The sequence below is a fragment of the Halichoerus grypus genome, chromosome 5 (assembly GCF_964656455.1).
Source record: "Halichoerus grypus chromosome 5, mHalGry1.hap1.1, whole genome shotgun sequence".
NCBI classification, from domain to species: Eukaryota; Metazoa; Chordata; class Mammalia; order Carnivora; family Phocidae; genus Halichoerus; species Halichoerus grypus.
In genome coordinates this window covers 41,186,811-41,330,989 of record NC_135716.1, presented here as the reverse complement: position 1 = coordinate 41,330,989, position 144,179 = coordinate 41,186,811, and the positions used below count along the sequence as shown (strand labels likewise).

The 144,179-nt window shown below is 38.4% G+C and overlaps 2 protein-coding genes across 7 annotated transcripts; both read right to left on the bottom strand.

The window, feature by feature from the left end:
• Positions 1 to 56,098: 56,098 nt before the first annotated feature.
• On the bottom strand, positions 56,099 to 142,315 carry RAD54B (RAD54 homolog B). 6 transcript variants are annotated; one of them, XM_036065525.2, is made up of 15 exons: positions 142,200 to 142,315; positions 141,236 to 141,386; positions 129,788 to 129,956; positions 93,371 to 93,568; positions 91,331 to 91,612; positions 87,995 to 88,157; positions 82,578 to 82,803; positions 82,104 to 82,311; positions 79,512 to 79,651; positions 76,996 to 77,286; positions 71,783 to 71,958; positions 64,334 to 64,595; positions 62,733 to 62,799; positions 62,338 to 62,538; positions 56,099 to 57,726 (listed from the first exon to the last, which is right to left on the bottom strand). In XM_036065525.2, the coding sequence occupies exons 2-15, from the start codon at positions 141,368 to 141,370 to the stop codon at positions 57,509 to 57,511; spliced, it is 2,736 nt and encodes a 911-aa protein (XP_035921418.1). In that variant the 5' UTR covers positions 141,371 to 141,386; positions 142,200 to 142,315; the 3' UTR covers positions 56,099 to 57,508. The 6 variants fall into 6 exon arrangements, with proteins under 6 accessions (XP_035921418.1, XP_077928345.1, XP_035921419.1 ...); XM_078072219.1 differs by lacking the exon at positions 142,200 to 142,315 and adding an exon at positions 141,710 to 141,959; XM_036065526.2 differs by lacking the exon at positions 93,371 to 93,568.
• Positions 103,155 to 109,144, bottom strand: FSBP (fibrinogen silencer binding protein). Its single transcript, XM_036065533.2, has 2 exons — positions 108,698 to 109,144; positions 103,155 to 104,913 (listed from the first exon to the last, which is right to left on the bottom strand). The coding sequence occupies exons 1-2, from the start codon at positions 109,069 to 109,071 to the stop codon at positions 104,388 to 104,390; spliced, it is 900 nt and encodes a 299-aa protein (XP_035921426.1). The 5' UTR covers positions 109,072 to 109,144; the 3' UTR covers positions 103,155 to 104,387.
• Positions 142,316 to 144,179: the final 1,864 nt, after the last annotated feature.

The following is a 144,179-nucleotide window of genomic DNA, read 5'->3' as shown; positions in this document are numbered from 1 at the left end:
AGTGTTGCCTGGAAGGCAGAACAAGGTAACAGTCCACGGAGAAGAAATAATAAACGATGCCCTGTGTAATCTAAATGTACCTCACTTTATGTAAGAGTTACCTGAAATCTTATTTATGGTTGTTATAAACTGAATCATGTTTTTGTTTTTTGTTTCTTTTAAAGATTTTATTTGTTTATTTGACAGAGAGAGACACAGCGAGAGAGGGAACACAAGCAGGGGGAGTGGGAGAGAGAGAAGCAGGCTTCCCGCCGAGCAGGGAGCCCGATGCGGGGCTCGATCCCAGGACCCCGGGATCATGACCTGAGCGGAAGGCAGACGCTTAACGACTGAGCCACCAGGCGTCCCTGAATCATGTTTTAAATACACTAAGAGAACTTACTATAGAGAATCATTTATAAAGGGAAACGTTCTGTTAAGAGACTAAGCATTACCTAATACCTTGGGAAGCCAGATTTTTACATATTTTGTTTGGTTAAACTGATGAAGGCTAGCTGAAAACAAAGCATCAGCTGACACCCTGCAACCTCCATCCCACCCCCCACCCGCCACCCCTGGGTGGGACATGTGTGACATTCTTCCAGGAATCTCCCAACTAAATGTTCATGCCTTGCTAGAGGGGAAAACAACCTTAACTTGACAATGGCAAGACCCCTGGTATCTTGTAGTATCTTGTAGGTCGGTCCTCTTCAGCATATGAAAGTTCTTTTGAAACCTCCCTTTTCCTTACTTCCCTAACCACTGCTCCTGAAGACCGTGGGGCAGCAGCTCTTTCTGCCCATGGGTCCTGTCCCACCCTGTGCTTTAATAAACCTCCATTTTGCACCAAAGACATCTCAAGAATTCCTTCTTGGTCGTCGGCTCCGGACCTCACCCCACCGAACCTCACCTATATTCCAAAACCACATCAAAAGTAGCACATACCATACCTACTTATAAGATACAAACATGTTGGGGGCGCCTGGGTGGTTCAGTTGGTTAACGTCTGTCTGCCTCTTGACTTTGGCTCAGGTCCGATCTCAGAGTCGTGAGGTTGGGCTCTGCCCTGGGCATGGAGCCTGCTTAAGATTCTCTTTCCCTCTCCCTCTGCCCCTCCCCCCTGCACCCACACTCTCTCTTTTAAAAAAAAAATTATAAACATGTTACAGAGCTACTCTTTCTTTTTGGATGCCTATTAGGACACAGAGAAGATGCTTAGTGAATATTCACTGAACAAATAAATGCACCTTAAAGCCAACACTCCCTATAGCACAGAGCATATCTTATCACTAAAATGTAGTTCCTGTCCCAGGATCAGTTTTTCTAGAGGCCACAGGCTTAAGGCCATTTTAAGTTTTGCTTCAACAGTGCTGACCCTTCTGAATCATAGCTTTCATTTATATGATTGTGTACAAAGTATTTTTTTAATATTGTCTTTATGACAGCCAGCTGAAGAAAGCAAAGCAGTGTTCCTAGCCCCATTTTTCAGATGCTGAAACTAAGGCTCAAAGACCTCCCGGAGGTCACACACTAGTAAGTGACAAGGCTGGGACTAAAATTTCAGGCCTCCTCACTTCTATATTAATATATATATAAAGTTACTATTAAGTTATTACTAGGTTATTATATTATTATTATTCTAAGTCCCCTCCCTTTCCTAAAGCTAAAATGTCACTCAGCTGGCAGGTTACCAGAACAGAGGGAACCTCAGCCTTTGAGAATTTAACAGATTCTTATTTGTTTCTTTGGGTAGATGAGGGAAGGAAGTTTTCCTTAAAATTTAGCATCCAAGCAAACATAAGTCAAGGGAGAAGATGAACGTGGAGAGGTCTGTCAGCCGTGAGCTCAGCCCAGTTGGCAGGGACAGCTAGGATACCATGGCCCCTTGTGCCTGGATCAACAGAATGTCAGCTGATAAAATCTGAACATAGCATTACATAAATAGTAAATCTTCTTTCCATTTTGAGCAAAGAAAAGGCTAGGGGCTTGCCATCTAATGTTCAACAAATGTGGGTTATTTGCCAAGAACAAGGAAGCCCTTAAAATCAACCATCCATGGAAATAGTCAAAAAAATCAAGAGATTAATCTATCCACCAAAACATCTGATACAAGATGGCAGACTGAATGCCTTTACCACCCCTCTTCCTAAAATCACATTGACATGACAGTGAAGAAGAAGAAAAGGGAATATAGCACATAAAGGAAGCCTGTAGAAGGTCAGAAATTTGATAGATTTCTGAGCATAAAGAGCGCAGATGAGATTGTACTAGCTAATAAAAGAGAGGAAGCAGCAACAGGCCAGAATGCAAAGCAAAGAAAGCTGTAGCTAAGGTTGGAGCCATTCTGGGGGGGAGCCTCTGAGTTCAAGATCAGCAGGAATAGAGAATGGGAGTGGGGACTAGAACAGAAATCAGAATGATGAACTGAAGGCCTGTCCCTGGAATGACTGAGAGTAAGGTGCATTCCCACCTTTACATTTGGAGAACAATGGTCAGCTGAGAAATTACTTTTTGGGGAAAAAAACAAAAAAACAAAAAACAAGACACAATAAAGAGTGTGAATGATTTTTTAGGGAGGAACAAGCTTACTGGTTCTTTGTGGATGGTTCATGGGCTAGAACCTGCAATGGGCACGAATCATTTGCCTGTCCTGCACTTATTCCTCTTTCTTTTAGAACCCAGATTTTGCTTTGGGGAACCACTCATCTTGCACTGCTGATAGCCAGTTGGCTTCTAAACCCTGGTTTTTGCCTAGAGGTAAATCCCTGGAAATGTTCTGGTTCCTGTGGGTCCCTGCTCCTGTCCTGCCCTGATCCTGGTTCTTTCCAGTTACCCTAGACTTTATACGCTACCCCATATCTTTCCTGTAGGTTTCCCTTGCATCCAAAGAACCATGACTAATATATAAACCCAGAATCAAGCCCTTCTCAATTAGCATTTGCCTCCTCACCCACCCACCCTATAAGCAAGGCTGCCAGTCCACACACACTAGTTCCAGACTGACCATGAGACCTTCCAGTTAAGGGAGTGGCAGACCTACACAATAGAGAAAAACCAACAGCACAAAATAGAAGGACACACCTACATGATCCAGTATCTGACCCCAAAAGAAACAGCTAATTAAGTGACAAGAAGACAACCTAAAACTAATTTTCATCCGTATACCCAGAGAGATTTAAGACAACTATGCCTAGAAAACCTAGAGTAGGGGCGCCTGAGTGGCTCAGTTGGTTAAGCTGTCCAACTCTTGGTTTCCGATCAGGTTGTGATCCCAGGGTCGTGATCTCAGGGTCATGAGACTGAGCCCCATGAGGGCTCCGCACTCAGCACAGAGTGTCCTTGAGATTCTTTCTCTCCCTCTCCCTTGCCCCCCCCCCACTTTCGCAAATAAAGCTCTCTCTCTCTCAAATAAATCTTTAAAAAAAAAAAAAAACTTAGAGCAGACTTCTGTAATAAAGGAACAATAAAAAAATAACTAAATATTTTTAAGTTACTAGAAAGGCTACCAGAAAAAGTCACAGCGATCTGGAATATAGAGCAAAAGTCAAAGAAATGGAAAATACAAGCAGAATGTTAAGCATCATATAGAGGACTTGTGCAGAGTTTCAGAAAGAGAACATAGTGTAAATACAGGAGAGGAAAATAGAAAATAAATAACAGAAGAAAATTCCTCAGAGCTGAAGAAAGATATACGGCTTCAGATTACAATGGCTCAGCAAGTACAGAAGAGAGAAATAAAAAAGGCCCACACAAGGGTACATCACTGTGAAATTTCTGAACACTGAGGACAAAGAGAAGATCCTTTTGTCCTGAGACAAAAACAAATGAAGGCTAACTATAAAAGAATGAGAACCAGACCAGTGTCATATGCATCAGCAACAATAGATGGTAGAAAATAGTTCTCAAAGTTCTAAGGGAAATACTATTTTGAACCTAATACTCTGTACATAGCCAAACTCCCAATGAAATGGGAGGTGAAAATAATGACATTGTTTCCCATACAAGAACTCAAAAAAAAAAAAAAAAATAATAACCTCCCACACCATCTTTTTGGAAAATAAATTCTCTTCAAAGTAACCAGCAAATCAATAAAAACAACAACAACAAAAAGGAATCCAAGAGAAAAGGAAAACATGGGACGCAGTAAATAGAGGACCCAACACAGTAGCTCATTAAAAAAAGAAAAAAGAAAAAAAAAAAAGGCCAGGATAACAGTTGTCAATTGTGCAGCAGTAATCAGTCCCAATTAAAATAAGAAATCGGAGAGCTCTGAGAATAAGCCTTCAAAAAGGAATGAATTCACATAAATATTCTGATTAAGCCGCTCGACAGTCTTGGTGATAACGTGAAGGTATGTGCTTCTTTTGTCCGCAGGAAAAAAAGACAAACAGAAATTCGGGGTTGCAGGGGGGAGCATGAAAGCAAGAAAGTCACAACCCACACATGAAGCTAACTAAAATGCAGCATGATTTTGAGTCATTTTGAAAGTGAACAGACAATCCATGTGATGCTGATGTTTGGAACAGTCTACTTTGTGAAGCTCGGTTTTTGTGACATATGATTCCATTTCCTTCCAATTGCACATCAATATTCTACATGAAATAATATTTACATGAATCATAATATTATAAACACCTTTTACTAGTGCCCCATTTTTATTGAAAAATAAAATAAAGATACAGAAAACCCACAAAACAACAGGAGAGCTTAACGAATTACCATGAGGAGAACATTCATTTAACCATCACCGGCTCAAGGAACAGAACTTTGTCACCCACCCCAGAAACTCCCCTATTCTTACCATCCCAATCTCAACCCTCCCTGCCATGATACATAATCATTTCCTTGGCTACTGATCATTTTATCACCAAACATGCATCCCTAAACGTTATACAGTTGATCTTGAACAATGCAGGGGTTAGTGGGGGCTGACGCTGTACAGTTGAAAATCCAAGTATAACTTTTTAAAAATATTTTATTTATTTGTGAGAGAGAGATAGAGATACAGAGAGAGAGAGGAGCAGAGGGAAAGGGACGAGCAGACTCTGTGCTTAGCACAGAGCCCAACACAGGGCCCAATCCCACAACCCCAAGATCATGACCTTAGCTGAAACCAAGAGTTGGATACCCAACCAAGTGAGCCACCCAGAAAATCCAAGTATAACTTTTGACTCCTCAAAAATATAATGACTAACACATATTTTCTATGTTATATGTATTATATACTGTAATCTTACAATAAAGTAAGCTACAGAAAAGTAGATGTTATAAAGAAAGTAATAAGGGGGAGCCTGGGTGGCTCAGCTGGTTAAGCATCCAACTCTTGATTTCGGCTCAGGTCACGATCTCGGGGTCATGGGATGGAGCCCCGTCTCAGGCTCCACGCTCCGTGGGGAGTCTGCTGGAGATTGGGTCTCTCTCCCTCTCCCTCTGCCCCTCCCCATCTCAAATGAATAAATAAATCTTTAAAAAAAAAAAAGAAAGTCATAAGGAAGAGGAATACATTTACAGTATTGCACTGTATTTATAAAAAAAAAAAATCTGCATATAGGTGGACCCACAGAGTTCAAACCTGTGTTGTTCAAGGGTCCACTGTACAAGGCAGCAGCTGAAACTTCAGGCTCTGAGGCCAGAAAAATATAGGTTTGAGTCCTGGCTGTGTGACCTAGGCCAGTGACCGCAACCTCTGTTCCCAGGTTTCCCATCCGTAAAGGGGGCACAATAAGACGACCGCTTCCCAGGGTCGTGTGAGAAGGAAATTAAATAATGCGTGTAAAATGCTCAGTACATCGCCCGGCACACCATAAGCCACCTGCTATTACCCTCATTACATGGAGGGCAAGGCCCTCACATTACATTTCATGTCCCTGCAAAGGGCCTGGTAGTCACTCCTGGTAAAATCTTAATGAACTGAACCAGCAGGAGCTTCTGGAGAGAAGAAAAAAGGCAGGAGGCGGAGGAGGACCTAAGTAAAAACAGTCAATATGTTGCAAGGGAAGCAATTAAGGAAAATAGCCCCGGCTAATATGAACCAGCTACGAAGATGTGCAATGTACCTACAGATTTCCTAACAATTAATCCCTTATGAAAAGTTTGGTTTGTTCCCTAGGAGGATTCTGAGATTTTATTTAATTACCTTGATTTGGGTCCCAAGTCCTGGCAATATTCTTCTGGCATTCTCTACTCCGTGGGGCTTCAATTCAGGATGGGCAAGTAGAAGCACAGCCCTCGAGGATTTTTGTCCTTCCCCCAAAGGAAACCCAGCAGTAGCCTCTCCATTGTTAATTATTCCGAGGTTTTTAAAGAAGTGATTGTTTAAGGGATAATCCTCCTTGGCTCTGTAAGCAGTCCTTAGACAGTGGATGCAGAACCTGGCAGGTGTCAGGAACCAGGTCAGGAAGGAATCAGCCCTACAGCTGGGGAGACTCCCAGAACGACCAACCTTTATGATTGCCTCTGGAAACCCAAATGTTTGATGGACCCAGAAGAGAGCACACAGGGCTTGAACTCCTGGGGATGCAAATTCTGATCCTAATTCAGGCACCCAAAGCATCTTCAGGGAACCTTCCTCCCTCCCTCCTTCCATTCTTTCCTTCCTACCTGCCCTCTTCTCTTCCCTCATTATCTGTTGCTCACCGACCATGGTAAGTACCGGAAATACAGAGATGAATAAAAACAGTTCTTTCTAGATTATATAGATCCAGATATTAGAGCTACAGATGACAGCATTCTCCCAATACGTGAAAAGCGAATGGTACAAAAGATCTTTTATGCTTTGCACTCACATGATTAAATGACCCTCAATCAGAGGGAAAGGGAGGAAATCTCTTTTCAGATCCCTTTCAAACCTTCTGATTATATCAAGGAGAAAGTTTCCGTTTGGTGCCAGCCTTAAACAAGCCTCTACCATTTGCTAATATCCTTTTTTAACTAATGAAGAGCAGGCCTCCAGCTCACAGTTTTCTGCAGATAACAAGAGCTAAAAGTTTTAAATGTTTTATTCTTTACGCTAGCAGAAGACACGAGACTCTTTGCTCAGATACAAAAAACTTTATTACTCACCATGAAGCAAGCAGCCTGAGCATCAGCACATTCTGTGCTGGTTCCCGAAACTCCAGTCCCCCACAGGGCAACACGAAGAGGGCCAGTGAAAACCTGCTCAGAGAGGAGGTTGCACTACGGGATAGGAACCCAATGCTTAGAGAACCGGAATCTTTTCTAATGAGGATGCCTATCCCTTGTTCTTTTTTTTTTTTTTAAGATTTTATTAATTTTTTGACAGAGAGATAGACAGCACAAGGAAGCAGAGCAGCAGGTAGAGGGAGAGGGAGAAGCAGCCTCTCCGCTGAGCAGGGAGCCCAATGCGGGGCTCGATCCCAGGACCCTGGGACCATGACCTGAGCTGAAGGCAGACGCTTAACCGACTGAGCCACCCAGGCGCCCCTACCTATCCCTTGTTCTGAAAGGAAACATCATTGCTATCTTCCAAGGCTGTTTGCTGTGCAAACAACTTTGAAAAGATAATACCAAAGAGGAGCCAGAATCCACTCCCAAGACATGCAGAAACACAGAGACACATGGAGAATGGTCTCCCAACAGCCACCAGAAGATAAAAATGGAGACTCTGGAGCTAGACACACTTCCGTTCAAATCCTAATGCCCCTCTTACTAGTTGTGTGACTTTGGACATGTTTCTTAATTTCTCTAAACTAGTTATAGCGACATTCACCATAAAGTTGTTGTAGATTAAATTAATATCTGTGTAACACTGAGCAGCAGAGTGCTACTAAGAGCTCACTAAATGGCCAGCATCATTATTACTACTAGTCTCCATCTGTCCAAATTCCGTAAGTCTTTAAAGCCCAGCATGGTGGATCCCTTTGTGGATGCCCTCCAATGAGATTCCAAGTGCGTCTCCCTATTCTACCTTCCTATTTCCCATCAACCACAGGAAGCTCAGCCCCCCTTCTCAAGTCACCAGCCTCTCCTCACTTCAGTGTGTTCCAATGGGAGATGACTCTTGTTTTGTTGTTTAAGTCTTGTCATTTCACTGTACATGTGTATGTCTTGTCTTCCCAACTGGATTATTCTATTCCAGAGGGCAGGGATTCTGTCTTCTACCTCTCAGTATCCCCCACAGCATACAGCTTGTCCTATACCTAGTACACATTCTAGAAAACATTGACACGGAGATTTTCCAGCCCAAGGAAACTGAGAAATATCACAATCTTGGGCAATTAGGCCCCTCTTCACTACACAAAAGCAGTGTATCTGGGAAAAGAAAAAAAAACACAAGACAGAGGCCCTTCTCAGCAGCACAGAGGGTGAAGCCTGGCCTGTCGCCTGGGATCTGCCAGCCCAGCTCTAGCACCACATAGCCCCTCTGCCTCCCGGCCCTGGAACCAGACCCTCTCCATGACTCATCTCCAGCACTCACAGGAGAGGTCTGTCAGGGACCCTGGGAGGAGTTGTTCCCTTGGCAAAGGGAGAGAAATCCTGGCTACAAGAAGGAATTCTCTGAAAAAAATCAGTCGATTCAAAGTCAAAAAAATGTTATCCCCTGAAAAGCCAACTTCCAGCCAATCTGTGGAATGAAAAACAAACCCCCTCTGATTAAACGCCATGCCCTGGGGTGGCAAAACACATGTACCTCTAACCCAGCTATAAACTGGCAAGCCAAAGTCATCTTCTGGGGGTATTTTAGTATTTAGTAACCACCAGACAGCTGATTAAACCCAGATGTGCACTGCAGTCTTCTCAGTCAGCAAAGAACAAACAGGCCCTCCCAGCCATGCCAACCCCCATTGGGCCAGGCCTCGGAGCTGCCGCACTCAGGCTACAGCAGGATCCGGGGCTCCGTGTCACGGGCTCTCATCCTGTCCCCTGAAAGCAATCACCACACCTAGCCAGGGGCATTTCTGAGAAGAGATGCCTCACTGCAAAATTCTGACAAATCGCTTGTCACCTACCTGGAAAACACCCTCTCTTTTAAAAGTCAAAGTACTGAAAACTAATGGTAATAGATGCTGCAAAACGTATTGATAGGGACGGCGCTGGCCTGTGGTTTCCCACAAGAAGTGCTGCAGAGCTGGAGCATTCCCCCTCCTCTCTTCTCTCCCTGCAGCTCTGGTGCGTGCAGCAGAGGGAGGGCAGACGGGAAAGGGGAGCATGACACCTCTCCCTCTGCCCCCAGGTCATATACAAGGCCTCTCTACTCCCTTGTGAAACCAGAGTCATACCACAGGCTGTCTTAGTGTGGGGGGGGGGGAGGGGAGGGATAGAGGATGCACACAAGCAAAATACAAGCAAACCAGGAGAGACCACATGGTGACCATTCCAACATGGAAGCCACAGATCCACTGTGGGAAGCTGAGGAAGAGGTGGGAGGCTCTGAGAGAGAAGGGCATGGGCTCACTTCACACAGCTGCTGGAGGCTCCTCATAGTGGATCAAAAAGCTCTCGAGTCAGACTTAGGGTCCCGTTCTAGCTCTAGGGTCACTTATAAGCTGAGTGACCTGGGTCAGGTTGCTTACCTCAGTTAGCTTCAAATCTCCTCCTCACATGAAATGGGAAAGGAATGTTAATATTTACTCACAAGACTGTTGTGAAGATTAAGTGCATGATGAGCGCTCAGTACAGAGCCTGGGACATGGTGAGGGCTCAATAGAAGAGAGTGATTTTTAAATCTCCTTCAGCTGACTCCATTGCCAGATGGCTACCAAGTAAGCTTCTATTGGCACAGAGTCCCCTTTCCCAGAGATTATGTGAAGGGCACTATCTCTGCTCATCACCTGGGGCAGGGAGCAGGCACAGAGCATGGTGGTTCACTGGACATCACATCCTAGCCAAGGACTGCCCGTGCCTATCGCTCTCTCCAACCCAATAAAGTCCTGCCCCTGCTGCCATTCCATACCTTCCACCTCCACCTCCACCCAAGGAGCTTGGAACCTAGAATCTGGGGCTTCCCAGGTTTCTGTTGGAATCCCTCCATTTTTCAAAAAGCTTTTCAGTGAATGCTGCAAAAGTATATTCTCTCTGGATTTTTTCAACCAGGGTCCTAATGGACCTACTGTCATGGAAGCTATAGGCTACACTGGATATCTTCCCAAGGCATCAATTTCACTGGATGGTATTAATATAATACATTTTACTCCAAAAAGAAACATGGGCTTGTCATGGAAGAGACATGGAAGGATGGGGTTGGTGTGCTGATGTGAGAAGTCTGGGCCAAGGCCACCCCAGTGTTGGTAAGGCAGATGGCACAGATGGCCCACCACACAGCCATGCTCCTACTCCAGAGCTACAGCTGAAGTTTCCAGATACCAACACAGCCTCCCTCGGAGAGAAAGCACTGGCTTGTGACCCAATCCTGGCCAAGGGGTCCTGAAGAAGGCTGCTGGGGGACGTGGGGTTCAAGGGGCTTTAGGGGAGAGTGTTTACTCCCCCCAGAAAAGAGATCCATGGGAAGAAATGCCCTCTCTTCATGCAGGTGACCCTCCACACCTGATGCCTAAAGTGGCAGCAGCCATCTTCCAACCCAAAAGAGACAAGCTCACGAATGAGCCAATGGCCAAGGACCCCCGAGAGGATGGATGAAAGAGACCAGCTCATGGTTAGCCCCATCAAGCTCTCAATTAACCAGCCCTGGAATCACCAACTCCAGACATCTTGTTGTGTGAGATACTAAATGGTCTTACCATATAAGCAGTTTTTTGTTGGGTCTTTCAATACTTGCAGCTGAGAGAGTCGATATGGAGATAACAATTTTAGATTCATTCTCCATGTCTCTAAGTTCAGGAGTCTTTCCCCAGTCTAGGAGACAGAAAAGCAACACACAGGGTTGCTTTAATGTTGATGCTCACTCCTGTTTATTGAGCTCTTGTATATTGAGCTCTTACTATTGCCAGACCATGGGTTTCATCTTACTTACTTCTCCTAACAACTCCATGAGATCAATCAGTGGTGCTACTACCCTCAATAGTTTACAAATGGGGATACTGAAGCACAGAGAGGTTAAGTAATTTGCCCAGGATCATTCAGCCAATTTGTGGCAGAGGCAGCCTTTGCACCCCCATGGCGTAACCCCAGAGCCCACGTTTCCACAGCTCCTCTACACTGCCACTCAGCTTCTCAGAGAATTACAAGAGCCCTGGAAGGAAAAGCAGCTCCCCAAACATAAAAGTAGAAAGGAGTCTGTTAAACATTTCCCAGGGGGTTACTTTCCGAGAGTAAGTAAATACTCCTATGCCCTCTCTCGGCTTTGAGGAGGTGTCAGCGTTCCACAAACACAGTCAAATTCATTGACCTCCACGGCCCTTGTGTCAAGCCATTGGAAATTCACCAGGTGTTGCCAAATGCTATGGGAGTCCCCTGAAATTATATACAAAATGTTGGGTGGCTTAAGGACATTTTTCTTGGGAGAAAGTCAACAGTTTTCAAAGGGATCTGGTTATCCAAAAAAATTAAGAATCAGCCTCCTCATACCTGTGTTCATTGCAGCATTATTCACAATAGCCAAGATATAGAAACAACCTAAATGCCCTTCGATGGATGAATAGAAAAAGAAAATGTGATACACACACACAGAGGAATATTATTCAGCCATATAAAAGAAGGACCTCCTGTCATTTGCTACAACATGGATGAACTTGGAGGACATTATGCTAAGTGAAATAAGCCAGACAGAGAGATAAATAATGTTATGATATTACTTACATGTGGAATCCTAAAAAAACAAACAAGCCCATTTCATTGAAACAGAGAATAGAATGGCAGTTGCCAGGAGCTGGAGAGAGGGGGAAATGGTATGATATAGATCAAAGGGTACAAACATTCAGTTAAAAGAAGAGTAAGTTCTGAGGATCTAATGAATGATGGTGACTATAATTCACAATACAGTATTGTGTACTTCATAATTGCTGAGAGTAGATCTTAAGCATTCTCACTACAAAAAAAGGGGGGAGTGGTTAACTATGCAAGGTGATGAATGTGTTAATTAATTTGATCTGGTAATCATTCCACAGTGTCTATATATATATTTATATACATATACATATATATAAAATCATCATGTTGCACATTTTAAATATGTACAATTATAGTTGTCAATTACTCCTCAATTAAAAAATTAAATTTTAGAAGAATCAGTCTCCTAAAGAAACATCAGATGCAGCCAGTCTTCACCAAATGTTTTAGCATTCAAAGGGAACTTAGACACCATCAAGACCAATGTCCTGATTGTACTGAGAAGGAAAACAAGGCCAAGAAGTAAACTGACTTGAGAAAGTCACTTGGTTCATTAGGACCAAGGCTGGGACTGGGGCCCAGAGCTCACAGCACTAACCTCTCCAATGTAGTCTGTTGCATCACCCGAGACTCCACCATCAGAGTCCCCTTCTGAATTAAGAAGCCCTGATTCCACCTGTAAGCAACCAGAGGCTCCTGCCATATGCTCTGAGGTCCACTGTCCTTCCCCTCTCATACTGTCTTGTTATTGCCTATTTAACTGTCTGTCCTGCCCTAGAAATGGACCCTCTTATGAGCACCATCAGTGTGAAGAACAGGTGTTATTTGCTTGCCATTACCCAGGGATCTAGCACATGGTGGAATCTTAATAAATACTCACGGTTTGAAAAAAATGACTGAATCCATGGATGTACGAATCATTATCACCTCCTTATAGAATGGCCTTCGTAAGGCTACACGGGGCTTGGTATCACCAGCTACTTTCCTCCTCAGTGCTAGCCGAGACAAGGCTCACAGAGGAACAAGGATGGTTTGATGAGGAGGGGAGAAAACAAATCCACAATAGCATTTTAAAGAGGGCAGGTTGAGTCAAGAATCCCAATAGATGTGTTATGGTCCAGAAAACCTGACTCAGATCGAGAGATGCAAGTTCAAGGAAATGGAGGAGTCCCTGAGACACTCACACAAACAGCTTGGCCCTTGATGCCAAGGAGACTCAGCAGTCCTGCCGAACCAGGTAGGAGCAGGTGTTCCCAGCCAGGAACGTCCCAAGTAGCAGCAGGTGTTCCCAGCCAGGAACTTTGCAGTCATTGCTTGTGTCCTTCTTCTTCACCAAACACAACTTCTGAGTCATTAATTTTCTTTCAGCGTGCAGAGCGCATGCCAAGAACTTCCTGCAGCTTATGAGTCATGGTCTCTGAGCACAGAACATCTCCCAAGGGAAGCAAGGGTTGCAGAGCCCCAAGCCCCAAGGTGAGCTCTGCCCAAGGGTGCACTGCCCCAAAAGCACCCTGGAAAGGCCCCGTCAGAGATGCTGGTATAAATCGTTCAGGGTGCCATGGAAACCTCACTGGGTGGCCGGGGCTGAAAGAACTCAGAGCAGACAGGAAACCAGGCACTGACCTGGGCTGGGCAGCCTGATGTTTGTTCTCAGGAGCCCCAGGCTCGACAGGGTTATTGAAGTAACCAAATGAGAAAATGTATGTGATATTGTTCTGCAAGTTTTATGCACTGTTACTACTAGTTGCTATGATTAAACAAAAATCAGACATCAGACCTACAAGACAGACATAATGTTCCCTGTCTCTCCTTTATATTCCCTTTGAATTCCATTCTCCAGGAAAGACTAATAAGGAGGGAGCACTTAGAATGTCTTGACTGTGAAATTGAATTCAACTGGATTTGCGGCAGGTGAAGGTGTCTCTTCACTTATGGGGGGCTTCACAGACCAGTACAAGGGACAGGAGAAGAAAGGGTGACATTCATGACCGGGGTTGGTATCCATAGAGACCTGCAAACCAAATGCAGAAATCGCAGCCTGTTAAATAAGAACCTACTTACTGGGGGAGGGGGGGCGGCGGGAGAAAATAATAATTAAATTAAATTAAATTAAATTAAATCATTTAAAAAAGCAGCACGTACTTAGCAAGGTCGCCTTTATGTGGTGGAGCATGCCTACTTGATTCAATCAACAAATATTTATTGAGCACCTGCCATGTGCCAGAACGGCACTGGATACCTGGTTTCCAGAAGCTCTCCAGAATCTTTTTCCCCTTAAAACTCTAACACTTCCCCACCTAATGCCAGCACTGCACATTAATATTCTCATCACTCCTTTGAACTGGACGATGAGGGCAACCGAGACAATTTGGGAATTTACTTTCAACTCAAATGCTATTGTTTTCCCAGTTTGCGATATATTTTTCTGCTCTCTACTTTCTATGGAATCTGTTCTCTTTTGCTTCTTCCCTTCTGTTTCTCACACAGCTAGATCACACACAAGGAGCTAAAATGCTGACAACAACTGCAAGACGCTTCTCTCCTGAGGGTCTCAGTTTCCCCACCTGAAAATTGGGTGTGTTGAAGAAGATACACTTGAAGAACCCTTCCAGGTCTATCCTTCTGAGATCCTGAGGTTCCAAGCAGGCAGGTCTTCATTTTTCAATGAGGAAAGGAAGCTCAAGGCAGGGAGAAGCACCCAGGTCATCGGCAAAGTCAAGATCAGAGATGCTAAAATTGTTGAGTTGCTAAGTTGCTCTACTCCATGCCCAGCATGTAACAGCCTGAATTGCAAGAGACATTGTGCACAATTCAGCCATGTCCAGAACAAGAGGGCAACTGTTAGATTAGGAAGAAGGAAGGCTATTAAGTGATAAAAGGATTGAAGTTCTTTAGGTAGCTGTTTTTCATTAGGTCTTTACCAAGAAGGTTGACTTTGGCCTGAAACTGGGGCTAAGAGCCCTGGGATGGCAGCAAGGCAAGAAGAAGGATGGCTTCTTATCCCTCTTTTGACTGGACATCAGCCAGGCAGCCAGCCAGGCAGCACAGATGCCTGGCCCCTTGGCAGGCATCTTCCAAAGATAGACTGTGGTAGCCCAGAACACAACCCACCTCCAACACTTGTAGAACAGCACAGAAAATATTCCAAACTGGGGCGCCTGGATGCCTCAGTCAGTAAAGCATCAGACTCTTGGCTTCTGCTCAGGTTGTGATCTCATGGGTCGTGGGATTGACCCTCGTCAGGCTCTGCACTCAGTGGAGAGTCCGCTTGAGATTCTCTCGCTCTGCCCCTCCCCCAACTTGAGCTCTCCCTCTCTCAAAAAAAGAAATAAATCTTTTTTTTTTTAAGATTTTTTATTTATTTGATAGAGAGAGACACAGCGAGAGAGGGAACACAAGCAGGGGGAGTGGGAGAGGGAGAAGCAGGCTTCCTGCAGAGCAGGGAGCCCGATGCGGGGCTCGATCCCAGGACCCTGGGACCATGACCTGAGCCGAGGCAGGCGCTTAACGACTGAGCCACCCAGGCGCCCCTCAAAAAAAGAAATAAATCTTAAAAAAAAAATAAGAAAAAGAAAATATTCCAAACTGGTCATAGCTTTCTCCAATCTCACCGGTCCTTAGAATGCCACCCTGAGAAATGGATAAACGTATAAAGAGAGAAGGGACAGAATGGCCCAGAATGATGAAGTTGATTTGCATTAAAGGGCAAACACTAAGTACCAAAGAAAATAACTCCTTCCTGGAGGAGGAAGCAGAAGAAAACCCAGCCAACACAAGGTGGAGTTAGAGGGAAAAGCCCGAAAGAGAGAGAGAGAGAGAGAGAGCACTCGCAAAAAAAAAAAAAAAAAAAAAAAAGAGGGATACCCCAGGAGGGGACAGCTGCTGTACTCGGTGCAATATGGAGATGTGACACTCAAGAAGGATTATTTTGCTGTGCATCATGAAGTGTAATGTGTCTCTTCCAGGGATCTCAATAAAGACTCAAAAGGCTTTACAGGATTTTCTTGAAGTTGGAAACGTTTCTTTGAATGCTACCCTTTGCTAAGACTGTTGCAGAGGCATCCGGGTTGCATTCTGGTGAGCACGCTGTGGAAGCGCCCTTTCTGCCTGAGGTGACCTCAGATCTGTTATCTGCTGGGTTCACAGACACTGCAGCAAGGAAAGGACCGTGGGTTTGAAGTCAAAAGACACTGGTTTCAATTACTAATTGCATAAAGGAATTGTTTGGCCTCTCTGCTTCCTCATTTTGAAAATGAAAAAGATGATGATTTCTAAACTGATAAGAGTTTGTAGATGGTGGTCCTCAACCAGGAAGCCATGGAACCACCCTGAGCTTTTTGCAAACACACGTGTCCAAGAAAAGGAACAGAGCACTGACACACACTACAACATGGGGGAACCTCAAAAACATGAAGCTAAGTGAAAGGAGCCAGACGCAAAAGACCACATATTGGGTGATTCTGTCCATATGAAACGTCCAGAAAAGGCAAATCTATACAAATAGGGAGTCGATTAGTAGTTGCCTAGAGTTGGGAGGTGAGTGTGGGGAATAACGGGACAGGAATGAGGTTTCTTTATGGGGTGAGGGAAAGGATTTAAACTAAGATTGTGGTGAAGGCTGCACAGCTAATACTAATAACCATTGAACTGTACAATTAAAATGGGTGGATTTTATGCCATGTAACTTATGTCTCAATAATGCTTTTGGGGGCGCCTGGGTGGCTCAGTCGTTAAGCGTCTGCCTTCGGCTCAGGTCATGATCTCAGGGTCCTGGGATCGAGCCCCACATAGGGCTCCCTGCTCCGCGAGAAGCCTGCTTCTCCCTCTCCCACTCCCCTTGCTTATGTTCCCTCTCTCGCTGTGTCTCTTTCTGTCAAATAAATAAAATCTTTAAAAAAAATAATGCTTTTTAAAAGCACATATGCCCCTCATCACCCCCACTTCAACAGTCCTTGTGGGGGGAAAAAGGGAATGTGTATTCTGAAAGAATTTCCTTCAGGTGGTTCTTCTACCTACCTTCCCTACCTCCACATAGGAATCACTGACACAAGCCTTTGCCCCTCCGAGAGGGGTCCGTAGGGCCCACATCACTGGCCATCCCCTAAAGAGCTGGTTGGAAATTCTGAGTCAGAGGCCCCACTGCAAAAGCATGATTGTGGGCTTGAAATTGGTGAACATATTAAAGTCTGAGAAGCAACTGCCGTCCCTGCAAACAACCAGAGTCGTGCCCTTGCAAGGTCTTTTCTCTTGTCACGACTTCATCCTTTATGAATCCGACATTTGCTAAGAAAAGTCCTTTCTCTGAGAACATTGTTACCTTTCAGAAACCAGGTAATGTGGGGGGCAGGGGGGGTGCAAAGACTCTTTTCAAATTAAGGTAATTCATTATTGGTTATCAACACCACTAACCAATGCTGCCTGCCTGCCTCAAAGCCTTGACCAGATGTCTGCCTGAGGTTACGGCCAAGGGTGAACTACCAGGCATCTGAGGAATGCAGATCCTCCCTTTCTGGGTCTCCCTTTCTGGATGTACGTTAGGGAATCCAAATGCCCATTTGCTGTAGTGGAGAGTCCTTCCCACAATCTGTCATGTTGGTAAGCTGCCCCACTGGTGTTTCTCTCAGTAATCCCACTTAGCACAAATATCAGATGGCTGGCATTGCGCACTGGAAAACAACCTGAACGTGAGCAACATTTCCATATTTTGATGCTGCAAAGTGAATGATACAGCAGGGGCCTGGTTTCTAATTGCTCTGCTTCTGGCCTGGAGGACAAGCCGAAATTGGGTTTTGGAAGCTGCTTTGGGCACTGTTAGTTGCAGAAGCTAAAGGCTGCCCCATCCCCCAAAAGATATTGGCATAGAATGTTAACCTCAAATATCTACATAACAGAGACTTTTCCTTGCAATTTTTACTTTTAAAAACATGAGAGACATTATTAGTTATGTTAGAGATTTTGATAATCGCTAAACAACAAAACTGTTTAGAAGGCATTCTGTTCTTTACTCATGATCCTGTCATGTCAGGCAAGGCATTTAAAGAGTCCTGTCCTGCTCTGTTATGCAAGGTGGCAATCCAGCCCAAGGTTCACTCCTGCTTTTCTTTGGTCCCGTGGGTGCCTTCATTTTGACCAGTTTTTTCCTCATCAACACTATCTCCAAAAGAGGAGTGGGAGACAGGAAAGGTTACCAAAGCTGGGTTCGTTAAGTCTCTGTTCTTTTGGAGGTCTGGGGACAACAGTGGACAGTATTTCCATTTTCCCTGTGATGCTCCTCAATTCAGAGAAGTCAAAAATCACAAGAGAATTCAGTATAAGATGACAGAAGAATTTTGAGCCAAATTTCTTAAAATATAAAACACTTTAGAAATTGATACAAAAGTACATTGACACTCTTTCCAATAGTGAGAAGTGTAAAGAATTTTCTAAACTCTGCCAAAGTGCAAAAAGCTTTTTTCATGTATTGCCTTACTTATGATTGATGTGGGAGGAGAAAGAAGAATGCAATAATGGCTTCTGCAGCTCTTGGGACAAGGATGTAAAGAGGAAAGGTGAAGAGAGGGGGGAGACAGTTTAGAACTGGGGCAGGCCAACCATGTCTGACCATCTGTGGACATCGGATGAGGCTGCTCCAAGTAGAGCAGCCAGAGAGCAGCTTGATGATTTAAGACCCTTGTGGTGTCTCCTGCACACCATGAAAAGGACATAGTGTGCCTCTCATGGCCCCAGTTTTATTTCCCAAGATTTGAAGAGATACACAATTGTACGATGATGTTGGATGAGTGAGAGTTCTAGCAGCCCCAACTCCCAGCCCTAAGAGCCGTTTATTTTTTATTCTTTTAGCATTTTTATTCTTTTTTTATTTTTCAATTTCAGTGTAGTTAGCATACAGTGTAATATTAGTTTCATTCGTACAAGATAGTGATTCAACAATTCTATGTATTACTCAGTGCTTATCATGATAAGTGTGCTCTTAATCTCCGTCACCTATTGGACCCATCACCTTACTCACCTCCCCTCTGGTAACCACTAGTTTGTTCTCTAAGGAGTCTGTTTATGGTTTGTCTCTTTTTTTCTTTGTTTTGTTTCTTAAATTCCATTTATGAGTGAAATCTTATATTTGTCTTTCTTGGACTTATTTTGCTTAACATTATGCCCTCTAGATCCATCCATGTTGTTGCAAATGGCAAGATTTCATTCTTTTTTATGGCTAATACTCCACATCTATCTATCTATCCCACATCTTCTTTATCCATTCATCTATCAGTGGACACTTGGGCTGCTTCAATAGTTTGACTATTGTAAATAATGCTGCAATAAACATAGGGGTTCATATATCTTTTTGAATTAGTGTTTTCATATTCTTTGGGTAAATATACAGTAGTGGAATTACTGGATCATATGAAATTCTATTTTTGATTTTTTGAGGAAACTTCATACTGTCTTCCAGAGTGGCTGCACCAGTTTGCATTCCCACCAACAGTGCACAAGGGTTCCTTTTTCCCCACATCCTCACCAATACTTGTTGCTTCTTGTATTTTTTATTTTAGCCATTCTAACAGGTGTGAGGTGACATCTCATGGTGGTTTTGATTTGGATTTCTCTGATAATTAGTGATGATGAGCATTTTTTCATTTGTCTATTAGCCATCTGTATGTCTATCTTTGCAGAAATGTCTGTTTGTGTCTTCTGCCCTGTTTTTTTTAATTGGATTATTTGATTTTTTGTGTGGAGTTGTATAAGTTCTTTATATATTTTGGGTACTAACCCTGTATCGAATATGTCATTTGCAAATATCTTCTCCCATTCAGTAGGTTGTCTTTTAGTTTTGTTGGTCATTTCCTTTGCTGTGCAGAAGCTTTTAATTTTGATGTAGTCCCAATAATTTATTTTTGCTTTTGTTTCCCTTGCCTTAGGAGGCTTATCCACCTAAGAGCCATTTCTAGCAGAGTCTGACTCTACCATCACCTATGTATCATTATGAACACAGTATTAAACCTATCAAATTGATCCCAGAGATCACAACAATTACCAAAAATTTAAAAATAACTACATCCAAACCAGGGCAGCCTTGAGTAATAAAAAAAAAAAAATGTTCAACTACATACCATCAAGACCACATACCATCATAAACCAGGTTTAGGTGATAGGTCCCACTTTAGGTTTATTTTCCTGTAAGAAAGATGGTACATTACCATCTGTACCTATTTATTATTATATATTTGATAACCGAAACCCATAACTCTGAAGCAAGACAACAGCTTGGTAATTTATTTGCACATTGTCATTTCTCCAAGGTTAAGTGGGTTTGGTGGCACATAATGCAGCTGAAAAAATCATGGGGAAACATCTGCTGTATTCTCCATGATGAAGGCAGGGAAAGAGTATATTGATTAGTGACTACATTGTTTGTATTGGAAGTTTGATCCTTCCAACTTGGCCCAGAAACAGAGTTCAGATTCCAATTGGTCAGAACCAGACACACCTGAAACCTGGCTCTAACCAGAGGTAATATAGCTGGGGACCACATCAGCAGCACTTGGCAACTGACAGAGCCTTTGGCAGGTCTTGAGAGTCTCCTCTGAGCAACTCAGAATAGAAATGAAGTATTTAACATATTGGAATGTGGGGAGAGATAATAAATTAAATGTCAGTATGATGGAGTAAGTAAAGGAACCTTACTGGGGAAGTAGTTACTGAATATAACTAGAGACGTGGGGAGAAAACAAATTGCATTTAGCAGCATGACGAGAAATGACTATATGTGTCAAGGTTAAAGAAAAATCTGTTTGATGTGGAGACTTGCACTGGAACCTAAAGGGGGGCTACTATCTGGGCAGGAAAGAGAGAAGAACATTCTGAACTTAGAGTAGAGAATGATCGATCCCAGCTGAAAAAGAGAGTTAATGTTGGAAATAATGAGAAAGTGGGTACGCAAGTGGGACCAGACTGAGAAGGTTGGCTTTTTATCTTCTGGTTATGGTGATGTGAAAAATTTTATCTTGCAGGCCAACTTCATTTGATAGGGAACATCTGCCTGGAATGCTAGGTCAAGGATTCTAAGGTAGTGTTTGGGCTTTTGAGAGAGGAGCCATGATCAGGAGGTAGTGTCTTCCCCGGGAGTTGGATGTGATGCACAAGCTTCACGTCTGCTGGCTTGGTCCTGTAAGGAGCACCATGAGAGGTTTGAAAGCAAAACTAACTCAGTTAAACCAAGAGACAGTGTTGATATCAACATGCCTATTACAAGAGAAAATTTGCCCCTAAAGTCTTAAATTTCAAACTTTGTGTTGAAAAAAGGATGCAATAATGATTACTATCTTGGATTTAACTTGTTTATTGATTCATTCAATAAGTATCTTTGTGTGCCTACCAGAAGCTTGGCACCAGGAATAAATGATAGGCAAGATGAATGTTTCTCAGATCCAGGAGTTCACGGTCTAGTAAGGGAGACAGACGAGTAAACCAATCTGAACTACAGAGGGGTAAACTGAGGGTACTGTGCAATAGGTTGAAAATGGCCACCAAAAGATATCCACAACCCAATACCTGGAACCTGTGAATGTTTATATGACCAAAAAAAGGGGGCGGGTCTTTGTGGATATAATTAAGTTAATGATCTTGAGATGGGGAAATTATTATGGATTATCTGGGTGGCCCCTAAATGCAATCACACATATCCTTATAAAAGACAGGCAGAGGGAGATTTAACACACAGAGAAGAGGAGAAGACAATGTGGCCACAGAGACAGAGACTGGAGTGAGCAGCCACAGGCCACAAGCCATGGGATGATGGCAGCCACCAGAAGCTGGAAGCTGGAAGAGGCAAGGAAGGGATTTTCCCTTTCTGAGGCAGCATGGCCCTGCCAATACTTTGATTTTGGCTCATTGACACTGACTTTGGACTTCTGGCCTCTAGAATTGTGAGAAAATAAATTTCTGTTGTTTTAATCCACAAAATTCATAATTTGTCAGGAGAGCCATAACAAACTAATACAGATACCCTGGGAGCTCATGAGAGAGTGGCTCATCCAGGGTTCCTGGGTCAAGTTTGGGAGTTAATCTGGCTGATTTAGGCAAAGAAAAAGATTCCTTGAAAGGCTGTGGGGGGCTTTTTAGGGGACTTATAAGATCTGAAAAACTGGATGAAGAAGCTCATTAAATGGGGAGCACCTCCGAAGGCTTCAAACACCACGTGGGAGGAACAATCCTTCCAAGAGGCAACTATCCCTGCCCCTGGAAATAGGAAATGATTTCTAGCCTCTCTTTTGTCTCTGTGTCAGTCACTCACAATCCAAAATTCCAGAAAATAGGATCTGATTGGATGAGACTTGGACTGCCAGGGGGTAGGAGAGAAATCTGCCCCCATCCAGCTTCCTCCATGAGAAGAGGAAGGGATCCCACAAATACTACACATTCGGGGAACTTTTCCCCAAATTCAGTAGGGGTTTTGGATATTAACAACCAGGAACAACAACAAATATTCATACCAGGAGACACCTAATTCACTCTTGGGAGGCTTTGGGGGAAAAGTGATATTTAAGCTGAAACCTAAAGAACCAGTAGACGTTAGTCATTACGTTTGTAGAGCTAAATTATTTCTCTCCCCTCCACCACACACACAGCCCAGATATGTTGATATCTCAGGTAACAGACATACTAAGCACTAAACAGCTTATCAGCACCCTCTCTGATTCTTACTTCTATTTCACTCCTGATTACAAAGGAATTTGGGAAGGAGAAAGGAAAACCTGGGGCTCAAACCAAAGGACACCACGTCTGGACCTTCTGGACCTCACTATACCTGTGTCCTCAGGATGTTAGCTTGGAATCCCCCATATATCACGGCGCTGAGAGCAAACAACACCATTGCTGCTACAATGAAGTGTGTATTACATTGCTTAGCAACCCCTCACTGTTTGTGTGACAAACTCTTTGCCCAGACAGATATGAATAAAAGTTTGGCTCTCTGGAGAATGTAACTGAGTCACAATTCTACTTTTATGAGATCAGGAAAGAATAAAAACATTATTTGCCTACGTGGTTGCCCACAGCACCTCAAATGAAGCACAGCTCTAAGACCTTCAGGTGAGATGACTCAGAAGACCGCAAGAAGGATAATGAGAATGAATGTGGATGACAAGTTTTAAGAACAGGCTAGAAATAAATTTGATTAACATCATCCTTCTAAGGAGGCAGAATAAATCCAATAGGGGGTTTCTGTCAGCCAGGGCACCAGTGATCTGGGCACCAGGGTGGAGACGGTCAGTAGAGTCAATAAAATTTGTATCAGACACTATCTCTTGCCATTGTTCTTAAATTGGGCCTTTATACCTAGAAGTTTCCTGGGAAGATGTAATACTCATGACCTATGGGTAAGATTAAAAACGAATTTACTGAACATTTAGCTAAAGCATGTACAACTACTTACATACATCCTATAGTGCTTTTGCTATAAATGAGCCTCTAAGCAAGCAATTCCCATTTAGAGCACTCCCTTCACACCACAGGCTGCTCCTTGGCTTCTGGGTCTGTCTCAGCCTTGCCCTGGCACCTTGTTTCATCACCAAAAGAAGCAAAATCAAAGAAAGGGGTCAAATGATCATTGTGCCACTAGGTGGTTGTGCACCATGAGCAGCTCTCCAAATCCCAGATTCCTTATCTGTAAACTGGGCAAAATAATAGCAATTCATAGGGTTGTTCTGGCAACGTAATAAGATAATACAAATAAAACACTCATCACTGCCTGAAACACTCAATAAATGGTAACTATATCAGCTTGGAATCCTAGATATTCCACTTATCGGCTATTGACCTTATACAAACTACTTCATCTATCGAGCTTGCCCTTTCTCCTCTGTAAAACAGTGAGAGCAATGCCTATCTTACCGAATTCCTGAGAGTATCAAAGGCGATGACATGTATAAAAGAGCCGGCACAGAATAGTCAACTAATATTCCTTAATCTGTGGTAATAACTTTTCTGTTTCTACCCATTTTGTTCCCTTTCATGTGGATTTAGCTAATGCTTAAATGGCTGGGGTTATCTGGCTCTTTCCTCCAAAAAAGATAAATTTCTCTAAGTTACTAAGACTTTTGTAAGCAACTTAAAGAGAAAGACCATTTCCTCTATAGCTTCGTGTCCCTGATTTCTGACACAAGGTAGATACACAATAAAATTAAAATTAAATTTAAAAAGAATTTTTCCTCTATCCCTGACTTCTTGCCTTACACTACCTCGCAACAGAAAGAACCCCCTATTCCACCTCACTGTTTCTTGAGATTTTATTTATTGGTTTTATGAGATCAGGGGTAGGCTCAGAAAGCACAATATTGGTAACAAACATTAAATTCTGAAAATCATAGATCATTTCTTCTCCCATGATTAGGATTAAGAAAAAAAATTTTTTTTAACTTTTCTTTAAACTAGTTAACTATTCAAACCATTATGTGAAGCTGGTGGGATTGGTGGGGGAGGGGATTCGTGTATCCCTAAAATATGTAAGTTGATCCATTAGAGTATGGGAAAAAAATATAAGAAAGAACTTCAATTAGTACAGTAGTAAATGTACATAGTGCATAAATAAATAAATTCCTTATAGTGGGGGTGCATACTCAAAAATTGTGATGGAGTTACAACTTACATAATCAAAAATCTTCAGAGATCATTGCCTTAAACTGTGTGTTTAATGTCATAGTTTGCCATTAATCTTATATCCAAAACTTACCATGACATTTTAACTTCATTACTTTGGACGTGTAATTAGAGTTAGCCACATGAAAACTACATATACAGCTTTAAAAGTTCCACTATTTTTATTATACTTATGGTGGGGAGAGAGGGAAAGGGAAGGGAAGGGGAGGGGAGGGGAGGGGAGGGCTGGGAAGGGAAGAGAAGGGGAGGGAAGGGGAGGGCAGGAGAGGGGAGGGGAGGGGAAGGGAGGGAAGCGAAGGGGAGGGCAGGGGAGGGAAGGGACCAGAACAGAAAGGAAGGGAAGGGACCAGGGGATTAAAAATTTTTTTTATCTCAAGAGAATAACTTAAGCACTTCATGCATCCTGCTAGCATTTCTAACTATAACCCAAGTGCTAGCCTTTGTAGAACAATACACAAACAAAACCCAAGTTTTGTCAGCCAGGGTAGAACAATACACAAATACTTGGTCCAAACTGAGTCACCAGAGACCAGCTTTCTCCCACAGTAACACAAACCTCAATTGCTCCTGGCCAGATGTCTGATTTGCCACACTCTGCCTGCTGGCCTCTCCTGGACTCTAATCTGTCCATGGTTCTTGGCTCTTGGCTCCTGAAGTTGTTTGTAATGATCTGCCCTGTTGCTCTCTGATGTCCATTCTTTAAAGTGGTGTTAAATCATGGGTGCCCAAGACTGCCCCAGGCTTATGTTGGACAGGAGGCCATTAATTCAAACTCCCTAAACAGAGCAGCTACATGAAACTCTCTTCTTAAAGGAATGTTTTTGTTCAATATTAAATATTTTAAAACTTCTTCCATTTCATTATTGAAGCTTCTCATTCCCATGTCTAGCCATACAGGCACAAATTTCAGTGCAATATCTATTGTCTACAGATACTGCCTAGAGTGTGGTAGACACCCCCCACTCCCGTGGGCAATTCTTGCCCCAACATTCAACCCACGGCCTATTAAGTTGGTTTCTAGGCATACTCATCATCTGGGAAGTATTCCCTGTTAGTTGAATAACCATTTATTAATAAAACAGACCACTAATGAGTCAGCCCTAGTCTTAATTGTTTGGGCAAGTCATGACTGACCAAGTCACTTCTCAGACTTGTGACCCCAGGGTTCAGTGCCAACATGGAATAATTGCTTTCTCTATTTTGTCACTTCAGGGCCAAAGGCTTAGCCATCTGGAATATAAAATTAACTAGTAACAGAGATAAAATATAACATCATTTTTCAATATAAATAAGGTTTTTCATTTAAATGAAATTTCAAATTTTATGTTATTGTTCAAATGCTCTTATGACTCTTCAACACTTCACTGAGGCTCTTCTTAAGGATCTTCTTATGTTCCCCTACCCAACCTCTTACACTTGGATTCTCACTCTTCTAGAACATTTCCCCTTTCCTCTGACATCTTGAATCCCGAGACATCTGATCCACTTGTCCAAACCTACCCAATCGCCAAGGTCTAATTCACATCACACATCCCCCTGAAGCTTTCACTGATGTTTGCAGCACACATTGATCTTCATATTTGTAACAGCCTCATGCACAGCCTGTCATTTATGTCACTCTGTGTTGTTCTCCAATGATACAGGGAGATCTTGGAGGAATTGAATAATTATAAGCACATTTGCTTTCATCATACTATAAAACTCAACATTCAATATCATACTGTTTATGAAGCTACATTCAATCAGCATATTTAAAACTTTGACCTTGAGGTTGCTTGTTTCTGTGATAATTAGAGGAGATGTATTCCCAAGCAAAGAGCCTTGGTATGAAGGAAAGACATTGTTCCTAGAAACAAAGCATGCCAGATTATTGGGTTACTAACCTAAATCTCCCTATATATATTTCTTTATTTTTAAGTTTTTATTTTAATTCCAGTTAGTTAATAAACAGTGTTATATTACTTTCAGGTGTACAATATAGTGATTCAACATTTCCATACATCACCCTGTGCTCATCACATTGCCCTCCGTAATCTCCATCACCTATTTCACCCATCCCCCACCCACCTCCCCTTTGATGAACATCAGTGTGTTCTCTATAGTTAAGAGTCTGTTTCTTGATTTGTCTCTATTTTTCCCTTCGCTTATTTCTTAAATTTCACATGAATGACACATATATTTGTCTTTATTATTTCACTTAGCATTATCTCTAGCTCCATCCATGTTGTTGTAAATGGCAAGATTTCATTCTTTATGATGCTGAGTAATATTACATTATATAGATCTAAATTATATATATATTACATATATATAATATATATCAGATATATATTATATCACATCTTCTTTATCCACTCATCCACTTGGGCTGCTTCCATATCTTGGCTATTGTAAATAATGCTGCTATGAACTAAACATAGGGTGCAGGTATTCCTTTGAATTAGTGGTCTTGTAATTCTTTGGGTAAATATCCTGTAGTGTGCTTGCTGGATTATAAGGTAGTCCTATTTTTAACTTTTTTTTTTTTTAAACTTTTCCCCTATTTTATTTTTTTTTTAGATTTTATTTATTTATTTGACAGAGAGATAGAGAGCACAAGTAAGCAGAGAGGCAAGCAGACGGAGAGGGAGAAGCAGACTCTCCACTAAGCAGGGAGCCCGATGTGGGACTCGATCCCAGGACCCTGGGATCATGACCTGAGCCGAAGGCAGCCGCTTAACCGACTGAGCCACCCAGGTGCCCCTATTTTTAACTTTTTGAGGAACCTCCATACTGTTTTCCACAGTGGCTGCACTAGTTTGCATCCCCACCAACAGTATACAAGGCTTCCTTTTTCTCCACGTTCTCGCCAACACCTGTTGTTTCTTGTATTGTGTTTCTAGCCATTCTGACAGGTGTGAGGTGATATCTCATTGTAGTTTTTATTTGCATTTCTCTGATAAGTGATGTTGAGCATCTTTTCATGTGTCTGTTGGCCATCTGTATGTCTCCTTTGGAGAAATGTCTGTTCGTGTCTTCTGCCCATTTTTTCATTGGATATTTGTTTTGGGGGTGGTGAGTTGTATCAATTCTTTATAAATTTTGGATACTAACCTTTTATTGGATATGTCATTTGCAAATATCTTATCCCATTCCACAGGTTGCCTTCTAGATTTATTGTTTCCTTTGCTGTGCAGAAGCTTTTTATTTTGATGTAGTCCTAATAGTTTTTGTTTCCCTTGCTTCAAGAGACCTATCTAGAAAAAAGTTGCTATGGCCAATGTCAGAGAAATTACTGCCTGTGTTCTCTTCTAGGATTTTTATGGTTTCAGGTCCCACATTTAGGTCTTTAATCCATTTTGAATTTATTTTTGTGTTTGCTGTAAAAAATGGTCCAGTTTCATTCTTCAGCATGTTGCTGTCCAGTTTTCCCAATACCATCTGTTGAAGAGACTATGTTTTTCCCATTGGATATTCCTTCCTGCTTTGTCAAAGATTAATTGACCATATAGTTGTGGGTTTATTTCTGGATTTTTTATTCTGTTGCATTGATCTACATGCCTATTTTTGTGCCAATACCATACTGCTTTGATTATTGCAACTTTGTAATAAAACTTGAAGTCTGGAATTGTGATGCCTCTAGCTTTGCTTTTCTTTTTCAAGATTGCTTTGGCTATTTAGGATCTTTTGTGGTTCCATACAAATTTTAGGATTGTTTGTTCTACTTCTGTGAAAAATGCTGTCAGTATTTTGATAGGGATTGCACTAAACGTGTAGATTGCCTTGGGTAATATAGACATTTTAACTATATTTGTTCTTCCAATCCATGAGCATGGAATGTCTTTCCATTTCTTTGTGTTGTCTTCAATTTCTTTCATCAGTGTTTTATAATTTTCAGAGTATAGGGGCGCCTGGGTGGCTCAGTCATTGGGCATCTGCCTTCGGCTCAGGTCATGATCCCAGGGTCCTGGGATCGAGCCCCGCATCAGGCTCCCTGCTCAGCGGGAAGCCTGCTTCTCCCTCTCCCACTCCCACTGCTTCTGTTCCCTCTCTCGCTGTGTCTCTCTCTGTCAAATAAATAAATAAAATCTTTTTTAAAAAAAATTTTTTTTCAGAGTATAGGTCTTTCACCCCTTTGGTTAGATTTATTCTTAGGTATCTTATTATTTTGGGTGCAATTGTAAATAGGACTGTTTTCTTAATTTCTCTTTCTGCTGCTTCATTATTGGTGTATAGAAATGCAACAGATTTCTGTACATTGATTTTTTATCCTGCAACTTTACTGAATTCACTAAACCTCCCTATAAATTAATAATAACTACAGTTTATTGAACTTTTTAGTTTAAAAAAGAAGTATGAAGGATAATGTTATAATACCTACTGTCGTGTTTATTTCAGATTGAATTTTAGAGAATTACAATGTTATGGGGTACTGGAAATTCTTTTTTCCCCAGTCCCATTACTCTCCCTTCCAGGCCATTGGCAACTAATATTATAAATTTGTGTGTATCCTGACTACGTTATGTTCATTACACATACACACACACACACACACACACACACACACACACACACACACTGTGGTGCTCTGTTACATTAGCTGCTTCCAATGAGCCACACCTCCCAGAATTCACATCATTCAGTAGACACCCTCCCTAGAGCCTGAGCTGGTCTGTGAGTGATGGGATGGACACTGGGCCAGTTCCATGCCTAGGCTTTAAGAATTCTTGTCTGCTTCTACTTTTGCACTGTGGGAACCCTGATCTGCCATGTAAGAAACAGTCTATGTGACAGACCATATGTAGAGTCCACATGTAAAGGCTACACAGGAATGAGAAATCCCAAAACTACATGGAGAAAGAGAAAAATCCAGCTGTCCTAGGTGGCACTGACCCCAGCTCTAGATGACTGCCAGCCACTAAGTGACTAGTAAAACCAGCAGAACTACCCAGCTGACTTGAGCCCAGACTGCAGAATTTTAGGCCAAAAATACTTTTTCTTGATTTAAGCCATAAGTTTTAGGGTGGTCTGTTATGAAGCAATAGATAATCAAAACATATATATTCTTAAACAATATATGGTAATATTTTATGTGAGTTTTTGAAATTTAACATGAGTGTCATCAGTGTACATAACATGGTATAATTTTTTTCTTAGTCAATACTATGCTTTTAGGTTTATTATTATTAAAACCATAAATCTAGTTCATTCATTTTAATTCCTGTATATTCCATTGTATGAGTAATACAACTTGTTTTAAAAATTGGGTTATGTTTCCAATTTTTCTCCACTGCAAACAGAGAAGCAATAGACATTCTCATGAAGCTCTCTTACTTATGTGAGAGAATTTCTCTAATTTAAATACTTTAATTATTAAAGATTTTTCATGCACCAATATTATCCCCATTTTACCAATGAGGAACTTGAGGCTCAGAGAATTTAAGTGACTGGCTTAAGGTCACACAGCAAATTTGTCACAGAACTAGGATTTAAATAGGTTTACTTGACTCTAGAGCCCATATATTCAACCTCTATACTGTTCTGTATACAAGTGTCCTATGGACCTATGTCTGCTGATTTTGTTTCTCCACCAAAATTATAAATCCTTTGAGGGTTTATAATTATAATTTATAATAATAATAGCTTATTGTTATAACTTAATAGCTTAATAACCACTTACTATGTAACCACTTACTATGTGCCAGATGTTGTACATAACATTTAAAATATTATTTAACTTAATTTAATCCTCACACAACCTGATGATTACCATTTTATAAACAAGGAAACTGAAGCACAGTGAATTTCAATAGCTTATCCAGAGTCATACAGATTGACAATGACCAAGATAGGAACAAACCCAAGTTTTGCAAGGCTTAAAGCTTATCCAAGTTGGAGTAGGGAGGGTCTCAAAGAAATAGAATTCAAATGTACAAATACAAAAGTAGGTATGAAAGTGAATATTCCAAATAAAATAGAAACCACCACTGATTACTTGACTCTTAGATATGCAAGTCCCTTTCTTCTGAGATAGATTTAGACAATTCCCCTGGAAAGCTTACACAGAAAATGCGTCCTGGTTGCTGCTGGTTTTCCCTCACCATCCAGAACACTGCAACTCCCTTCACTCACAGGGGCTATGCAAGGGATGGGCTCTGAGGCTGAAGCAACATTAACTCATGGATTAAATCCTAGGTCTGCCCTTCTCCAAAGCCCATCTTAGGCACCATTTTGGATTCACGTAGTCCGAAGGGCCTGGCATTGGTCCTCAGTATGTATTAGGGAGCCATGCTCTCGTATGCTGCCCACCTCAGTCATTCTTCCTCTTCTTACACAATTAATTTTCTTCACAGTATCTATTATTACCTGCAATTATCTTACTTGTGTATTTGTGTGTTTACTGTCTGTTTATCCCACTAGAACATACAGCCCATAAGATGAGAGACCTTGTCTGTATTTGTTCCACATTGTATCCTCAATATCTACAACAGTGCCTAGGCCTCATTTATAGCATCAATGAACATCTACTGAATAAATGAGTAAACAAATGCTAGCTGAATGAAGAAATTAAAATACTTTTGGATTAAGATAGCTCAAAGCTTAGAGAAGTCATACAGAAAAAAATTTATAACGGAGTTTGCAGTATTTGAAATGAGTTCATGTAATCTTCTTAAAAGCAAATTTATATTTTGCACAAATCATGCATTATATTAAGTTCATTTTCTTATGAAAATGTTAAATATTTAAATCCCAGGTACAATCCACAGTTCTTGAGCAAGAGTTATATTTCCTCTATAGTAATTATAATAAGGTTGCAAGAGAAAATAACAATATCCAAGAACTATCTTAATATGGTAGTCAAAAAGTTCACACCACATATACTGGGAATAAAATCTAAAAGAACTAACAGTAGCAGCTCCTTTTTCCAGTGAAGAAATGCAAATTTTGCCACTTCGTGGATGATTTATTTTAACTTGGGAAAATATCAGGAAATCAAAAAAGAGAAATGTTTGTTTCTAAACTATGAATCATATGAGAGAATTGCAGCAAGTCTGTGTTTTATACACTTTCACACTGATCTACTTGAAAGACTATTTCATTTTTTAATCCCCATTTCACATCTAACATGATTAAAATTCAAAATAACTTTGTTTTCTTAAATTTCATAATTGTTATTGAGGAAAAAGTACAGACTACATAAAGTTATTGTCTGAGATAAATATTTGAGGTTAAAATGTCTTTTGTTTTCTGTTCTTCTATTAAGTATGGCAAAAAATATCCTCAAAATAACCATAATTAATGTTTCATTTGGGAATGGTTCACTTCCTTGTTGCCTTTCCAAACATCCCACAAACCTCTGTTTCTGTTTATTTTGGTTAACAAGATTTCCAAATCTTCTTCCAGTATTCTAATGAGTTTTAAAAGTACATGTTCAGTATCAATTTATTTACATTACTGCCAAATGTATGGGATTAATGGTATTGGGACAACTGACCAACCATCTAGGGAAAAGTAAGTTAGATACCTCACTCCTTATACCAAAAGAAACTCCAGTGGGATCAGAAACTTAAAAAGAAAAAAAAAAGAAAGAAAGAAAGAAAAAGAAAACAAAACAAAAAAAGAAACCACAAACATACAAGAAAAAAATATAGGGAACTTCTACTTCTTATAATAATAACTTAAGTAATACAACTGACTACACTGCTGAGAGCAACAAGGCAAAATAATTTTAAACACACCCCTCCCACAGGACCCAACTATTCCATGCCTAAATATTTGCCCTAGAGAAATAGAAGTATATGTCTACACAAAAGACTTTTACGTAAATATTCATAGCAGTTTTATTTGTAAGAGCCCGAAACTGGAAATAATCCAACACCCATCAATAGGGGAATGGATAAACAAACTGTGGTTGTGTGTATGTGTGTGTGTGTATAATGGGAGTACTGCTCAGTTTTAAAAAGTGAACTATTGATAGATGTAACAACACAGACAAATCTTAAGATAATTATGCTGAGTGAAAGAATCCAGAAAAAAAAAAAGTAAATATGTCCACGCTTTCATTTATATAAAGTTCTTAAAAATGCAAACTAGTTTACAGTGACAGAAGGTAGATCAGTGGTTGTCTGAAGATGGGGAGCTGGGATGAGGCAGAGGGTAGGGAAGGAGGGATTAATAAGGGACACAAGGAAACCTTTGGGAGTGATAAATATGTTTATTATTTTGACTTTGGTAATGGTTTCAAGGTTATATACATATATCAAACTGTACATTTTACATATATGCAGTTTACTGTATATGGATTATACCTCAATAATTACCTCAACAGTATTTACAACAACAACTTCAACAATATACCTCAACAAAGTAAGCCTACTTGAATGGTTTGGAGATTGTAAGGAGGCCGTGAAGACTGACACAGCCAAGACCCGGAAAAGGAACTCCAGAAGGTGAGCCTGGTATTTGGGGTCATTTCTTCCTTTGGGAAGCCCTATAAATGTTTGCCTTAAAAAACAAGAAATACTGAAAATGAATGGACAAAGTATTCAACTTAAACAGTTAGAAAAAGAACAGACCAAGCCCAAAGAAACATAAAGAATAAGAAGTAAAATAAGAACAGAAATTAATGAATCAGAAAACAAGAAGTTAATAGCATAACCAACAAAACCAAATGTTGAGTTCTTTTTGTTTTTTTTTAAGACTAATAAAATAGACAAGGGGTGCCTGGGTGGCTCAGTCAGTTGGACGTCCAACTCTTGGTTTCAGCTCAGGTCATGATCTCAGGGTCATGAGATGGAGCCTCACTTTGGGCTCCATGCTCAGTGGGGAGTCCACTTGAGGATTCTCTCTTTCCTTCTCCCTCTCCCCCACCCCCTGCTCACATGCTCTGTGTCTCTAAAAGAAATAAACCTTAAAAAAAAAAAATAGACAGTGGCAAGATTTATTAGGAAAAAAAAAGCAAACATACTAGGAATAAAAAAGGGGACACAACTACAGAAGAAGTAGATATTAAAAAGCATAAGAAATATATAATTTCTTGCCAATTATTTGAAAATGATATATATTTGAAAATGAATTGTAGAAAACTATTACTTACCAAAACTGACTGAAGGAGAAATTTTCTAAACCTAAATAAACCAATAACCATTAAAGAAAGTGTTTCAATGTTTTAAAAAATCTACCCCTCTTAAACACACACATGCACACACACATGTGCCATAAACACCAAACCTGAGTTTCACAGGCAAATTCTAGCAAATACTCAAAGAAGGCAATCTCAATCTTATGTTCCAGAGCATATAAAAGTAAGACAAATTCTACAGTTCATTTAATGAAGCTAATATAACCATTATACCAAAACCAAAGGAAAATTATAGACTAATCTCATTTATGAACATAAATACAAAAGTCTTAAAAAAAATGTTTCTTACAAACTGAGGGTTGTGGAAAGGGAGGGAGATGGGGGGATGGGCATTAAGGAGGGCACTGGGTGTTATACACAAAGAATCGTTGAACACTACATCAAAAACTAGTGATGTACGGGCGCCTGGGTGGCTCAGTCGTTAAGCGTCTGTCTTCGGCTCAGGTCATGATCCCAGGGTCCTGGGATCGAGTCCCACATCGGGCTCCCCGCTCTGCGGGAAGCCTGCTTCTCCCTCTCCCACTCCCCCTGCTTGTGTTCCTGCTCTCACTATGTCTCTCTCTATCAAGAAAATAAATAAAATCTTTAAAAAAAAAAAAACTAGTGATGTACTATATGTTGGCTAATTGAATTTAAATTTAAAAAAAAGTTTCTTAAAATCTGAGTATGTACAGGGGCGCCTAGCTGGCTCTGTCGATTAAGCATCCACTCTTGGTTTTGGCTCAGGTTATGATCTCAGAGTGGTGAGATCAAGCCCTGTGTGGGGCTCCATGCTCAGCAGAGTCTGCTTGAGATTCTCTCCCTCTCCCTCTGCCCTTCACCCCCCCAAATAAATAAAAAATAAAATCTTTAAAATCTGAATATATAAAAAATTCCTCTTGACTAAACTGGGTTTATTCTAGAGATACAAACATGGTATAATATTAGAAAATTTATTAATGTAATTTACCTCATTAACAAAGCAAAGAAAGTTACACGATTCTTTCAATAGTTGCAGAAAATGCATTTGCTACAACTGAAAATACATTCATCATTTTTTAATCGGATTAATAAGAATAGAAAAGAATGTCCTTAATCTGAGAATGGGAATCAACCAAATACCTACAGCAAATATCTTATTCAATGATAAATATTAGATCCATTCTCTTTAAAGTAGAAAAAGTAAAGGATGCCCACTATCACTGATTCTATCCAACACTGTATTGGAAGACCCTGCTAACAGTGAAAACAAGAAAAAAATGATATAAGAGTTACAAATGAATAACAAAACTGTCATTACTCATGGATATAACAACACAGATAACCCCAGAGAATTATAAACTATTAGAATTCAACAAGTTATTGGGATACAAGATCAATAGGCACAGATCAACTACTTTTCTATGCAACAGCAAAAAACAAGTAGCAAACAGTAATTTTTTTAAATTTTATTATGTTATGTTAATCACCATACATTACATCATTAGTTTTTGATGTAGTGTTCCATGATTCATTGTCTGCTTACAACGCCCAGTGCTCCATTCAATACGTGCCCTCCTTAATACCCATCACCAGGCTAACCCATCCCCCCACCCCCCTCCCCTCTAGAACCCTCAGTCTGTTTCTGAGTCCATAATCTCTCATGGTTCGTCTCCCACTCCGATTTCCCCCCCCTTCATTTTTCCCTTTCTACTATCTTTTTTTTTTAACATATAATGTATTATTTGCTTCAGAGGTACAGGTCTGTGATTCATCAGTCTTACACAATTCACAGTGCTCACCATAGCACATACCCTCCCCAATGGCTATCACCCAGCCACCACATCCTTCCCACCCCCTACCACTCCAGCAACCCTCAGTTTGTTTCCTGAGATTAAGAATTCCTCATATCAGTGAGATCATATGATACATGTCTTTCTCTGATTGACTTATTTTGCTAGCATAATACCCTCTGGTTCCATCCACATCGTTGCAAATGGCAAGATTTCAGGTTTTTTTGATGGCTGCATAATATCCCATTGTATATATATATACCACTTCTTTATCCATTCATCTGTTGATGGACATCTTGGCTCTTTCCATAGCTTGGCTATTGTGGACATTGCTGCTATAAACATTGGGGTGCACGTACCCCTTTGGATCACTATGTTTGTATCTTTGGGGTAAATACCCAGTAGTGCAATTGCTGGGTCATAGGGTAGCTCTATTTTCAACTTTTTGAGGAACCTCCATACTATTTTCCAGAGTGGCTGTACCAGCTTGCATTCCCACCAACAGTGTAGGAGGGTTCCCCTTTCTCCGCATCCTCGCCAACATCTGTCGTTTCCTCCCTTGTTAATTTTAGCCATTCTAACTGGTGTGAGGTGGTATCTCATTGAGGTTTTTTTTTTTTTTTTAAAGATTTTATTTATTTATTTGACAGAGAGAGACACAGTGAGAGAGGGAACACAAGCAGGGGAAGTGAGAGAGGGAGAAGCAGGCTTCCCGCAGAGCAGGGAGCCCGATGCGGGGCTCGATCCCAGGACCCCGGGATCACGACCTGAGCCGAAGGCAGACGCTTAACGACTGAGCCACCCAGGTGCCCCTCATTGAGGTTTTGATTTGGATTTCCCTGGTGCAGAGAGATGTTGAGCACTTTTTCATGTGTCTGTTGGTCATTTGGATGTCTTCTTTGGAAAAATGTCTGTTCATGTCTTCTGCCCATTTCTTGATTGGATTATTTGTTCTTTGGGTGTTGAGTTTGATTAGTTCTTTATAGATTTTGGATACTAGCCCTTTATCTGATATGTCATTTGCAAATATCTTCTCCCATTCTGTCAGTTGTCTTTTGGTTTTGTTGACTGTTTCCTTTGCTGTGCAAAAATTTTTTATCTTGATGAAGTCCCAATAGTTCATTTTTGCCCTTGCTTCCCTTGCCTTTGTAGATGTTTCTAGGAAGAAGTTGCTGCGGCTGAGGTCGAAGAGGTTGCTGTCTGTGTTCTCCTCCAGGATTTTGATGGACTCCTGTCTCACATTTAGGTCTTTCATCCATTTTGAGTCTATTTTTGTGTGTGGTGTAAGGTAATGGTCCAGTTTCATTCTTCTGCATGTGGCTGTCCAATTTTCCCAACACCATTTGTTGAAGAGACTGTCTTTTTTCCATTGGACATTCTTTCCTGCTTTGTCGAAGATTAGCTGACCATAGAGTTGAGGGTCCATTCTGGGCTCTCTATTCTGTTCCATTGATCTATTTTGTGCCAGTACCATACTGTCTTCATGAGTACAGCTTTGTAAGAGAGGTTGAAGTCCGGAATTGTGATGCCACCAGCTTTGCTTTTCTTTTTCAACATTCCTCTGGCTATTTGGGGTCTTTTCTGGTTCCATACAAATTTTAAGATTATTTGTTCCATTTCTTTGGAAAAAGTTGATGGTATTTTGATAGGGATTGCATTAAATGTGTAGATTGCTCTAGGTAGCATTGACATCTTCACAATATTTGTTCTTCCAATCCATGAGCATGGAAAGTTTTTCCATTTCTTTGTGTCTTCCTCAATTTCTTTCATGAGTATTTTATAGTTTTCTGAGTACAGATTCTTTGCCTCTTTGGTTAGGTTTATTCCTAGGTATCTTATGGTTTTGGGTGCAGTTGTAAATGGGATCGACTCCTTAATTTCTCTCTCTTCTGTCTTGTTGTTGGTGTATAGGAATGCCACTGATTTCTGTTCATTGATTTTATATCCTGCCACTTTACTGAGTTCCTGTATGAGTTCTAGCAGTTTTGGGGTGGAGTCTTTTGGGTTTTCCACATAAAGTGTCATATCATCTGCAGAGTGAGAGCTTAACTTCTTTGCCAATTCAGATGTCTTTATTTCTTTTGCAAACAGTAATTTCTAACATCATGTCTTTCACAAACAATAAATACTACCTGGTGCCAAGGGCTAAATCTATAATTTATGTGCAATATTTTTATGGAAGAAAAGTCACAAAACATTATTGAAGGAGTAAATAAATGGAGAAGTATGTGATGTTTATAGATGGGGAGCCCCAATATCACTGAGACAGCAAGTCTCCCAAAATGAATCCAGAAAAGTTGGTGCAAAGGCAAAATACCAAGAATGTTCTTTGTTGCAACTTCACAGTCTAATTCTCAAATTTATATGTAAATGCAAAAAGCCAAAAAATAGCCAATACATTTTGAAGAAGAACACATTTGGACATTAAGCTATAGTGACTAATAACAGCATGGGACTGGAACAGGGATAGCCAAATATATCAATGAGAGGTAACAGAGAGCCTAGGAACAGAAACATAAATATAAAAATTTTATATTTGTCAAAGATAACACTAAAAAGTCATGGGAAGAGAATCAACTAGTCAATAAACGGTGCTGGAATAAATGGTGATCCATAAAGGAAAAAGGAAAAATCAGATCCCAATTAAACAACATGTGTGAAAATAAATTTCAGGTAGATTAAATCCTTAAATGTAAAAAGGAAAACACTAACATATAGAAAAATGTATTTATGACTTTAGTGTAGGAAATAATTTTTTAACCAAAATACAAGAGGTAAAACCATAAGAAAAGTCTAAATTTAAAAACCTCTGTATATCAAAAGATACTAGTAACAAAGTGAAAATACAAGTCACTTGAAAGAAGATATTTGCCATTACAAAAGATTAGTATTCAGAATATGTAAAGAATTCAGACCAAAAAAATTTTTAAAGGAGAAAGTCCAACCCAATTTTAAGTTTAAAATTTAAGTGGATTTGAAGTTTAAAGTGGATAATTCTCTGAGGAAAAAGTCTGAACACTCAATAAAAATATAACACACTCAGTTCCACTTGTAGTTAAAGGAATACAAAATTAAATAACAATAAGAACAATTTCACTCCCATATAGATTGACAAAAACCTCTCTGGAGAGTCATTTAACCATAAAGATGGACATATCTTATGGCTGAGTGATTCCACTTTGAGAGAAAGTCTTGTTAATGTGTACAAGGAGACATGGACAAAAATAAATTTGGGAGTATTGCTTATAATAGCAAAAAAAAAAATTGGAAACCTAAATGTCCATCAATAGGAGACATAATGAATTGCGGTATATTCACACAATTGAATACTACTCAGCAATTAAAATGAAAAACTAGTGCTACTTGTGTGAGCATGTATAACTTTTTTTTAATATGTAGAGTAGAAAGATTAGGTTGATATAAAGTTATATAAAGTTTTATTATAAAACAACACTATAAAAACTTCATGGACAAATACATGTATGGTCAAAATATAAAAATATGTATGGGGATGGTCAGCACCAAATTCAGGATATTAATTCTTTCTGGGAAGAGGAATGAGGTCAGAAGAGGGTTTACCATATTTGTTAGGTTTTATTTCTTAATGAAAAAAGATTTAAACAAACACAGCAAGATGTTATGACTGTGTAAAGTTGTATGAGATGTACAGATGTAGTTATTACAATGTTGTATTATATACTTTTTTGTATGTTTTAAAGTATTTCACAATTTTATAAAGAAAAAATTATATACACAGATGCTGAATACTAGAAATAGTATTACATTTAAATCCCATTCTTTGTATTCATGGGAGAGGTCTCTCCAGTCCTAGTACCATCAAAGGTCTTTACACAGGAATCATTCATCAGCTCTGTGAGCTTGGAACCCAAATAAAAAGTCTCTGTTGACCAAGATTTTTGCTCATGGCCACAGGGCATGGCAGTGCTTCTCAAAATGGGGTTGATGGCACAGAACTCTAAAATTTCCGACCTGAGACAGTGGTGAAGGAACACAATGTGGCAATGCTACAAGAAGGAGAAAACTGGATTCTGTTCTGGCTCCAATGGAATTCATTCCAAGGGAGACACCAAAATCCTCTCTGAAAGGGAACGTAGCTGAGCCAATCTGATTATCAGAGCACTGAGAGTTCCCAGTAGAAACAAGTGAAGCTGAGTCCCAGCAGAAGAGCTCATCTCCAGCAGAGAACCACCACCCCCCAAATTTGAATTTGGTATTCTTCTAGAAACATCTTGCCAGAACTTGTTTGTTTCCAGGTTTCCATGGATTTTATCCACATTAGAAAGTACACTCTAAACATCAATTAAAATTGCATTTTTTTATTCACAGAAGGGAGAAGATACTGACACTGACCTGGACAGAAACTCCTAGAACACAAAATGACCCCATCAGCACTTTAAGCAAAGTAGAAGTTTTAAGCTTTTCTCTGGCATTTTATGGTGTGTCCAGCTAGCAGGCTTACTAACAGTCAAAGAGACAACAGAATTACAGCATCTTAGGGTATGGAAAAACTTACCTTCCTGCCCAGAGAAAATGACGAAATGTTCATCCTAGATGGTAGGTATCTCAGAACCACTGACATTGTTTCACTCAAGATTTGAGAAAGACTTAGGCTAGAAAACACTAGGTGGAAAGATTACGTCGTATGTCAGCTCAAAAGAATAAAACATCACAACATGGTTTCAACTATTAAGATCTGGGGATGAAGATCAATGTGAGCTATTTTTAGAAAATCTGTATTTAAATAGCTGTAAACTTGGATTATAATTTATAACGTGGTGGGGCTGAGCTGTTAGATGTTCAAAGATTGAAGCAGAAAGAAGATGTTCAAAGACTGACTGAAGCAGAAAGAAGGAGCAGGGAGAAGAAACTGTCTCAGCCAAGAAGAGATTACCAGATGTATTATTAAAAAATTAAGATTTAGTATAGAAAACAGAATCCAAGAAAATATACAACCACATAGTGGTTTTCTGGGGTGATAAGATATTCTTTTCAAATTTTTCTTAATACATTTGTATCACTATTAAAATGGACTAAAGAGAGAATGAGTGACCAAAGAACAAGTCAATATCTCTATAAAGCTTTACAAGCTGAAACTAAAATTCATGGAAAAGAGCAAAATATCAAGAACAAGTCAGTACAAATTTTAAGCCTAACAGGTGAGGTTTTCCCTTCCTATGTCAAGACTTATTACAAACTTACACTAATGAAGAGAATGTGATATTTCTTCAGGGTTAGGCTAACAAACTAATATAAAAGAATACAAAATGCAGAACTTATGCATGCAACTGTGGAAACTTGAACTGTGTGTGGCATTACATTCCAGTTGGAAGGGATGAATTTGTTAATAATTATTGGGACAATTAATTATGCAAGCAGAAAAAATACATATGGATTCCCATTCACATCACTTGCAAAATTAAATTCCAGATGAATTAAAGACTTAAGTAGTGAAACATAAAACTTAAAACTTTTAGAAGAAACTGTAAAACCTCTTTATGACTTCAGGGCAAGAAAGAATTTCTTCAATAAATGAGCAAATAGGGGCGTCTGGGTGGCTCAGTCGTTAAGTGTCTGCCTTCAGCTCAGGTCATGATCCCAGGGTCCTGGGGTCGAGCCCCGCATCAGGCTCCCTGCTCCGCGGGAAGCCTGCTTCTCCCTCTCCCACTCCCCCTGCTTGTGTTCCCTCTCTCGCTGTGTCTTTCTCTGTCAAATAAATAAATAAAATCTTTTAATAAATAAATAAATAAATAAATGACCAAATAAGCAAACAAAAAAAATCACATATTCAAAAAGAAAATACACATTTGGCTACATTAAAATTTAAGAATTCTATATATAAAGAAATACAAATTGCTGGAAGAAGATACATTTGTAACTCATGCAACTGACAAAGGATTACTAGCCATCTAAAATATTAAATATTATTAGATAAATATTAATTAAATCAATATCAATAAAAATTAAATTTAATTGTTAATTAAAATATTTATTAGAACAATTAAATCAATATTAATCAATAATAAACCAGTAAATATTTAAAGTCTTATCTATCAGTAACAGAAAGAAAAACAAGGAAATGGACAACATGAATGAACAGGCAATTTACAGAAGAGGAAATCCAAACATCCTACTTAACACAAGAAAATACACCTATCCTGCCTACACTTGGTGGGAATGCAAGCTGGTACAGCCACTCTGGAAAACAGTATGGAGGTTCCTCAAAAAGTTGAAAATTGAGCTACCCTACAACCCAGCAATTCCATTACTGGGTATTTACCCCCAGAGATACCAGTGTAGTGATCTGAAGGAGCACATGCACCCCAGTGTTTATAGCAGCAATGTCCACAATAGCCAAACTATGGAAAAAGCCAAGATGTCCATCAACAGATGAATGGATAAAGAAGAAGTGGTATATATATACAATGGAATATCATGCAGCCATCCAAAAAAAAAAAAACAAAACAAAATCTTGCCATTTGCAAGGACTAGATGGAACAAGAGGGTATTATGCTAACGAAATAAGTCAATCAGAGAAAGAAAATAATCATATGATCTCACTGATATGAGGTTTGAGAAACAAGACAGGATCATAGGGGAAGGGAGGGAAAAATGAAACAAGAAACCAGAGAGGGAGACAAACCATAAGAGACTCTTAATCTCAGGAAACAAACTGAGGGTTGCTGGAGTGGAGGCGGGTGGGAGGGATGGGGTGGCTGGGTGATGGACACTGGGGAGGATATGTGCTATGGTGAGTGCTGTGAATTGTGTAAGACTGATGAATTACAGACTTATACCCCTGAAATAAATAATACATTATATGTTACTTAAAAAAAAAGAAAAAGAAAATATACCTATCCTGATTGGTAATCAGGAAAATTCAAAAATAAAAAAAAGATTTCAGTTAAAACCCGTTACACTGGAAACTTCAAAGTCTATGCTATTAACTGAATGTTCATACCCCCCAAATTCATATGTTGAAATCCTAACCCCCATGTTAAGGGGTGGAGCCTTTGAGAGGTGATTAGGTCATGAGGGTGGAGCCCTCATAAATGGGATTAGTGCCCTTATCGAAGAGACCCCAGAGAGTTTTCTGCTCTCCACCCTTTGAGGATACAATGAGAAGTCAGTAGTCCATAACCCCAAAGAGGACCTTCACCAGAAACTGACCATGCTGCACCCTGATCTCAGACTTCCAGCCTCCAGAACAGTGAGAAATAAATTTGTTTAGGAGCCATCCAATCTTGCTATGGCAGCCTGAACAGACAAAGATAGTCTCTCAGCACTAAGTGTTGGCAAGGATGTGGAGCAAGAAAAGTTCTCAGACCTTGTTGGGGTACACCTACTCCACAGAGCAATTTGGCAACACCTAACAAGATAAAGATACACAGCCAATCCACTTCCAACATATACTAGTATTTTCAGTGCAGCAATGTATGTAATTGCAGAAGAATTGGCAACAACCTAAAAGTTCACCAATAGGTGGGGTGCCTGGGTGGCTCAGTTGGTTAAGCGACTGCCTTTGGCTCAGGTCCTGGGATCGAGCCCCACATTGGGCTCCCTGCTCGACAGGGGACCTGTTTCTCCCTCTCCCTGTGCCGCTTCCACTGCTTGTGCTCACCTGCTCTCTCTCTCTGCCAAATAAATTAAATAAATAAAATTATAAATAAATAAATAAAATAAAGTTCACCAATAGGAGAACAGATAAACAAATTGTGTTTTATTAACCCAATATTAAAATGAAAGAACTAGAGATACATATGTCAGCCTGGGTAAATCCCTAGAACTTAATGCTGAGTGAAAAAAGACAATTTGTAAGCATATATATGCAGACATAGTCACACACATATATACATTTACTGATATTCTTACATACACATTCTCCATGAAATTAAAAAACAAGAGCAAACACACCTGAAACTAATGTAACATTGTGTGTCAACTATACTTCAATAGAAAATAATAAAGTAAGAGCAAACATTTCTATATAGTGTTGTGCTGATATTACATAAATATGAAGCAAAAACACATGAACATTTATTTAAAAAAAAAAACAACTTTGAATTTTGACTCAAAGAGAGAAGAGGAAGAATAGGATTGGGGATAAATACAAAGCAGCCTTCAACTCTATCTATGTTGTTTTATTTCTTTAAAAACAAATCTGTAACAAATATGGCAAAATGCTAAAATTGGAAAGGGATGGGTGGTAGATACAATTCAGCCAACAAACATTCACACTAGAATGTGCCAGGCAGTGTTGGGAGCTGAAGATACAACAGTGAATAGGACATCCCGTCTCCTCCCACACAAAGCTTACATTCTACCAGGGGAGGAAGATCATATACAATGTAAAACAAATATTTATGTCAGGGAGTAAGTGCTATAAAGAAAAACAAAGGAAAATAAAGAATTATGGGGAGGGAGGGGGACATGCTACTTAAATAGCAAGGTTAGGAAGGCCTCTCTAAGGAGTGAGGACTGAGGAGAGATATGAACTGCTAAGGGAGCCAGCAATGTTCAAAGTTTTCTTCCACATAAACAACACACTTCCTAGGAACAAAAAAGAAGACATGAATATCTAGAGAGACAGCCCATATTCCTGAACTGTAATACTGTAAAGATATCATTTTTACCCAAAATCAATTGGCAAAATAATTTTAGCTCATCCAAAAAAATAATTGGTATAGAATAACCAATGAAATATTGAGAAAGAAGAGTACTATAGGGAAATTTGATCTTCTAAATACCAATAAACTTTGTAAATACATAGTAATTAAAAAGAAAACATAAGAAGTCCAGAAATAAACCTACAGGATATGGGTGACATAGCACATCAATGGAGAAAGAATGGATTATTTAAGTGTTGTCACAACTGGCCAACTATTTTCTAAAACTTAGATTCCACACTCATTCCTCACATCAAAATTACATATGGCAGAACCTGCAGAAATGAGAATAAGCATCTCTGAATCTAGGTGTTCAACAAAAAAACCTAGACTATCATAATTTTCAAACACTGTATGGAAAATGAATGAATAAATGAATGAAATAAGACATAGAGCACCTTGCTGAAAAAATGAAAGGAGTTCTTTTGTATTATATTATTTGCCTTATTCATTCATTTCTTCATTTCATTCACACGTGTTGAGCACTTGCCTGGTGCCATAAACATCTCAGGGTATAGGAATGATTGAAGGCTCAACATGAAATGCCAGGTCGATCACATTTTTCCTGTCAAATGGCTCATTCCAGATCCAATTCACGCAGATCCTTTTTGCCTACAAGGTACTCACATCCTCTAAGTCTCAGTGTGTGTTTCTCCCATCAAAGGAGCCTAGATGTGGTCTGCTGACTCAGTACTAATAAAAAAGTGGCTCTTCTAGGACTTCTTCCTCAGCAGCACTAGAATCAGAAAACAGGCTCCGAGATAGGGAAGCTTACAGGGCAAAGTCACCCAGAGAGGAAGCAACACCCAGGTCAAAGCTTCACCATCTGATCATGTGAACCTTCTGCACCTGGGCATCTGAGGACATTGAAGGGAGACAGCTCCTGCCCTGACCTGAGGCTGGCCTTCATTAAGGCTTAGAAACATCAAATTTTTCCATTTCTCTTTGTGAGCACTTCTTCAGGCATCAATAGAAAAACCAAAACATTCATTTATCTTCTAGTACTTATGGAACAAACATTAATGTTTCCATGTTTTCAAAGTCATCTGAAAGTCAAAGAATTCCTAAATAATGTTTATGGAGGAAAACTGAAAAATCATTCTTGGAGGTCTCTCAACACACTCTCAATAAAACAACAAACCTTTCATCCTGTGCAAAAGTCAGTTTATGAAACCTATCTTCATCTTACAACAAAATCATAAGTTAATAACTAAAGTGGTGTTACTGATTTCAATGGTCTATTCCATCAGTTTTTAAAAGGCTTGCTCGTTTCTCATTTAATTAATAACTGAATACCCACCCCTTTTTACCTCTTCTACCCACCCCTTTCTAACCCATGGGGGAAAAAAATGAATGTAAAACTCTGGTAATATAAAATGTTCTGGAAAATGGGCGCCTGGGTGGCTCAGTCGTTAAGCGTCTGCCTTCCACTCAGGTCATGATCTCAGGGTCCTGGGATCGAGCTTCACAACGGGCTCCCTGCTCGTCGGGAAGCCTGCTTCTCCCTCTCCCACTCCCCCTGCTTGTGTTCCCTCTCTCGCTGTGTCTCTGTCAAGGAAATAAATAAAATCTTTAAAAAAAAAATAAAAAATAAAATTAAAAAAAAAATGTTCTGGAAAATAATCCTGTCAGTAATATTGATAGCTAGAATGATTTGCCAATTTTTATAGCTATCATAACAGCAGCCTGTGATTTGAAATCTTACAAAAAACAGGAAGCTCTGTGCTCTAAAGACATGCCTGGAATTCCGAACGCAGTAAGGGACAATTCCTGTGATCTGTTGCTGCCACCAGCAGGTCGTGCTCACAGAATGACATTTTCCCCTTTGTTTCATCCTCAACTCATCTATAGATATTTCTTGACCACCAAATGCTTTAAGAAGGACAAATGATTAGATAAAATAACAAATCTCATCATGGATATCCTCGGTAACAATACTTTTTAAAAATCTATGATACATAACCTTTTTTTTCTTTAGAAATAGCCCTAATCTTTTTCCTTGTCTTCAATTCCTACTTGCATTTTTCTACATAACTCTCGCTTTTTGAGATCATTTTTCTGGTAAATGTATCTTAATCTGAGAATAAGTGATCCCTGGCATGAAAGGTAGAGGCCCACAGTCCATCACACTGATTACTACAAGATATTCCTTAGATTTTCATTTAGCTTACAAGTTGAAGGCTGGCACATACAAGTGAGTTCTAAGGCCACACTGACCTGGGATGAGATCCAGCTTCTACCACTAACCAGCACTGTGCTCTTGGGAAGTATTTAACTTTTGTAGGACTATGTCCCCCCTCCCCATAAAATGGGGTAATATATTCATCTTAGGATGGTCAAGAGGAATGAATAATGTATATAGAGCATTTAGTAAAATTTCTGGCCATAGTAAGCAATCAATAAATGATTCGTTATTATTATTACGAGAGAGTGCAAAAATTAAGTGACTTCCATACCACCAGAAGCCAAATCAATAGGAACATCTAACTAGAATCTCTAGATTGCTGATTCCCAAGCCAGAGCTCTGAGTGACACTACAGTAATGCTGACTTAATATTAAGGCTCTAATCCCCTTGGGATAGGCACAAATGTACTGCAAGCATCATTTTTAAAAAGTGAAATCCTTCATAAGCCCAGAATTATACTAGCCATTAGGTCCACTGGACGTCCCCTTAACACCTGACAACAGCTTTCTTCCCGATGGATGACAGAAGTGGTGTTTCCATGGTAATAGTTCTCGTAAGAAGCAATTACATGTGATTTCTCCCTAAGCTCTGAAATTTCCTTCCTTTGTGGAGCTTCAGAGAAAAAAAGCAGCCATCCACTATTTGTTTCTCTCAGATGACACTATTAAATATATCCATGGTGGAGTGTCACCATGAGGGTTGTTCCCCAATGCAATTACTGGAAATGGTGTCTAGTCTAGGCCAAGACAGTAACCAAAGCCATTGAGTCTCCTTGCTTAACACTGATTAGAACTGATTCCTTGGATATCTCGCTGAGGAGCTTCTGTGCAGCACAAGGCAGGACAATATGAATTCTCATCAAGCCTTGCTGCTAAAGATTTGTGAATTCAGGAGCTGGGGAACCAGAAATGCCAAAGAAGGTTTACTCTGCTACGGAGAGAACGAGTGGAGGGTTTGTGCCTCAATGATAAGTCTCATGTAGGTATCTTTAAAACATTTTCCTATAATTAGATTCTCATTATTTCTCCCTACTTGAATAGTAACATTCTGGATTTGTTGTCTCATCAAATGTTAAATTATTCCTATATCTGCAAATACTTTCTTTTTTTTTAAGATTTTACTTACTTGAGAGAGAGAGAGAGAGAGAGTTAGTGAGCAAGTGGGGGAGGGGCAGAGGAAGAAGGAAAGAGAGACTCTCAAGCAGACTCCCTGCTGAGCACAGAGCCCAACGCGGGACTCCCATCTCACGACCCATGAGATCATGATCTGAGCTGAAATCAAGAGTCGACGCTTAACCAAATGAGCCACCCACGCGCCCCTGCAAATACTTTCTAACCACAGATCTCCAAAGGATTTTCCACACTTTGGAGATTAGCTTACTGCATGGAAACTAAATATGGAGGTGAGTGAGTTCAAGGAATAGGGAGGGAATTAACAGGGTTTGCTTCTCAAACTAAGTTCATTAGACTAGAGTTTTATAAAGGGTCATGAATCCTTAGCAAGTGGTAGAAAACTCTGGCTATTGACCTCAATCCCATCTCAGCACACAGGCAACAGAGCCTTCTTGGTTGCTCAGTATGTTTTTTTAAGGTTCTAGTTCTCCACCGTTAATAGTGGGTCCTAGAGTATGGGAACAGATGAACATCAATGCTCTTTGGCATCTGGTCAACCCTCTCAATCATATAGTGCTTTCTTAATTACCTTTTAAGAGTATAACCACACTTACGAATTTTATCTCCAGTAACAATATGGCAATCTGTATAACTGACCACGAAAGCCATTTTTCCAGCACCTTCACTACAAAGAGTCTTAGAACTCATCAAATGGCTTTTTCCTGTCCTACTTGTCCCCTTGTTTCCATAGAAAATGTTAGGTACCATTGGCCACTCCTTCCTTCAAGTTCCCAACCAGTCGCTGAAAATCTACAGGCCAGACCCCAGGGCACCAGGACAGAAGCATGCTTAGCATTCAAGGAACAGCAAGGGGGACGGTGGGAATGAAGTGTAGTTGGTGAGTGAGAGATGAGGTCATAAAGGTAATGGGGCCAGAGTATGTCAGACTATAGGCCATTGTTAGGACTTTGACTTCTATTCTCAGAGAAGAATGATAAGGTTTAGAGAGAAAAGGTAGTAATTTTTTTTCCTTTGGTGATAAGAGCTAAATTACCAAATGATTAAAAATGGATGCCCCAGTATTAACTCCCATGTCTCCATCACCCTGGGTATTGTCACAGGGACTTCCACAGACACCACCTAGGACCACAGGATTAAGTCAAAGGTTCAGAGAGGCCCAGAGACTGCGCTTATAAATTAGCCCGTAAACTGGAATCTGAACAGGAGCTTTGGCATCAGACATGCCTCACACACCACCTCCTTCTTGCTTTCTTAGACTTGCCCATTCGTCCTTCATTCCCTAATCTCATTTCCATGGACTTCTCATCAACTATGACAGGGAGCACAATAGGGGCTGCTCTGCGGGATGAGCAAAGTTCCTTAGTTGAGCTGAAATGCCAGAGCCCCAGGCCCCTTCTCACAGCCTATGGACCCTGGTGTCCCTGTGAGCTGTCTTAACCTAACTCTGTCTCTGAGTAGAAGAGAGCATAAAGGTCAGGAAGAAAGAAAAACATGGCACCCACAGCAGCCTTAGTGCTACCTTTCTTGCTAGTGCCTGAATTAGAGACTGATTTCCAAAGCCAGTCCAGGAGGAAAGGATGGCTACATCTCCCTCCTGACCATGTTTAATGAGGCTTTATGAAGAAAACACGAAGCTTCTCCTTAATGGTTTCCCCCTATGGTAGAGGATCTGAATGAATAAAGGGAGAAAGATGAAAGCAACTGGTTTCATATAATAAAGCTAGCAGTGTCTGCTCGGGCAGTGATTGAATTTTAAAATATGAACAGGATTCAGAAGATAAAGGTTAATGTGACACCCTATTGTGAGGGTTATTGCTAACAGTGGAAAACAGTCATTACTGTGTTAACATTCCCAAGTGCTGGTACAAGCCACAGGCTATTAGTATCACTGCTGCTCTCATTATGACAGATTAAATAGCAATCATATAAATAATCACACTGTCCAAAACTTGAAAATAAATTCAACAATGCCTAAAAAAAAAAAAATCTTAGCTTATATGTACATCATGATTTTTTTACAAAGTCCTCTTATAAGCTACTTTTCCACACTTTATTGGATACCCCATTTCCCACCCTCCCCAGTTACTTACTGAATGGCTCTACATCTGTTGATGTTCGTTAAGATTGTGCAGACTGCCCATGATTAAGGGGCTGTGCTTCCTCCCCATCACTCCAGCGAAGAGAGCCCAATTAATGTATCCCACCGCCTCCCCTTGCCCCTTCACTCACCAGAGTCCTTGGGAGAAGGAGTGACTTATCCTGATTGGTACATTTGTCAGGAATAGCTCCACCTTGGCATGTGACTAGTTCTAGCCAATGGGACGGAAGTGAAAGTGGGTGTGCAATTAAGGACAGGCCCTTAAGCAAAGGCTTGCCTCTCTCCTTCCTGTCTGCTGAAACGCAGAGAGGATTGCTAGAGCCGGTCTGGACTGCAAGGTGGAAGCTACACAGTAAGAGCAGAGGAGCAGCAGAAAAGCTGGGAGCCTAGGTCGCTGATGACTACAATTACCACACCAGCTTGGACTGCCAACCCAGACTTTTACTTAAGAAATAAAGCTAAGCCAGGGCACTTGGGTGGCTCAGTCGGTTAAGTGTCAGGTGTCAGACTCTTGATTTCGGCTCAGGTCATGATCTCAGGGTTGTTGAGATCAGGCCCCACACTGGGCTCCACGCTCTAGCATAGAGTCTGCTTGAGATTCTCTCTCTCCCTCTACTTCTGCCCCTCCCCCTGGCTTGGACTCGATAAATAAATAAATAAATAAATAAATAATCAGAAAGCAAGCAAGCAAGCTATACCTCATTTCAGCCCCTGCTATTTTGGACTCTCTGACAATCACAACCACAGAATGGCAACGGAGAGTCTAGGAGTGCAGGGACAGAGGGAGGAACAGCTGAAGAAAAGGACACTCTGGACAGGTAAGTCCAAATGAAAGACGGAAGTAATTAAAGGTGAACAGAAAGTAGATTAATGGGGGGGGGGGGGACAATCTTACAAGTCCTGATCTATAGTCATACACTAAGATTTGTATTCATGTACTCATATAATGCATCCTCATTAGTAAGCATAAATACATTAAAGGAGTTAATATTTGTGAAGCACTTAGAAAAGTCCCTGGCACAGTAAATGTTCTGGAATAAGAGAGTGCTGGTGGCTAAGCAACACTGTGAATATACTAAATGCCACTGAATTGTTCATTTTAAAGCGATTAATTTTATATTATGTGAGTTTCACCTCAATAAATTGTGTTTCAATAGGAAATGCTATGTGAATTTTGCTTCAATAAAAAAAAATGCAAACAAACAAACAAAAAGGGAAATATCTTTACCTCCTTCCTTCTCAGAAGGAGCTTTAAGCCTGCTTATAGAAAGCACAAGCTCTGCTCTGTGCCTCCACATCATAAAACTTACCCTGGGAAAGCATTTCCTCATGGGCTAGACAGAGCTCTCAGTATTAAGCCCACTTGGGTAACAGACCTCAAGCCAGTCCATCAATTATCATCAACAATGAAAGGGATATTTTGGCCTCCATATCTACTCTTTATTTCCCAACCTTAGCAAGGTATAAAGACTGGAGGACCCCAAAGCTGATGGCTCCCAGTAACTGACGTTGCCCATACCCCCTTGGTTCCTGTCTCACAAGACCACAAGTATCCCAGGGGCACAGTGACATTTGGAAGCCTTGCCTAAGTCATGAAGCTTCTGCTCTGCTCTTCCAATACATGCTTTCTTGGTACCTGTGCTGTATGGTTTCCCAAAGAAAAATAAACCTAAAAATGGATGCAGCCTTTTATGTCTTACAAATTTGATTGACAGGGCACCTGTGTAGTTCAATCGGTTAAGCGTCTGCCTTCGGCTCAGGTCACGATCCCAGGGTCCTGGGATCGAGTCCCACATCGGGCTCCCTGCTCTGCGGGGAGCCCGCTTCTCCCTCTGCCTGCAGCTTCCCCTGCTTGTGCTCTCTCTCTCTCTCTGACAAATAAATAAATAAAATCTTTATTAAAAAATTTGATTGTTAATCTAAGCAGAATGGGTGGTACAATCAAATCAACTGAAACAATTATAAAATATCATTTCTATTGTTCTGAGGCAGTATAAACACCAATATGTACCAAATATTTCTAATCAGATAAAAATGAAGATAACAACAAACATGAGGGATAACATGCTGAAAAGGGCTTCTACTCCCACCCCCTGCTATGTCCCTACCTGTAACATTTTACATATTTAAAACTACTCAGGGGGCGCCTGGGTGGCTCACTTGATTAAGCATCTGACTCTTGATTTTGGCTCAGGTTATGATCTCAGGGTCAGGGAATCGAGCCCTGCATCAGGCTCTGTGCTCAGCGCGGAGTTGGCTCATCCCTCTCCCTCTGCTCCTCTCCCCACTCTCTCTCTCTCCCCATCTCTCAAATAAATAAATAAATAAATAAAATCTTAAAAAAAACTAGTCAGAAAATGTCTTCGGTATTTTGCTGACATTTTCTCAAAAAAAATAAAGGAATTGTTTGTTTTTGTCTTTGTTGAATTTTCATTTCTTTGTACTCAAAAAGGGATTTACAGGTTTTTTTAGTAATCTAAAAAAAAATTTGTTATAAAGATTAAATTACACCTAAAAAAAAAAAAAAAAAGATTAAATTACACCTAACACTTCAGGTTTTCAAGTAAGTGTAACAAACTCCAATAAACCATTCCAGGTCAGTAAGGATTCTTCTTTCACGGTTTTTTTTTAACCATGAAAGCTACATTCTGAATTGGTATTGATTTTGTGGACAACAAAGGATCTCAGGGATGGAAGTTTGTAATGGCTTGAAGTAACAGGCCAGCTACAGAAGAATGCCACAGGAAACTAGTCTAAACCAAAAAAACCTATATCGTACTAGGTAAAAAGAAAATAATATCCCTTTGTTGAGTCCTTCAACAACAAGAGTAGCCATGTCTACAAACCCCTCTAGGACCCAGTATCTTAATTTGGGACCAACTCAGAGAAACAGTGCCACCTGCTGATTACACATACTATTTGCTACAAGTCACAGAATTTCAATCTTGCCCATATATTACAATCCTAAATTGCCCAGGCAATGTGACGTACCCGGGACTGCACCACTCAGAGAACAACGGCAGGGTTTTTTGACTTGCTTTATTTTCGCACACCCTGTTAAATGGACAAACAGACTGTTGGGAAGTTGAATTCTGCTGATGCGGAGCTGTTTGCATTTTAATTCATCGGCGGTGATTTGATCCTAATGAGAGTGTGATTAAAATGTATTCATATTGTCATTTAAAGCAAGAACATTTTCACATGAAGATGTGTCAAAGGTGTGCCTGTGTAATTGGAAATGACTTAAATATGTGACTCAAACCATACCCATCGCACAGAGAGCTTCTGTCAGCTCATGCAGCAGTTAGAAATCATGGAAGCAAAAAAAAAAAAAAAAAAAAAATCACGGAAGCAAAAACAGAAGTCTATTGCTGCCAGAAGGCAAGAAGAACTGCTGGCTCTGCTTTCATCAGGATCCAGCATGGCTCCATGCTCAGTTTAATAAATACCTTGAAACTGAGATCTAAGAGCAAGGAACCTGATCATGGCAGTTAAGGAAGAAAAAGAAGTAAAATATCTCATTCATTCATTCTATTTAAAAGTAGCTGTTTTAGGGGCGTCTGGGTGGCTCAGTCTGTTAAGCATCCTGGGATCAAGTCCTGCATCAGGCTCCCTGCTCAGTGGGGAGTCTGCTTCTCCCTCTCCCTCCGCCCCTCCTCCTGCTTGTGTACTCTCTCAAATAAATAAATAAAATCTTAAAAATAATAATAAAAAATAAAAGTAGCTGTTTTGTAAAAAAAAAAATACACAAAATAGTAATTTTATGACAGTTCAGAAAATTAGTAAAGTCAGGGATAAGGGAGGTATGTGTTCCTTTTATAAATAGCAGGGCTTTAAGTTTATATCACTTTTATTTGCAAATCAATTTAAGTTTGAATATAATATGCAAATTGAAAATACAGGTAGCCCAGAGAGATTATATCCTTGAGTTTTTATCACATAATAAATCACTTCTAAATCCTCCCTAAATAAAAAAAAAAAAAAGTAGCTGTTTTGTGCCAGAGACCATACAAGGTAATGTGATCCTAGGATGAGTAAAATAAATCCCAAAGAATTCAGCCTAGTGGAAGAAGGAGCCAGGTAAATAGTTACAGACGGTATGTTAAGTGCTCTATCACAGAGCTATGGGCAGGGAACACAGAGAAGGGGAAAAGAAGGAAATTCTTATAAATTAATCATCTGCCACAAAAAAGGTACTTTATATATGCAACCCAGATGTTAACAGGGTGCCCCTTAACATCTAAATTAAGTAAGTTGGAACCTCCCACAAACTCTGGCCCATCAAAGTCCAAAGCCCTCCCCAATTCCCAAGGGCTTACCACCATCTGCGCTTCTCAGGGTCTGGGCTCCCATGTCACACTTGCTGTCTTTGTCCCGCGTCACAAGGATTCACTCACAAAACTCTGCCTCCTCCCAACATTTCAGCAAGATTTCATGGTGGGAAAGAGATGAAGGGAGGGCTACTTCCAGCACTCTAGCAAACAACTACATGGAGAACAACTGTTATTCAAACATCCTCCAGTTCTGTCCCTGGGAGCTTCTCTTATCTAACCCAGTCCCAGCCTCCCTCCGTATTCTTATTTTCTTTCTCTTCACCCTTCCTCAGACTGCCTTTAAAATTCCAAATTTTTCTCCCTCGTTAAACTTTCACAGCAACCAATTCCCAAGGCTCACTCTCCTTTTTAATAAGTTTTAATAAGGTGTCTTTCCAAATAAAGACTAAGAGGAATTCTGACATAAGCAGTCAAGGTAATATTTCTCTACCTCTCTAACCATACAGTATTTTCACTTAGGTCTAAACAAGTACCATTGGACATATCATTGAACAGATGAGAAAACTCAGCTCATCTAAGATAATACTAACCCTATCTCATAGCTTGCTAATGCACGCAAAGCTCTTCACATTTAGAACACAGCAATAAGCATGTAATAAATGCTAGCCATCATCATATTTATCCTTACAATATTTAGTTGCTTTATCTCCTTTCTATCTATACTTACTACCTAAGCAATATCATCCAGTCTCATGACTTTATTAAATACCATCTATATACTGACAAAATTCCAAATTTATCATTAGCTTTGACCAATGCTTCTGAACCCAATTCATCTATGAAACTGCTTATTTGGCATCTCCCCTGGCCTACCAAATGTGACATAATCAAAAGTGAACTTCAGATCTTCCCCCACAAATCTCTTTTCTCAATCTTCCCATCTCATTCCTCCTTTGGCTCAGGCCCAAAATCTTGGGAGTCATTCTTGATTTCTTTTTCTTATACCTTGGACTCAATCCATTCAGAAATCTTGTTGGCTCTGCCTTCAAAAATAGCAAGAACCCAACCATTCCTTCACACTTCACTGCTGCCACCAGGTCTAAATCACCATCATCTCTTAACAAGATTATTGCAATAATCTCATAACTCACATCCTTGCTCCCACCCCATGTTCCACCATTTTGTTTCATCACAGCAATTCAGATCATGTCTTTCGTCAGCTTAAATCCCAGTGGTTTTCCATCTCCCTCAGAGTCAAAGCTAGAGCTCTCAAGGCCATCTTCAGTGCCCTCTAACATCTGAATTGCCCCACCACCATCACCTCTTTGATCTCATTTCTTACTACTCTTCTCCACAACAGCCTCTGGCTGCTTCTCAAACATGTCACAACACTCCTTCATCTATCTCAAGGCCTTTGCACCTGAGGTTCCGTCTGGAACATTTTTCCAAGAGAATGTCACGGTTCTCAACCCCTCACTTTTTTCAGGTCTCTGCATAAATCGACCCCATATAAATAGCAATCCGCAGACCCACTTTAATATCTCTCCCTTATTCTACTTATTTTTCTTCACAGCACTTCTCATCATGTGCTGTATTACATGTGTATTGTTCTCTGTGTGCTAGGATGAAAGCACCAGGGCAGAGACTGCCTGTTTCATTCATTCATATTACCTTGACTGCCACAACCCGTAGGACAATGCCCTAGATGTGACAGCTACTCAATAAATATTTGTGGAATGACAAATGAATATAATCCATTTAATCAAAATTAAAGAAGGCAAGAGTTTCAATAAGGAAGTGTTCACCAGTATCTAATGTGAAAAAAAGCCAAGATAAAGACTGAAGAGTGCACTGCATTTACCAATTTGGAAGTCACTGGGATAGAGGCCTTGAGTGCTGGGGGAGGGGGGTCACAGCTTTGGGTTGACATTGACTGAGGAGAAGGAAAGGAAGACATCAAGAAGAGAACTCTCTTCTGGGAATGGACAGTAGTGATGATTGCACAACACTGTGAATGTACAAGTGGTAATTCTTTCCGCCGCGTCTTATTTTTTAAATGTGGCATAAAGCAAAACTTATACTATTTTTTTAAAAAGATTTTATTTATTTATTTGACAGAGAGACACAGCGAGAGAGGGAACACAAGCAAGGGGAGTGGGAGAGGGAGAAGCAAGCTTCCCGTGGAGCAGGGAGCCTGATGTGGGGCTTTATCCCAGGACCCTGGGATCATGACTGAGCCGAAGGCAGACGCTTAATGACTGAACCACCCAGGCACCCCAACTTACACTATTTTTTAAACTTTCATATTATCAGCTCATCCAATTAAATGATTATTCAGCCCACAAGTATTTACAATTGAATGCCACCAACTATTATTATTAAAATGCTTTTCTTCAGTGATACTCCAGGGATACACGCTTGGGTCGGCTTCCCTGGAAAACACGCAGAAGCAGACCTTCTTGCAGGGAATTTGTTGGGAAGTGCTATTTGGAACAACATCTTTGAGAGAGTGAGGGAAGCATGACTGAACGGCGAGAAGAGCTGCTCCCCAAGTGAAGCCACAGCAAAGGCCTCAGTTGAAGAGCTCTGGAGCTTGGCCTTTCCGTCCTGCATCAACAAAGCTCTGGATTCAGCTACTCCGGGGAGGGAGCAAACTTGGGTGAGGCAGCTCTTTCCAGCCCAGGGCTATACTTAGGTAGGGATTTGGCTAGGAGTGGTGGCAGAGAGCCAGGGAAATGAGTAATTCGGAAATCCAGACAGCACGCTCTAGCATCCTCTACGATTTTAGATAAACAATAAAGTTACTAGTCCCTATCATTGTATTTTTTTAAGGATTTCACACCTGAGAATAATATCACAGATACTGAAAGTAGTTTTACATGTAAAGCCTCATAGATGAGGCCTATACATAGGGCCAAGAAACACCATTTTTGCTTATTTTCAGCTGAGTACTTCCTCACTGACAAATTTGGTCCAGACTGCCTGTTCATGAGTCCTAGATGTATAATTGCCCAGGTATGGCACTAGAAATCTGAAGAGCTCAGATCTGTTGATATATAATTGAGTCTTTATTCAAGACCTCAAGATAATATTCAGTCTAAAAGAAATTTTCCCAAATGGAAGAAGCTGATTATAGAAGCCCCAACTGGAGACTGAGTAAGTCCTTTCTCTTTGTAGGCTTCAGCTTTCTAAAGCTTACTTTGTACATTAAAACTTTCTTTTTATGTCAGAAATTATTACAGACAACCCTTGACATGATGGTAGCCGAAACTTTCCTTATTCAGAGTGCAAACAATGTCTGGTGAGCATAGATTTATAGACTCCTTGTCAGTCCCCCATGAGTCTGAGGTCCCAGATTACAAACTGGTGTTCTGAAGCGTCCCATGTCCCATTGTCCTTCGTCTCCTGTCCCAACCTGCTGATCATTCTCACTCACACTGCCCTGCAGCAACTATTACACTCAGCATCTTCAGCCTCTGCAGTCCTAGTCTCTGACTCCCTTTCTCCCTTGCGCTCTAGTTGAAACCGATCTCACACATCTAAGTCTAATATTCCTACGAAGATTAGATTTCCCAAAGACAGGGACTAGGGATTTTACCTTTTTATATTCCTTATGAAAATTCCTTAATGGGTATTTAATAAAGTGCATTAATTATGGAATACTAATAAATAATTATATGATGATAGAATTACGTCTTTAATGTTTCAACATTGAAGAACGCATACAAAAAATTAAACAACTCAAGTTTTGACTGTATCAAAACTATGATACATTTTGCAACAAAACATAATTTAAATAATTCTATTAATTTTCAAAAATTACATTTAATTACTATGTTAACTTTTTTAAAGGGGGGGCAAGGGAATGTCATGAAATAATCTTTCCTTATATAGCAGTACTTTGATTGGTTATATTCTGAAAAAAGAATGAGACATTTTCTCTGATTCTTTCAAGAAAAGGATCTGTAAGATTTAAATGATCTCCAGAAAAATGCTTCCATTGCTTCAGCTGTGACATGGAGAGAGGTTTCAGAGAGTTAGACTTCTGATGATGTGGACCAAGCTGACAATTTCTAGAGATAGGGAATTTTTCCAGTGAACCACCTGTAATAAGTAAAACAATGAGAAAATCCTTAGGCCAATCAATACCTTACTATAAACAGTACTTTTTTTATTTTATCACATAATGAGTTTATATAATTTATTACATTTTGGTCTCTGACTTCAAGGAACTTGTGGTCTAGTGAGAGATACATTAAACAAATAATCATCCAAACAGATGTATTATAGGTCCACAATCCCTTATCTAAAACCTTTTGGGACGGATATGTTTCCCAATTCAGAATATAATTGGAACAATCTGGGACAGCACTCCATAATCAAACTCATTAATATTCTGCAGCAAGTCATATGAATAGTCATGAAATGGGTTTTTTTAATGAATACTGATAAATTCACATCGATTTAGGTAAGGTTTTTGCCACCAAATAAATCTGTTGCAAATTTATGAAGAAAAAAACAACTTTTGGTCTTTCAATCTTTCTAGATTTCAAAATTGAAGACAAGGGACTATGAGTTGTATTACAAATATTGGTAAGGGCACAGAATTAAGATACAGGGAACTCAGCACATATAACAAGAAAAGCTGACTTGTTTTATTAAGATCTGAAGGATGAGAAGGCAAGAACCAGATGGGGAAAGGAGGTAAAGCATTTCAAGAGAAGGACCTACAAAGGCTATGAAAGTGAAGGGACTCTGGTACGGTCAAGGAACTGACAGGAGCCCAATGCAACTAGAGCTTAGACAGCAAAGATGAAATTCAGTAATGCAGGCTGAAGTGTGCATTCAAAGGCTGGATAATGCAAAACACCATGAGCAAATCATGAATGGCAGAGGCTAGCAGTTATTCACTAAATCCCCATCTCTTTCCTCCAGGGCACTTAACCACATTTCCCAGTCTCCCTTACAGTTAGATGCAACCACTGAGTCTGGTCTATGGAATGTGGATAGACAAGCTCTGTGTCACTTCTAGGTCTGGCCTAGAAAAATCTCCCACACCACGTGGTTTTCTACCTTTTCTCTTCTCTCACCTGCTGGCTGGGAGATGCAGGGATCCCAGCAGGGAACTCTAAGGCCTAAGGGGATGGTAGAACCCAAAGTGGAAGAACTCTGGAAGACCAAATCACCTTAGTGAAGGCTGTGCACTATGTGACTATTATGTGCCCTGCTACAGGAGAAATATACTTCTACTGTGGTAGGCCACTGTGCTTTTGAGTTTCCTGTTATAGCACTTAACCCTACCTTAACTAACCACTTTGAAGATTTTAGTCTCTATACTTAAGAGCAATGGAAGCTCTTCAAAGGGTTTTTTGGAACATTTTACTTATGGGAAATTTCAAATATATAAAAGTTAGCAAGATAGACATGAAGAACCTACAGGTTATTATGTACCCCATCTTCAGGAACTATCAACTAATAGCCAATTTTGTTTTATTTAGACTCTGCTTTCTCTACTTCCATATTATTATGAAATAAATATGCAGTATATATCAGCTGTACATATTTCACTTTGCATTTCTAAAAGATAAAGACTTCTTTTTAAATTTTATCACACTTAAAAAAACTGTCTTTCCTTAATATCTAAGTCATGTCAATGTGCAAAATCATTGATCTTAAGAGATGATGACATTACTTTAAGAATCTAGAAGACAGGAGGATAATACCTTCAAAGTACTGACAAAACAAAAACAAAATACCCTATTGACTAGAATTGTACACCTAGCAAAGCCAGCATTTGAGAGCGAGAAAAAGCAAATACACTTGGAAAAGTCAAAGATTGAGAGTGAATGACTAGTAGGCCTTTGTTGGAAAAAACAACATGAAGAGACAGAAGTGAATCAAAGTATGTCATTAATTACAATAAATGTAAACAGAATAAATGCTCTGGTTAAAACATGAGACTGGAAAAAAGAAAGCCCATCTTTATGCTATTAACAAGAGAATAACTAAAACATAAGGCCACAGACATACTTAAGGCAAAAGAAGGGGAAAAAATACACCAGACAAATACCATAAAGAAAGCCAGTGTAATATATAAAGTTAAGATAAATGAAAGCAAAAGGTATTAAGAATAAAGAAATCACTACCTATTAATAAAATAAACCATAATAAAAAACTTAACAAAGAAAATACAAAATACAAAATATACAGAGCAAATATTTATAGATTAACAAGAAACTTTGATAAATCCACTGTCATATTGTAAGATTTTAACATATTTCTTTCAATAACAGATATATCTAACAATAAATTAGGTTATGAATAGAAAAATGGGCAAATGATATGAACAGATGGTTCATATAAAGGAAGGCTCTTAAATATAGGAAAAAATGCTCAACTTCACTCATAGTAAGAGGAAAGCAAATTAAAACTAGACCAATATATCATTTTTTTACTATCAGAGAGAAAAATTCAAACATTTGATAATGTACTCAACTGGCAAAACTGTGGAGAAAGAGCCATTTTAGTCTGTTGTTGGTGAGGTATAAAGGATACAACCCCCAGTGGAGGGCACTAGATGAGCACTGGGTGTTGTATGTAAGTCATGAGTCACTAAATTCTACTCCTAAAACCAGTATTACACTATACGTTAACTACTAGAATATAAATAAAAAATTGATACCAAAAAAATAATAATAAAATAAAAGGATACAACCCTCAATGGGGGGCATTTGGAGAGTAATGTAGAAGGGTTTTTACCATATACATTTTATGAATAGTTGAACCACGTAAATATATTAGCAATTTATAAGTTAAAATAGTAAATTTTTAAATTTATAAAATAAGAGGGGCGCCTGAGTGGCTCAGTCGTTAAGCGTCTGCCTTCGGCTCAGGTCATGATCTCAGGGTCCTGGGATCGAGCCCCACATCGGGCTCCCTGCTCGGTGGGAGGCCTACTTCTGCCTCTCCCACTCCCCCTGCTTGTGTTCCTGCTCTCTCTCTCTTTCTCGCAAATAAATAAATAAAATCTTAAAAAAAATTTATAAAATAAGAAAAATTGATTTGGTATCAGAAAATTTGACTAATATGGCATAACTCTAAGTAATTGAGAGAATACACATGGTTTTCATGAACAACAGAAACATTTATGGGGTGCCTAGGTGGCTCAGTCAGTTAAACATCTGACTTGATTTCAGCTTAGGTCATGATCTCACAGTCGTGAGAAGGCTCCTCACTCAGCATGGAGTCTGCCTGAGAATCTCTCCCTGTCCCCGTGCCCTTTCTGGCCCCCACACTTGCTCTCTCTCTCTAAAATAAATAAAATCTTAAAAAAAAAAAAATTTACAAAGTGACCACATACCATGTCTCTACAGTTACCATATTTCTGACTACTCCGAAGTAGCTAGAACACAATAACAAAAACTAAAATACATTTAAAACATACTTTTAAGTAATGCATGAGTCAAAGAAGAAATCATAATGGAAAATACAAAACATTTAGAACTGCATATCAAAGTTATGAGATTCAACTTAGAGGAAAATGTACAGCCTTAAATACCCATTGTAGAAAAGAAGACTGAAAATCATCAAGCTAAGCATTCAAGTTGAAAAATAAGAAAAAGTACATTAGAGTAAATACAAGGAAAAGTGAAAAGAAAATAAGAGCAAAAATTATTAAAATAGAAAAAGCATATGAGAGAGAATCAAATGTTGACTTATACAAAATATAAATTCTTCCACATCAGTCTTATCCAGTCTACCTTCTTAAACCTTTTCTTTTAAGATTTTATTTATTTATCTGAGAGAGACAGACAGAGAGCGCATGAGCGGAGAGGAAGAAGCAGACCCCTTGCTGAGCAGGAAGCCTGACACAGAGCTTGATCCCAGAACCCTGGGATCATGACCTGAGCTGAAGGTAGATGATTAACCCACTGAGCCACCCAGGCGCCCCCTTCTTAAACCTTTTCAACACAATTTACCAAGTGACTTCCAACTACTGGTCACTACTTGCTCAAATCCTACTCCTGATCCAGTTCCTATCTGAACATTATCAACTCTGGAGGGCTGACGTTCTCAGCTTCACTTGACACTAGGAGTTTGTCAAGTACTGAGAAGTTCCATGCTAACTGCCTCGGAAAGGATGACCCCATTATGGACGAGTTCTACACAGAAAAAACACACAGGAGGATTATTCTGTCAAGTGAAATAGAAATAAAGATTAAAAACAATTTTGTAATTCCAAAGTCAATATACCAGGTTTTGAAAGATTTTTTTTTTTTTAAGATTTTATTTATTTATTTGACAGAGAGACAACAGCAAGAGAGGTAACACAAGCGGGGGGGGGGGGGGGAGAAGCAGGCTTCCCGCCAAGCAGGAAGCCCCATGTGGGGCTCAATCCCAGGACCCTGGGATCATGACCTGAGCCAAAGGCAGACGCTTAATGACTGAGCCACCCACGCGCCCCCTATTGAAAGATTTTCCTAAACAAGTAAAATTGTTCACAACTAATTCAGAAGAAGCTAAATTGAGAGAACTAATAAGGTTCTACTTAATATTTTCTCAAATACCCATCTGGCAGGTGCCCTATGACCTGAGGAAAAAAAAAACGAACAAATGCAAATGATAAATTTTTTAGTTACTCTGTATTTAAATGTTTTCAATTGCTAAAGAGAAACAAATTAACTTTACCATCATAACAATTAAAATACAACTAACCTGTACCATCTTTGTCTCTTGTACATTCACAGTCAAGCAGGTCATGAGTAACACAATGTGAACTTTCATGTAACGTGAACAAATTTTTTAGCTCCTCTACTGAAAACTGGATATGTTCAGATGTCTTGGTTAGGTCTACGACTGCCCCAGAAAGATCTTGCTTACTGATCTGTCTTTGATAAATCTTTTCTTCTATTGTACCTAAAGAGAAAACATTGATTCCATTTCCTTCAGATCTTTAAGTCTGTTATTTTTTTAGGGTAAAACATGTTTATTAACATACTAGTTAACAAAATAACAATATTCCTGATATCAAAGCACAGATTAAACAAAAAAATTTTTTTTGATTATTCAAAGAGACTCAATTTTTTTTCACACTGAAGGGTTATTATTACCTGTGGTTAGGAGCCTGTAAATATGTACAGGATGTTTCTGACCATCTCTCCATACTCTAGACATTGCCTATAGGAAATAAATGAGAATTCAGAGAATACAGTAGGAACCAATAACCCTGCCCACATAAGCAATATGCATTAATGTGCTTAAGATTAGGAATTCTAGATTTTACTTATAGCTTCAGAAAACAAAGCCCAGGCATCCCCAAGCATTCCCCACCTCATATTTTTTTTAGAACTGCATATCAAAGATAAAGGGATAAAGAAAGGGATGGATGAACACTCACTGTCCTACTGTAAAATAGTTACAGGGGTGTCACACGACAGTGAGAGGATCTACCTGCAGCAAAGAACAGGACCGCAAGTTTGGACAGCAAGAACGCAAAGAAGCAAGTATAGCATGGGCATGGAGGGTTTCTTCCCAGTCCAAGTAGTTAATGACTTAATCCTAAGGAATGCTTAGGATACCTAATCAGTTCAAGCTATAGGTAAATTCCTGTGGTTTCACAATTTAATCAGTGATAGTGTAGAGAGCTGGTGTTCAAACCCCACACATTCTAATGAAAAGTCTTACTTTCAACCAGCTCCTGGGAGATAAAACTCTAAGCCCCTGTAATATTCTGCCTGATAACAGCATCTTAGTTTACCTGAGGCCTTGGACCACAGAAGACAGTTTTTGCTAACAATGTGATTGAGGTGGGGGGCTTGGGACAGTTTGACCTGGGGAGGGGTTGGAGACTGAGCAACTTAGGTCAGTCACACTGGTACTCTGACCCCCAACAAAATCTCCAGACACCAAGACTTGGGCAAACTTCTCTGGATGGTAATACTTCAACAGGTGTTGTCACTCATCAATGCTGGCAGAATTAAGTATTGTCCGTACAACTTCAGTGGATGAGGACAACTGGAAGCTTGTGCCTTGTCTCTCCTGAACTCTCCATGTGCCTTTTACCTTTACTGACTTTAGTCAGTATCCTTTCACTGTAATAAACCATAACTACGAGGATAGCTGTTTTTCTTAGTTCTGTGAGTCTTTCTAGTAATCACTGAACCTGAGGGTTGTCTTCGGGTCCCCCAACACAGACACCAAATGAGGAGCAAATCTGTAGGTAGAAATCTGAAAGTACATGACGACGATGGACTGTATTCTGAAGAAAACCAAAAGCTGTTTCTGAAATATTTTCCTACACCAGCTAACTTAATATCTTTACTATACCCTGCATAAACACTGATAATAGCATCTCCAACACTTCATTGTCTTTTCCTGGTAGTCAGGAGCATCCCAAAGGCCCATCTGTGCAGTAAAGTACACACTAGAGATACACAGGTTTGGGTCTGAATCCTGGCTCTGCCTCTTATAAGCTATGTGGCCCAGAACAAGCTTCCATCTCCTCATCTGTAAAATAGGGCTAATAATATCCACACTTTCAGGACTCTGGTAAAGATTAAATAGATGTAAAGCACTTAGCAGAGCGCCTGAAAGAAAGTAAGGCCTTACCATGCAGCAGTTACTAGACATCACTTCATCCTCATACCCCCAGCAGGTACAGGATCCCCAGTGTGCATTCTGTACTGTTTATTTAATGTATAAATTGTCATACCTGGATATCAGTGGCTGGATTCCAATCAATGTCATAGAGAATTAAATGAGATCCTCCAATAAGGTTAAGTCCCACACCACCAGCTTTTGAACTTAACAAAAAAATAAAATCAGAAGAGTATTTACTATTGAAGCAATCAACAATTTGCTGTCTTTGAGAGATTGGTGTTTGTCCATCAAGTCTTGTATAAGTATATCCATGACGCTTGCATACTTCTTGTAGAATATTCAAGGTTTGTGTGTAGTTGGATACCAACACCACCCTGGCAATCAAAAAGAAAGTCTTTATATACAATTTTAAAGCAATATTATATTTTTTTAACTGAAAGAAAACACTACAGTGATACTATCAGTGATGTTTATAGAACATGCAGTGATGACCTTGTACAATTAAAACAAAGGTTCTCCTTCAAATTCAATTTTTAAATCAACATCTAAGAGATTTCCAGCTTTAAGATAGTGGAGTAAGGGGCGCCTGGGTGGCTCAGTTGGTTAAGCGACTGCCTTCGGCTCAGGTCATGATCCTGGAGTGCCAGGATCGAGTCCCACGTCGGGCTCCCTGCTCAGCAGGGAGTCTGCTTCTCTCTCTGACCCTCCCCCCTCTCATGCTCTCTCTCTCTATCTCATTCTCTCTCTCAAATAAATAAATAAAATATTTAAAAAAAAAAAAAAAAGATAGTGGAGTAAGGACCTTTCTCCTTTCTTCACCTCTCTGAAACCACCCTAAAAACAGCAGAATTGAGAAAGAGACATAACTCTGCCTTTGATAAAACAGATAATTATATGTGAAAACAGAGAGTAATGGAATGGTGACCTGCTTAGGGAGTACAGAAAATGTAAAACCCAAGTGCCCAAAGAGGGAGACTCTAATAAAAAAACAAGTACAAGTTTATTCACATCACAGAATCTTAAGACACATCAGAAGGAAGGAGTTTAGACTGCCCCTATTATAAGAGCACTCATAAACAGAACCCAAACTCTACTCCCATGTAACCAGCTGACTGTTCTTTCTCAACTAGGGTGTTTATAATTCGGAGAAAGTAAACCAGAGAAAACTGAGACCAGGGGACTCTAGAAGGCAAGGATATAGTAACAGATCAAAATGAACATTCACATACTGGATGGTAAGAGCCCAGTTCCCTTTTACTACAAACTCCCAGAACACCCATAGCCTGGCATCCCTCTCACATCCCACCCCCAAAAAGATAGTATTGGAAGATTCATCTCTGGGATGATTTAAATGACCCCAGAGAAAAGGTCCAGCCAGCTCACTGCCTAATTACCCAGTGAGGGCCACCAGTCAACCAGCCTTGCCTTGATACACGGAGTGTTCAATTAATGTTTTACTGCACCACTCTTAAATATGAATGGACACCAAGGATCACCATCTATTTGAGGTGAGGCTCCAAGATGAACAATAGAAACCAAAACAAATAAACAGAAAAGAAGAAACCTGTATAAAGCAGAGCAATGGAGGAAAGAGGAAACAATTTTAAGAAAATAATTAATATCCTCAAGTAAGAAATGGCACTCACAAGAAGAGGAGGCAATAAAAAAGAACAATCAGAGAGAGGGAGGGTCAGAGAGAGAAGCAGACTCCCTGCTGAGCAGGGAGCCTGACGTGGGACTCGATCCCGGCACTCCAGGATCATGACCTGAGCCGAAGGCAGTCGCTTAACCAACTGAGCCACCCAGAATAAGAAAATCAAGAATAAGAAAATATCTCAGAAATTATAAATGACAACCAAAATTAAAAAAAAAATTTAAGATTTTATTTATTTATTTGATAGAGAGAGACACAGCGAGAGAGGAACACAAGCAGGGGAGTGGGGGAGTGAGAAGCAGGCTTCCCACGGAGTAAGGAGCCTGATGCAGGGCTCAATCCCAGGACCCTGGGATCATGACCAAAGCTGAAGGCAGACGCTTAATGACTGAGCCACCCAGGCGCCCCCCCAAAATAAAAATTTAACAGGAAAATTGGAACATAATAATAAGAGAGTATACCAGGAAATAGATGAAAAAAAGAAAAAGTGATGGGGAACATGGGTGGCTCGGTCAGTTACATGTCTGTCTTCGGCTCAGGTCATGATCTCAGGGTCCTGAGACTGAGCCCCGTGCTGGACTCCCTGCTCAGCTTCTCCCTGCCCCTTCTGCTCGTGCTCTCCCTCTCTCTCTCAAATAAATAAATAAAATCTTAAAAAAAAAAAAAAGTGATGACCATTAGGAGAGAAAAGGTAAAAGAATTAGAGAATCAGTCAACGAGGTTCAATATCGGACTGACAAAAATTCCAAAGAAAACAAAAGAAATTATTTTGAGAGAAAGATAGAATATTTCCCAGACATGAAGTCTTCAGATTGAAAGGACCTACTAAAGTGCCCAGCTCAATAAATGAAAAATGATCCATATTAAGGCACATCCCCCCACCCCTCTGCCTTTAAAAACCTTCTGCTAATTAAGCTCAGCAGAGCTCTCCTCTACTTTCTTTCTAGATGGGATGCTGCCTGATTCATGAATAAAGCCAATTAGATCTTCGAACTTACTTGTTTGAATTTTGTTTTTTAACAGTAGGTTGGCGTGGGTGCCTGGGTGGCTCAGTCAATTGAGCATCCAACTCCTGATCTCAGTTCAGATTCTTAATCTCAGGGTCATGAGTTCAAGCCCCACATTGGGCTCCACACTGGGCAAGGAGCCTACTTTAAAAAAATAAATAATAACAGTAGGTTGGCAATTTAGGCTGGGCTCAGCTAGAAGGTTCCTCTGCTAGTTGTGGCTGGGCTGATTCAAGTATCTGCAGTGAGCTGCCTGGTCAACTGGTGACTGGCTGACCTACTCACCAGGCTAGCCAAGGCTTATTCACATGGTGACTAAAAGGTTCCAGGAACCCAAGGGAGGACAAGCCCCGACGTACAAGATCTTTGCAAGTTCCTTTTTGTGCTACATTTGCCAACACTGCATGGTCCAATGCAAGTCATATGGCTGAGCTCAGAGTCACAGTGGGAAATCACTCAAAATTATCTAGCAAAGGAACATGGATACATGGAGGAAAAGAACTTAGACCATTTTTGCAATCTACCACAACTCCTATACTATTATTTCAATCATTTTTCCTTCCCTTTCTTTTCTATTACTGTTACAGAAGGCAGTTAGTTAGGCTTTAACAGGATGCCTGGAGGCCAGCAAAGGGGTGGGGTGGAGGGGTCCATCAAGACCTGTTACCAGGAAAGCCAGTAACCTGGCAGCATTCCACAAACAAAGCCACAAGAAGCCAGATCAAACTAGACAGGCCCAAGACAAAGAAGGTCCGAGACCCTGACCAGGTAAGGGAGAAAAGGTACAAAACCCTATTCCCAAAGAAATCCCCTCTCCAAATGATAAATGTTCCACGTCTCAGATAACAACTGTCAATAAAAGGTAGAAATCCAAACTTCTCCCTTGAGCTCGCCCACTTTCACATCTCCAGAGTGGACTCTCACTTTAAAAAACTCTTCACTTGCACCATTCAACCACTGTGTCTAGTCTGTCCTTGAATTCTTTTCTTGTGACAAGACAGAGAGCCTCCAGTCCCAGGGTGGGCAAGATGGAGGCCTCAGGCCCTGGAGGTCTCCCCAGTTCACCTGGCAACAATAGGGATAAATAACACTATCTAAACATAGTTTTTCTGATACATCTTCACTAGGAATCTCAGACAATCCTCTTTTAGAGGTCTAGAGCACCGCCCCCCCCACATAAGTACATACCACTTTGAAACAAGACTATTATTTTTATGTTCATTAGACTGTCCCCTAAAGCAACTGAAATCTGTAGTCAAGGCAGTCAGGTAGAGTGCAAGGTGCACCCAGCACGAGTCTCCATCCAAGTGATGCATGGGGGCTGGAATGCAGCATAAACTCTGGCTCGCCAAGCCATGAAGCCTAGTGCATGAATGCAACAACCAGAAGGGAAAATAAACGGTTTTAAATTTTGAAGTTTCCTTTTTAAAAATTCCATAAAAGGGTAACCTGGTGGACAAGTCAAGAGTTCTCAGATATGCCTCCACCTAGTTCTAATACATCTTAACCTGCACAAAAACACTGTATGTGCAGAAAAGTTCTTCCTGAAGACTTAACTGTCTGGTTCAAGTTAATGGTAACACAGCAATTACAGTAAAAGCTTAATACTATCCCTGAAACCAAACACTGTCACTTTTAGCTACATATCTTTAAAGGCTTAGAATGCTTGTGCATAGGCAACCCAGCCCTGGAAAGCCTGGCCTCTACACCCAATTGGCCATATGAAAAAAGGGCCACAACTCAACACCTAAAAAGCAGCCCAATTAGAAAATGGCAAAGGACTTGAATAAACATTTCTCCAGTGAAAATATACAAATGGCCAGCAAGTAGATGAAAAGATGCCCAACATCACTCATCAACAGGGAAATGAAAATTCAAACCATAATGAGATACCATCTCACACCCATTAGGAACATGATAATGTTGGTGAGAATGTGGAGAAATTAGAAACCTTGTGCACCGTTGGTGGGAATGTAAAATGGTGTGGCTGCTATGAAAAGCAGTATGGTGGTTCCTCAAGAAATTTTAAAAAGAATTGCCAAGGGCACTTGGGTGGCTCAGTCGTTAAGCGCCTGCGTTCAGCTCAGGTCATGATCCCAGGGTCCTGGGATCGAGCCCCTCATCGGGCTCCCTGTTCAGGTGGGAAGCCTGCTTCTCCCTCTCTCACTCCCCGTGCTTGTGTTCCCTCTCTCACTGTGTCTCTCTCTGTCAAATAAATAAATAAAATCTTTAAAAAAAATAAAAAATAAAATAAAATAATTGCCAAATAAGCCAACCATTCCACTTCTGGGTATATAATCGAAAAGAACTGAAAGCAGGGTCTTTTTTTTTTTTTTTTTTAAGTAGGCTCTACACCCAGTATGTAGCCCAGCACAGGGCTCAAACTCATGACCCTGAGATCAAGACCTGAGCTGAGATCAAGAGTCGAATGCTTAACCAACTGAGCCACCCATGAGCCCCTGAAAGCAGGGTCTTGAAGAGATATTTGTACACCCACGTTCATAGCAGCATTATTCACAATAGCCAAAAGGTGGAAGCAACCCAAGTGCCCATCAACAGATGAATGGATAAACAAAATGTGGAAAAGATATACAATGGAATATTATTCGGCCTTAAAAAGGAAAGAAATTCTGACACATGCTACAACATGGATGAAGCTCGAGGACATTAAGCTAAGTGAAATAAGCCAGTCACAAAAAGACAATATACTGTATGATTCCACTTTTATGAGGTACCTGGAACAGTCAAATTCACAGAGACAGAAAGTAGAAGGGTGGTTGTCAGGAGCTGAGGGGGAGGCAGGAATGGGGGTTGTTATATACTGGGTACAGTTTGTTTTGCAAGATGAAAAGAGTTCTGGAGATTGGTTGCACAACAACGTGAATGAACCTACCACTACTGAACAATACGCTTAGAAATAGTTAAGATGGTCAATTTATGTTGTGTGCATTTTACAATTGTAAAAAGGGTGTTGGGGAGGCGGGGATGTGGATCTCTTCAAATAATGTAAAGCAACAGAACACCCATCCTATGGCACTGATGGAAGTGCCGCTGCTTCTCTCATGGGACAAGGCAGGATACAGTTTTCCTAGGGACCCACAAGCAGTCAAAATGACCCTATCCCAACTCTACCTCTAAATTATGCTTTTCCTCATCATTCCTTTCTCCCCACCACAAGAGGGAAACCTTCCCCTACAGCATTTCAGGGATAAATTTTCACACATATGTTTATATCTTATCTCTTCTCATTTCCTCTAAAACTGTTCACTCATTATTCCTTGTCCAATAACCATCACCTATCTCCTTCTCCTCAGAGAAGAGGACCCTGAAATCATGACCCAAGCCGAAATCAAGAGCCTGCCGCTTAATCAACTGAGCCACCCAGGCGCCCCCACAATCTGCATACACATATTACACATATGAAATATTATCTAATAAAACATTTTAATCAAACTGTATTAAACACTTCATAGAAAGTTTCCTTATTTTAATTCCTTCATTGTTATGAAAAATAAACCTAAAAATATGCACAAGTCAAATGATACTATAAATGCTCCAAAGAGGTTATGCAAGATCCCTTGACAATTAAATGTAATTACTATTTTGCAATCTTTTCTATGTATTTTTGCCTTAATTCACAAAGACGGTTTGATACAGAGATAATTAAGACACAGTCCCTGTACTCTAAGTATGGATATATAAGAGAACTAATGATCATAAAAAATGTGAGAAGAGCTCCATAAGAGGCAGTTACAGGATACAAAGGGGGTACAAAAAGGGGCATCTAACTCAATCTGAGGCCAGGGTCTTCCAAAAGGAGAAAGCATCTGGGCTGTCTGAATGAACAGAAAAAGCTGGCCAGATGAATGAGAAGTGAAGGTCGTGGAGGCATAGGCCCCCGCAACATGTAAAAGCAAACAGTGAGAAGCAGAGCGAGTGACGGTCCTGCAGGTAGTTTGGTATGACTGGACCACATGCTAAGTGTGAAGGAGTGGTGGGAGATGAGCCCAGAAAATGAGGCATTAGCCAGATCGTGAAAAGTCTTGCCAAATGTGCTAAAGATTTTAGAAATTCCTGGAAGACAATGAGGAGTCTCTGAAGGATTTTTAAGGAGAGTGATATGTTCACATTTGTATTTTAGAAATTTAGGGCAATGTTGATATGTAATAAGGCTGAAAATAAGAGGGAAGTAGTTTATAAGAGACCATCATAACCCAAATCATTAATTACAAGAGTCAAAACAAAAGCCTTGGTACCAGAAAGGAGGTGGATTCCAAGATTAAGAAATAACTATCAATAGAATTTAGTGACTGACAATGTTGGGTAAGTGAAGGAGAAAAGTGAGTCTAGTATAACGAGATTTTTGCTTGGATTTGCTGCCATTTATCAAGACGAGGAATGATGAAAAAGGATCAGATTTGCAATGGCAAATGAAGTTGTTAAGGATATCTGCAGCTTAAAGTCTGATATGACATCAAGAGAGATTTAGATGTCCAATAAACAGTAAGAAATGAGGATGTGGGAATGCGAAGGCAGGGTTGGACCAGAGATACAGACTTGGAATCAATACTGTATGTGTGAGAGTTGAAATGAAGAGGAGTAAAGGTAACCAAGGAAGGGTGTTTGGAGCAAGAAGGCTACAGAGAACCCTAAAGAAGGGTCAACATTTGAGGGACTAAAAAAAAAAGAGGATTCTGAAAGAGATTAAGGAAGAAATTAGGTGTTAAATATCAAAAGACATCTCTGGGGTTTTGTGAATATTATGTATTTACTTTAGATTTAGTTTTTCTTAAATAAAGATCATGACCCCAAAGAAGTAGGGAAGAGAGGAAGGAAGGCCATAGTCTAAGCCAAAATTCCATGAGCACTGACAAGCAAGTTTATTAAATTGACCTCTTACTTTTCAGTAGGACGAAGTTCATGAATAACTGCTAAGAGCTTCAACAGCACCTGTAGTTTTCCGGACTCTTCCTCAGCAAACATGAGAGGGTTATAATCAGCAGGGAACACATCTACTAAGCCTTCATATAGACTCCTTTCTTCATTTCCATCCCAAGGTGAGCCGTATTCTTTTTCCTATGCAAAAGGATGACTGTTAACACTGGTTCATGTCTGTTAATTAGGACGGGGGAAAAATGCTAAAATTATGGGGTGGGGGGAGTGAAGATTAATAGCTACCTGAAAAGAATACCAAGCTATTATGTAAATCTTTATAGGTTACTGATTTGGTCATTTTTGAAAAAGGTCACCTGCATCCTACTGAGTTAATTAGAGAGCCTCTGCTGTACCCTAGTGCAGGCGATCTTCACCCTGCAAGGGCGGCACTGCTGCCCATGTGTTCCTTGGGAAGAGGAAGGGGGACAGCAGAGAAATAAGAGAGGAAACCAGGGTGCAAATAGTGATACAACATTTATTCTCTCCAAAACCTGAGATTTCTCATCCGTAAGGCCCCTTTTTCTCTCTTGTCTCCTTCCCTCTATTACTTTTCTTTCCTGATTTGTGGGCTTCTCATAGCACCTCCTAAGTCATACTCAGAATCGATCCTAAGAGTTTACTCAATCTTAACAATTTCTTCTGCCTTAGGAACAACTCTGCCTAAGTTAACAGAGAAATGTATTCTTACTTATATTATTTTTGTTTATATTACCAACAGTTTTTTAGAATAATTTTATTCCAAAGTGATTAGCAGCACCTCTGAAGTTTCTCCTCCAAAAGTGCCTAGCTGACATGTGAATACTTAACCAGAAATACACTTATTAATAACTACATCACTTTTTAGATTAAATTTCTGAGACTGGCTGGTCTCCTCCCTCTCTTCCACATTTACTGGATTGATCACTGTTCTTGAAACTTTGTTCAACCTACTCCACCTGCCTGGAAAGCTTCCTCGTTTTTCTGTCCAATTATCTCAATCCTATAAATACTTAAGGACCCAATGCAAATTCTACCTGATTATTTATAAACCCTTTTTGGGGGGAGGTGGCAGACACTGACTCTTAAACTTTATGGTTACAAAGTACATTTCAGTTTTGGGCGCCTGGGTGGCTCAGTTGGTTAAGCACCTGCCTTCGGCTCAGGTCATGATCCCAGGGTCCTGGGATCAAGCCCCACATCGGGCTCCCTGCTCAGCGGGAGCCTGCTTCTCCCTTTCCCTCTACCTGCCACTCCGCCTGCTTATGCTCTCTCTCTTTCTCTGTCAAATAAATAAATAAATCTTAAAAAAAAACAAAGTACATTTCAGTTTTGACCTTATTTGAGAAGTTAACTGTATACTTTATTATACTTCCCTATGTTTTCATGTGTGTTGTATTCCCTCTTTAATAATTCCAGGAACAGGGGTGCCTGGGTGGCTCAGTCGGTTAAGCGTCAGACTCTTGATTTTGGCTCAGGTCCTGATCTCAGGGTCCTGGGATCAAGCCCCGCCTCAGGCTCCACATTCAGCAGGGAATCTTCTTGGATTATCTCTCTCCCTTTACCAGCCCCCCACCCAGCCCTGCTCACACACAGTCTCTCTCTCTCTTTCAAATAAATAAATCTTTAAAAAAAATAATTCCAGGAACACCTTAAGGGCAGTGACTCTTGAAGTGTAAGATGCTGGGCACAAAGTACTGATTTTAATTTGGCTTATTCCCAAAATATAGCAATAGTTGGGTAAAGTCACTTGATTAAAAATACCTGGAACCCTAAGATATTAATATTACTGGGATATACAAGGGGAAAGAGACAGATGCTGGCTGCTTCAGATTAGGTCTGCTAAAATGCCAACACCTTGGAGAGGTCATCAAAGGACCACAGACAGACCCAGGATCTAGTCCACAACTTTTCATGTTCAGAAACTGAATCTGGTTAAGCTCTAGGCAAATGAGCCATACTAAGTATCAAATTAAGAGACTAAGTCAGAATATAAATTTATTCTCAAAGGAGACCCACCTATTTAAGCCAATTGGTCTATGCATTCTGTCATATGAAACCACGAGGCAAGCCAAATCATTAGCAAAAAGTTGTCTTGTGAATATTAAATCAAAATACAAGGGAGATGGTGATCTTATGGCCTAAGTTCTTAGCCAGGAACACGTAACCAGAATCCCCTGGGGAATCACTTTTTCCAAATCCTCATACTTGGGTCCTACTCTCAGATTCTCAATCAGTCCATATGGGTTGAGGCCTGGACAAACGTAGTTTTTTGTTTGTCTGTTTGTTTTAAGATTTTACTTATTTATTTGACAGAGACAGACACAGCAAGAGAGGGAACACAAGCAGGAGGAGTGGGAGAGGGAGAAGCAGGCCTCCCACCGAGCAGGGAGCCCGATGCGGGGCTCGATCCCAGGACCCCGGGATCACGACCCGAGCCGAAGGCAGACGCTCAACAACTGAGCCACCCAGGCGCCGCAAGGACAAATGTAGTTTTAAAAGCTTTCCAGATTATAATGCGTAAGACCCCTAATTAAGAATCAACTAATAGATAATATCTTTATGCTAGGACAGTCTGATGTATCACCTCCATCACAGGGATTTACCAGTTAGCCCTCTCAGATCAGCTAGTCACAGCACTCACTCTTCTGCCTCTCTGTAGTCAATACGCTTTCATTACCAGCTATACTTTTTTTTGGTTATATTCCACTCACATTTCCTGAAAAGAAACCCATCACCCTGACTGAACTTGGGGGAAAAAAACTAGTTTCAACAGGAATATATTTACAAAAACACGGCTTAAACTTAATGCTTTATACACGTGGAATGCTCATTTCGGGCATTTTCTAGCGATCCTCATTTGCTATGATGTTAGAGGAAAGGCTTTACCAAACAAGTCTCAGATTGTAAATTATGTACCCTCTTTGAAGCTTGTAGTATCCTATGCCTATTACTGGTTAACTGGTGCATTCTGGGCTGCCTTTTAAGGAAGAATTTGGGGCTTCTATTTTTGCTGGGCGTCATGCCCAAAGGGTTTAATTTTTATCACTGTATATAAAATCTGCTTCTTAAAAAGGTGATTAATAAATTGTTATAATCCTACCTACTTAAGAGTTACAGACTTCTCCTATGATAAACCATGTAAATATAACTCATTTAGGATAAACTTGAAGAATTCTGGTAGAACACTCCATTTTCTAAGTATATAACTATTGACCTCAAGCATAATGCAGCACCCACAGGTTTTCTTTCATTTTGTTTGCAAATTATGCTTTTAATATTTAAAGAAAAAATAAAAGAATAAAAGTTGTTTATTTAATAAAGTGTTAAGCATGCGCTGGGGGTAACAGAGTATTAATAGTTACTGTGTAACTTCTATGGCCAGGCATTTTGCTAGGTTCTTTCCATACCATTTCATCAAGTTGCCACAATAACATCCGAAGTTATTATTGTCTCTGCTTTAGAAATAAGAAAAATAAAAGCTCACAGATGTAACTTGACCATGATTAAATCTGTCATTAAAGAACTGGTAAATAGTAGAATGGGGACTAATACCCAGTTCTAACTCCAAAACAGAAAACTCTCACTGAACTCCAAACTGCCTTATGTTTGTTAACTATCCAAATGGTTAGTTCAACTATACAACCATTAAAAATCACACTTGGAGAAGATACCTAATTTGAGAAAATGTTCATGATTTATTTAGTGAAAAAAGTAGATTTTAAAATAGCATAGGGGCGCTTGGGTGGCTCAGTCAGTTAAGCTGCTGCCTTTGGCTCAGGTCATGATCCCAGGGTCCTGGGATCGAGCCTCACACTGGGCTCCTTGTTCAGCAGGGAGCCTGCTTCTCCCCTGCCTGCCGTTCCCCCCTGCTTGTGCTTGCTCTCTGTCAATCTCTCTCTCTCTCTCTTTCTCTCTGTGTCAAAGAAATAAATAAATCTTTAAAATAGTAAGCATAGCATTATTAAAATTAAGTTTCTCGGGGCACCTGGGTGGCTGAGTTGGTTAAGGGACTGCCTTCGGCTCAGCTCATGATCCTGGATCCCAGGATCTAGTCCCACATCAGGCTCCCTGCTCGGCAGGGAGTCTGCTTCTCCCTCTGACCCTACCCCCTCTCATGTGCTCTCACTCTCTCTCTCTCTCTCATGCTCTCTCAAATAAAGAAATAAAATCTTTAAAAAAATAATAATAATAAAATAAATAAATAAAATTAAGTTTCTCTAGAACAAGATTATATATGCATATCTTTGAGCCCCTGTTCCCTCACCAAAAAGTGGGGATAGTAATAACAATACTTATTTCATAGAGTTTTATAAAGAATAAACAATACTAGAAAAGCATTTAGTGTTTGGTACATAAGTCCTTATTAAGTATTGGCTAAGATTATTAATACTAAAATATGGGGTTTTTTCTGGCTAGAAAGCTTTATTTCTTTATAATAAATTCTTAAAGTATTGCCAGGCCACAAAACATAAAATTTTAAGGCTTTGATATATATTGCGAACCTTCTTTCAGTTGTACCAATTTATATTCTAACCAGCAGATGACTTTAATTTTCTTCTGATTTTCTGAATTTTATAAATTTCATACAAATTGAATGTATCATGTATTACTTTTATAATGGGAAAAAATTAAATTTTCAATGATAAATTTTATATTTGTCTGCACCAAACAAAACTGACTGGCTATATAAAATAGGGAGAGAAAACACAGCAAAGTATTAGACGAGAGGGGCGCCTGGGTGGCTCAGTCGTTAAGCATCTGCCTTCGGCTCAGGTCATGATCCCAGGGTCCTGGGATCGAGCCCCGCATCGGGCTCCTTGCTCAGCAGGAAGCCTGCTTCTCCCTCTCCCACTCCCCCTGCTTGTGTTCCCTCTCTCGCTGTTTCTCTCTGTCAAATAAATAAATAAAATCTTAAAAAAAAAAAAAAGTATTAGACGAGATACCAAAGGGCATGGGGCAAATTCTAGAAGGCAGTGCCTCACATCCATGTCACCCCTACTTTAGTCCTATGAATATGGACAGTCTCTCAACAAAGGGAAGACTGGATAAGTTGTACAGATGAAACATACAGGAGAGGCTGTAAAGCTTCTGGAAAACCCACAAATGCAGCCCCTGGGACTGGCCCAATCTGCCCGCTTACATTCCCATGACACAGAACCCTTAGCTCACATCCTTGACACGGTCTCACATACTACTTACCTTTATAGAGCTGAACAACAGGCAGGGGTGGTTGCACAGTTTTTTAAGAGCTCCTATACATATTAGATGAGGACTATTTCCCAACAACCCCTGAAGGCAGAACCTGACAGCCTGAGAATTCAACAGCTTTCGATAAAGCTCAACCTGTAGCGCTCTTGGTCGGCAAAAGACTACATTCTCTATTTTAGGTGGAAGATATTTATTTATGACTTCTTGGGTTCTTCTAAGGATAAAGAGTCCAGTGAGGCAAGTAAGTTCAGCTGCTCTTTTCTCTCCTAATTCCTTTTCTTCCTATGGAAAAATCGCAAACTTAAAAGTGTTATAAACAAAGAATACTTGTAACTAAAAAGGAATATTAAACATCTTATAATAATAAACCATTTACTAATTATGTCCCCTCAGATTTTTTTTTTTTTTTTACAGAATAAATGCAGTATGAGTTTGGGATAGAAAAACCAACCACCATCTCTTTACAGGTTCAGCATAATCATTTAATTAAATGAACCAGTCTCCTAATCCTTGTTTGGCTATTGGCCCATTGAGAGCCATCAGAAATCAACAATCTACAAACTAAATTATTCTAAAAGTAAGCTTTTATGTGAAGACTATCATGGTACATAAGTCTTAAAATCATCAACAAAGAACTAATTCAGCAAATTCTTGGAAGCAAATATTTTGACAAGTTATTGATCCTAAAATTAAACCCACAAGAATTACTGACACAAGGCACAGCTAATTCTTTCAAAATCATTACATATTGTTCATTAGAAATGCTAGTTTCCAATTCGTCTGTTTCCTTTGGTTTGTTTCTAAATTTTCACCACAATACCTTAAGTCAAAATACCATATGAGTGAAATATATGTTTAAATTCTCTTTTGAGTATACATAACTTCACAGTGAAGATTAAAATAAAATCCCATATGTATATATTCATTTCTATATAAATCATAAAAAATTCCCACATGATGTAATGAGTAGCATAAATAAAAATTTAAATTTAATTCTTTGTGAAGTACCTAGTGAAGTACCTACTTATGATTTTTTTAATGTGATATTTCCTAAAATAAAGAATGCAGGAAGAGTTGAAGACTGATGAATCACTAAACTCTACCTCTGAAACTAATAATACATTATATGTTAATTAATTGAATTTAAATTAAAAAATTAAAAATAAATAAAAATATTGGAAAAATAAAAATTTTTAAAAATTAAAATCATAAAAAATTCCCCTCATATTTTAAAACTATTTTTAACTTTTATTACAAAAGAAATAGATTCATTGAAAACAAATAGGTTCACTGAGGAAAAGCAAGAAAATATAGTTATTTAAAATTAAGAAAATTAAAACCTACTTTAATCAACCAGAAACAACCATTGCTGTCATGACTTTATGTCTATCTTCCAAGTCTTTTTTCTTCATGTCAAATATGTAAATGTATTTGACATTTTATTTTTATTTTTATTTTCCTGTTTGTAACAAAAACAGACCTCTATAGTTGAAGCTTTATGGGAACAAGGCACCCATCAGTTTGGCTCTTCACTGTATTCCTTAGGATCTAACACTTTGCATTTGGCCCACTATAGGTGTTTAACATATATATAAGTGTTAGGTAAATAAATGAAAATGATTCTACTTTTAAATAATGTATGATGGATATTTTCCATGCTATTAAATATATTCATAAGTTATTATTTTGTATAGTTCCTGGTTCATGGGAAATGCTCAATAAATATTTGCTATCATTTTATTAATTCTGAGACTTCTTTTTTACACTTTAACTTCTCTGACATAGGTTGTGTTTTATAAGCAATGCCTTCTTATAACTATAATTGATAGCCCGTTTTCCTTAGTGGTTCATAAAATAATGATGCATCTAATTGATATTATTTTAGATTCCATGAAATACATTGTGTATACAACATGCAGATTCTGCTTTAACCATTTTCCTATCTTTAGAAATGTCTGTTTCCAATTTGTTTCCTTATACTTTTTTATCCTTACAGCTAAATCTTTAAGCACATCTATGATTATTTCTCTATAATAAATTCCTAAAAGTGGTATTGCCACACCACAAAATATACAATTCTAAGGCTTTTGATACATGCTGCCCAACTAGTCTCCAGTTGTACCAATTTACATTCCAACCGGTAGAGGACAGTACTCTCATCTATACTTGCTATTCCTATGTAAATTGAGCCAACGAAAACACCAACAGAAGAGTATAAAAGTTATTTTATGGTTATTTTGGTTTACTTTTTTCAATATCAGTAAAATGAATATTTTTATATGTTTACTGTCATTTACAATTCTTTGTGAAGTACCTGGTGAAGTACCTACTTATGATTTTTTTAATGTGATATTTCCTAAAATAAAGAATGCAGGAAGAGTTGAAGGATTGTGGGAAAATAAAGAATTCACTAATTTAATTTTTCCTGAATTAAATAATGCCCAAGTTGTGGATGACTTTCCTGGGCATACTGCTTTTTTTAACCTTTTTATAAAAGTAAATTATACCTCAGAAGCAGAAGGCTGTCTCGATATAATGATGGGTTCTTCATATATTTTTCTGTAAGATGACAAAGAGCCTAATATTCCTGGATTTACAAAATCAATTAATGCAAAAAATTCTTGAAGATCATTCTGAACTGGAGTACCTAAAGAAAAAAGTGATGAAAAGGTCAAGTTTGTGTTTTACAGTCACAGGGGTTTGTAGAACATTGTACTCTCTTCCCTAAGAAAACTAAAAGAGAGGCTTTAGAGCTGAGAAAGAGCAGCCAAACCCAGCTGAACAAAAAATATTAAGAATCAAATAAATTTTTAACTCTGGTTTAACTGTGTACTAAATTCAGCATAGTGGCTGCATACAGGCTTGGAGTCCGACTAGCCTGGGATCAAATCCCACCTGTATCATTTACTCTGAGTGACCCTGAGCAAGTTACATACCTCAGTTGATTTCTATAAAATGCAGCTCCTAGGGTTTGAGGATCAAATTAGTTAATCCATATACTAAGAACAGTGCCTAAAGCACAATAAATGTTCCATAACTGTTAGTGATTCTTAATATTATTATAACTGTGTGATTCTGGACAAGTTTCTTAAGCTCTTTAAGTTAAACTCAGAACTTTCTCACTTATAAAAGTGGGAAGCTAACAATTTCCCAGTGGTATTACAGTGAAAAGCGGAGACTCCGTATGCACACTATAGCACAGTGCCTAACAGTGAATGGCACCTATTACCTTTCAAAGTTTTCAGATCAGACTGAGATCTTCACTAATCCTAAAGGTTGACACAAATGGATTAATATACCCTGCATATATTACATACTCAATAACTTTTGCTAACTAATTTTCAAAGAAACATTAGCATGTTTCAATGATTACATCAAAAGAACGTGTAAATCAGCATAGTCCAACAGTATCGTTTCAGATGACATTCAAATAACAGACTAGAAAAAGTTGTCCAAAAATATAAATAAGAGATAATATAAGAGGTATATATAAGAGGTAAATAAAAATGCACTTCTTCATTAACATAGACAACATAAATTTTACAATGCCAGGGAATTTAATGATTGCTTCCCTCAAAATTAAATGGGTCAACTCCAGGACCAATGCTAATTAATTTTTTTAACACATCTAGTCAGTTCTAAATTTTTGGACCCATAGTAGAAAGAATTAGAGAAAATATATTTATGTTGGTATGTATTTTGTTAATAAGCCTTTAAATGAATTTCCCTGACGATGACTAATAAAGATACACAGAATGAAAAAGGCAAGAAAGAAAGGGGAAACAAAGGTATAAGGATCCTTATGGCTGGCTTCCAGACATTTATCCAACCCCAGCCAACTAATCCAAGCCACTCATGATAGTCCAATCCCATTTGCCAATAATCGATGCAGGGAAGGATTTGTGTCTTAGACTGGGTTCTCCAGGAGCAGAGCCTGAGACAGGGATTTGGCTGTACAACATTTATGGAGGGAAAGCTCTCAGGAGAAAAGAGAGTAATGGAATCAGAGAATAGCAGGGGAAGAAACTAAGCAAGGATGGCCTCCTTGAGCCTGAGATAAATTATAGCAAGGCTCAGCACATAAATTGTACCATAAAGTTGGTCCTGAAATTACCCTAAGGCAAGGGCTCTGGCATTTTCCACTTACCTCTATATGAGTCAACCATTGACCAAGTTACAGGGGAGAGTGGAAGCTCTCATTCAAACAAGGATAATTCTCCAGAAATTGGAAGGGCCACACGAGACCAAAGTGAGTTGTGGGAGGAAAGCTACATTGAGCTACTCAGGCCTGATTCTAGTCTAGGCTAAAAAGAAGTGAGTAGAAAAAGATTCTTGTATTTACATATGGGCCATCCCACCTTTCCAGTCTGGGCCAGCAAGTTCGGCCAGCAAATGATGTGCATGCAGCATATACATATAAAAACAAGGGATATGGGTGCCTGGGTGGCTCAGTCGTTAAGCGTCTGCCTTCCACTCAGGTCACAATCCCAGGGTCCTGGGATCAAGCCCAGCATTGGGCTACCTGCTCCGCAGGAAGCCTGCTTCTCCCTCTCTCACTTCCCCTGCTTGTGTTCCCTCTCTCGATGTGTCTCTCTCTGTCAAATGAATAAATAAAATCTTAAAAAAAAAAAAATAAGGGATACTTATATTAAGCATTTACCATGTGTCAGGTAGTCTTCCAAGAACTTTATGTGAATTAACTCCTTAGAGACCTTCACAATAACTCTATGAAGTAAATGGTATTATAATCCTTATTTCATAGATAAGGAAACTAAGGCAAAGAGAAGTTAAATAACTTGCCCAAAGTTGTACAGCTATACATATCACCCTTAGGAACCAAGCAGAGGCAGTCCAGACCCATCTCCTAGATTCTTTACCATGATACCACTGTATTTATTTTTCAAAAACTTCAAAATGTAGGTTACAGAAAATTACATAGGGATTTGAAAATTCAGAATCCTACCAAGACTCAATTACCATAGGTTTATTAGTATGCATTCCATCCAGCACCACCAATTCTTTGGTTGCCAAGCATATTACAAATCTTGTATGGTAAGTAGGCAAAAATTCTATCATATCATCCCAAAGTAAATACTGACCAGTTAGAATTACTCTTTTCTCACAAGAGAGGCTAATGAGGGCTGTAGTTGTCTTAATGGCACTGTTCTTCAAACGATGCCCCTCATCACAGATTAGAAGATCAAATTTTGCATTCTTAATTTGATCCAAAGAACGAAGTAACATTTCATAACTGATGATAAGAACAGAATAAAATGGAGATTTGGTGAATTCTTCTACTTTATGGTCCTAAAAAAAAAAAAAAAGATAATATCTAACAAATCATGGGCTAAAACTATAAAATCAAATTCAAGCAGCATATTCTTGACAGACATTAATTAGAATATGTTAACTCAAAGCCAAATTGTAAGCCAAGATGCTATTTTTATGCAAAGGAGTTGGAGAGTTATATGCACTTGAAAAACTACCCTACAAACAGTGAAAACTGCAGTGTTGATTTGAAAAGCACAGAGATTTAGAAAATGACCAAAGATGAACTGTTCTAAGTCTCTTACCTGATCAACAGGAAATATCTTGATTCTTTCACTTCCTAGCCATTTTTGAAATTCCTTCCTCCAATTATTCACCAAGCTTCCAGGTGTGACAATAAGCGTCTTCTTTATTACTGGCTTGCCTCCATAGGGTCCCTGACACTGTAGAGTCCAGATGAGCGAAATACATTGCAACGTTTTCCCTAAACCCATTTCATCAGCAAGAATAGCTCCACATCTTCCATTCACTCTGTTAGAAATAATTATACTTCTTCTAGTCACAATAGGAAAATATTTTATGCCCCTAATATCGTCATTTACTAGTCAAGAACCAAAAGCTGATATTTTGTAATTAGGACAAACACTACCCCCCGAAACCCTTTATCTAGATTTTCATGCAGCTGATTTACAATATATCTCTCTTTTGAATCTTTGATAATTATATTCATTATATATTTACTGTCAACTAAATTACTAAAACAAATCTGAAATTAGACAGTTGAATCTAAATCATCTGTTACTATCATATGCATATATTTAGAGACTAGAAATGTATCCCAATTTTATATCTACATTTGAATAATTTAACTATAACTCTGCTTCTCATCACTAACAGTTGAACAATTTTTATTAGTTTCAGCATTAGACATCTAAACAGTTTAAACTACATTGCAATCGTTAACCAGAAAGATCTGTTGAGCTATATTTATGATTCTCTGGCAGTAAATGAAGTCCTCAATCATAGTGCTCCCTGCACTGTAAGAAAAAAAAAAAAAAAACCTAAATATTGATCTAATATATATATATATGTAACTTGGTAATAGTCTTATCCTACAGACCCACTCAGTTAATGCAATTTAAAATTAAATATTATAAGGAATATTATTAATAAGTGGCATGTTTATATCACTTTGTAGCTATTAAGGCTCTTTGATACATAAATATATATTTTAAAGATTTTATTTATTTATTTGAGAAAGAGAGGGAGAGGGAGATGTAGACGCCCCACTGAGCAGGGAACCCAATGCAGGGCTAGATCCCAGGACCCCGGGACCATGACCTGAGCCAAAGGCAGATGCTTAACCAACTGAGCCACCCAGGTACCCCTATTTATGTATCTTTTAAAAGTTACAAAGTCCAAAGGAATTAAGGATAGTACCAAAAATAAGTACAGTGTTCTTTCTCTGACTGACTTCACTTAGCATAATACTCTAGTTTCATCCATGTCATAGCAAATGGCAAGATTTCATTCTTTTTTATGGCTGAGTAATTCCATTGTGTATATATACATCTTCTTTATCCATCCATCAGTCGATGGACACTTGGGCTGTTTCCATAATTTGGCTATTGTAGATAATGCTGCCATAAACATTGGGGTGCATGTATGCCTTTGAATGAGTATTTTTGTATTCTTTGGGTAAATATCCCTTTGAATTAGCATTTTTGTATTCTTTGGGCAAATATTTGCTGCATCATAAGGTAGTTCTATTTTTAACTTTTTGAGGAACCTCCATACTGTTTCCCAGGGTGGCTGCACCAGTTTGCATTACCACCAACAGTGTAAGAGGGTTCCTATTTCTCCATATCCTCGCCAACATCTGTTGTTTCTTGCATTACTGATTTTAGCCATTCTGACAGGTGTGAGGTGGATATCTCATTATAGTTTTGATTTGTATTTCCCTAATGATGAGTGATGTTGATTTCACTCATATGTAGAATTTAAGAAACAAAACAAACAAGCATAGGGGAAAAAAGAGAGAGGTCAACCAAGAAACAGACTCTTTACTATAGAGAAGAAACGGATGGTTACCAGAGGGGAGGTGGGTGGGGGGATGGGTTAAATAGGTGATGGGTATTGAGGAGGACATTCTTTTTTTTAAAGATTTTATTTATTTATTTGACAGAGAGAGAGACAGCGAGAGAGGGAACACAAGCAGGGGGAGTGGGAGAGGGAGAAGCAGGCTTCCCGCGGAGTAGGGAGCCCAATGTGGGGCTCAATCCCAGGACCCTGGGATCAAGACCTGAGCCGAAGGCAGACGCTTAACCATCTGAGCCACCCAGGCACCCGAGGAGGGCATGTATGATGAGCACCGGGTGTTGTATAGAAGGGCTGAATGACTCAACTGTACACCTGAAACTTAATATTACACTGTATGTTAACTGGAATTTAAATTTTAAAAAAATAAGTACAGTTTTATTATAGTTTAATTCTTTTTCTTATTAGTAAAAATAATAACCAAAAATCAACTATGTTTTCCATTTCAAAGTACAGAAAAAAAAATCACAAACATGAATTACAGCCATTATTATCAATTTTTTAAAGATTTTATTATTTATTTGTCAGTGAGAGAGAGAGAGAGCACAAGCAGGGGGAGCGGCAGGAGCCTGACACGGGGCTCAATCCCAGGACTCTGGGATCATGACCTGAGCCGAAGGCAGATGCTTAACCAACTAAGCCATCCAGACACTTCTATTATCATTTTTTTTAAAGACTTTATGGGTGCCTGGGTGGCTCAGTCATTAAGCGTCTGCCTTCGGCTCGGGTCATGATCCCAGGATCCTGGGATTGAGCCCCACATCGGGCTCCCTGCTCGGCAGGAAGCCTGCTTCTCCCTCTCCCACTCCCCCTGCTTGTGTTCCCTCTCTCGCTGTGTCTCTCTGTCAAATAAATAAATAAAACCTTTTAAAAAAAAAAGACTTTTTTTTTAAGTAATCTCTACACGCCACGTGGGGCTCAAACTCACAACCGTGAGATCAAGATATGCATGCTCTACCAACTAAGCCAGCCAGTCGGGCACCCCCATTATCATTTTAGACCAACAACTTGACAATGCAAGTTGAAAAGATGGCCCTTTTCAAAGGTGAACAGGAATTCATTACATGAATCAAGTAGTTCAACACAGTTGGAGCTTGAACTGAATTCCAAGCAAGGAAACACAAAGGCTATGAACCTGGCAAGACAGGGAGAGACTAAAGATGGCATACTTTATCCTTGAAAGTTCAGACTGTATGTTGCAGGTGTCTCCCAAACATCAGGCCTTCATGACCACCATCACAATTCTGCTATATGTGATACCATATGTGTTATATTGTTTATTTTTAAGTTGGCTCCCTTTTTTACTTAGATTTATTTGAAAATTCAAGCATAATTTATCCATGAAACCAAAAACTTAATATGCTACTTTTTTCCAACAATTCACTAACTAAATATGCTACTATTGGAATTTAAAAACAAGGTGTGGGGCTCCTGACTGGTTCGGTCAGTGGAGTGTGCAACTCTTGATCTCGGGGTTGTGAGTTCGAGTCCCACATTAGGTATAGAGATTACTTAGAGGTACCTGGGTGGCTCAGTCAGGTTAAGCATCCAACTCCTGGTTTCAGGTCAGGTCATGATCTCAGGGTCATGAGGTGGAGCCCCATGTTGGGCTCCATGATCAGTGGAGCACTCTCTCTCTGCCCCTCTCCCCCCACACACTTGTGCTCTCTCTCTCTAAAATAATAAATGTTTTTTAAAAAAGAAATTGCTTAAAAATAAAATCCTTAGAATTTTTTAAATAAAAAACAAGGCTTGTCCATGTTCACCTAAAATGATCCCACATAACACCAGTGGAGTGCATATTACAGATCAGGAAACACTGCTCTAAGTTCTGAGAGTCTGAAACATTTTAAGCAAGGGAATGCCATGTTCAGAACTGTTTTTCAGAAAAATCAAGCTGGTGGCAATAAGTAGAATGAATCTGAGGACGATCAGAAGCAGATACACAAGCTAGGTGCCGCTGCAAAAATCCAGACAAAATATAATTGTATGACATCAGGTACCAGCACTGCTGCAGTGGGGTGCCAGAAAAGATCTGGAATCAAAGAATATTTAGGAGTTCAAAGTTCAGGTTTGATTACATTGAAAAGTGAAAGAAAGTAAAGATGCTTTCCCAGCCAAATGAGACAAGATCTCCAAAAAGAAGAGCATATTTTTTTTTTAAAGATTTTATTTATTTATTTGACAGAGAGAGACACAGCAAGAGAGGGAACACAAGCAGGGGAAGTGGGAGAGGGAGAAGCAGGCTTCCCGCTGAGCAGGAAGCCTGATGCGGGGCTCGATCCCAGGACCCTGGGATCATGACCTGAGCCAAAGGCAGACGCCTAATGACTGAGCCACCCAGGCGCCCCAAGAAGATCATATTTTGAGAAAGAACATGAGTCTAGAAAGTTTCTGGGATGTAGTATACCCTTAACCTGTCAACATTCAAAGGGTTCTTAGAGTTTGGGGGAATTTACATTCTCAAATTCCTATTAAATGATCAATTTAAAAATCAAGGGCCTATGCATTAAAAACAAAACAAAACAAAAAGAACTAGAAGGAAATATAACAAGATGTTAGCAGGTTCCTTTGATTCTTTTTTACTTCCTTTGTCTGGCTTTTGTGTGTCTGTGTGTATCCTCTAAAGTATCTTTTTTTTTTTTTTAAAGATTTTATTTATTTATTTGACAGAGAGAGACAAAGCGAGAGAAGGAACACAAGCAGGGGGAGTGGGAGAGGGAGAAGCAGGCTTCCCGCCGAGCAGGGAGCCCGACACGGGGCTCGATCCCAGGACCCTGGGACCATGACCTGAGCCGAAGGCAGACGCTTAACGACTGAGCCACCCAGGTGCCCCTCCTCTAAAGTATCTTTAAGAGAGGATACCACAATTCTTTATCAGAAAACTCTATTTAAAAGGGAGTGGGAGAGGGGCACCTGGGGGGCTCAGTCATTTAAGCATCTGCCTTTGGCTCAGGTCATGATCCCAGGGTCCTGGGATGGAGCCTCCCCAAGCCTGCTTCTCCCCCCTGCTTGTGTGCGCGCGCACTCACACTCTCTCTCTCTGTCAAATAAATAAAATCTGAAAAAAAATAAATAAATAAACGGGAGTGGGGGAGACTTTCTTTTTTTAAGTAGAGGTAAGATAAGAAGAAAACGTTTTTTTCCATAAGCAGAATTAAAGGCTACTGCCATTTTGCCCCATAACCCTTTCTCATACTAGTAAGCTCTTATTGTACCACATTAAGGTTGACTATATGTACCTATTTCCTCAAATACTTTAAAAACTACTTAAGGGTAGGGACCTTGGTCCTGACTCCTATATGCCCAGCTCCTAGCAGGATGTCTGGCACATGGCATCCTTAAAAATCACTTTTAGAATAAATGCACACATTAAGTATCATTCATGAAATACTGAGACTCATCATATCAGGCTTTTTCTAGAAAACCATTACAGGTTAAATCAAAACTCAGATTAGACTAAGGGCACCTGGCTGGCTCAGTCAGTAGAGCATGCAACTCTTGATCTCAGGGTTGAGTTCGAGCTCCATTATGGGTGTACAGATTACTTAAAAAAAAAATAAAATCTTTAAAAAAAAAAAAACAAAAAGTCAGATTAGACTAAACAAATTATTTATTTTCCTACCTCATTCCCATTACACATTCATAAAGGAATATGATTCCTTCTTTCTGATGTGGTCGGAGATGATATACAAGATGAGGATCTATCACCACATCCACAATAGGGAAACAGTTCTTATTGAACATCCACTGGTGATTATTGTCAGGTCGTGACATTACAAGAGAATCTTAAGAAAAAGATGAAAGTTTAACTATTAATGTATTGCAATTTTACTTTGTCAGCAACTACATTATCTTGCTTTAATTACTCATAGCCTATAACTATTTGCCATCATTTGTGGCAAAAAAAAAAAGTTGATGTTTAGTAAAACTGATACTAAGCAAGAATAGAAAATTAAAAAATAATCTCATGCTTTACTGCTGTGAGATTTCAGGCAGAGAATTTCAAAGAGCTTTCCAAACTTCATTTGCCCCAAAGTATTTCAAAGCCAATGAAATTCACTATTGTTTAGTAAAGAATTCAGTAAGCCACAACATTTAATAGTTCAGTATTCAGAGCAAAGAGAACTATCTCCAACTGAAGTACAGATTGGAATTTTTCCAAGCTGCACTTGCTAATGCTCACAGCTTCTTATTTTGGAAAGGCACCCTAAATTTAACATAAAGGCTCCCATTATCTTCACTTCTATACACACAAACAATGACTATTACTTCTATTAATCAGAAGATTGAGAAAGGATGACAAATTTTCCATTGACTTCAACATCATTATTTGCTTAAAGTTAATTATTATGTTCATGAATGTCAAATTCATGAATCTCTGCAAAGCAGCAAAAAAAAAAAGTAACCATAGAATAATAATGTAATTCTGTAGAAATATACTAATACAATTTAAAAGATTAAAATACCACCAAAAAATACAAAATCAAATATAATTGGGAAGCAGTTCTCAATTAATAAATCTAAAGTCAGATAATAAACTCATCAAAATTATTTTGGGGATATACTTATACATCTACATCATGGTTAAAAAATGAAATAGATTTTTAAAATAAAACAAAAAGGAAAAAGAGAAGGACAGAAATGAGAATGGAAGATAAAACAGGTTCCAGGAGATTAAATTAATATCCACCAATGCAGAAATACAGTCACAGGAATGACAGTTTGGTCATGTTTACCATTAGCAGTCACCCAGAGGGAATTTTTCTGTGGATCTTCCTAGGTTTCTGAGCAACTAAAAGGAACTCCCATTTTTGAGGTCAATTCCTGGCAGGTAGAGGATTAGGGAGTGAAAATGGAAAATTCAGCCCCCAGCATTCCTCTATATTCCAGTAGCAAAGCAAGAGTATATTCCTTGTGTTTTCCTAACCAAGAAATGGCCCCATTTTTTTTTTCTCTTTTGAAAAGCACAAAGGGGAAAAAAGAGAAGACAGAGGTAAGGAGAATTCACTTCTCAAGCAAGAAGGACCATAGAATCTAAGTCAACTAACAAAGCATCCATCTTCAAGAAAGATAAAACTTAAACGACCAATCAATAATGGAACACCAGGGGGCGCCTGGGTGGCTCAGTCGTTAAGCGTCTGCCTTTGGCTCAGGTCATGGTCCCAGGGTCCTGGGATCAAGCACCGCACCAGGCTCCCTGCGCAGCGGGAGGCCTGCTTCTCCCTCTCCCACTCCCCCTGCTTGTGTTCCCTCTCTCGCTGTGTCTCTCTCTGTCAAATAAATAAAATCTTAAAAAAATAATAATAATAATGGGACACCAGTTCAAATTTTAAAAATGCCTCTCTATCTTCACAATAATGAAGCACATCATTTAGTGCTTATAAAATCTTTCATGTTTTCATTTTAAGTCTACAACCTAATTCTACCCTTGGCAAGATAAATAAATGAGCATCATCAACTATTTACCACTTACACAAAGGGTTATTATATTATACGCATACATATGTACATGTACACATATATATACAATCACGATAAAATTTTTCATTCAGTCAACAAGTATTATACACAGCATTTGCAGCACTCTATGTCTCTATGGCAGTGATTAGAACCCACATTGTAGACTTGAGGAGACAAAGCCATGAGTGAGGTAAGTGACTACCCCCAAGAAGTCAAAGAACCAGTTAGTTCAGTGGCAAAATCGGGACTCTAACTCACATCTTTGGATAAGCACATTATTCTTTTGGTTCCCCATATCCCTCTATTATGTAATAGGAAGACAAAGAGAAAGAAGAATAAAGGAGAAGGAAGCCTATTAAAAGAGATGGCAGGACAGATAAAGTATTTGGATAAAAAATAAAAAAGCAGAAGCAGAAGCTTCCACTCTCTTTCAATTAAATCTCAGATAAGCTCACATAGAGATAGGAATTTTTTTTTATTATGTTCAGTTAGCCAACATCCTTAGTTTTTAATGTAGTGCTCAACGATTCATTAGTTGTGTATAACACCCAGTAGAGTTAGGAATTTTAATTTGGGGTTTTTATCCCAAATTTGTCAATAATTATTTTAATTTCAGCAATTTCAGTTCATCTTTCTCGCCTCAGTTTTCTTCAAATGCAAAGAGACTGAACTAAATGATCTCAAAGGCCCCTTTATTTCAAAAATCCTATTTCTATAATACTTGCAAAAAATAATTACGTTGCTTTATGTACTTTTTATTTTACTACTAATATGAAAGCAGCCTCTCTATACCCCAACTTTGACATCCACTGCCCTATAATTCAAATTTACTTGTCTGCCTCCTCACCAAATGAGAAGATCTTTGATAACAGTTTACCACTGGGCCCAGTGCAAAAAAAGGCACCGAAGAAATCCCTGCTTGCATAAACAATCAAAACAAACAACCAAACAAAAACAAAAAAAACAGGCGAGGGTTTATTTTTTAATATGATTTTTAAATTAGATTCATAAATGTGAAAATTAATTCATTAAATTGAATTCTCATGAGTAAAATTTAAATTCTTTACCTGCTATTCCACCATTCAACATTTTAATACACTAATGTATGCTATCAAGACATACAGTCATCAAAAGAGAAGTATAAACATAATCCTGACTCACGAATTGACTAATATTTCTTTTTGCTGAAGATGTCAGATATTACTCAAAATCATTACGTATATATATGTGAATGTGTGTGTATACATCTCCAATCTGTATATTTTTCCTTCAACACAAAATATGACATTTTCATTACTGTATTCTTAGAATTATACATTTACCTATACGATTCCCAAACTATATTATACAACTTCAACATTATTCCTTATTTCAGTTGTTACCTGAATAATATATACTTTCATCTGAAAACTTTAAACAAAACTTAAACTTTAAATTCACATGCCAAATATCTTTTGACAGTAAAAACAGAATATTCAAATTATTTTTTACATCTTACTTGGTACATGTGGGTCATGGCGTGGTTTACAATCTTGGAAACCATTCAGTCTATTTTCCTTTGAACTTGGTTTACAAACACTTTTGAAGGGGTTAGAGAAACACTTCTTGGCAGCTTGAGAAGAACTTGAGATAGCAGGGCTTCCTCCTCCAAGCTGAAAACATCTGCCACTGTTGAAATCATCTGGAGAGATTATGCCCATGACTTCTACTTCTTTTCCACCAATCATCACTCTGTGGCCCTCTTCAATCTTTTCAAACTCTTTGAATTTATATGCAATGCCTTTAAATTGAGAAGGGAGAATGTGAATTTAATTTACTGATACCCTAAGATGACTTAATCAGTGATACCATAGTCACCTTCCCATAACTGTACAGAATGAAAACTGTGCTTTGAATGCAAATAGCCTTGTATAACCCATTAACCAGAATGAAAACATAATTTATCATTTTGTCTAAAAAAAAAAAAAAACTAAAAAATCAGAAGGAATAAATAATAAAGCTATAAAAATGAGCCAAACTCTAGAGAAAGCAAGGCCTCTTTTAATTATTGAAAATATAGCTAGGGCTGCTGGCTGGCTCAGTAGGTAGAGCATGTGACTTTTTTTTTTTTTTTTTTGAGAGAGAGATGGGGAGGAGGAGAGGGAGAAAGAGAGAGAGAGAGAATCTTAAGCAGGCTTGCCCAGCAAGGAGCCCAATGTGGCACTCAATCCCACAACCCTGAGATCATGACCTGAGCCAAAACTAAGGGTCAGAGAGTTAACCGACTGAGCCACCTAGGCACCCCTCAATATTTTTATAATAAAAAAATTCTGTTGCAGATAATTCAGTTCAGCCTCAACTCTCACTCTTGTCACTGACCTTCACATTCTACATTCCTGAAATGCTGAACCAGTAGTTTTCTCTCCTATTGTGCCTTTGTATATACTATTCCCTCTTATGTATGCCCCTTTCTCATACCCTACAAAACTATTTATCTTCAAATACTACCTTAAACAATTAACTCCTATGAAGCTTTCCCCAGCCTCCTAGGCAGACCTAAATGCTCCTTCTATCTCCCACTGCAGGGAGTAAAATTCTCAATGGAACAATTATCTTACTGCCTCTTATCAATTACATTTGCCCTATCCCCACTAAACTAGAAATTATATCCATTTTTGAATGTTTACTCCTAGCATAGTGCTTGGCACTTAACAGTTACATACTATAAAGTATGATATTATTAAATGAATGAATGAATGAACATATAGAATGGATTTTATAGGGGCGCCTGGGTGGCTCAGTCGGTAAGCATCTGCCTTCAGCTCAGGTCATGATCTCAGGGTCCTTGGATCGAGCCCCACATTGAGCTCCCTGCTCGGCGGGAAGCCTGGTTCTCCCTCTCCCACTCCCCCTGCTTGTGTTCCCTCTCTCGCTGTGTCTCTCTGTCAAATAAATAAAATCTTAAAAAAAAAAAACAAAAAACGATTTTATAGTAATGGGCCATATTCAAAATGAACAATAAGAGACAATGTCAAAAAACATGGTTGGTATTAAGCATTCTGAATTTGTGAGCTAACTTGTATTAGTACAAATCATCCTGGCAACATTTTATAATAGAATTAACGATGACCTCCAGTGTAGATGTATTAATCTAGATCATACCTAGCCATGTTTTTTTTTTTTTCAAAATTTTATTGGGTATCATTGAAATTAGATAATATTCCACTCCTGAAATCAACATCTTTCTAACGCTAATCATTTAGCACTGGACTGGGGGGGGCGGGGAGTACACTAAGACAAACTGCTTAATCTCAGAAAAACACCAAAATAATCGTATATAACGATTTCATTTTAGAGAAAATGAATCCATGGGATGGGATTTGCTTCACTGAGCTAGTATTCATAAGACTGTTATTAGACTATTATGAGATAATTTAGACATGCAAGTGAAAGAGCATCTTAATCTAACCCTTTATAAAATCCAATCATTTTAATTATGTAACCTCAGATCTATACTAATTTTAGGCCAAATCATAAACATCAGGGAATATCACAATACCTCTTCCAATGTCTTTGCCTTCCAAATCCTTTAATGTAAGTGACTTTCCCTTTACAATGAGAACAGCATCACCTTCCCACTTTTTGTGTTTTTTCTTTGAAGCCTTACACCAAACAACACTGAAATATTTAACTAGGCTATCAGGTTCTTCCTCTTCTTGTCCTTTAGGTACTGTTATTTCTTTAGGGGCTGAGTGAACTAGAATTTAAAAAATAATAATAAAATAAAATAAAAATCACATTGTTAGAGATAGTCAACTTTAAGTAGTAAGGTCATTTGAACAAAAATAAAAGCATAAGAAAATTAGATGGTACTAAAAATTATGAAAGAATATTTGATCATACTCCAGTTAGTATTTTATAAATTGAGAAATTCAAATGTCAGGTCTAGCATGACCATGAGAACAATGAATATAAATTTCTTATTATCTCAAAGTTATATAAACTCAGTTTACGTAGAATAATGTAATTACTCCAAACATTTTAAAACTCTAGGAACTAAAGGTAAATTTTCAACATCCATGGGAAAAATATCTACTTCCAATTTTGAATTTTGGTCTTTTCCCGGGGCTAGTGATATATGGTCCAATCCTCTCTTGTGAAGCTGGGCAGCAGCAGCAAGTCACAGCTCCCTGTCTGCCATGAAACCATGAGGGTAAACAACCAAGACACTCACAACCATTGTTTTTCACTCTCACTATTCAATAAATTACACAAGATAGTCAACACTTAATTACAAAATAGGGTTTGTGTCAGATGATTTTGCCCAACTGTAGGCTAATGTAAATGTTCTGAGCATGTTGAAGGTTGGCTGAGCTAAGCTATAATGTTCGGTAGGCTAGGTGTATAAATGCATTTTTGACCTACAATATTTTCAGCTTATGATGGGTTTATTAGGACATAACCCCACAAGTCAAAGAAGATCTGTACTCCAATCTGGTTTCCAGTCCAGTCCTCCCCCAAAACTACCCTTGTTAAAGGCCATTAAGGAGCTCCTTGTCAATAAATTCACATGGTATTTTTTTAGTCTTGATCAGAGTTCTCAAAAGCATTGGACAATGTTGACCACTTACTCCTTAAAATATTGAACCCTTTTTTTACAACTTTCCTAACACATTTCAATTTTTCCTTTTACTTCTTTGGTTGCTTCTTCTTAAACATCTTTGCCAGCTCATCAGACCTGAATTCTAGACCTTCTCGCTGTGCCCTTCTCCTTAAATTAGTTCATCCACTCCCATGGATTTAATACCACCCCTGCATAAACCTGTATTTTTTTTCTCTAGCCCAGATCATGACTCTAAATCTGTGTATCGGTACATAATTACCCCTCAGACCAGTTTACATGAATGTCTCATAAACATCTCTATGCATCATGCCCACTTGTCCTCTCTCCAAAAATTGCTCCTTCTTCAGTTTTCTCATTTCTCAGTAAGAGTACCACCACCCTCATTCAAGCCAAAAAGTTGGAAATCATCCTTGACATCCTTTACTCTCAGTTCCACAGCCAATCAACCACAGATCCAGGTGATTCTAGCCCCCATTTGGCTCTCAAAGCTCTGTACTGTTTGCCTTCTCCATACCCTCCCCTCTTCAAATCACCATCTCTGATCTGAACTACCGTTCAGGATCTTCCCAAGGCCTACTGAGATCTTCTTTTGCCACCTCTACTCCCTAAACCCATTTTCCATATTTACTATATGTATCTATTTTTAAATGTAATGTAAATTTATATTTAAATTTACATTTATATTTTTAAATGTAAATCTGATTATGTATCCTTCTTAAAATCCATTAGTCTTAATGGTCTTTAAGAAAACATACTACATCTAGCCGAAGGGCTTTCTACCTCTTCTTCCAACTTCTATTCACCCTGCCATACAGTTTTGTTTTGTTTTTTTTAAGATTTTATTTATTTATTTGACAGAGAGTGAGAGAGCACAAGCAGGGGAAGCAGCAGGCAGAGGGAGAGGGAGAAGCAGGCTCCCCGCTGAAGAAAGAGCCCGATGCGGGGCTCGATCCCAGGACCCTGGGATCATGACCTGAGCTGAAGGCAGCCGTTTTGGTTTTTTTTTAAGATTTTATTTATTTATTTATTTGGCAGAGAGAGACAGAGCGAGAGAGGGAACACAAACAGGGGGAGTGGGAGAGGGAGAAGCAGGCTTCCGGCAGAGCAGGGAGCCCGATGCGGGGCTCGATCCCAGGACCCTGAGATCATGACCTGAGCCGAAGGCAGACACTTAACGACTGAGCCACCCAGGCGCCCCCCTTCCATACAGTTTAAATTTCCCTTACTGCCAAGCTAGATCTTGCCTTATTATTTCAGCATTATCTCAGCAATTAATTATGTGACAAATGATTTAACGTTAGCCTTCCCCACTAAACCAGTCCTGGGAGGAAGGTGTTTTGATTCTGCTCATCACCAGATGCCCAGAACAATAGGTACTTTTCAAAACTGCCATTTTGATTCAAAGTACATCTGACTTTATGCTTATAAAAATACTAAAACAGAATTATCTTAAAATTAATTTTCATGAGAAAGTAGCTTTAGAAATTAACTATGAACTCACCTCCATCATTGCCCATTTTTATTTTCATTTTTATGAACTGTTACCTTCAGGATTATTTTCCGTGTAAACTTTTCAACAAAGATTTGATTCCTCAGTCACTTTTTTATGAATCATATTTTACTGATTACAGCTTTTGCCAACATGAGTTTTTAAAACCATAATTTCTACCAAATGCAGTTTTGCTAAGTCAAATTTTGAATACCTAAATATTAACAAAATTGTATTACTCCATCAGTTTCTAGTCAAGAAAATTTATCAGTTTTTAGGTAATTGGTAGTTATCATTCGTTGATTATTTTTGCTTTACCAACCTTGAGTTTCCCAGATAAAGTTTTGAGGGTTTTTAGGATTAACAAAAAAGAAGGGATGTTCGATCAGTTTTTGAACTCTAAAAAATTTTGTGGTATGCAATTTTAGCTAACTTTAGTTTTGTCTTTGCATTATTTCTACCAATAGTAGTCCATGTGCATTGAATGATAATACCATTTTGCATTTTTAAAATTTGTTCCTATCTTTTATTACATTATCCAAGAAGAAAATGTGATTGCTCAAGACTGCTGTAAAACAAGGGTAATGAGTATGTCTTCATCAAAATAGCTGGAAAAACATCCAGTCAAATACCCTGTTACATTCCCAAAGACTAAAGAGTTGACTTGTTATGTCCAGGACCCTCCTTGTGCCAAGAAAAAATAAATAGAAGACAATAAACTGAGAATTCAGAAATTACTTATAATTAACTTTGAAATGCCATAGATGGGTTAGCCTGGTGATGGGTATTAAAGAGGGCACGTTCTGCATGGAGCACTGGGTGTTATACGCAAACAATGAATCATGGAACACTACATCAAAACTAATGGTGTAATGTATGGTGATTAACATAACATAAAAAAAAAAATACCACAGATTCTCAGATATAGCCTTTCTTCTGTAGAACAGTAGGAGGAGGAGAAGAGCATGAACTAATCCACCTGGGTTTGAATCTTGAGTTTTCCCACTGACAAGCTAAGTGACCCTCGACAAGTTACTTACCACTCTATGCCAGTTTATGAATCTGTAAATGAATGTAATACTAATACCCACCTCACAGATTTGTTGTGGGCATTAGATTAGCTATTATTTGTAAAACCCTTAGAATAGTACTTGACATGTAATAAATACTCCCTAAATGTTAACTACCATCATCATCATCATCATCATCATCATGTCTTGATTCCTTTCCCATTTAGTCCCATTTTAAATGTAGGCCATTAAGGCAGTGAAGAGAGAAAATTCCAGGGGCGTGTGGGTGGCTCAGTTGGTTAAGCGACTGCCTTCGGCTCAGGTCATGATCCCAGAGTCCTGGGATCGAGTCCCGCATCGGGCTCCCTGCTCATCGGGGAGCCTGCTTCTCCCTCTGACCCTCTCCTTTGGCATGCTGTTTCTCTCTGTCTCTCAAATAAATAAATAAAATCTTTAAAAAAAAAAAAAAAGAGAGAGAGAAAATTCCAAAGAGTAGAATAAAGATATTAGAAATTAAACATATAAGGAGCAAAACCCTCCTACATCTAGACTACCTGTAATACCTAAAATTTCGACTAATTTGCTACATTCTAGACTAACCACCCCTAACAATCCCACTCCAACTGTAATTTTTATTTCTAAATCGTTCTGATCTATTTCCCCTTGACCCTGTAACGTACTTTGCAAATCAACACCAAAAAAATAGTCTGTTATATAAACAAGAGACTTGAATGCCTATAAGCAAGATTCACAAGAATGTTCAAAATCACGCTTTGATAAAAGAGGAAGGGGGAGATGCTGCCATTTTAATATTGATAGTGGATATGATCATCTTAATGATTCCTAAGCATAGTTACTCTACAGTTGGATGGCTTAATTATACATTCCATATAGCCAAGACTTTAATATTTTTTCTTTCAAAAATTCTAAATACAGGGGCGCCTGGGTGGCTCAGTCGTTAAGCGTCTGCCTTCGGCTCAGATCATGATCCCAGAGTCCTGGGATCGAGCCCCGCATCGGGCTCCCTGCTCGGCGGGAAGCCTGCTTCTCCCTCTCCCACTCCCCCTGCTTGTGTTCCTTCTCTCGCTGTGTCTCTGTCAAATAAATAAATAAAATCTTTAAAAAAAAAAAATTCTAAATACACACATTGTTTTCAAAAGAACAAATGAAATTTAAAATATCTCATCTAATCAGGGCGCCTGGGTGACTCAGTTGTTAAGCGTCTGCCTTCGGCTCAGGTCATGATCCCAGGGTCCTGGGATCAAGCCCCGCATCAGGCTCCCTGCTCAGTGGGGAGCCTGCTTCTCTCTCTCCCACTCCCCCTGCTTGTGTTCCCTCTCTCGCTGTTGTCTCTGTCAAATAAATAAAATCTTTAAAAATAAAATAAAATATCTCATCTAATCAAATTCAACAAAGACTGTAAATACTCTCCCAAATTGTATTTTAAAATTACTAAAGCCTATCAGATTTTTTAATATACATTAACATATAAATACAACATAAATTTAAGTTTTGAAACATAGTTTTTATTACACTAAAAAATTTACAATCATTAATATACAAATTCCTCTGAACCAGTAATCATCCATAGTTTTATCTTTTTTTTTAAAAAGATTTTATTTATTTGAGATAGAGAGCACCTGCTTGCATGCACACACATCAGCGGGGAAAGGGGGAGAGGAAGAGGGAGAAAGAATCTCGAGCAGACTCCACGCTGAGCATAGACCCCAACCTGGCTCGATCTCAGCACCCTGAGACCATGACCTGAGCCGAAACCAAGACCGACACTTAACCAACTGAGCCACCCAGGCACCCCCATAGCTTTCTTAATAAGAGAGATTTAATGTCATCTAAGTATCATTATGAATAAAATAAACCTAGAAGATCTTTCTTTGCATTAAGTATTTTCAGAATGATACTTTATGAGCATGGCAGGCACTATACATTTCATCACACTTCTCAGTACCTCTTGTCAAAGCATATATGCAGTAAAGGCTAAAATAGGAGAAAAAAAAAAATCAATAAAACTACAGTATTTCCAGATCTCAAAACTATCTGCTCAGCATTTTTTATTTTCTGCTCAGCATTTTAAACTCATCTAAAAATCAGAAAAGTTATTCATTAATTTCAATTCTGACATTCCAATCATTGAGCATGCACAGGTTTATTTAAAAAAAAAAAAACATACACTGTTAAAGCGTAAAATGGTACAATCACTTTGGGGAAATGCCTGGCAGTTTCTTAAAAACTTAAACATATAGACCTTCCCTAATCCAGCATTATGTCCACAACAAATTTGTACAAGAATACTCAGAATCTTTATACATAATAGCCATAATCTGGAAATAGCCCAGAAGTCCATCAAAAGATAATGGATACATAAACTGAGGTATATTTATACAAGGGAATACCACTCAACAACAGAAAGCAATGAACTACTATAAGAGGATGAACAAACATGGGTATTAAAAAACATTAAGATAGGTAAAAGAAAAGAGAAACAAAGGGTATATACTGTAGGATTCCAATTATATAAAGTTCCAGAACAAGCAAAACTTATCTATGACTTTTTAAAAATTAGAACAATGGTTGTCTGAGGTGCCAAGGGATTGATCAGGAAGGGGCAGGAAAGAACTTTCTGGGGTAATAATAACATTCTAAATCTTGATAGGGATTTAAGGTACACAGGTAGAGTCACCTGTCAAAACTCATTATTTAAGATTTGTACATTTCACGTTTGCAAATCTTACCCAAAACACACACACACACACACACACACACACACACACACACACACACACACACAAAATAAATACTGAATTCCAGTTGATAATACTTATGCTGAAGTGTTTAGGCATAAAAGATTCTAAATAATTCTCCAACTTGTTTTAAATAACCATTTTATTTTTAAAAATGAATTGATGGATAGATGGATGGATACATGATAAAGCAAATATAGCAAAACAATAACTGTAGAATTTAGGTGGTAGGCACATGAATGTTTACTGTAAAATATTTTTAATTTTCTATGTGAAGAGTTTCTTAATCTTTGTAAATTTACACATAATTTTAAAACATGAAAGGTGTACTAACAAAGTATAAGTCTAATGATATTATCTATTTTAGTTTAAATTTGGGGGGCTAACTTGGGTGATATTTTTATTTTACTTATTTATTTGGCTTTTCACTACTTACAAAGCAACTGAAAACTAAAAATAATACAAACTCAAATTATAGCTACTAGCTTTAATCAATTTAAGATATATAAAAATATATTGAATCAATTTCTCAAAATCATATGCAAAGATTTAGCATGACTGTTAACATTTAATTAGGTTGTAGATCTTAAGAATTTACTTTTTTGTATTTGTTAAGTATTACAACCATATTTCATCTCATTATTTTTAAATATTTACTGTCAAATTCATCATCAAATACTAAATTGATTTTAAGAATTTGTGAATCTTAACATTTGAAAAAAATATGATATTTAGACATGGTACATTTAGTGTCTACTATAAACACAATTATTTAAATAAATCTATTTCAATTGTGCCTCATCAAAAAATTTTACTTCAGTGATACTAAATTCTTTGTCTTATGGCACATAAAGAGTACACATAGCAGTACAATGTATCACCCTGTATTTAAAAGAATATGTATTAACAAAGTATTTAACCACCATCATCTACAGTATATATTAAATACAATTTATCACACTATAAATTATTTAAACATGTCTATTTAAAATTTGACACTACTCTAAAAGAAGGCACATGGAAAAATAATTCATAGTCTAAACATTTTCACATAAGTAAAGATGCAACAGGGTAGAGTGAAATCTTTCAAAAATGAAATAACACCAAGTTTATGTCTCATACAAAAAAACAAAGTACTTATTTTGAATATTTTAAGAAATCTAATGGCATGTTTAAAAATTTTTTTAGAAGATTTTATTTATTTGACAGAGAGAGAGCATAAGTAAGCAGAGAAGCAGGCAGTGGGAGAGGGAGAAGCAGGCTTCCCGCTGAGCAAGGAGCCCCAATGTGAGACTCAATCCCAGGACCCAGGGATGATCATGACCTGAGCCAAAAGCAGACGCTTAACCGACTGAGGCACTCAGGCGCCCCTCTAATGGCATTTTTAGAAATGAAAGAGCTTCATTAACTTTTTCAAGATGCCATTGTAAATTATACCTAATTTAAAAGAAAATCAAGTTGTAAAAATAACAATGTGTTATTTAAGATCACAAGGATAAGAAAAGATAGGAAGGTGGCAAAAATAACCTATCCACTATCCAATTACTAATATACTAGATGAAATAATATTTTGACTTAGCTTATTTTTCAAATTTAATATTCTTCTACAGAATCAAGTCTACATTTTAAAAATAAAATCACTCTTCCCTATGTTTTCTGGCATTACATTTCATAGGTAAAGATCATGGCATTTAAATTTTGGCAAATTAAAATTAAACAAGATTGACTCAGAAAAATGGCAGCAGTAAACTCCCTGAAATGAGTACAATTCTGGTATTTAAACATATGTAAAAATAAAATTTTTTATTCTACTCAGTCCCTAAATGCTATGGAGTCTGTCACCTGACGCAGCCAAAGAAACAACAATCTTGAACAATGCTGGAGGAAAATATGCTGGTAGAAGACTGTTTACTCTATTTTATGGGCAGGAAAAAAACTTTCAAGGGCAATTTTGTATGTACATTTTTACCTTCCACACTGATTTTAGAACCTAACCACACACAAAAAAATATGTGTTGCACTTTCTTTGAACATAGAAATCTCCTAGAAACATCTCATGGAATTAATGTTCCACAGAACAGAGCTTGGAAAACTGATGTAGCTGCACTAAGTCAACATTCAAATTGAACATTCACATCAATTCTGAGGAGTAGCATGCTGAGATTATAATATGAATTCCATTACATATGGGAATTTGCTTTCAATAATTTCATAAAGTTAAAACTGACTACTTTAAAGATGTATTACTAGAGTTATATTGTAAAACATTAAATTAGAATTTTAAGATTCTAATCTGTTGAGTCCAGTGTTTAGGCTCAAAGAAAAGTCATAACATAAAGACGAAAACTACCAAAGAGAGACATCATATTACATATTCAAGGCATTTTTATAATAAAATATTTAACTCTAATAGCAAATACAAAATGCCAATGAAATTAATCAATCAACAAGCTAAAAGAGTACCAGGAAAGTCCATTTTATTTTTATTCTATTTCAATAGCCATAACCTAAATTCTGGATTTAATTTCCTCTAACTAAATGCCCACCCCATAAATGCTATTATAACACTAATTCAGAGCTTTAATTTACATCTCTCTAATCAAAAGCCTTCAATGACTTCCCATTGTACATTCAACTGTGATTATTTAAAAATAGCATTCATTGTAATCCATAATGTGGCACCAATCAACTTCCAAACGATGTCCCTCAATTCACCTTCAACCATTTCTCTTTTCAACACATTTTTTCTGAGACTCTAGTATGATTTAGGCACCTAGCTACATTCCAAACACTCTGTTCTAATGGTTTTCAAACATTAGCTTGCATCAGAATCTCTAGAGGGTTATTAAAACAGATTGCTGGGCTACACTTCCAGAGTTTCTGATTGAAAACTAATGGATTTACATTTTTCACAAATTCTCAAGTGATGCTGATGTTACTGTTCAGCTCTACTCTTGGTAAACCATTACTCTACTCCAAAGGCCACAAACTGGAAGCCCACTGGCTGAATGAGGCCCACTCACATGGGTGTAGTGTTTTTAAAACATTCTGAATTATTTGCAAACATTTTTAAGTTGAAAAGTTTCACATAAAAATGAAGACTTCCGGCTTATTCCTGCATGTAAAAATTCTGCTGGAGCTAAACAGTAGCTACTCATTTAATCCTAGTCCAGGTAACCAAGCCCTAACTGGCCCTCTCTACACCCACTTAAAATCACCTGGCCTACCACTGTATTTGTGCTTGTACACCCTGATTCACTCCTATTCTCTATGCCTTTTTCCATGTTGCTCACTCTGACTTAAACATTCTTTTCCATTATACTAAAATTCTGAAATTCTACTTATTCCATTCTAATGCCTGGCTTAAAAATTCTTCCTCAACAAAGCACCAGCAAAAATGGAATATATATATTAAAGATTTAACTTAAATTTTTTTTTTAAGATTTATTTATTTGACAGAAAGAAAGACAGCCAGAGAGGGAACACAAGCAGGGGGAGTGGGCGGAGGGGGAAGCAGGCTTCCCGCAGAGCAGGGAGCCCAATGTGGGGCTCAATCCCAGGACCCTGGGATCACGACCTGAGCCGAAGGCAGATGCTTAACGACTGAGCCACCCATGAGCCCCAAATTTAACTTAAATTTAATGTGTGCTTTAAGAATTGAGATTTTATTTATTTCTGCAAATACTAAAACAAGCAGTATTTACAAAAATATTATAGAATAAATCATAACTATTTTTTGCTATTTCTATGTAGAATTTTAATTTTGTTCATTAAAACTTTTTTACTGTGATTTTTACTGTAAAATAAATCTTTTTTCAGAATAAGACATTAAAAATGAATGAAGACATTAAATCTTATAGCCAAAATATATAACTGTTCCAAAAGAACATCTTATTTTGCTGGACAAAAAAGGGAAGAAGTTTGGGGGTAACTGATAAGTCCCCTGGTTTTGTAACCTATGAATCTTTAAAAGCAATTGTAATGAAATAAACACTTCCATAATTTTTTCATAAGGAAGACATTTTAGTGGATTTTTACTTCTATGGAAGAGCAGGGGGGAAAACTACAAAGAAACAAAAACTGAGTGCTGGTCCTTGCTCTGCCATAAACAGCTTTGTTACATCAAGTCACTAAGTTCTCCCTGGACCTCAGTTTCATTACCTCTAAATTGAAGAGATGGAAAAAAGTGATTTCCAAGTACCTTCCATCTCTAAAATCCTATCACTTCTTCAAAAACAGGAGAGCATAATAATCAATGTCATATAGGCAAGCTTCTGTTAATCAGGCTAGTATTGCTTCTAAATTAGACTGACTTAAAAACCTTGAACTACAGCTTTCAAAGCTCTAATTTAAAATGTCGAAGGCTCAGAACTTTGAAAGAATATATATGTTTGTATATCTATTTATGTATGTTCTAATTTAATGATCAAAGTAAGAAATCTTTTTGTAAGGCCAACAATTAAACTTCTTAGAAAAAAATTGAAGACAAAATATATAACCATGCCAACCAATCAGTAAGTTTTAATATATCTCAAAAGAAAATTAAATTAATTAGAAAATCATGTCAAAAAAGGTTTTTTCACAATTGAGATTAACAACACTTTTAAGAGTATGTATTCTACTTCAGGATATTCCCAAATGAAAGTAATTTGGCCAAAATTAAAATCATCAAATTGCAAGACTGAAAAAAAATATTAGAGACTATTATATTCAGGCAGATCATGCCGTAAGCGAACTGCTTTCAGCTTCTCCACTTCAATTTTTGCTCTTAGCAGCTCTTCCTCTAGCTGCTGCCTTCTTTTCAATCCATCCCTCTTCTCCTGAACATACAATCCAAAATTTTTTTGATTTTCTAAAATTATCTGATGCTCCTCTTTCAACATTTGCAGAATCTGAGGATCATACCCTAATTGTGACCTAAAGTGTTCTCCACGCTCATGCCGAAAAAAATCATCTCTCCTTGGGATAGAAGATGGAGACGATGTCATTCTCATATCAACAGAGGAAAGTGACGGCGACAAAGATCTTTCCATAACATGTACTAATTCATGGTCTTCTCTTTGTTCTAAAATATCACTCTGTTGAGAATTTAAAACCAGTGGAGGAGGGGGCTTAATGTCTTCTTCTTGCTTCACCTCTACTGTAATAGCAACTGGATGGTGATCCAACATTACCTGTAGTGAACTCGTACCAGCCTGTGCTTCCTCATCCAAGTTTGCACTACAGCACACAAAAAAGCATTATAAAATGTAAATCAAATGAAGACAAGAGTATATTGATAGCATAATTACATATTTAGTATACATCAAAGTGTCAAGCTTTAGAGCTATAAAGAAAATAGTGAAACAAAAAAAATTTAATCCTTGGAATAACAAATTAAAGTGACCACATTTAAAATTTCAAAAATATATACATATAGCTCTCACACATCCTTAACTTTAAAATTGAGTTCTTAAAAGGACAAAAAATTACAAATATTACCCAAGGCCATTGAGGTAAATAAAAAGAAAAGCCTTTGTTTGCTTTCAAAGAGACAGCACATGTTCCTACAAGCCTAACTTTCTTAAATGGCATAAAGGGCCATTTACTGTACTTTGGGCCTTGCTATCCCCATACCTTAGCCCTAGATCCCCTGCTTCTGCTCTCCTGGACTGATTAAAAATCTAAAAATCACCAAGGTCCATGACTCCTAGGATAATGGAAAGTCATCTATGGGAGGTATTGATTTCTCCATCTGTCCAAAAAAAGAAAAAGAAAAGTCCAAGTTTTTGTATGGCTTTGGGTATGCCCAATAATCAGGGTATTATCCTAACTATACAATTTCAGATACCATGGTGTTTATCCTTTACCTATCCTAAATTACTTGATTCCATAGCCCTTTCAGTCTTTCAACCATCAGTCAGGTAAAGTTCACAGGGAAAGGGCTCAAATCCACCACTGTATCCCCAGCACCTAGCATAATACTGTACTTGGAAACTAGCAGGTGCTCATCACATGTTGAATGACTGAAAAAAATGGTTTTTTTAATGAAGTATTTTTAACTGGCTTATATACTATATATTGAAAGTCTGTTAAATTTACATGTAATTTCCATAAAATATGCACTTCTATTAGAGAAAACTAGTTTCAGCATAATTTAAACTTTGATGTAACATTATTGGTTATGACAAACACAATATATCTTAAAATTCTACTTTTTTAAAAAACCAATTTTATAAATAACATGAAGCCACTAATTAAGAATATATAATCTTGTTTCTTGAGGGTTTTTTTAAATTTATGCTTCTGCCTAACTTAAAAATAAGTTATAGAGGAGAAAGAGATTATTGGAACAGTAATGAAAAAAATGCTATACTTAACATTAAAGAATCATTAAAGAATATTTTACAAATGATAAATAAGTAACACAGTTAAAAATACATTCACCCTACATAGATGATTAAAATGCTGGAACAAGTTCAAGCAGAACATAAGGAAAAAAATTAAAACTCCCCGCATATCACTTACTATTGGCATTAAATTGCCAGAAATATCAGATATTTAAGAGATACAAATAAATAATAAGATATAGTATGTTATGAAAAATCTATTTGTAGATTACATAAATTCCTTAATTTTCATTCTTTTTGTCATCTTACGTTTTTCAAAAGAAAAACAAACCAATATCAATACAATATCAATGTAATTCAAAGTAGTAAGGCTTCCCTTTATTAACATCCCTAGATGTTTTCCTAGAAAGGAAAAAGGTTAAAACTACAAATGAAAATGAAAGTTTTAAAAATCCACATAATGACTATCCAAATTAGTATGTATAATGGAGTATAAGACTCACATATTAGACATAGACATTATACTCTCATGTAAATTTTAAAATGCCTTTTATCTAAAATATCCCATTCCATTTTCGTTGAAACATTATAAGTAGGCATAACAAAGTAAAAAAAAAGAATGTTTTAGAGAAGGTCAGAAAAAAGGATAAATGGAAGGACTTCTAAAATTTATGAATTTTGAAGATCAAATAGACTGCAAAAACACAAAATATCATCTGATACTAGAGAGGTAAAAAAGGAAATATATCAATACGCTATAGAGGTAGCCTTACAAAATAGGTATATATCTTTAAATATATTAAATATAAGCAGTAATATTTTCCTTAGCTAAGAATGGAGTTTAGTGAGATTAACAGGCATATTTATATAGCATAACTAAGATTATAGATTATAAACTTCTGAGAATTAAGATTCAAGATGTCACTCAAGTAAGTAATAAGCACATTAAATATGTAAATAAATGAAAATGCTAATACAGAGAAAATGGCAATGTGGACACTAACACAAATAAGCACTTAAATGGCATATTTCTAATATTCTTTCCTTTAAAGTAGGAAAAGCTGTTCTTGCTTAAACAGTAGGTTTTGTAATGTATAAATTAAACAACTCATTTTATCAGAGCAATGTTGTTATCCCAAAAGACTGATTGTGAATATGGTTACAGTCACAATGTAAATAGATACTTGTATATTATTTCTCCTACAATACTCACTGTATTTTTTAAATATACAACTAATTAAAACTACAGGTTCTATGTATAGTCTTCAAATTATAAAAACCTATACTTAATACCCAAAAGGTAGTTTTATACCAGTAATGCAAAAGCCAGTTTTCTCTATGGTTTGAGGGGGACAAATTTTTAACAAGTAGTACTGTATAAAAGTCCTACTGTGGAGTTCTTTGGATAACCAGCAAATTAGGATTAATCATTTCTCATCACAGAGAACATTTTAAGCACTAATGAATTAATACACTGCATCCACGTTCCAGATTCCCACTGGTGATTTTTTTTTTACTATGTTATCTACTAGAAGTAAGCAGTATATGGTAAGAAGCTGGTCTCAAAAAATTACCCTAGTGAATTATAAAAATAACAAATAAGTTTGGCTAATAAGTTTTTTGCCCATTTCTCTCCTAACTTCAAAAGGACTTCACAGGTGATCAATAATTTTCTTATATGACTTTTCCACCAAGAAGAAAAGTCTTTGTTTGAAATGTTCCTCAACTAACAAGTTTACAACTTGTTTAAATAACCCTAAATGGTTCAGAAAAAGAATGCTGCTGCCATTTTTATCTTTTGCCAGGGGTTAAAATTTGAATTAGAAATAAGATAAGTTTTGAAGATTCCCACGCAAGTAGCTATGTAGAGCATAAATTTAACCAAAAAACCTTTCTATCCCTATAAGAACTTAGTTGCTTATTCATATACTAAAATTCATAGTTTCATATCTTTACAAAATAGTATGGGAGTGCTTACCCCTTTCCTCTTTGACTCAAGATCAAAGTGAAACTAGACCATTAATGAATTAAAAAAAACAAAAACTTTTTATTAAGTAATCTGAATCCCTAATTAGGCATTAAATTCCTTTCCTTGTATTTATCTTTTTTATTTTGAATATGTTAGAAAATAATTTAAACTGTCTTAATATATACAATCATGCCATTAATAAATTTACTAAATTATGTATTTTAGGTTTTTAGCTCAATTAATATTCACTAAAGTGCAGACAGTAACAATTCATTAAAAAACAAGGGTTCCATTTCTCCTGAAACTGCTAACTTTACATAAAATTGAAAATTCCAATGAAATATAATCTTAAATAAGAAAAAGGTATCTCTCAGAAGCTAATTAGCAATTTAAATTTAAAGCTTAAAAAGTTTATTATGAGATTATGTTACAAATTTCACCCCATTTATTCCTCCCTAACCTTTACTTTTAAAAACTACAGAGAGAGGGAAGGGGGAGGGGAAGACAATAAAAAGTGGCTTAAATCAAATGCAGCAAAAAAATTCCTTATAGCCTCACATTTCTTTTTTAAGAAAGCAAAACAAAGACACTATTCATTGCTCCCGTAGTGGGGATGCTTACTATGCATATCTCTATCACAACTAAGCCAGAGCCCAATAGATAGGAGGCGCCATAATTTTCCACAAGAAAATAAAATAAAGCTTACCTTTGTATGTGGTTCCTGTCTCTTACCAGGCAAAAACTGGAAATCTGGGGAATCATCTCCATAACTTTCTTGGTTGGCTCAGAAATATTGCCTTTAAAATCTGATTGGGTCTCTTTTTGCTGCAATAGCTCCTGTTTGGCATATTCTTTGAGCCTTTTGTAAAGGGTGCGTAGGCCCTGGGCTGTTCGAGGAGGGCGATCTACTCCAATTGCATTATAGTTTACTGCTATGATATCCCAACATCTATTCTTTTCCACTATTACTGAATGTTTATTAGTGTGTTCTTCGAGAATTTTAACATATGGCTTCACAAGCTTTAGCAAATCAAGCTTTTCAGATAAGGTAAAATTGGAAGATCTAGCCTTTCCTACCATTGTTCTTTTCAAATTAAGTAGGCAGTTTCTGAAACCACCATGCAGCAGCCTTCAGCTCTGCTCAGCTCTTTTCACAAACAGAAAAAGATCAGGCTTAACTAGGCTAGCCTCATTTAGGCCCACGCCTACAGGGGAGGGTTTATTAAAATTCCTCCAGCTTAAGCTGACGCAGGTTCAGGAAATCTGCTTAAGCCAAGCCTGACCTACATAAAGCTTCTCACTGAAGAAGACAGGAAGGCACAAGCAAAACACACTTGTGTATAAAGAGAACAGCTCGAGATAGGATTTAATACACAAAGGTCTAGAGATAAACATGGAACACAGCTAAAAATTAGCTAATTTAGTGAGAATATCGAATTTCCACACATGTATGCCTAGCTGATAGACTGAAACTGCATTGCAGTTATCACTTTAATAAAAACAAAAGAGGAACTGTTTTGTACTATTTGTTTATAAATCCAGTAGACAGGAAAATGAAAAACTAAAGATATGAGTGATGAATGTAATGATTCCTAACAGAGCCCCTAATCACTGTTTTCTGAGCTGCTGTTCTTTCTTACCAAATCTGCATAATGCTGGTCCTGCTGTCAATCAGCAATTGCATATCCTCTAGCTAGTTAGGTTACACCCACCCAGACTCAGACTTCACAGTAAAGCTAAGCTTCTCCTTCATTCTACAGTCTACAGTCGCCACATTTTTTTCAGTTACTTAGGAAAAAATTTTTGTTCTGAAAATCAGATAAAAATTATGTTTTTAAAGGAAGCGATTATTCTAGCTGTAACGTATGTGAATATGCTAGCCTGCTTTATCATGTGTAAAAAACACCATTCACAGTGAGAACAGGATAATCATGGCTTAAGACTTCACACAACAAAATGGCATTTGCTTTTATTAAATTGTAGGATTTTTATTTTGCTATATTCATACAATTTGGACTATTTAAAAACGAGACACCAGGCTCAAAATGGAGTCACTTATGCTAAGCCCCACGTCACCTGAGACTTAATTATAGTTTTGGCTCTCCCAAAAATGGAATCTTAAACCAGTCAAGAACTATGTGATCAGCACGAGTGAGGTAATCTGCCCGAAAGACTCCTTCCATCTCCTAAAGGCAAGTGAACACAACCAATCCACTTTTTGCCAGGATAATTTCCTTGTTCTCACTCACTTCTGCCTATGAAAGTCATTCATTTTGTACAGCTCCTTAGAGCTCCTTTCTACCTGTTAAATGGGATGCTGCCCAATTCCTAAATCACTGAATAAAGCCAATAAGATCACAATTTACTCAGACGAATTTTTTTTAACAAAACTTAACAGCTAGTCTAGCCATTTGCAAGGCCACCAGTTTGCAAACTTAGAATGTATTTTCTAATCCCTGTCTGAAAACACAATAAATGTATGCATAACAGTATGTAACAATGTAACATAAACAAGGTAAAAAAAAAAAAAAGCCTATTTTCTTCTCATATACAAGTGTAGGGCCACAAAAATGGGCCACTTTGGCATGAAGATTACTTTGAGTTCAAAGCAATCAAAATCCAGGAGATTCAGGAAAAGCTCTTAACCTCCCCTCTCAACTGCCTAAATTTTACATTGGAAAGGAGCCCGTAGCAGGAAGAAAACTAACAGCGATTGCTCCTTAAGAAACATATCTACTGTATCTCTGTAACAGGGCAACCTTTGTTTTCCATACATATACCCTTACCTTCCTGCTAAAGGTCTTCCTCCCCTTTGTATCCCAATACCCCTAAACCCCCTCCTTAGCTCAGGATGTCATATAAGCCTCAAGTTCTCTGTCTTTAGAATCTCATGTCTGTGTGGATTCCCCATATGTCCAAAACTAAATTTGATTTTCTCCTGTTAATCTGTCTCATGTCAATTTAATTCTTAGTCCAGCTAAAAATACCTTGAAGGGCAGAGGATATTTCTTCCTCCCTAACATAGTCTTTAAGCAGTTTTACTGCTCAGTAAATTGCAGAAAATAAAAATGCAAATGATGGAGATGCAAACTGAAAACTGACCCACCCCAACAACCTGACCAAAGTTACTCAAAGGAAAGCAAGAACACAGGATATATACTGTCTTTAGATAATACTTTGTTATTTTTGGAATAAACTGGTAGTGTATTAAAAATGAAATACTAGGGGCGCCTGCGTGGCTCAACTGTTAAGCATCTGCCTTTGGCTCAGGTCATGATCCCAGGGTCCTGGGATCAAGCTCTGAGTCGGGCTCCCTGCTTGCGGGAAGCCTGCTTCTCCCTCTCCCACTCCCCCTGCTTGTGTTCCTGCTCTCGCTGTCAAATAAATAAAATCTTTTTTAAAAATGAAATACTAATAAAAATATGAAAAACCATTAAATCTCACTAATTATCAAAAAATGTATACTAAAAATGATTTTCATCTACAAAGATTGGCAAAATTCTTAAAGACTGAAAATGTCAAGTGGATGAGGGTGCAGGGCAAGGAGTTCTCTTTGGGAGTGTAAAACGGCATTTTGGTTTGCAGTCTGAGAGTATTAATATTTTACATGTAAAAACTTCTAAAATTGCAGTAATTTTAATTCTCAGAATCTAAATTAGAAAAATATTTAAATACAAGGAAGAACAAAGCATTCTATGAAGTTGCACAGTATTGAAGGCAATCTAAGAGCACACCAGGTGGGGACAATGAAAATCACTAGAATATGCCCATACTATGGTCTACTCTAGGCAGCACTAAAATAATAGAGGTACATTTCTATGTACTGACAGAACAAGCTCCAAAACACATGGCAGATGAAATGAGCAAGTGAAAGAAAAATACATACAAATATAATTCCATTAGGTTTACCAGAAACACCCAAAGCTAAATATTTCTGTAGGTACAGAAAAAATATACATAGATACAAAATGTAGGTAGGTACATACATATGTATGAAAATGCACTACCAAGGGGCGCCTGGTGGCTCAGTCATTAAGTGTCTGCCTTCGGCTCAGGTCATGATCCCAGGGTCCTGGGATAGAGCCCCGCATCGGGCTCCCTGCTCCGCGGGAGGCCTGCTTCTCCCCCTCCCACCCCCTCTGCTTGTGTTCCCTCTCCCGCTGTGTCTCTGTCAAATAAAGAAATAAAATCTTAAAAAAAAAAAAAGAAGAAAATGCACTACCAAAACATCTAGAACTCCATTATCCTAATACAGTAGTGTTAAGAAAAGAAAATCACAGGCCCTAAACAGTGTCACTTAGACCAAGTTCCCAAACTGGGGCTTAATACCCATACTAATTGCAGTTTCAACCTCCCCCAGAAATGTGGCCTTAACTGGTCAGTCAGGAAATTTTTCTTTCCACCAGCGCCAGTGAGTCTGTCATCTGGATCCTCTCTCCCCCAAAGAAATATGAGGTACTCTGCATAAGACCCGGTCTCCTAGAACTAGAAAACAGCCTTGTCAATCCTTTTCTTTTGCTAAGAACTTCCTTGCCCCACCCTCCTATAAAAACCTTCCATTTTGTACAACGCTTGGGAGGGTCTCTCTCAACTTGCTAGAAGAGGTGGTGCGCAATCCATGAATTCTTTTTTTTTTTTTTTTTTTTTTTTTTTTTTTAAGATTTTATTTATTTGACAGAGAGAGACACAGCGAGAGAGGGAACACAAGCAGGGGGAGTGGGAGAGGGAGAAGCAGGCCTCCCGCCGAGCAGGGAGCCCGATGCGGGACTCGATCCCAGGACCCTGGGATCATGACCCGAGCCGAAGGCAGACGCTCAACGACTGAGCCACCCAGGTGCCCCAATCCATGAATTCTTTAATAAAACCAATTAGATCTTCAAACTTACTTGGCCAAATTTTGTTCTTTAGCAGGCACCATGAGCCATGTATGGTTATTGAGCATTTTATGTGTGGTTAATGGAACTGAGGAGCTAAATTTTAAATTTTATTTAATTTACAATTAAGCAAATAATAACTGCCTATAGAATATAAGACATAACACATCAAACATCAACTGATTCAATGAATCAATATTTTTTAGATTACAAGTACTTCTCTTCAGATGCAAATGAGTTGTACAATATAAGAGATAAACTTCCCCATGAATATTTGGGTCACATTTTATTTCAAAGGATTTCCAAATTTACAAAGAAATGCTATCAATTCATGGTCAAATATTCATGGCATAGATATTTTTTGTATCTTCTACATCTGTTGAAGAAGAATTTTAGTGAGACATGGAAAAAAAAATTCTACAGTAGAATGTGCTCATTAGGTTAAAAAGTCTGATTTATTGAAATTTTAAAAGAAAAAACTAGTATTTTGGGGCATCTGACTGGCTCAGTCAATAGAGCATGCGACTCTTGATCTTGGTTGGGGTTGCGAGTTCGAGCCCCAAGTTGGGTACAACGTTTAGTTTAAAAGATAAATAGGGGTGCCTGGGTAGCTCAGCTGGTTAAACGAATGACCTTGATCTCAGCTCAGGTCCTGATCTCAGGGTCATGAGTTCATTCAAGCCCCATGTTGGGCTCCACACCCAGTACTTTTTAAAATAATTAATTAAAATGTGGATTTATGCAATTTAGTTTTTTGTTGTTGTTCCTTTTTGTTTTTAAAGAAACGAGGGGCACCTAGGTGTCTCAGTCAGTTAAGCGTCTGCCTTTGGCTCAGGTCATGATCCTGGGGTACTGGTATTGAGCCCCATGTCAGGCTTCCTGCTTGGCAGGGAGCCTGCTTCTCCCTCTCCTCCCCACTCATGCTCTCTCTCGCTATCTCTGTCTCTCTCTAATAAATAAATAAAATCTAAAAAAAAAAAAAAAGAAAGAAAGAAACTAATGTTTCATTTCTTACTTTGTTCCACATACATTATGAAAATATTGTACTCAACTTTTGGAAGTAGACTCTATGAAAGCTATCTTGAATATCATTGTCAAAGCCATTTGGAATATGTACGCAAATGCTATGATCACTGCCAGTTTACTGAACTGGTAAAAGAAACAGAACACAGGGGCGCCTGGGTGGCTCAGTCAGTAAGCGTCTGCCTTCGGCTCAGGTCATGATCCCAGGGTCCTGGGATCAAGCCCCACATCGGGCTCCCTGCTCAGTGGGAAGCCTGCTTCTCCCTCTCCCACTCCCCCTGCTTATGCTTCTGCTCTCGCTCTCTCTCTGTCAAGTAAATAAATAAAATCTTAAAAAAAAAAAAAAGAAAGAGAACACAATTCATTTAATGATGTGTTTTTTGTTCTTCACCAGCGCTCACTGGTTGAGTCATGGAAAGTTTTATAAAGAATTATTGTACTGTTAACTCCAACATTTTTTTCAAAGAAAAGGAATGCTTGCCAAACATTCAATAATCAAAGACAAAAAAAAGGTAATATAATTTACATTTTCTAATCAATATCACACTGTCATATGAATGAGCTAAATTTGAAGCTTTGAGGAAAAGAAAAGTATATCTGTGACCTGATTAGATAGATAAGAGAATATATGTTTAAAGTGAAAATTTTGACCATGCAAATCAGTAAGTGTATACATTTTTCTAACTTGAATCAATAAAAAATTTTAATTGTAATTAAGAGTGATATTCAAATTGCATGCAAAAGCTACAAGAAAATTTTGAAAAATACTTTGTTGATATTCATAAATTTAGAGCTGCTTTTTAATTTATACAATGATCATTTGACTTCAATGTTAATAATACAGATTTGACATAGTACATTTACTTAACTTGGACAGACATACTTTTGAAACACATATGGTTTGCTGCCAAGTCAAACTGATTCTTCTAAAACAGATGAACTAGTTTTGTAGATGAAGATATGAATATAAACAAAATTTTTAAAACTCCAGATAATGAACAACTTTGAGCTACGTTCAGAACTTGGGTATACAGGGGCGCCTGGGTGGCTCAGTTGGTTAAGCGACTGCCTTCAGCTCAAGTCATGATCCTGGAGTCCCAGGATCGAGTCCCGCGTCGGGCTTCCTGCTCAGCAGGAAGTCTGCTTCTCCCTCTCTCATGCTCTCTCTCATTCTCTCTCTCTCTCTCAAATAAAATAAAATCTTTAAAAAAAAACAAAAAAGAACTTGGGTATACAAATCTATTTTTTCAATTGTATTATCAAATCTAAATACTGATCAGGAATTCAGTTAAAATTCAACAAACTGAGATGTAAATGTAAAATACACACCAGCTTTCTAAGACTTAGTACAAATAACTTTTATATTAATTACACGTTGAGATGATATACATATTGAGTTAAATAAAACGCATTTACAAAAATTAATTCCAGCTCCTTCTTTTTACTTTTTCTTTTTTTTTTTTTTTTAAAGATTTTATTTATTTATTTATTTATTTGAGAGAGAGAGAGAGAAAAAAACAGCATGAGAGGGGAGAGGGTCAGAGGGAGAAGCAGGCTCCCCGCTGAGCCGGGAGCCCAATGTGGGACTCGATCCCAGGACTCCGGGACCATGACCTGAGCCGAAGGCAGTCGCTTAACCAACTGAGCCACCCAGGCACCCCTTTCTACTTTTTCTTAATGTGGCTACTAGAAAATTTTACAATCTACATACGTGATTTATATCATACTTCTTTTGGACAACAGTGGTCTAGAAGGATATGCACCAAATTATTGACAGTAACTAGTACTGGAAGGAGATTGACTTGGAGGAGAACAGTAAAAAACTATTAATTTAACTGTATTATTAGAAAAGGTTTAAAAACATATTCATGTATTACTTACATAACCAAAATCAAATTGTAAATAATTCTTACAAACTAAGAAAAACAATGCTATAGAATAATGGATGTAGAATACAAAACAAAATTTAAAGGGACATCTGGGTGGCTCAGTCATTAAGTGTCTGCCTTTGGCTCAGGTCATGAACCCAGGGTCCTGGGATAGAGCCTCCCTGCTCAGCGGGAAGCCTGCTTCTCCCTCTCCCCCACTTGTGTTCCCTCTCTCGCTGTGTCTCTCTCCGTCAAATAAATAAAATCTTAAAAAAAAAAAATTTAAAGAATAAAAGTACATCCAATATATAAAGAGCTCAACCTCACAAGTAATTAGGGAGATAGAAATTAAAAGATCACAGTAGTTTTTACGGATTCAAATGGCAAAAGTTTAAAAAGCTTAAGAAAAAGTTAAAAAGGTTTAATAGCATGTGTTAAAGAAGGTGGGGAAATAAATTCCCTCATACAGTAATGATTTTTGGAAGGCAATTTGGCAGACCATATTAAAATGAATGCAAACATGTTACGATCTGACAAATATTTGCCTATGTTCATAAGACCACATGTACAATGATACACACTGCAGGATTGTTTTTAACAAAAATCCTAAATAAACTATGATATATTCATCCCATTGTATACTCTGCAGCAATTAAAAGAATGAGGTACATCTACAAATTCTAAAATTAAAACAAAAATCTCCAAAGCATACTAGTGAAAATTGCAAAGAATCCTCAAGCACAGAACAAAACAAAAAGGCAACCTACTGAATGGGAGTAGATATTTGCAAATCATACATCTGATAAGGGGTTAATATCCAAAATATATAAAAGAACTTACATAACACCAAAAAAAACAAATAATCCAATTTAAAAATCATTTCTCCAAAGTAGACATACAGATGGCCAACAGACACATGAAAAGATGTTCAACATCCCTAATCATCAGGGAGATGCAAATCAAAACCATAATGAGGTACCATCTCACACCAGTCAGAATGGCTGGTATCAGAAAGACAAGAAATAACAAGTGTTGGCAAGGATGTAGAGGAAAAAACTCTCATGCACTGTTGGTGGGAATGTAAACTGGTACAACCACTGTGGAAAACAGTATAGAGGTTCCTCAAAAAATTAAAAATAGAAATACCATATGATACAGTAATTCCATAAGAAATTTACCTGAAGAAAACAAAAACACTAATTCAAAAAGATATATGCAACCCTATGTTTATTGCAGGATTATTTACAATAGCCAGGATATTGAAGCAACCTAAGTGTCCATCGATAGACAAATGGATAAAGATGTGGTGTGTACACACACATACACACAACAGACTATTACCCACCCATGAAAAAGAACAAGATCTTGTCATTTGCAACAACATAAATGGACACAAAGGGTACTATCTTAAGTGAAATATGTCAGACAGAGAAAGCCAAATACCATATGATTTCACTCGTATGTGGAATCTAAAAATCAAGAAAACAGAAACAGACTCATAAATACAGAGATACAGAGAACTGGTGGTTGCCCAAGGGGAGGGGAGTGGGGGAATGGGCAAAACAGATGAAGGGGATAAAGAGGTACAAACTTCCAGTTATAAAACAAATAAGTCACGGAGATAAAAAGTACAGCATTGGAAATATAGTCAATAATATTGTAATAATGTTGTATGGTGACAGACGGTGACTACATTTATCATGGTGAACACTGAGTAATGTATAAACTGTCAAATAACTATGCTGTACACCTGAAACTAACACTGTATGTCAACTACACTACACCAATAATAAACATTTCTTTATTTCATTTTTAAAAAGTAAGATAGACTGGGGCGCCTGGCTGGCTCAGTCAGTAGATCATGTGACTCTTGATCTAGGGGTTGTGAGTTCAAGCCCCACGTTGGTCATAGAGCCTACTAAAAAATAATAATAATAATAATAATTAATTAATTTTAAAAGAAGTTAGATAAACTGATAAATGAATAGATGGATATATAATAAAGCAAATACAGTAAAATTCTCATTGTAGAATCTTGGTGATGGGTACATGGGTGCTCAATGTACAATTCTTTCAACTTTTCTTCATGTTTAAAAATTATTAAATGTCCAAAATTATCCTTAAAAATAAAAATAGTAGTTAATATATTTTAACTCTTTAGCCATTAAAAATGTAGGAAGTGTAAATTTCTAAAACAGAATTTAGATAATTACATCTACTAAATTTAACAATAAGAAATAACTGTGGAGTAGGGGTGATTTTTTCCATGAATTTTTTTCAGGCAAAAAGAGCACTGTGACTACTGAAATTATTTCTAGATCTTAGGACAGTACCAAAAAAAAAAAAAAAAGGTAAGAATTTATGCCTTATTAATCTGTCTTAGCCCAAATTCTCTGGCAAACAGAACTTGAAACAATGATTAGAATGCTGATGGCTTTATTTGGGAGTTGCTTACACAGGGCATCAAGGGTTTTTAAAAAAAGGAAACTGAGGTAAGGAACTACGTAAAGCAAAGTGCTGGCTACCACTTTACAACAAGCTATGAAAAGATACAGGAGGTCACTTGGCAAATGCATCTACTTGGTACTCTCCTTGGAATACCGCCTAATAGTCTATAAAAACAAAACAAAACAAAAACAAAAAAAACCTCTGAGTAGTCCACAGAGGAAAAAGAGGAATAGATCTGGAAGATTCTCTCCTGTCTCCTATTTCCCACTAGTCAATGTTCATCCCACTAACAATAAACTTCACTGCACTTCCAGACTGTGTCACCAGCCTCCACAAATATGCAGGGTGCTACCCTTAAGTCCTGTGATAATGGTGTTTCATCCAAGACTGGAAATTGCAGGAGGAAAAGACCCTCCCAGAGTATGCCTCATCAGCCTGGCTGGATGGTAGCCACCAAGGAATAGGGCCCTGCTGTTCTGGTTAAGCAACAGATCAGCCTACAGAGAGAGAACAGAGCAGTCTAGGAGGCAGGGGGTATCAAGAGAATCTGAGGAGGCACCTAAGATTATGTTTAATATTTCACAATGCAACATGTGAGGAAGATGAAACAAACAAAAAAATCTGCCACATAAAATAGGGTTAAAAACTAGGGTGAATCCAAACCCTAAGAGTCATTCTGCTGTAGCATTTATATCTCATACTTCATTGCTGTGCTTTGGCGATAACATTCTGTGATATTAAGCACTTGAGACAATCAAAACCTAGATTTCAGGAATCTTAGTAATCCTTACAGAACTGAAGGAGTCTGAGTAAAAAAAAAACAAAACACCTCAGCCCTCCTCTTGTATTACTCCTTTCTCTCACACAACCACCATACTCACAATACTTCTGACACAAGATGTGGGGAGGTTTTCCCACACCTATCCTACAATATAACTCAATTCTAACACTATCTACCTGGAGATAGCATCAGATCCCACAGGTTAAGGGCTCAGTCCCATAAGACAGGGCCCCTCCCTTCAGATGCCAATCACAAGTTGTTACCTGTACTTCTGACCAAGAGGCTATAAATCTGAGGTTCCCACAACCCCAGGAATTCAAATAATTTGCTAGAGCAGCTCATAGAACTCAGGACAACAGTTTACTTACTATTTACCAGCTTATAAAAGTATATGACAAATGATAGAGATGAATATCCAAATCGAAGAGATATATAGAGCAGGTTACATGGGAAGGGGCACATAGCTTCCATGCCCTCTCCAGGTAGCCAGTCTCCCAGCACCTCCACATGTTCACCAACCCAGAAGCTCTCCAAACCTCATACTATTTATAGAGCCTTCCTCATGTCAGGCATGATCTATCATTTAACTCTATTCCCAACCTTCCTCCCCTCTCTGAAGGATGGAAGTGAGGCTGAAAATTGCAAGCTTGTAATCATGATTTGGTCTTCCTGGCAAACAGCCCCCATCCAAGAGCCCACCAAGAATCACCTCATTAGAATAAAAGAAACTACTATAGCCCAGGAAATTCCAAAGGATTTAGTAGGAGCCTTATGTCAAGAACCAGGGTCAAAGACCAAATACTAGAACAAAAAAATTCTCCTAGTACTGTTATCACTGAGGAAATTAGAAGGGTTGTAGGAGCTCTATGTCAGCAACCGAGGTCAGAGACCAATAAATATATTTTATATTATCTCACAGAGTCAAATTATAAAATTTACTACAACCATGCTACATTAATGTCAGACCTACTCTATACAATCTAGATTTACATACATCTTCATAGAATAGCTCCCTGTTTGGCCAAGTCTTGTTCTTGGGGTAAAAATATTTTGAACGAGGGGCACCTGGCTGGCTCAGTAGGTAGAGCATACAACTCTTGTTTCAGGGTTGTGAGTTCGATGCTTAACCAACTGAGTCACCCAGGCACCCCATATTTTGTTTTTAAATTAGGATTCAAAGAGGCAAGTATGAACACAATTCATTCCCCCAAAAGTAGAAGCTGAACACAATTATTATTTCAATTATTCTACATCAGCCCTCCCAAAAGCATAAAGCAGATTCCCATATTAAAGCTCTGCTCAAACAGGAATACTTCCATTTTACACCCAATTCAAGTAACAGAGGAAGTTTAGACCAATTTAACATGCTTAATATGCTAGGCAATGAAGAAACTTTCCAAAAGACCTTAGTAAATATATCCCACAAAGTTTATACACCAATAGTTTATAGCCTTGGGAGGAAGGATGGCAAGAGTTATTAACTATTTGAGAAACTCAGTAAAGCTCTTTAGAAAAATGCACGTCTCCCTCTGTTTTAACTGCCTCCCTATTTACCTAGTTAGTGAGAAAAAGATTCCTGTTCTAGAGTTAAGAGGATGGCCAAATACACAACACCTGATACTGGACAGGTTTAAATCAACAGCAGTCACATATACTCACAGCGTTGAGGAGGAAGACTGCCACACTCATGCAGGGCCACACAGGGATAACCCTACAGAACAAAGTGAACCACTAGGGGCTGTGGGACGCAGGCTTTGCAGTACCAAGAGGGTGAGGTTTCCCCCGGCTCCTAGAAGAGGATGTGACTGGCTTGTTTAAATAATTCTGCAGCTGGCAGGGAAATGAAAGCTGTTATTCACAGATAAGCAGAAACTGCACCTGATCTATTTAATAATAATAAGGAGGGTTGTTTAGCTAGGGAATCTTATCCTCAGGAACAGAGTAGAGAAGAGAACTTGTAGTTAGGCCATTCAAGACCCTCCTGATTTTATCAGATATCAAGGAGCATGTAATACTGAGATTTAATTTTTGGCATTACAAAACACCTTCCTCTACAGACAGACAGACAGACACACACACACACACACACACACCCCCTCTAGAATCCATATTAAGAACCACTGCTCAATATGTATATTTGATTGTTGCCTTTTCCCATGCATGCCGTCTTACAAAGAGTAGGCAATGCTTGATACTCAGGAGAGAATTTGGTCACTCAATCTCCTACAGATGGTCCTGGATAATACCTAGTAGTTTCAAATGTGCTTCAAGACGAATCTGAAAAAATTAATGAATAAATGGGGAGAAGGAAAAGCTCTTGCTTACAGCAGAATGCCAACTAAAAAATACAGACAGAATTAGAAAATCTCAACAATCATGATTTAAGCAAGAATCAATGAAAACTAAAACTACTAAGTGAACATTTGATTAAATACAAAATATTAACATAGTTTCAAAGGATCTCCCCACAGATACTTATTAAGTACAAAGGCAAAAATATCTTTATACCGAAAAAACTTGGCAGATACTAATTTATTTAAATAATCAAACTTAAGGGGCACCTGGGTGGCTCAGTCATTAAGCGTATGCCTTCGGCTCAGGTCATGATCCCAGGGTCCTGGGATCGAGCCCCGCATCAGGCTCCCTGCTCCGCGAAAAGCCTGCTTCTCCCTCTCCCACTCCCCCTGCTTGTGTTCCCTCTCTCACTGTGTCTTTGTCAAATAAATAAAATCTCTAAAAAAAAAAATCAAACTTAGTATCACTAATAACGGAATAAATTGACATCATATGCTCCCTAATGTTATACCAAGAATTATTATTGTGATATTCCTGCCAAGAATGTATACCTGAATCTATTCATAAGGAAACATCAGGCAAACCCAGACTGAGAAACATTCTATAAATGATTGGCCAGGGGGTGCCTGGGTGGCTCAGTGGGTTAAGAGTCTGCCTTTGGCTCAGGTCATGATCCAGGGGTCCTGGGATCAAGCCCTGAGTGGGGCTCCCTGCTCAGAGGGGAGTCTGCTTCTCTCTCTCCCTCTGCCCCTTCCTCCTGCTCATGTGGTCTCTCTTCTTGCTCTGTCTCTCAAATAAATAAATAAATAAATAATTGGCCTGTACTCTTTAAGCACATTAAAATTCTGCACAACAGAGAAGCAAAGACTAAAAAATTGTTCCAGGGGCGCTGGGTGGCTCAGTCAGTGAAGCGTCTGCCTTTAGCTCAGGTCATGATCCCTGGGTCCTGGGATCAAGCCCCGCGTCGGGCTCCCTGCTCAGCGGGGAGCCTGCTTCTCCCTCTCCCTCTGCCTGCCGCTCCCTTGCTTGTGCTCTCTGTCAAATGAATAAATTAAATCTTAAAAAGTAAATAAATAAAATAAAAATAAAAAATTGTTCCAGATTAAGAGAGACTAAAAGGACATGACAACTAAATACAACACATAAGCCTTAACTAGCAAGAAAAAATGCTTATTCATTTTTTTAATTCATTTTTGATACGAAGGACATCGTTGGGACAAGAGGAGAAAGTTGAATACGATCTGTGGCTCAGAGGGTAGTACTGTATCAGTTAACTTCCTGATTCTGATGGCTGCACTGTTTTACTTTATTATACAGAAGCCTGCCCTTGTTTTAGGAAATACAGACTGAAGAATTTATAGAGTGATGAGCATCATGTCAGCAACTTATTCTCAATTGGTTCAGAAAAATTACACACATGAATGCAGTAAAATGTGTGGAAGTTCTTTGTATTATTCTTCAATTTTTCTGTACGTTTGAAACATTCTCAAAATATAACATTAAAAAGTTTAACTTAAAAGGCACAACAGGTTCAGCTGGTTAAGCGTCCAACTCTTGGTTTTGGCTCAGGTCATGATCTCAGGGTTGTGAGATCGAGACCCAAGCTCAGCAGGAGTCTGCCTGAGATTCTATCTCCCTCTTCCACTGCCCCTCCCCCTGCTCATACATGCGCACACTAAAATAAATAGTTCTTTTTTTTTTAATTTTTTTTATTTAAATTTTTTATTGTTATGTTAATCCCCATACATTACATCATTAGTTTTAGATATAGTGTTCCATGATTCATTGTTTGTGCATAACACCCAGTGCTCCATGCAGAACGTGCCCTCCTCAATACCCATCACCAGGCTAACCCATCCTCCCAACCCCCTCCCCTCTAGAACCCTCAGTTTGTTTTTCAGAGTCCATTGTCTCTCATGGTTCTTCAATAGTTCTTTTTTTTAAAAGGCACAACAAAATAACATTTTTTGACAATTAGATTACCAAATACCAAAAAGTGTAAGTATATACTCATATATAGATTCAGCATCACAATAAATGATACATGCATTGCTCATACATTGCTGGTGGATGGATAAACTTCTAACCTCTGCAGAGGGCAATTCATCATTATCCATCAAAATGATAAATGCACATACCTTGAAACCAGGACCCTACTTCAAGGTATTTATCCTATGGATATATTCTCACATATGTATATAATATATAGACATTAATTGTAGCTTTGCTTGTAACAACAAAAGATCCCAAATAACATAAATATCCTTTAATAAAGCACTAGTTAAGTATATTTGGCATATCCATAATGATGAAATATTAGTAGCTTTTAAAAACCATAAGGTAGTTCTTTGGGGCACCTGAGTGGCTCAGTCGATTGAGTGGCAGACTCCTGATTTCAGCTCAGGTCATGATCTCAGGGTCCTGGGATGGAGCCCCATGTCTGGCTCTGCACTCAGCAGGGGGTCTGCTTGAGGATACTCTTCCCTCTGCTCCTCCCCCTCCCCACTAGTGCACATGCTCTCTCTAAAATAAACAAATCTTTAAAAAAAAGAAAGCAAAAGGTAGTTCTAAATGTACTGACAAAAATATTTCTAAGATGTACTGTTACAGTAAAAAATGCCATGTATAGAGGCGCCTGGGTGGCTCAGTCGGCTAAGCGTCTGCCTTCGGCTCAGGTCATGATCTCAGGTCCTGGGATAGAGTCCCACATCGGGACTCCCTGCTCAGCGGGGAGCCTGCTTCCCCCTCTGCCTGCCACTCCCCCTGCTTGTGCGCTCTCTCTCCCCCTCTCTCTGACAAATAAATAAAATCTTTTAAAAAATTAAAATTAAAAAAAAATGCAATGTATAGAACAGTGCAGCTAGTGAAAAATCATTGTATGGGGAGAATATATATACACAGATATGTTTCCAAATGTATAAAACATCTCAAAAAAGATACCCCCAAAATTGATAACTGGTTTGCATCTGAAGAAGAGAACTAGATGGCTAGGAATCAAGGAAGGGAGCCCTTTTACTGTATTCTTCATGCCTTCTAAACCATGTGATGCATTACTTTTTTTTTTTTTTAAGTCATAGGGACTACATATTATAATTCTATTCATACGAAATATCCAAAACAGGCAAATCCATAGAGACAGAAAGCAAACTGGTAGTTGCCAGGGACTTGTAGCAAGTGGGGAATGGAGAGCTGAGTGCTTAATTGGTCCAGGGTTTCCTTTTAGCATGATGAAGCTGGAATTAGATAGTGGTGACTATTGTACAACATTGTAAATATGCTAAATGCCACTGAACTGTACACTTTAAAATAGTTAAAGTGAATTTTGTTATTCATATTTTATCACAATAAAAAAATTAAACATTTACAAACTAAATATAAATGAAACCAATAAAATTCAAAATCACATAAATTTGATAGTATGTCTTACTGAAATTAAACTGTTACTCACAACATTAATAAGGAACCCACTGATTTGGCGCAGGTTTCTTTCAACAAGCTTTTTCTTCAAGAGGACATACAATGGATCAATTGTTTGGCCATCTTCTCTTTTTTTTTAAGATTTTTTTTTTATTTATTTGAGAGAGAGGTAACGAGAGAGAGCATGAGCAGGGAGGAGAGGGAGAAGCAGACTCCCCACTAGGCAGAGAGCCCGACGTGGGGCTCAATCCCAAGACCCTGGGATCATGACCTGAGCTTAACTGACTAAGCCACCCAGGCGCCCCAACTGTTTGACCATCTTAAGTTAATATATAAAACCTGCACTGATAGGAGTATACCACTAACACATCCTGTTCACCTCTGTTCTCATCTGAAGACATGAAAACTTATAATAATTATAAGGTGGCCATGCAAAAGATCCAGCACATGCTTATACTCATTTATTCATATCAGCTAAAAGAAAACACAATATTCTAAACTTCTCCAAGAATTTATAAACCCCTGAGAAGACACCCAACCATTTCCAAGGACTTTAGACCCAACTAAAAACACTTATCTAATATCCACACAGGAGAGAGATTTTATCACTCCCTTTTTATATCCTTAATCTTCCCCTCTTCACTATCTCATTCCTTACAGCCTATACATACTACTTTTAAAAAACAGTAATGGGGCACCTGGCTGGCTCAGTCAGAACAGCGTGCAACTCTTGATCTCAGGGTTGTGGATTCGAGCCCCATGTTGGGTGCAGAGATTACTTAAAAAAATAAAATCCTGGGGTGCCTGGGTGGCTCAGTCGTTAAGCGTCTGCCTTCAGCTCAGGTCATGATCCCGGGGTCCTGGGATCGAGCCCCACATCGGGCTCCCTGCTTGGCAGGCAGCCTGCTTCTCCCTCTCCCACACCCCCTGCTTGTGTTCCCTCTCTTGCTGTATCTCTCTTGGTCAAATAAATAAATAAAATCTTTAAAAAAAATAAAATCCTAAAAAACAACAACAACAAAAAAAACCTCTCTGGCCCCTACTCCTTCCCTTCACAACCAAATTTATTTTTACATACTTCATTTACTTATATTCAGTGACTCCATTTGCCTGTTTCCACTCACTAGTTATCTATTACAATATGACTTTTGTTCCATTTTTTTAAACTGTTCTCTCAAATATTACCAAACCCTGAAAACCATAATATTCCAGTAGCCTCTTCTTGACTACTTGACTTCTCTGAAGCATTTCAGAGCCAAAGGACTTACCCAAGGGACTTACCTATAAATTTTCCAAGATCCTTTCATTCAATCATAAAGTGTTTTTGAATTCATACTATTTGATTTAAAACTATCTGAACAAGAGAAAGTTCCTGCCTTTGTATTCACACTTTAGTCAGGTAAATAAATAAAATATAAAACAAGAACAGTGTGGTTGAACAGTTTGAGAGAGAATGAGAAGGAATCAGAAAGAATGAAACAATTTCTTTCTGTTTCTAAAGAAAGTATTGTTTTGAATATTAGGAAGTCTAGGGCTTCCTGTATTAATTTCTGAGGACTGCCATAACAAAGTACCAAAAACTAGGTGGCTTAAAACAACAGAATTTATTCTCTCAAAATCTGGAGGCCAGAAGTTCAAAATCAAGGTGTCAGCAAAGCCTTTCTCTCTCTGAAGATTCCAGGGGAGAATCCTTCCTTGCCTCTTTCTAGCTTCTGGTAGTTGCCAACAATCCTTGGTGCCCCTGGGCTTGCAGCTGTATTACTCCAATCTCTGACTCCAACATTATGTGGCCTTTTCTCCTCATAAGGACACCAACCATTAGATTTTGGACCCACCCTAACACAGTATGACCTTATCTTAAGTTGATTACAACTGCAAAGACTCTATTTCCAAATAAGGTTGCATTCACAGGTACCAGAGGTTAGAACTTAAAACACAATTTTTAGGACACAATTCAACCCATTATACTTCCCCTTTAATTTTCTCAAGCCAAGGCGAAGAGTAGAGGCTGTAGACAAGACCAAAAAAAAAAAAAATTTTTTTTTAAAAGACAGAAGAGGGCCCTTCTAGCACAACCTCCAAAAAAGGCATATACCCTGAGCCATGGATGAAGTCATTAGTGGTAGACCTGATGTGAAATGTTGAGATCCGGGAGCAAAGAGTCAAGAAAGAATTCTTGAGATGTGTTTGGTGCAAAAAGGTGGTTTTATTAGAGTACAGGGACAGGACCCGTGGGCAGAAGGAGCTGCAATGGGGTTGTGAGGAAAGGCTGATCATATACTTTCAAGTTGGGAGGAGTTTAGGGATAGTGTAATCTCTAAAGAATTTGGAAGCAAGCTTTCCAGAACCTTGAAGGGCTAGCTATTGTTAGGAAAAAGTCATTTACTACTGTCTAGTAAAACCTTAGTCATGAGATCCTTCAGATGTACATCGGTGGGCCATATGCCTGGAGGATGATAGTTAACATATTATCTTGAGGGAGGGGGGTTAAGATAAAGGTAGTTTCCAAAGGGATTTTTATATGTTAAAGACTTACAGGATCCTGGAGGTCGGGCTAATGTCAAGCTAAAGTTGCCTTTTGCCCTTAGCAAAGTATTAACATTGAGGCAGTTGAGTTCCTTGAGGAAGGTCACTCTGCCTGTCCCAAATACTTAATGGGCTATTAAGCTGTCTAAGGAAGTTTAATTTTTTTTTCTTCTGCCTTTGTTCTCCACATCAGACCTACACTTTCATTCTCACACAAGGACTATTATCTGCAAAGGTACAGGGTTATAAAGAGACCTGAAGTGCCCAGTGAAGTTCAGTGGAGTGAAAATATACTCATTAGGGCACTTTCAAGTTGAGAAAGAAACCAAACTTAAACCAGCTTATGCAAAAATGATATCACTGATGAAGTAGATATTAAATATTATGTATTATTAAATTTTAAGAAATACACGCTGTATTTAGGGATGATATGGCATAATATCTGCAACTTATTTTCAAATGATCCAGAAAAAAAATGGACATATGGCGGGGGGGAGGCAAAATGTTAACAACTGTAGTATTTAGGATGATGATTATTCTTTCAACTTCTCTACATGTAGGAAATTTTTCAAAAATAAAAAATGATGGGGGAGGGGCGCCTGGGTGGCTCAGATGGTTAAGCGTCTGCCTTGGGCTCAGGTCATGATCCCAGAGTCCTGGGATCAAGCCCCACATTGGGCTCCTGGCTCAGCAGGGAGCCTCCTTCTCCCTCTCCCTCTGCCTCTCCCCCTGCTCATGCTCTCTCTCTTTCTATTTCTGTGTCTCAAATGAATAAATAAAATCTTAAAAAAAAAAGAGAGATGATGGGGGAAAATGAGGACATATTTTAACTGGGACAAACAGGCTTCCATCCCACTTCAAGGTGGATTAGATCTAGGATTAAAAAGATGTGAAAAGGTGAGAAAAAAAAAAAAGATGTGAAAAGGTGAATTATACTACATGGATCTCTCATCTCCATACTTTTCTACATAAAACATCCCTCTCCAGTAATCCACCACAAAGCAAGATGTTTCTCACAATGTTCTTTTCCCCAATTAACCTCTCTCTGAATGAGAGGCAGGAGGGTGTCAGGAGGTTGGCAAAGATTCCCCAGTCCAGTAAATGTACTAAATCAGAGAAGGGATTAAGGGATTAAGAGTTGAGTAAATTAACTCCCTCTTCAATTTATCTTAACTCTTAACTCCCTTCTCATATTTAGCAGGTTAAAGAGTGAGAAACTATAGTAAAACAAAAATAAAGCAGGAAATCAGTAACACAGAATGTATTATAGTCTAAATACCATTCTCTGGTGAAGAGATTAGCTACCATAATAGAAAAAGAAAGAGGCAGAGATGGATCATTATCTACCACAGGCTTGGCAATAGAGAAAAAAACCTGGGAAAACAGGATATTCACTTAACAAAGATGGAAGAAAAATAAGAGGAAGGGAAACAAGCAGAAAAGAAATGAGAGAGCAGATCAATGAGACAGTGCAGCAGCTAAGCTGCCATACCCAGAGCTGTCTTCAGGGATCTCAGATCCCTACAACCAGCTCCAAAAGTGCTTCTCAATTTTGTCCTGACACCAGTCACAGCTTTTGAAAAATTGTAAGAACACATAAATGAAACTATGAATCCTAGGCAGATGGGAAAATACAGAATTCCTTTCTCCCCCAACAAGAAATGAACCCATTCATAGGTAAAACTTATTAATCCTCACAAACCTCAACTTCCTTCAAAAGGTTAAGTGCTTAAGGAATCTCACTGATTTGCACAGGTATCTTAAGGATGACAATCACTCTTGTATAGAACAGCAGATGGGAATCTCTCCCTGAATCTGTTTATTCAACCAAAAAATGAATGTCATTTGGAAAAATGTAGTCTTATGTTGTCTTTCAGAAGGCCATATAAACACCAGTAAATAACCCTATTTATTGTTTTAATTACTTCTAAAATATTAATCTCTGACAGATAAAAAAGAAACAATCATTATTTTAACTCAATTCAACAATGCAAGGAGGGAGCATCTGTTAAATCCTTGGTTCTCCTTCAATTATGTACCTTCATAATACAAATCTGATTTGCAGCTACTCCATGAACTATTATTAATTAACAATTTTACTCATTTCAACTTCACCTCTCCAACTTAGAACTGTTAACATGGTTTTTATTTTTTATTTTTTTTAAACAGGCTCCATGACCAATGTAGGGCCTGAACTCATGACCCTGAGATTAAGAGTCATACGGTCTACTAACCGAGCCAGCAAGGCGCGCCAACATGGTTTTTATAATTTTTTTTAATCAAATCTTTAAACAGAATTTATTTTGGTACTTGAGGAACAGACCATACTTGACCAACAAGTTCACAATGAACAGTCTTAGATACCTACTATAAAGTACAAGATTTGAATTACGTGGCTATTAATCCAATCACTAAAGAAATTATGACCAAAAAAATCTGAATTGCCAACAATCTAGGGGTATTACAACACTTTTCAAATATAACATTCATTCTTGAAACAGTCAATTTAAATAATACTATACAACTGGTCAAGTGTAAACCTAATCAATAAAAAGCAGTCTTACCTGTATGAGGCGGATCTAACGTTACCATTACAGATGCTTCAGAACAGTGTTTTCCACTGTAATTATGCCCATGATTAATTTCTCTAGCACTTCCCTCAGTAGGCAGATTTAAACTGCATATTCTGGGATTATTTTGTAACTGGAGGAAGGTGTTCTTACTTGCAACAACCTAAAAGAAGGATTTATTTTATGCAGAAATTAAATCTAATCTCCCGTATTTTTACATAACAGATTCCTAATTTAAAATATAAACTACCAGTTTCTCTATATCTTAATAGGGAATAGATATTTTAAAATAAATTTAAAATCCAAATTTTACTATTAAACTAGTTTTAATTGTTATAAAAGCTGAAAGACACAACAGAGTAAAAATTATGCCTATAATTATAGTGTATGTTAAACAACATATCAGAAGAGTTTCAAACATGTCATAACATGCCATTCTCAGAATCAATTGCTCTTTTTTGTCAAGTTTCTCAATATTAAAATCAATACTTAAATATTCTCCATTTTTTATGTGGGATAGTGGTACTGTCACTGCATTGTTTACAGAGACAAATATTAAACTGTTTACAAATGAAAAGATATTTCTGGGATTGGCATCAAAATAATGAGTATGCTGCACCAAAAATAATGAGATTCCTAGGAATAAACCTAACCAAAGAGGTGAAAGACCTGTACTCTGAGAACTATGAAACAATGATGAAAGAAATTGAAGACAACATAAAGAAATGGAAAGACATTCCATGTTCATGGATTGGAAGAACAAATATTGTTAAAATGTCTATACTACTCAAAGCAATCTACACATTTAATGCAATCCCTATCAAAATATTGACAGCATTTTTCACAGAACTGGAACGACACTAAAATTTGTATGGAACTACAAAAGATCCCAAATAGCCAAAGCAATCTTGAAAAAGAAAAGCAACGCTGGCATCACAATTCCAGACTTCAGGTTGTATTACAAGGCTGTAGTAATCCAAACAGTACAGTACCGGCACAAAAACAGACACACAGATCAATGGAACAGAATAGAAAATCCAGACATTAACCTGTAACTCTATGGTCAATTAATCTTCAACAAAGCAGGAAGGATTTTCCAATGGGAAAAAGACAGTCTCTTCAACGAATGGTATTGGGAAAAATCAACAACATGCAGAAGAATGAAACTGGGCCACTTTCTTACACCATACACAAAAATAAATTCAAAACGGAGGGATGCCCGGATGGCTCAGTCAGTTAAGTGTCTGACTCTTGATTTCAGCTTACGTCATAATCTCAGGGTTGTAAGATTGAGCCCCCCACTGGGCTCCACACTGGGCATGGAGCCTGCTTAAAAGATTCTCTCTCCCTCCCTCTACCACTCCCCCCCAGAAATGGATTAAAGACCTAAATGTGAGACCTGAAACCATAAAAATCCTAGAAGATAGCACAAGCAGTAATTTCTCTGACACTGGTCACAGGAACTTTTTTCTAGATAGGTCCTCTGAGGCAAGGGAAACAGAAGCAAAAATAAATTGGGACTAAATCAAAATAAAAAGCTTCTCCACAGCAAAGGAAACAACCAACAAAACTAAACGGCAACCTACGGAATGGGAGAAGGTATTTGCAAATGACATATCCAATAAAGGGTTAGTATCCAAAATATATTAAAAAACTTATACAATACCCCCCCAAAAATGGGCAAAAGGCATGAACAGACATTTCTCCAAGGAAGATGTCCAGATGGCCAACAGACACATGAAAAAGATGCTCATTATCACTCATCATCAGGGAAATGCAAATCAAAATTACAATGAGCTATCACCTCACACCTGTCAGAATGACCAGAATCAACAACATAAGAAAGAACAGATGTTGGTGAGGATGTGGAGAATAAGGAACCCTCTTATTGGTGGGAATGCAAACTGGTGCAGCCACTGAAAAACAGTATGGAGGTTCCTCAAAAAGTTAAAAATAGGAGCACCAGGGTGGCTCAGTCAGTTAAGCGGCTGCCTTCAGCTCAGGTCATGATCCCAGGGGTCTGGGATCAAGCCCCGCATCGGGCTCCTTCCTCAGCGGAGAATCTGCTTCTCCCTTTCTCTCTCCCTCTGCCTCTCCCTGCCTCTTGAGTCTATTCAAATACCTTGGGGGCGCCTGGGTGACTCAGTTAAGCACCCAACTCTTGATCTCAGCTCAGGTTTTGATCTCATGTTCGTGAGTTCAAGTTCCATATTGGGCTCCACACGGGGTGTGGAGCCTACTTTTAAAAAAATTAATTAATTAAATAGACTAAGATATATGTGTACATATATACATATACATATATATCCTATTTCCTTAAACATTCACCCACTAGTTTTGGTTATCTATTGAATTTTTTTTTTTAGAGACAACACAAATACCTGTCTAATGCCAACAACTGCTACAGAAAGCAAAACAGGTGAGCAGGAACATAAGTGGTTCTAGCCAATGTCCACACATGAAGGAGGCAGTGACATTTATGGTTCTCCAAACCTCAAACTTCCTTCTAGAGTTCATACTGACCAGTCCCTTAAATTGTTTTAAGAATTACACAGATTCTGCTCCATGGATTGAGAACTAATATGCAAACTCTGTTATAGAGCACACTAATATTAACTGTCTTAATTCCATTTTAAAATCCTAGCATATTGTAGGTGGTTAAGTATTCCCGTGTAATAAACATGTAACTTAAAAGCCCTCCTTTATCCCCAGAAATCATTCATAAGCAAATATTATTGTGTGCTAACAAGCTCCTTTAATTGGACTACCAAAAGCTGTTTTCTCTTCAGCCCTGGCTTAAGACAGATATACCTAAACTTTTTTTTAAAGATTTTTTTTTTTTTGACAGAGAGCGAGCGAGCGAGAGCAGGAACACAAGCAGGGGGAGTGAGAGAGGGAGAAGCAGGCGTCCTGCCGAGCAGGGATCCCGATGTGGGGCTCGATCCCAGGACCCTGGATCATGACCTGAGCCAAGGCAGATGCTTAACTGAGCCACCCAGGCACCCCCCCTACACATTTTTTTAATTGAGGTTTAATTGACATAAAACATTAGTTTCAGATGTACAACAGTAATGATTCAGTATTTGTATATACTGCAAACTGATCACCACAATAAGTCTAGTTAAATCCATCACCATACATAGTTACAGAATTTTTTTTCTTGTGATGAGAACTTTTAAGATCTACTTCTTAGCAACTTACGGCATCCACCTTTTCTAACACCACTTCTATTATTATGATTTAGCATTCCACTTTAAGAAACAGCTTACTCCTCTTCTTATATATTTTACTTATATTAGTATAGATTCAGACTCCTGTATAATTCAATGAATTACTACCAATTAGCATATTTATTGACACTCGATTTGTTCCAGATTTTGTATTTATCAGACCAAACAAATAAAAACCCCTGAAGGGGGCACCTGGGTGGCTCAGTCGTTAAGCGTCTGCCTTCGGCTCAGGTCATGATCCCAGGGTCCTGGGATCGAGCTCCACATCGGGCTCCCTGCTCGGCGGGAAGCCTGCTTCTCCCTCTCCCACTCCCCCTGTTTGTGTTCTTGCTCTCGCTATCTCTCTGTCAAATAAATAAATAAAATCTTAATAAAAAATAAATAAAAACCCCTGAAGTTACCAAAACAATACTATTTTCATCTAAGATGAGAAATAATTTAAGAACAAAAATTTAGGAATGGAATAGACTAAGGAGAAGGGAGAGTGAACTGCTAAGGCTTCTCATGTTGCCTTGCTTAAAACAGCTGTACAATTTCAAAAATGCCTATTTCAAAAATGCCTAGTTTTTAAAAATAACTTTAGTTTCCTAGTAGAATTAAAAGAAGAAAAGAGTAAATCAATGAATTTGGTCTCAAATTAGTCCTTACATCAAAAAATAAACCTTAAGACTAGAGTGTCAAAATGATTAATGGGCAAAGAAGAGTCTTCTTAACATCCTGGAACAACAAGGTATCCATGTACAAAAGAATGAAATTGGACCACTACCTCACACCACACACAAAAATGAACTCAAAAATGGGACACAGATTCAAATGTAAGAACTAAAACTACAAAAGTCACGGGACGCCTGGGTGGCTCAGTTGGTTAAGCGTCTGCCTTCAGCTCAGGTCATGATCCCAGGGTCCTGGGATCGAGTCCTGCATCGGGCTCCCTGCTCAGTGGGGAGCCTACTTCTCCCTCTACCTGCCGCTGCCCCTGCTTGTGCGCATGCTCTCTCTCTCCGGCAAATAAATGAATAAAATCTTTAAAAAAATGAAATAAAAATAAAATAAAACTACAAAACTCTTAGAATACAGGAGACAAGGGAAAAAATTCTGTAACTATGTACAGTGACAGATGATAACTACACTTACCATGGTGATCATTTCACAATATCTACAAATATCAAACCATTATGTCATACACCTGAATATAATGCTGTATGTCAATCACACCTCAATAAAAAACAAATTAGGTTTTTTTTTTAAGATTTTATTTCTAAGTAATCTCTACACCCAACATGGGGCTCAAACTCACGACCCTGAGATCAAGAATCACATGTTCTACTGACTGAGCCAGCCAGGCACCCCAAAAAACAATTTTTTTTTTTTTTAATAAAATACAGGGGTGCTTGGGTGGCTCAGCTGGTTCAGCAGCCGACTCTTGGTTTCAGCTCAGGTCATGATCTCAGGGTCATGAGATCAAGTCCCATGTCTGAGAGTGCAGTCTGCTTAAGATTCTCTCTGCCCTTCACCCCTCCCTCTCTAAAAAACAAATTAATTAATAAAATAAAATACAGGAGTAACTCTTCATGACCTTCTTAGATATAATACCAAAATCATAAGTACTAACACCAAAAAAATTAGATAAATTGTATTTAATCAAATTTAAAACTTCTGTGCTGCAAATTATACTATCAAGAAAGTGAATATCCAACAGAAGAGGAGAAAATATTTGCAAATAATATAACTGATAAGGGACCTGTATCTAGAATATATTTTTTAAATAACACTCTTGGGGTGCCTGGTTGGCTCAGTTAATGGAGTATGGGACTCATGATCTCAGGGTTGTGAATTCAAGCCCCATGGTAGGTGTAGGGATTAATAAAAAATAAAAATTAAATTCAATTAAAATTAAATTTTTAAAAAAATCTTAAAAAAAAAAACTCTTACAACTCTATAACAAAAATCAAATAATACAATTTTACAAAGGTCAAAGGATCTGGGGGCACCTGGGTGGTTCAGTCAGTTAAACATCCAACTCTTGATTTTGGCTCAGGTCATGATCTCAGGGTCCTGGGATCGAGCCCCACACTGGGCTCTGTGCTCAGCATGGAGTCTGCTGGAAAGTCTCTCTCTCTCTCTCTCCCTCTGCCCCTCCCCCCTCTCTAAAATAAACAAAATCTTTTAAAAAACACACATAAAGGTCAAATGATCTGAATAGTCCAAAGAAGATACACAAATGGCCAATAAGCATATGTAAAGATGCTCAACAATATTAGCCACCAGTGACATACAAATCAAAACCACAAATAAGATACTACTTCAACCACCAGTACGGCTACAATCAAAAACATAATAATAAATGTTGACAAGGATGTGGAGAAATTGAAACCCTCATACATTGATGGTGGGAACAAAAATACTGCAGCCACCTTGGAAGAGTCTGGCAGTTCATTAATGAAAGGTTAAACACAGAGTTATCATATGATCCAGCAATTCCATACCTAGGAATATACCCAAGAAAAATGAAAACACATGTCTACACAAAAACTTGTTCACAAGCATTATTAATAACTCATAATTTGAAAAGTGGAAACAATCCAAATGCCTGTCAACTGATGGATTAATAAAATGTGGTATATTAATATATTATACAGTAGGGTAGGCAGAATAATGCTTCCCAAAGATGTCTATACTAATCCCCAGAATCTGTGAATATGTTACAAGGCAAAAGAATTTTGTAGATGTGATTAAGATGTGCTTAAAGTAATCTCTCCTGAAATGGAGAGATTGTCCTGGCTTACCCAGGTCAACCCAATCTAATCAAATCATTCCCAGTTTGAGAGAACCAGAAACATAGTAACATGGCAACTGAAACTGTCATTGCTGGCTTTGAAAATCAAAGAAGGGCAAAAAAAAATGCAGGTGGCCTATCGAACCTAGAAAAGGAAAAGGAAACAGATTCTCCCCTAAAACCTCCAGAAATAAATGCAGCCCTGCCAACACCTTTTGCAAATATCTTCTCCCATTCCATAGGCTGCCTTTTAGTTTATTTCCTTTGCTGTGCAGAAGCTTTTCATTTTGACAAAGTCCCAATAGCTCATTTTTGCTTTTATGTCCCTTGCTTCTGGACATGTGTCTAGTAAGAAGTTGCTATGGCAGAAGTCAAAGAGGTTGCTGCCCATGTTCTCCTCTAGAATTTTGATGAATTCCTGTCTCACATTTAGGTCTTTCATCCATCTTGAATTTATGTTTGTGTATGATGTAAGAAAGTGGTCCAGTTTTCCCAATACCATTTGTGAAAGTCTTTTTTCCAATGGATATTCTTTCCTGCTTTGTTGAAGATTAGTTGACCACAGAGTTGTGGGTCCATTTCTGGGTTCTCTATTCTGTTCCACTGATCTATGAGTCTGTTTTTGTGCCAATACCATACTGTCTTGATGATTACAGCTTTGTAATACAGTTTGAGGTCCAGAATTGTGATGCCTACAACTTTGGTTTTCTTTTTCAACATTACTTTGGCTATTCAGGGTCTTTTCTAGCTCCATACAAATTTTAGAACTGTTTGTTCTAACTCTGTGAAAAATGATGTGCTATTTTGAGGGAACTGCGCTGAATGTGTAGGGAGAATAGACATTATTTTAACAATATTTGTTCCTCGGGGCGCCTGGGTGGCTCAGTCGTTAAGCGTCTGCCTTCGGCTCAGGTCATGATCCCAGAGTCCTGGGATCGAGTCCCACATCGGGCTCCCTGCTCGGCAGGAAGCCTGCTTCTCCCTCTTCCACTCCCCCTGCTTGTGTTCCTGCTCTCGCTGTATCTCTCTCTGTCAAATAAATAAATAAAATCTTAAAAAAAAAAAACAAAAACAATATTTGTTCCTCCAATCCATAAGTATGGAATATTTTCCATTTCTTTGTGTCTTCAATTTCTTTCAAAAGTGTGCTATAGTTTTCAGAGATCTTTTACCTCTTTGATTAGGTTTATTCCTAGGTATCTTATGGGTTTTGGTGCAATTGTAAATGGGATCGATTCCTTGATTTCTCTTTCTGCTACTTCATTATTGGTGTATAGAAATGCAACAGATTTCTGTACATTGATTTTATATTCTGCAACTTTGCTGAATTCGTGTATCAGTTCTAGCAATTTTTCATGGAGTCTCTCGGGTTTTCTATGGCAACACCTTGATCTTAGCCCAGCGAAACCTGTTTTGGACTTCTGACCTACAGAATTGTAATAGATTTGTGTTCTTTTAAGCCACTAAACTTGTGATAACTTGTTATAGCAGCAATAGAAAACTAATAAATTTGGCAATAAAAAGAAATAAATTATTGATACATGGGTGAGCCTTGAATACATTATGCTAACTGGAAAAAGCCAGTCACAAAAAGCTACAAGTATGATGAATGTATGATTCTATTTATATGAAATGTCCCTAATAGGCAAATCTACAGAGACAGAAAAAAAGATTAGTGGTTGCAAAGCGCTGAGAGATTTGGAGAAAAATGGAGAACAACTGGTTAATATATACAAGGTTTCTTTCTGGAGTGATGAAAATGTTCTAAAATGGATCTTGGTGATCACTGCAAAACTGTGAATATAGTATATGATTTGTATGGTATGTGAATTGTATCTAATTAAAGCTGCTTTTAAAAAAAGAAACCTTGGGACGCCCGGGTGGTTCAGTCAGTAAAGTACCTGCCTTCGGCTCAGGTCATGATCCCAGGGTCCTGGGATAGAGCCTCGCATCGAGCTATTTGCTCAGTGGGGAGCCTGCTTCTCCCTCTGCCTGCGGCTCCCCGGGCTTGTGTGCATGCACACTCTCGCTCTCTGACAATTAAATAAATAAAATTTAAAAAAAAAAATAAGGGGCACCTGGGTGGCTCAGTCGTTATGAGTCTGCCTTCGGCTCAGGTCATGATCCCACGGTCCTGGGATCGAGCTCCGCATCAGGCTCCCTGCTCTGTGGGAAGCCTGCTTCTCCCTCTCCCACTCCCCCTGCTTGTGTTCCCTCTGTCACTATGTCTCTCTCTGTCAAATAAGTAAATAAAAAATCTTTTGGGGAAAAAAAAAACAGAAACCTGTGTTTTCTTCTTACATTGTGGCCAGAATTCTAAAGAAATGTAGGATAAAACAAACACATGCAGACCAAAAAAAGCAGAGTTAAAAACTAGTAGACCTTTCTGGGGCGCCTGGGTGGCTCAGATGGTTAAGCATCTGCCTTCGGCTCAGGTCATGATCCCAGGGTCCTGGGATCAAGCCCCACATCGGGCTCCTGGCTCAGCAGGGAGCCTGCTTCTCCTTCTCCCTCTGCCTCTCTCCCTGTTCATGCTCTCTCTCTCTCTCTGTATCTCTGTCTCAAATGAATAAATAAAATCTTTAAAAATAAATAAATAAATAAAAACTAGTAGACCTTTTTAACAACAAAAAGACAATCAATAAAACCATCCATTAAAGGGGTGCCTGGGTGGCTCAGTCGTTAAGTGTCTGCCTTTGGCTCAGGTCATGGTCCCAGGGTCCTGGGATGGAGCCCCGCATCAAGCTCCCTGCTCAGCGCGAAGCCTGCTTCTCCCTCTCCTACTCCCCCTGCTTATGTTCCCTCTCTCACTGTCTGTCCCTGTCAAATAAATAAATAAAATATTTTAATAAATAAATAAATAATAAAACAATCCATTAAAAACCAGGCAAAGAACTTGAATAGATATTTCTCCAAAGATACAAATAGCCAATAAGCACATGAAAGGATGCTCAGCATCACTATTCATAAAAGAAATGGAAATCAAAACCACAATGAAAAACCAATCACACCTACTAGGATATCTACAATCAAAACAAAACAAAATAGAAAATAACAAGTGTTGCTGAGGACGTGGAAAAACTGGAACCCTCACACATTGCTGGTGGGAATGTAAAACAGTGCAGCAGCAGTTGTCGAAAACATTTTGGTAGTTCTTCAAAAAGTTAAACGTAGAATTACCATATGACCCAGCAATTCCAGTCCTAGAAAAATGAACACAGGGACTCAAATAGAAACTTGCATGCCTATGTTCATAGCAGCATTATTCACAACAGCCAGAAAGTGAAAACAACCCAAGTATCCATCAAAAAAGTGAATGGATAAACAAACTGTGATGTATACATACAAATGAATGTTATTCAACCATACAAAGTCGTGAAGTTCTGACACATGCTACAACACAGATGACCCTTGAAAATATTATGCTAAGTGAAATAAGCCAGAAACAAAAGGGCAAATATTGTCTGATTCCACTTATACGAGGTAACTAGAAGTCAAATTTATGAAGATAGAAAGTACAATAGTAGTTACAAGGGAGTGGGTAAAGGAGGGAATAGAGAATTACTGCTTAATGGTGGTTATAGTTTGAGGTAATGAAAAAGTTTCCAACTGAAAACAGTGGTGATCGTTGCACAACAGTGTGAGTATAATTAAAGTCACTTATTTTGCAAACTTAAAAATGGTAAATAGCAGATTTTATGTTATATATATTTTACCACAATAAAAAAAGGAAAAAAATCTGGTGACAGATGGTGACTACACTTAATATCATAAGCATGACATACCGTATGTAATTGTCAGATCACTGTGCGTTGTATACCAAAAATTAATATAATATTGTATGTCAACTACAACAACCAAAAAGGAGAGGGAAAAAGAATTTGTAGACTTTAATCCCCATACCATGAATGGATCAGAAAACTGTAGAGCAGCAGGAAATGTGGACTGCCCATTTTATACACCTTTATATACTATCTATATAAATAAGACCTTTGGTCTTAGACATAAGACCAAAAACAATCCTTTCTCTTAGTAGTAAAAAATCAAGACTGCTTTAGGGACACCTGGCTAGCTCCGTCGGTAGAGCATGCAACTCTTCATCTCGAGAGTTCATGAATTCAAGCCTCACACTGGATATAGAGTTTACTTAAAAAAAAAAAAAAATGGAGGTGAGGTACTGCTTTAAGCATTTACTTTTTTTTTTTTTTTTTTTAAAGATTTTATTTATTTATTTAAGACAGAGAGAATGAGAGAGAAAGAGCACATGAGAGGGGGGAGGGTCAGAGGGTGAAGCAGGCTCCCTGCCGAGCAGGGAGCCCGATGCGGGACTCGATCCAGGGACTCCAGGATCATGACCTGAGCCGAAGGCAGTCGCTTAACCAACTGAGCCACCCAGGCGCCCAAGCATTTACTTTTTATAGATAAAAATGTAAGGAAATGGGGGCAACCTGGCTGGCTCAGTCAGTGGAGCATGAGACTCTTGATCTTGGGGTTGTGAGTTCGAGCCCCACACTGGGTGTAGAAATTACTTAAAAAATAAAATAAAATCTTAAAAAAAAAAAAAAAAGAAAGGAAATGTCCAGAATTGTTATACAGATTATTACTTACATGTTTACTCCTTAAATCACCTTATCTAAAGTTTCTTAAGATTTCATTTTCTTCAATGTTTTATTTAAATTCAATTTAGTTAACATATACTGTATTATTACTTTCAAGAGTAGAATTTAGTGATTCATCAGATGCATATAACACCCAGTGCTCATTACATCAAGTACCCTCCTTAATGCCCAGCACCCAATTACCCCATCCCTCCACCCACCTCCCCTCCAGCAACCCTCAGTTTGTTCCCTATAGTTAAGAGTCTCTTATGGTTTGCCTCCCTCTGTTTTTATCTTATTTTTCCTTCCCTTTCCCTATGTTCATCTGTTTTGTTTCTTAAATTCCACATGTGAGTGAAATCATATTTTGTCTTTCTCTAGCTGACTTATTTTGCTTACCATAATACCCTCTAGTTCCATCCACAAGATTTTTTTTAAGTAATCTCTACACCCACGGTGGGGCTTGAACTCATAACCCTAGATCAAGAGTCACATGCTCTTCCAACTGAGGAAGCCAGGAGCCCCTTATCTAAGTTTTCATTTATGTGGTAACTTTAAAAAGAATACTGATTAGAATAATTTATTTTTACAAGAATATCCACCCTCTCCCTCACAGAGGTATTTTTTACTGTTAACAGTTTATCCTATAGAGCCAACTGCAAGTCATTCCTTGAAAAAAAAAAAAAAAATTATGTAATCATTACTCTAAAGTTTTTGGAAGACTTTATCAAAGATACTAAAAATTCCTTCAGGCAGTAAGTGTTGTTAACTTTTTAAATGAAATGTTTAAAAAAAAAATGCATCCTTCTCTATATTATGCTTTTTTTTTTTTTTTTACCTCAAATAATTTTACGTCTGGACTCATCTTTGTATTCTCTTCATTTGGACTTGGATTACTTCTCCCTGGTGGTATAAATTTTAGTTTTTTGAAGGGATTCCCCTGCAACTGACTTGGTGCTGCAGATCGTCTCATATTCAGCAACGCTGACCTAAAAAATACCCAAAACAGAAATCATCCATGAATCTGATAGAATTAACTCCAAACATGAAAATAGCTCATCACTACAACCATATCTTGAAAAATGTAACAGAATAAACGTGTAAAAAACCTTGGAAAACAAGTTTCACAGCTAGGGATATTTTATTTTCATCACAAAGGGTTACTGAAAAGAATCTAAGACTTAAATTGAATGGTGTAAACTTGAGCATATGGATTTTGATAATACTATAGATTAGATAATGATAAAGTAGTCTTTGAAGGGTGCAACCATTAAACCTCTAGGAGCAAGAACAGCCAAGAACAGCAACAGACCTGGTTTTCGGCTTCCAACTACCGTTAAGGAGCAGTTACACTTCGTGCCTTAAGTCGCTCCTTTGACTTTGTGGCCCCGTTAAAAGTGTCCACAGACATCGTCTATTAATTAACCGGCTAATACCGTGCAGGATAACGTAGATTAGTCCTGGTGGAAACAAACCCAAGCACCGCAGAAGGAAAGCCGGCGGACCGCTGAGAGACCACCGCCCACAGTCGCCTCTCCCTGGGACCTTCCCACCACAAACGCACCGCTACCGCCAGCTCCGCACCAGCCCACCCCGTGGCCAACAGCGAGGCCGTCCCTCACACTTCAGCACCCCCCTCCCCCGCCTTCCCCCGGCCGCTCCACCGCCTTCCTTCCCTGCTCCACCTCCTTCCTTCCTCCTTCCCAACCCCCGGAGGCCGGCTTCGGCGCCTCTCCCCACTTTGTCCCGCACGAGCCCACAGGCTGCCTCAGCCCCACAAGACTTCCCCTCCAAGAACGTACCGGCAAAGATCCGACAGAAGTCGCGCGTCATCCGAGAAAGAATTCGGGTAGACAGAGACCTCTTCAACGGAGGTTAAGGCTCCCGCCTCGGCGCAGCCTATAGCGGACAAGCTAGCCGCGCGTGCGCACTACCTTTCTGCGGCTGCGCCTCCTTCAGCCCGACTCTGATTGGATGAACTTAACTGCGCATGTCTCTTTGCGTTTCCCTTTAAGCATTTGTAGTTTCGGATTTATGGTTCAATTAAAAAATATTTACTTGGAAAAATATTTGTTTTTTATTGATTGATTGATTGCCTACTGTCACATGCTGTAGGTGCTGATACAGACCTCATTTTAGAACAGACGACGCATACTTCTTAAATCTAAGAACATCTACATGGATGTGTTTAGGCAGTTAGATGGTCTGCATAATAGTATGTGCTTGGAAAAATAGTATGCAAATGTACTTTACCATAAAGCTCTTAAATTATGCGGCATTTTAGGAATGAAGTGACTTGAGCAACGTTGTTAAAATAATATAGGCCTTTAAAGTACCTGGCACACTTTAAAAATAAATAAATAAAGTACTTGTCACAAATAGGCAAACTAACGTTTTAGAAGTGGTCTGACACCTTTTAATGCAGTGACAAGGCAGAGAAATATATAGGTCATAGGCTTTTTAACGTAAAATTATCTCCAGGGGCACCTTGGTGACTCAGTTGCTTAAGCCTCTTTGACTCTTGGCTTCAGCTAAGGTCATGATCTCAGAGTCCTGGCATCCAGCCCCCTGTGGGCTCCCTGCTCAGTGGGGAGTCTCCTTCTTCCTCTCTCTTGTCCCTCTGCCCCTTCCCCCCACTCATATTCGCTCTCTCTCACTCTCAAATAAGTAAATAAAATCTATATTTAAAAAAAAAGTATCTCCAAACTAGGTCACTGCCTGTATTACCTATAAAAATATTCCAGTTTAAACAAAACACTTAGAAATGCATGAATAGGGACACCTGGGTTATTCAGTCCATGAGCACTGGACTCTTGATCTCAGCTCAGGTCTTGATCTCAGGGTCATGGGTTCAAGCCCCACCTTGGGCATGTTGGGTGTGGAGCCCACTTGAAAAAAAAAAATGTGTGAATAGAATAATTTTCATAATTTAGCTTGATTTTCAAAAGCCATTAATTCTAGGGGCACCTGGGTGGTTCAATTGGTTAAGCATCCCACTAATGATTTTGGCTCAGGTCATGATCTCAGGGTCATGAGATCAAACCCCACAATGGAGGCTCAGCATGGAGCCTGTTTAAGACTCTCTCCTCCCTCTGCCCCTCCTCACTTACATTCTCTCAAAAAAAAAAAAAAAAAAGGCCATTTACTCTAAAATATATGTGAAGAATTAGGGAATATTAAATTTTACCAAACTGTGGTAGACTGGGTATCATTTTTTTTTAATTTTATTTTATTTTTAAGTAAACTCTATACCCAATGTGGGGCTTTAACTCAGACCCTGAGATCAAGAATCACATGCTCTACCAACTGAGCCAGCCAAGTGCCCCTGTATCATTTTTTTATATACTAAATTGTTACAAATTTTTGGTCTTTATTTTAGCAAAATTAGTGTTTTAAATAAAGATGTTATGAGTTATATAACAGCAAACATTAGGATTAATTTTCTACAATAAAGATAAGGACAGGGGGTGCCTGGGTGGCTCAGTCAGTTAAGCGTCTGCCTTTGGCTCAAGTCATGATCCCAGGGTCCTCAATGGAGCCCCGCATCAGGCTCCCTGCTCCATGGGGAGCCTGCTTCTCCCTCTCCCTCTGCTGCTCCCTCTGCTTGTGCTCTCTGTCAAATAAATAAATAAAATCTTAAAAAAAAGATAAGGACAAACAGCAAAATTATAACTGATGAGTATAATCCAAAAGAAGTATAGTACTATTTAGAACACAGCAAATAAAAGACTTTTCTTTGAAACAGTAAATTTCAAAAGGTTTATTTATATTTTATAGGAATT

Coding starts and splice junctions, on each gene's coding strand:
- RAD54B (XM_036065525.2), bottom strand. CDS start 141,370: ATGAGACGATCTGCAGCACCAAGTCAGTTGCAGGGGAATCCCTTCAAA. Junction 79,652..82,103: donor GAAAAGAGTAATTCTAACTG/GTCAGTATTTAC, acceptor TTTTTTCTTTAG/GTACTCCAGTTCAGAATGAT. Junction 62,800..64,333: donor ATCCAGCCACTGATATCCAG/GTATGACAATTT, acceptor TATTTCCTATAG/GCAATGTCTAGAGTATGGAG.
- FSBP (XM_036065533.2), bottom strand. CDS start 109,071: ATGGTAGGAAAGGCTAGATCTTCCAATTTTACCTTATCTGAAAAGCTT. Junction 104,914..108,697: donor GACAGGAACCACATACAAAG/GTAAGCTTTATT, acceptor TGTGTGCTGTAG/TGCAAACTTGGATGAGGAAG.